General features: G+C 53.1%; 3 protein-coding genes and 2 long non-coding RNA genes across 7 annotated transcripts; 4 read left to right on the top strand and 1 right to left on the bottom strand.

Moving 5' to 3' along the window:
- Nucleotides 1-5,088: 5,088 nt before the first annotated feature.
- Nucleotides 5,089-9,860, top strand: LOC121134028. Of its 2 annotated transcripts, none has more exons than XR_005871034.1 (4): nt 5,089-6,145; nt 8,821-8,901; nt 9,045-9,255; nt 9,660-9,860. It is a non-coding gene; the product is annotated as an uncharacterized LOC121134028 (long non-coding RNA). The 2 variants fall into 2 exon arrangements; XR_005871033.1 differs by having other exon boundaries at nt 5,090-6,022.
- On the bottom strand, nt 8,576-10,124 carry LOC121134029. Its single transcript, XR_005871035.1, has 2 exons — nt 9,850-10,124; nt 8,576-9,238 (listed from the first exon to the last, which is right to left on the bottom strand). It is a non-coding gene; the product is annotated as an uncharacterized LOC121134029 (long non-coding RNA).
- Nucleotides 10,125-29,035: 18,911 nt separating this feature from the next.
- Nucleotides 29,036-65,551, top strand: LOC110342803 (mucin-12). Of its 2 annotated transcripts, XM_040731101.1 has the most exons (12): nt 29,036-49,529; nt 52,152-52,719; nt 53,239-53,337; nt 54,066-54,193; nt 54,430-54,494; nt 57,800-57,951; nt 60,177-60,251; nt 60,364-60,526; nt 61,534-61,692; nt 62,334-62,410; nt 64,989-65,077; nt 65,186-65,551. In XM_040731101.1, the coding sequence occupies exons 1-12, from the start codon at nt 29,715-29,717 to the stop codon at nt 65,228-65,230; spliced, it is 21,435 nt and encodes a 7,144-aa protein (XP_040587035.1). In that variant the 5' UTR covers nt 29,036-29,714; the 3' UTR covers nt 65,231-65,551. The 2 variants fall into 2 exon arrangements, with proteins under 2 accessions (XP_040587035.1, XP_040587036.1); XM_040731102.1 differs by lacking the exon at nt 29,036-49,529 and having other exon boundaries at nt 49,542-52,719.
- A 1,580-nt stretch (nt 65,552-67,131) lies between these two features.
- Nucleotides 67,132-99,005, top strand: Muc17 (mucin 17, cell surface associated). Its single transcript, XM_040731636.1, has 17 exons — nt 67,132-67,259; nt 77,061-77,159; nt 78,809-81,060; nt 82,318-82,371; nt 83,884-83,928; nt 84,359-84,380; nt 85,847-86,020; nt 87,651-87,845; nt 91,406-91,527; nt 91,822-91,880; nt 92,576-92,709; nt 93,723-93,788; nt 93,890-94,052; nt 95,282-95,443; nt 95,636-95,730; nt 96,589-96,668; nt 98,508-99,005. Exons 1-17 carry the CDS (start codon nt 67,175-67,177, stop codon nt 98,547-98,549), a joined length of 3,849 nt encoding a protein of 1,282 aa, XP_040587570.1. The 5' UTR covers nt 67,132-67,174; the 3' UTR covers nt 98,550-99,005.
- Nucleotides 99,006-116,854: 17,849 nt separating this feature from the next.
- On the top strand, nt 116,855-120,623 carry Trim56 (tripartite motif containing 56). Its single transcript, XM_005080402.4, is given in 4 exon segments — nt 116,855-116,987; nt 118,138-118,256; nt 118,376-120,212; nt 120,214-120,623. Coding segments are annotated over 2 exon segments (2,229 nt in total). The 5' UTR covers nt 116,855-116,987; nt 118,138-118,256; nt 118,376; the 3' UTR covers nt 120,607-120,623.
- Nucleotides 120,624-124,913: the final 4,290 nt, after the last annotated feature.

Here is a 124,913-nt window from a genome sequence, read left to right as displayed (position 1 = left end):
GCACACACGCCTGCACACTCCCACACATGCACACATGCCTGCACACTCCCACACATGCACACACGCCTGCACACCCCCACACATGCACACACGCCTGCACACTCCCACACATGCACACACACCTGCACACTCCCAGGCATGCACACACGCATGCACACGTGCCTGCATACTCCCATGCATGCACACGCGCCTGCACACTCCTACGCATGCACCACAGACACACGCATTACACACACAACACACACAAAATGCACACACAACACATACAAATCACACACACATACACCTAATATACATAAAAATAACATACAACCTATATACACATAACACACATAAACTGCATGCAAATACCACACACATAACACACAAATCACATACACATCACACACAAAGCACATACACATAACATGCACACACAAACCACACACACATAGCACACACAAAAACCACATACCCATCACACACACATACACAAGCCATATTACAAACCACAAGCACAAACCACATACGTGTAACAGAGATCACACACATATACACAGACAACACCCCACACAGGGAAGAAGGAAGAAGGAAAGAACTTGGACACTCAGTAGTCAGTAAGGAATCGAGGCTCCTCATCCCACTGCCTCCTAGACAGACTCCAAAGGCCCAGCTGCAAGTCTCCTCCCGTAGGAGATGCACATCCTGTTCTTTGTGACGTGGGTGTGGAGAGTGAGGGAGTGGATCCCCCACAGCGTGTGACGGTGATGACTTAGGAATTCACCGTGGATTCCTCCGTTCTGCCGACACGGGAACTCCGTCCACAGCCACAGCCACCTCTAGCTCACACTTGGCGGGTGTGGGAGTAGCTCACATTGCTCTCGGATGCTGGAGGTGTACCTTAGTGTCTTTCCAGTCCCCACCGGCCCCCTTATCAGCCCCTGACAACCGGAACACACACCTGCGACTGCCCACACGCCAAGGAACTCTAAGTCAACCATTGCTTTACAACCACAAACTTTGTGAATTGTTGCTCAGATCTCTAATCAGTCCTGACACCACGACAGCCCCGATGTCCAAGTTTGTCGCCAAGGTGAGAGCAGTCCTCCTACCCTCTTGGTCTCCACATCCTCCACCAGTGCACCCACCCTCTGGCTTCACCACCATCGCCTGCCACCCCGCCACCTGTGTAACCACGACCTGTGTGCCCCTGCGTGCCCCTATGACCTGCGTGCCCCTCACCAGCTCTCATGCCACCCCCCCCAGACTGACAAGCCAGTGACAACCGGTCACCTCTATCAGGAGAGTGACCTCACCCTTGACCTCTGCTTCCACCGTTACCGATGTGGGGGACAAACCCACAATAATGTCCCCACCTTCTTCTTCTGTCTCAGTCACACACACAACCCAAGATACCCTGACCTCTCCTGTCACAGGGACCACAGAAATGATCACCCTGGCAGGAGTGCAAGCAATTCTGCCCCTCACTCCAGGAATTACTCATCTGTCAGCTACTGTTCCTTGTCAAATTCCCACAAAAACCTCCTTAACAACAGTAACTGATAACACTGCCCCACCCGGCACTCCTGCCATGATAACCACAGACATTATTAGCAAACCATTTCCTGCTGCAAACCAAACCAAAAAAAAAATCTCTCAAAACTTCCTTGACCCAGTCCCTGGGCTCCACCAATAAATCCACACCGATTGCTTCTGCTCTAAGGAAACAGTCACTCATGCAGGCGGGCGGAGATGACCATCAGAACAGCATCTTTTCACCCCGCCATATCAGCAGTAATGTCCCCACCCACCATCAAGCTGACAATTGTAGCATCTCTGCCAAGTATGTCCCTGTCTCTGCCCTCCAAACCTTCTGATGATATTGACTTCACCTTTAGAGTGTCCACACCTGGGATGGCCTCAATTTCCAGTCCCTCAGGTCTTGTGGTGACAACCCACACCACACACACACACACACACACACACACACACACACACACACACACACACATGCCATCCGCACGCGGCCCAGACATCCCTACCACAATATCAGCAGCTACCAGCCACATGGCCCACAGGCACAGCAGACTTTGTCCCTATGATGACAGCAAAAACAGCTTCTGGTACGTCAGCACCCAATGGGACCCTCATATCTGAAACCTTGTCACCTAGTGAGGTGCGCAAGCCTTACCGTGTCATCTGTGGGTGACAGTCTTCCATGGGGCACCATGACAGATGTCACCTCGGACCACAAAGCTTCCAGCCTGTCAGCAACACACGGATTTCATCCCACTTTACCCCACCGTGAAGGACAGTGACACTTCCAGGACGGTGACTCCCCTCCCAGACACTGGAGATGCCGGGAACCCCACAAGTGCCGAGACACAAGTGTTCCAGTCACACCTTCATTCTCCTGCTCCGTACTCACGGCAGGGCCGAGTCTGCACAGACGAACAGTGCGCCGTCAGCTCCGACCGTCACCCACACGCTCCACACGGCAGTTGAGTGCCACAGGGACGCCAGCTGCGTCTTCTCATGCGTCTCTGCCAGCAGTGCCGGCACCACACGGACGGGCGGTCATCACCCGCACGCCCCGCACGACTGCTGAGCCCACACCAGCAGCCCCCACATTTACAGAGTCACCCCTCCACTTCAGCAGTGGCTGGAGCAGGTCACTCCCCACCCCACCCCTGCTGCCGCAGCCGGTGCAGAAAGCACAACGAACCCCACCGCAGGCCTCCTTGCAGAATGGCCCCGTGACAGGCAAACCTGTGATCAGCCACTGTCAGCCACTGTCACGGGCCCACTCACATTGGGGACAGACGTGAGCTCTTCTCAGGTGACCGCCAGTGTGCTGACCTCACGCGCGTGGGCACGTCTCTATCCTCTGTGTCCGTCCGCCTCAGGGTCACCACCAGCTGCCGCTGACGCGGTGTGCAGCCCTCTGATGCCCTTGGCCCCCCCGGGAGCGGCAGCGCCACGGTAGACCCCGCGGAAGCTGTCGTTCAGCCCCCGGCTGAGGAGCAAGCGCGGGAAGGTGAGGATGACACCGAGGGCCCAGCTCCAGAGCACCAGGCAAGACGGTGACAGCTGTCAGGACAACGGGAGAGAGCCGGGGCTGCAGGGAGGGGCCGGGCCGCCGCTGTCTCTCTAACCTACTCTGGGGGCTCATGCGCAGGCCCCCAGCCCCCCACCCAATCTCCACTCCGATCGCCAAGGAGGGTGAGGCCCTCCATGGTGGATCTCCAGTGACTGTTATTTCACCCTGGGCAGGGCCTAGGCCCTCCCCCAAGAGTCCCGGCTGAGAGAGCATCCCTCATTGTGGCGTGGGCACTCAGAGTCTATTTGTACGCCAGGGGTAAATACTACCCAAGGCCCCATAGACTACCTAGGCCTCCTCACTGACACCCACTTTCAGGGGGTCTGGGTCAGGCCCATGCTTTCCACACAGCCATCAATCTGGGGTCCAAGAGCTCCCCCTGTTCAGGTCAACTGTTTCTGTGGGTTAAACCAGCCCAGTCTTAACTCCTTTGCCCATCAGTTCTCCCTTTCTGACACTGGATTCCAGGAGTTCAGTTCAGTGTTTATCTGTGGGTGTCTGTCTCTGCTTTCATCAGTCGCTGGATGAAGGTTCTGTCTCCTAGACTCTCTGATTCATATCTAAAATCCATATATGAGTGAGTACATACCATGTTTGTCTTTTTGTGACTGGGTTACCTCACTCAGGATGGTTTCTTCTAGTGCCATCCATTTACCTGCGAATTTCAAGATTCCATTGTTTTTTTCCACTGTAAATGCCCCACATTTTCTCTATCCACTCTTCGGGTGAGGGACATCTAGGTTGCTTCCAGGATCTAGCTATTACAGATAATGCTGCTATGAACATAGTGGAGCAGACCTCCTTGTTGTTTGAATGGGCATCTTTTGGATATATGCCTAAGAGTGGAGTTGCTGGGTCTTGTGGTAGATTGAATCCCATTTTCCTGAGGAATCTCCATACTGATTTCCAAAGTGGCTGTACAAGTCTCTGACTCCCTTTTTATTTTCTATTTTTATTTTAATTTGTGGAGTGCGTGAGTATGAGTGTGTGGAATATGTGTGGAGGTCAGAGGTTATCAGGCTTACCAGTGCTCGTGCGCACACACACTCACACACACTCACTCACACTCACACACAACTCACTCACACACTCACTCACACACTCACACACACTCACTCACACACTCACACACGCACTCACACACTCACACACACATACACACACACACACACACACCACACAGTCATACCCTAGCACCCCGTAAGCAAGGCCAGAGGGCCAGGGTTACATGCCCCATCTAATCTCTGGGGCTATCCCAGGGCAGCTACCTTGGAAAAACCTGCTCCAGTACCACCCGCCCCCCACCCCCGACCCCCGCTACCCCAACTTCACATCACTAAAGCCAGGTTACTGAGTAGAAAGAATGGGGCCCCTGTTTCTGTCATCTCCCCTGTTTCTGTCTTCCTCCCCACCCAGCTGCCACAGAACTGCCCCCAAGGGCCATGAGGAATTCTACTTTCCCTTAGTGGAGCTGAACAGGCTCCGCACACCTAGAGTGGACAGCACCATCGATTGCAACCAGAGACAGAGTGGTCCAACCTGTTGGTGAGGTCACGCCCCATCCAATAGGTCACGTCCACTCGCCTAAGAGACGTTCCAAGGCCACACCCACCACCTACATGCTCCTCCCAGAGGAGCCCTGCCCACTGCCCTAGGGCGGGAAACACTGTCTGCAGCCCTACTCTGCCTCCCGAGTGCTGGGATTAAAGGCGTGCGCCACCACCTCCCGGCCAAATGTTTTAATTTTAAAGGTTACATTTTATTTATTTATTTGGGGTTTTTGCCCTCCTCCTTTGTGTGGGTTCCAGGGACCGAACCCAGGTTGCTTCCCCAGGCTTGAGCAGCAAGCACCTTTGTGTCCTGAGCCATGTTACCCGCCCTTTTCCTCCGTCCCTGCCTCCGTCCCTGCCTCCCTCCCTGCCTCCCTGCCTCCCTGCCTCCCTCCCTCCCTCCCTCCCCTTTTCTTCAGTCCTTCCTGTTCCTTATGTGATCCAGGCTGGCCTCAACCTCCTAAGTAGTGGGATTTGTCTTTGAACTCCTGCTTCTCTTGTCTTAATTTCCCAAGTTCAGGAATTGTAGATGTGAGCCACCACACCCCACTGTCCCTTCTGGAGACCCTGCCATGCACGGACCACATTCTCCAAGGTCCTGCCTACTGGCCCTGGGGCTGTGGACCCCCCCTGCCTGTGAGGCCTGCCAGCATGCGACCCGTGTGAACACTGTGACTCTGTTTCTAGCCGCCTCTGGGCCTCCTGGCTCTCAGGCTCACACTGAGGTGGTGGTTCCCTGGAGGGCGCTCACAGACAGGGGGCCTTGTGGGGCTGCTGTTCTGCTGCTGTTGTTACTGGTGGCCCTAAGCGTCTGGGTGGCATGTTCCCGAGGAGACCCAGGGCCACCAATCCCCGGACAGGTATCCTGGGGGGGACGAAGGGGAGGACGGGGGTCCCCAGACACTGCAGGTTTTGCCCGCTTAGGTGACCTCTTGAGCTGACACCTAGGTCCTGGACCCAGGAAATGGTTTGAGATTGGGATGAAGAAATCGTGGGGACTTTTTCCAACCCGGGCTTCCAGGATTCCCCAATGGGTGAGTCTTGCTGCCCGGAGCCGGGGCTTTCCTGCCCCGGGCCGAGGAAGGCATGTTGACCTCCTCAGCCAGGACACAAGGACGTGTGTCTGGTGCCATTGCTCCTGAGGAAGGGACAGTTCCTGAGGACCCTCCCTGGGTCATGTGGTCCCTGTCCTCTCCACCACGCCCCTTTCTTTTCCCGGTAGTTAATAACGGAAACTTCCATGTTGCCTTGGAGAAGGTGAACGCCAATGTGAGGGTGAGGCCACAATGGAGGGGTTACTTAGCAACCCTCCCAAACCCTCCATCTGCCTGGGACCAGGCGGTGACTTCCCTCAGCCAGCTCCTGTGTGTGGCTGAGCGTCCGTCTGTGACAGGTCCATACCCAAAGGCTGAGGTGGCTTCCCCGCCATCATCCTGAGCCCCCAGGGGCCGCTTCAGCACTCCTCCACCCTACCCAGGCCTGCAGGACTGAGCCCATTGTGCGAGAACTGGTTCCGGTACCCACACACCCCAGGCTCCCAGTGTCCTGGAGGGGGGAGAAGTCTGTTCTTTGGCTTCCATCCTTCTCTTTGACTGAAACCCACTTGGAGAACATATCTGATGTGTGCTGTTCACTCCAATAGGACGGGCAGTGTTATCTCCTGCCTCGGTGTACTCATCTGTGAAATGGGTGTTATGCACTCACTTCTTTCCCCTGAAACTTTGCATAATTACTGTGAGCTCATATTTGGTAGATTATTTTTATTTTTGTCCCTTGTCCACTCTCCCATTGCTTCTCCCAGATTCTCTTTTCCGTTCAGCTTTCTCTCTATCTCAGCCTCAGTTCCCCATTGTTGGCAGAGTCTCATGTATTCCAGACCGGCTTTGAACTTCTGACCCTTCTGCCTCCTCCCGAGCGCTGGATTTTGTGGTGCTGGGGATTGAACCCAGGACTTTCTTAGTGTCAGGCAAGCACTTTGAGAATTGAGCTACACCCCCAGTCCACTGGCTCTTACTTCTGCATTTGTATTCTATCACTGTCCTAATGATGTTTGTCCTTCACTTCGTACCCATAGACAGTCTGAACTCGCACCTGTGGACAGCCTGAACTCGCACCTGTGGGCAGTCTGAACTCACACCTGTGGGCAGTCTGAACTCACACCTGTGGGCAGCCTGAACTCACACCTGTGGGCAGCCTGGACTCGCACCTGTGGGCAGTCTGAACTCACACCTGTGGGCAGCCTGAACTCACACCTGTGGGCAGTCTGAACTCACACCTGTGGGCAGTCTGAACTCACACCTGTGGGCAGTCTGAACTCACACCTGTGGGCAGTCTGAACTCACACCTGTGGGCAGTCTGAACTCACACCTGTGGGCAGTCTGAACTCGCACCTGTGGGCAGTCTGAACTCGCACCTGTGGACAGTCAGAACTCACACCTGTGGGCAGCCTGGACTCGCACCTGTGGGCAGTCTGAACTCGCACCTGTGGGCAGCCTGGACTCGCACCTGTGGGCAGTCTGAACTCACACCTGTGGGCAGCCTGGACTCGCACCTGTGGGCAGCCTGGACTCGCACCTGTGGGCAGTCTGAACTCACACCTGTGGGCAGTCTGAACTCACACCTGTGGGCAGTCTGAACTCACACCTGTGGGCAGTCTGAACTCGCACCTGTGGGCAGTCTGAACTCACACCTGTGGGCAGTCTGAACTCACACCTGTGGGCAGCCTGAACTCGCACCTGTGGGCAGCCTGGACTCGCACCTGTGGGCAGCCTGGACTCGCACCTGTGGGCAGCCTGGACTCGCACCTGTGGGCAGTCTGAACTCACACCTGTGGGCAGCCTGGACTCGCACCTGTGGGCAGTCTGGACTCGCACCTGTGGGCAGTCTGAACTCACACCTGTGGGCAGCCTGGACTCGCACCTGTGGGCAGTCTGGACTCGCACCTGTGGGCAGTCTGAAGCAGATCACCCCCACTCTCTCGTCATGGCTCCTTGCTGTGACCCGTGCTCTCACTCTCCAAAGCTTCTCACTCTGAGTTGATTCTCATGTCAGTCTCCTCCCTCAGCCTCTCCCAGTTTTCTTTTTAAAGACAGGGTCTTGTAAAGCACAGGCTGGCTCGAACTCTCCGAGTAGCTGAGGATGCCCTTGCCTTTATATCCTTGCAGCTCTACCCTGGTACCTACAAACCTGCTCCCCCTCCATCCCAGCACCTAGCCCTGAACCCCACCTCATTCCCACATCCCTGTTCCTAGGTCCTCATAGGGTCAGGGTGGCATAGGCTCCCAACTCATGCGCGCCAAACCCCTGCTCCGCTGTCCCGAGACTCACTTTTCTACCCTTGATGGCTGCCGAGTGTCTCTCTCTCTCTCTCCTTTCTTTCTTTCTTTCTTTCTTTCTTTCTTTCTTTCTTTCTTTCTCTCTCTCTCTTTCTTTCTTTCTTTCTTTCTTTCTTCCTTTCCTTCTTTCTTTCTTTCCTTCTTTCTCTCACAGAGCTTTTACTTCAGTGACAGAAAGAATGCAGTTAATGGAATTTATGACTAACATCAGACATGCACCTCTACCTGAAACTGCTGTTAGTTCTTGGCTGGCCTAGATTGTTTTACTTCTTTGGGCACATCTGTGAATGTTTTGTAGCCTGATATACACAGTAAGTTAACTTCTTCCTGTGGCAGCCTGGTAGTAAGACTTATGCTCATGAGCTAAATTCCTTTATAACTAAAGCCCTCTGGATCCTCAGGCTGCCCATTCTACCTGGAGACCAAATGTTTTCAATTCGACATTTAAGTAAGGGAAGACAACCGACAAGGCTGGATTGTATGACGCCCATAGAGTGTTTTTCAGCTCTGATCGTCAAACTCGGAAGATAAGAAAGCTCACAGTTAGACAGTGCCGGGTTATTTCCCCACTGCTACTTTTTCTGACAAAGATCTCTCTAGAAAACCAGAAATTAATCCATGCAAAGAGATTTACTCTGTGTGGTCCCACTACCAAATTATAGAAACCACTTCCACTATCAAAATTATATAAAGCAGTTAAGGGACCTTGAGAAAGCATAGTCCCATATACAGCAATGTGCATCTCATAATTTCATTTATCTGTCAATTATTTTCACATGATTAGCTTTAAAAACACAACCAAATACTCATGACTGTCAACTCCCATATGTAAAAATTGGTCTTTGCCCATTCTCAGGCGACAAGATGTCCCAAGATGATAAAGAAAATTGGGAGCCCCCCCTGGCCATTTCGCAACAGCTGTTCATTGTTTGAAGAGGTAATGCTGCTTTCGAGAAGACTGCATTGGACTTCTGGGTCTGATTTAAGATGAATTAATTGTCTTGTATCAGTGAAGCGCTCAACACAGTTCACAAAGTGAGCCTCAGCCCGGCTGCTCGACTTTGGTCCATGTTTATCCAGGCACTTCTCCCAGGAAGTTCCATCTTCTGGTGCACCGGGGGCTGGAAGCGCTGCTCCTCCGTCTCCACCTCGATGAAATGCTGCTGCTGCTGCTGCTGTCTATGGCTCCAGCCCAAGAGGACAAGGAGGAATCCATCCGGTGGGCCCAAGCGAGCGCAGAACCAACTCGCCGCCCTTCGCCGGTTGCTGAATTTCTACGGGCAGGCATGGGGTATGGATTTGTCCAAGGGTGAGGGGACACGAAGCCTTCTCCTCATCTCCCAGCCCTCCCCTCCCCTCCCCTCCCCTCCTCTCCCCTCCCCTCCTCTCCTCTCTTCTCCCCTCCCCTCCCCTCCTCTCCCCTTCCCATCCTCACTGCCTCTTCCTCTTTCCCTGCCCTTCCCTGGTGTCCCCAGGACTCCGCTGTAGTTCTTTTGTTTAAGCTGAAATTTAGAAAGGCTCAAGAGGGAACCAGAGCGGAGAGCACATCAACCATAGTTTATTTCGGCGCGGGAGAGCGAGAGGGGGAGAGAGAAGGTTCAGGAGAGGAAGGGTGTGAGAGCAGAGTAGGAGGTGAGAGAGAGAGTAAGCGGGCTGGGGTCTGTCCTTTGAGGGGTCCTTTGCACCTGCGTGCAGACTGTACTCATGGAACCCCCGGCCGGCCAGAGCGCTGCCTGAGAGCATCCTGCCAGGTGACAGGGCAGACCAGCGTAATGCCCGAACCTTTCAGCTGTAACCTCTGAGCCTGGAGCCCTCAACCCCCTTTGCCAGGACAGGGAGTCAGCAAGTGTCTAGTTCCCCATATAAATCCAATAAATCCGCTTACTATAAACAAAACTGCTCTGTCCGTGTGTCTTTCTCCTGTCCACCCCCGCCCCCAGGGGCCTCCATCGGGATGAAGAACTGAGACCCCATGTTGAGATGAGGAAGGTCTGGCAGCAATCGTCCTTTCCTCCCAGGGGGCATCGCTCGGGCTCTGCCAGATCTTGGGAAGGGAGTGAGTTTCTGCAACTGCTGGGCAGGGAGGCTCTGTCTGCAGTGGGTGGGAGGAGTCCCCGGAGTTTTGCAATCTTGCCCTTTCTTGCCTTGACCATGGAAGCATAGAGCTGGAATTAGCTGAATTCACCGAAAGGAATTAGACCCCTGGAGCTGGGCCAGGGAGGGAAAGAGATTGATTATTTTTAAGTTAACATTTATTTTGTCGTGTGTGTGTGTGTGTGTGTGTGTGTGCGCGCGCGCGCGCGCGTGTGCGTGCATGCGTGCGTGTGGACGATGAATACTGGTTTCTCTCATTTCTGACTCTGGCCATCTTAGAGGAGAGTAGCAGCATCCCACCCCACAGGAGAGCGATGGTAAGGGGTAGCTCCAGGGAGGCAATGGGGAAAGAAGAGAAGTATGGAGGTTGCTGGACCCCGGGGAAGCTTCTCTGTCATCTAGCCCGGCTTCTTAGCGATTGTCCCTCTGGGGACCCAGGCATTCTTCTCTCCGGAGTTACCACACCCTTGTGTTACTTGGCATCTAACTCTTGGCTACTTTCTTCTCAACACCTCAACCTCCGGTCTGTTCTGCGCCTCTGCCCCTCCCATCCAGTGATTCTCGCTTCCTTGACAGTTGCTCGGGGCAGTCAACACACCTGGAATTAGAGGGGAGGAGGGTTGGGGAGGAGGGTTGGACAGGGTGCCCTCTGGCCAACACCCTGTGGTCACCCACCCCAAACCGTAGTCATCTCCGCCCTGGGTCGGACACCGTCCTGCCCCAAGGCAAAGGCCTCTAGGGTCCTTTTTATAGGATCTCCTTTCTTGCGGGGCTCTCACTCCTTGGGCCTCTTGAGGAGGGAAGCTCTCGCGGCCAGGGCCCTCTCCCTGGGAGATGCTGGTGACCTGGGTCCTGCTGCTGGTTCTCCAGCCCTGGACGCCCATCGCTGCCACCTCTTCAGCAGCTCCGGGTGAGTGACACCCAGCCCGGTGCATCCGGGATTTGGGCGCAGCTGTAGATGTTTGGCTTCCCTTTCCAGGGGAAGGGTTTGTGAGAGAGTTAGGGTCTCCGTCTGCCTTTAGGGGTGCTAGGAGGTCACTGAAGATGTCTGCAGGAGTAGAGGGACTGGCTTGGCCTTGCTTGGGCAGCTGAGGGCCTGAGGTGCAGGCCCTGGTCAGTGGAGGGACGGCTGGAATGCATCTCTCTTGCTCCTCAGCCAGTCCTTGCAGGAGAAAGGGGGTCTCCGGTGACTTAGTGTTCTCTGCATGTCCCTATCCTTGGGATGTGTCTGCTGAGACATCCAGCCTTCCCGGCCTTCCCGACGACGTGTGGAAACCAATGGGCAGCTTTTAGGGGTTGCTTTTCTTCAACCGCAGAGATTCTGGGGAGGGAACGACTATAGGAGATTGTTGGACATTTCCTCCCTGTTCTTTTACTGTGTTTTTATTTTGCTCTTTGTGACAAGGTCTCCCCATGTGGTCCAGGCTAGTCTCTAACTCGGGCACTCCTCCTGCCTCAGCTTCCTGAGGTTAGGGATGCATGCCATCACCCCTGGTTTGTCTTCCACTCTTGGCTCGGCTGAGTGTCTGGGAAAGCCCCCTCTGTTAGAAATAGCTGAGGGGCTGAGTGGGGAGGCCTTGGCTCTGTGTGAATGAGGGGAATGGGGGTGCATGGGTGCCCCTCTTTGAGGCTATCACAATGATATCTAGGGTGTAATGATTAGCGGCTGGTCTCTCTCTCTCTCAGGCACAGATAGATCTCCCGATTCCTCCATAAGAGGGCCACAGGGGACCTGGGTGCCAGGGTGTGTATTGGAGGTTGAGGATGCAGATGGAATAAAGAGGCCTGGAGCTGACGGCCGTGGGTGGGGGAGAGCATCTGTAGCACACACACTCATCTGGGGCTGGAAGCATCTAGAGCCCTCTGGGTCGGTTCTCAGATAACCCATGGAGGAGCTCAGGGTCTGGCCAGGAACTGGGCCCCTCAGAGGCTGTCCCAGCCCAGGGAGTCCTCCTAGGCCTCCTCTCCCATACTGCGCTATGATCTGGGGATCAGAGCAGGAGGAGCAGCTACAGGGTGAGCTGCATGGCTTTGGGGTGGGGCGTTGTGACAGTGCATTATCGTCAGACATCAGTTTGGAGGCCTTGTGCCAAGGAGAGAGACCCACAGGGCCCACACTAGGAGGGGCTGTCCTGTTCATTGCCCTCGGTGTGGCCTGGGACCCGGCTATCTGAAGGGGGTGACGATGACGGTGAGGACGATGGAAACAGTCTGCTAGTCATCATATCTGTGTGCCCAGACCGCAGCTGACCAATTCACCCTGTCCTGCGAGTACTTAAACATGCATACAAAGGGTGACACATGTGAGCCCATTGCACTCAAAGGAGCCAGGTAGATGTCCGTCTCCCACAAGTGTCAAGAGCAAGCCGGGGCAGGTGATACAATCGATCCCAGTACCCAGGAGACACAACCAGGACATTGTGGGTTCAAGGCCAGCCTGGGCAACAGGAGAGACCCTGTCTCAAAAAATAACAGCGGTCTAGGGATGTGGTTCAGTCGATAGAGTGATTGCCCAGGATGCACAAAGCCCTGGGTTCTAGGCCCATCACTGCATGAACCAGGCATGGTAGCATACCCCTGTAATCCTAGTACTGAAAGGGGAGAGGCAGGAGGATCAGGAGTTCAAGGTTAACCCTGACCATATACTGCATTGGAGGCCACCCGGGACACAATGAGACCCTGCTGTCATCTAGCCTGGCACTATTGGAGCGTATCCTGCCGCGTTTGGTTGATGTCCCTAGGAGGCCTGTTCTCTTCTGAGGGGGTACCCAAGGTACTTCACTGAGGGTAGCTCCTGTGATTTACACAAGGGAAATTGTGTGAAGAGCTCATGAGGGATGAAGTGACAACTTCAGAGAGAGTGTGTAATTTCCCCGGGGCCACACAGCAAACCGCACAATCCCACCCATGTGACACAGCATTTGTGCCCCTTGACCTTCCTCCCTCTGGGAGACCTTGGTCTTCTTCAGTCATGGCCTTTCACCTCCAGGCACACAGGCTGGTTCTTTGCAGAGAGCTCCAGAGGTCAAGGTCAGGACCCCAGGTAGCAACTGTAGCTTTCTCCTGTCTGTTCTGCACCCCACTCCAGGGTTTTGGACACTTGGATATGGAGGGAGAAACCAAGGCATAGGAATGTTCTAGAAGGTAAGAGAACATGTGCCAAGGAGAGTGAGGTCTTGGTGGGATAAGCACGGCGGCACAGGAATATTTGTGTGACGAGCGTAGGACTTTCATGCACCATAGGACGCGCTGTGGGCTGAGCAGAGCTAAGGACAGCCCCCTGCAGGTGTACAGAGCTAAGGACAGCCCCCTCCAGGTGTACAGAGCTAAGGACAGCCCCCTCCAGGTGTACAGAGCTAAGGACAGCCCCCTCCATGTATGCAGAGCTAAGGACAGCCCCCTGCAGGTGTACAGAGCTAAGGACAGCCCCCTCCAGGTGTACAGAGCTAAGGACAGCCCCCTCCATGTATGCAGAGCTAAGGACAGCCCCCTCCAGGTGTACAGAGCTAAGGACAGCCCCCTCCAGGTGTACAGAGCTAAGGACAGCCCCCTGCAGGTGTACAGAGCTAAGGACAGCCCCCTCCAGGTGTACAGAGCTAAGGACAGCCCCCTCCATGTATGCAGAGCTAAGGACAGCCCCCTCCAGGTGTACAGAGCTAAGGATAGCCCCCTCCAGGTGTACAGAGCTAAGGACAGCCCCCTGCAGGTGTACAGAGCTAAGGACAGCACCCTCCATATATGCAGAGCTAAGGACAGCCCCCTCCAGGTGTACAGAGCTAAGGACAGCCCCTCCAGGTGTACAGAGCTAAGGACAGCCCCCTCCAGGTGTACAGAGCTAAGGACAGCCCCCTCCAGGTGTACAGAGCTAAGGACAGCCCCCTCCATGTATGCAGAGCTAAGGACAGCCCCCTGCAGGTGTACAGAGCTAAGGACAGCACCCTCCATATATGCAGAGCTAAGGACAGCCCCCTCCAGGTGTACAGAGCTAAGGACAGCCCCTCCAGGTGTACAGAGCTAAGGACAGCCCCCTCCAGGTGTACAGAGCTAAGGACAGCCCCCTCCATGTATGCAGAGCTAAGGACAGCCCCCTCCAGGTGTACAGAGCTAAGGACAGCCCCCTCCAGGTGTACAGAGCTAAGGACAGCCCCCTCCAGGTGTACAGAGCTAAGGACAGCCCCCTCCATGTATGCAGAGCTAAGGACAGCCCCCTGCAGGTGTACAGAGCTAAGGACAGCCCCCTCCAGGTGTACAGAGCTAAGGACAGCCCCCTGCAGGTGTACAGAGCTAAGGACAGCCCCCTCCAGGTGTACAGAGCTAAGGACAGCCCCCTCCATGTATGCAGAGCTAAGGACAGCCCCCTGCAGGTGTACAGAGCTAAGGACAGCCCCCTCCAGGTGTACAGGTTCAGAGAGGCCTCTGGGGGGGCGGTTGGGTACCCAGCTTGCTAGAAATGAAAGCTCAGCTCGTTGGTGATCCACGAGGAGCCAGCATGACCAGTCCTAGAGCCCACATGGCCTGTGATGGCAGGAACCTGTTTTCAGTGGTTCACAATGTACCTATTGAGTTTAGGGTGACCATGCGTTTACTGTGTGAGCTGTCCCAGGTACCTGGGACTCCAAGAAAGGCCTTCAGGAACAGGGGGCACAATCAAAAATCCTCTGTTATCCATGATCTGCTGGAACACAAGGGACAGAAAATGCAAAAAACAAAAATAAAACAAAAACCCCAAAACGTCAAAAGTCAACATGAAGGCTGGATGTAGTAGCACTTGCCTGTAATCCTTGAGATGTAGAGGCAGGAGGGTTGGGAGCTCAAGGTTATCCTCAGTTACATGTGAAGTTGGAGGCCAGCCTGGGCTACAAGGGACCCTGTCTGTCTCTCTCTCACACAGAAATAGAATCAACATGAGTGTTTGCAGATATGAAGTTCACAACAAGGGGAAGGGTGTTCCTGGATGACATGTGGCCAGGAGATAAACTGCCTGGCCAAGAGGGACTGAGGCAGGAGTCTGAAGGGACCAGAGGTCTTCAGGCCAGACAGGGAGAGGAGAAATGGAAGGGTGTTCCCTTACACATTTGTGCAGAGGCTGCATGAAGGTCAGCAAACACTGAGGATATGGGGGTGGTGGATCAGGATTCTGAGGCCAGAACCCTGTGTTAGATGAAAACAGCCACAAGTGACTCAGTATAATAAATACAAAAAAATTAGCCAGGTGTTGGTGGCGCACGCCTTTAATCCCGGCCCTCGGGAGGCAGAGGCAGGCGGATCTCTGTGAGTTCGAGGTCAGCCTGGTCTACAGAGCAAGTTCCAGGACATCTGGAAACATGAGAAACTCTGTCTTGAAAAACCAAATACATAAATAGATAGATACAAATAAATAAATAAATCCAAATAAATAAATAAATAGATGAGAGGAAGTGGAGAGGATGTTTGCCTAGGATGTCTTGGTTCCATCACCAGCACCGTGGTGGTTCCTGTGTGTAACCCTAACGCTCAAGAAGTAGAGGCAGGAGGATCAGAAGTCCGGGTCATCCTTAGCTACACAGTGAGTTCAGATCCAGCGTCAAATATATGAGACTCTGTGTCAAAAGCAAGCAAAAACCCAAACAGGGGTCCAGCAAGACAGCACAGCAAACACGGCATCACTTGAGGGCCTGAGTTCAAATTCTAGAACCGAAAGAAAGGATGGAGAAGAGAACTGACTCCACAGAGTTGCCCTTTGACCTCCAACCGTACTCCGCGGCCCATCCCTCGTCAAGCACACACACACAATATAAAGATAGTGGATAGTAACAAGATTTAGAAATGGATAAAAAGAGAAGAAACCAGTTGGGGGGGCAAATGGGAAGGTTACATCGTGTTGGGGGTGGGGGCGAAAAGAGGACAAAGAGACAACCTTTGAACCTTGCACAGGGCGATGGGGAGGAAGTGCTGTTTTGTACAGAGCATCATAAACCCACTCACAGCAAATACTGCCCGCCAGGGACCAGTTTCTCGAGGGCAGGCACTTGGGACCAGGCAGGATGAATAAAAAGTTTACGGGGAACTTAATGAGATGGGAAAGGTACAGAGAGAGAGCCACCACCTAATCTGGCACTGAGGCTCCTGGGGTGGTGGGGGGCAGGACTTAGGGGGGTGATGACGCAGGCTGGGGCACGGAGGCTGCCACTGTTCTGGGGAGAGGTCACGGGGTGGTGGCCGCTGAGAAACAGTGCAGGAAGCAGTTAGCCACGCAAAGAAGGCTTGGTGCAGGGGTTCTCGACCGCCCTGATGCTACAACCTTTAACACAGCTCCTCATGTTGTGCTGACCCCAACCATAACATTATTTTCGCTGCTGCTTCATAACTGTAACTTTGCTACTGCTATGAATCGTAACTTAAGTATCTGTGTTTTCTGGTGGTCTTAGTGACCCCTGTGGAAGGCCAAACGACCCCCGAAGGCTGAGAAACACTGGCTTAGACAACTGCAGAAGGTAGCCAGATTCACAGAGCTGTGGCGAGAGCTTCTGCCCGCAGATGCCCAAGACCAGAGAAGGTAACCGGTTCAGGAGCTGAGTGTTAATACGGAGTCTTAGTTACTTCTCGCAGTTTGGTGGACACGGTCCATTATGGCGGGAGACAGGGCAGCAGGAGCTTGAGTGTCTGGCCACATGGCATCTGCGGTCCAGCAGAGAGATGGAGGCTGGGGCTCAGCTGGCTTTTCCTTCCTCCCTTTAACCTTGCTATTCTGTCGTTTATGTGGTTGTGGGCACAACTGCCGAGGGCTTGTGGAGGCCAGTTCCCTTCTGTGATGTGGGTCCTGTGATTGAGGTGGGCTGGCAGACTTGGTGGCAAGCGCCCTTGGAGCCATCTTGCTGGCCCCTTTCTCTTTGGCGGTACTTGGAATTGAATCTGGGACCTTTCTGTGGGAAGCGAGCGCTCTAACACTGAGCCACACCCCCAGGCCTCTTTCTACTTTTTGTTTTCAGGAAGGTTCCTGCTAACTTGCCTAGGCTGGTCTTGGACTTACTGTGTAGCCCAGGCTGGCCTTGAACTTGTAATCTTCATCTCAATCTCCCAGGCAGCTGAAATCACAAGCCTGCCTGCACCACCATACCCAGCTTTATTTAACTTTCACAGTGACCCTAAGAGAAGGTTCTGGTGTTTTCTGTTTTCATCCGTGGGGACACTGAGACCCAGAGACCATCTATGACTTCTTCAAGGTCACCCATCTTTCAAGTTAGAGGAACCAGGATTTGAACCCAAGCCTTTTAGCTCCATAGCCTGTGTTTTTTACCATTTGCCCTAGCAGAAGATCTCTGTAAGTGTCATATTCTTGTGGCTGCTGTTACCAAATGACCCTAAGTTGGTGATTTTAAAAACAACTGACATTTATTCTTTGAAATCATGGAGGGCAGAAATGTAAAATGAAGGTACTGGGACCCCAGGCCCTCCTAGGTTTCTCAGGGACGTGCAGGGGTGGCTAACAGGCTTCAGCTCACGGCAGCAATGTTCCAGTCTCTGCCTCGTTTGCATCCTGCACAGGTCAAACGGCCCTTCTCCCTCTCTACCTGGGCAGGTGCCCTGGACAAGGAGATCAAATGAAAAGTTTATAGGGGATTTAATGAGATGGGAATAGAGCCCTCTTACAAGGACACCACTGTTTGGATTTCAGACCAACCCAAAATCTGATCCTGAACATAATTACACCTGCAGAAGATCTTATCACCACCTAAGATGATATTCACAGCCACCCCAGGTGTGCTGGCTAGTTCTATGTCATCTGGACACAGCTAAAGTCATCTGAGGAGGGAACCTCACTCGAGAAAATGTTCCCAGCTGTAAGGCATTTTCTTAATTAGTGATTGATGTGGGACGGCACAGTCTATTGTGGGAAGGGCCCGGAGGTCCTGGGTTCTATAAGAAAGCAGCTGAGGAAGCCATGAGGAGCAGCCAGTGAGCAGCTCCCTCCCTGGCCTCTGCATCAGGTCCTACCTCCAGGATCCTGCCCTGTTTGAGTTCCTGTCCTGACTCCCTTTGTAAGTGTAAGCCAGATAAACCCTGTCCTCCCCAAGCTGCCTTTTGCTCATGGTGTTTCATAACAATAGTAGTATCATTAATTAAGACTCATGGGAAGGGAGGATGTGCCACTCGGTGAACTACAGTCAGTAGCAGCCAGGTGACTCTGGCTTGAAGAAGGATGTGCAGACTATATGCACCAAGTCACAGCTGTGGCTGGGCTGACCTCGGAGGTCTCCCGAGTCCTCCCAGAACACACGCTACCAGGGCTGGCCCCGTTGTTGCTTCCTCTTCAGGGCGTTTGCTTTGGGGATCTCCATGCTTCACTACTCTACAAGCATGAGTTTGTTTTGGAGGCGGAGGAGAACATCATGCCTCCATGGCCGGCTTCTGACCTCTCTTCCCAAGGTGCCTTCTAGTGTGGGGTTTACATGTGTGGTGACCTCACGGGAGGGCACAGGTAGAGTCACCTGCGCCAGCACATGTGGAGGCCAGAGGCTGCTTTCAGACATCCTCCTCAATTGATCCTCTGCATTATTATTATTATCATTATTATTATTTTGTTTTATGAGACAGGGTTTCTCTGTATTGTTTTGGAGGCTGTCGGTCCAGCCTGGTCTTGAACTCACAGAGATCCGCCTGCCTCTGCCTCCCGAGTGCTGGGATTAAAGGCGTGCGCCACCACCGCCCGGCTCTCTGCATTATTTTTTAAGATGGGTCTTTCTTTGTTTCTTTCTTTCATTATTTTTTATTAATTTATTAATTTATTTTACAACCCTACTGAAGCCTGCCCTCCCTCCTCTCCTCCTCCCCCCTCCCCCTCCCCGTCGCATCCACCCCTCCTCTGTCTTCTCCGCTTTCTTTTTACACTCTTCTTCCTTCCTTCCATTCTCTCTCCTCTGTCTTTTACTTCTTTTTTTCCTTCATTTCCTTTCCCCCTTTCTATCTTTCCTTTGCTTTTTTTTTCTCTTTCTTTCCTTTTTTTTTTTTTTGAGACAATGTCTCAATTCCAGATTGCCCTGGAATTCTCTCTGTAGCCCAGTCTGGCTTCATATTTGGGGTACCCTGATCTCTGTAGTAGAGTCATTGTATCTAAAGTAAACATTAGAAAGAAACAGTTGTTTTTCATTGCATCTAGGGTAACCCTTAGGATGAAGCAGCTGTTTCCCAGAAGTAGGTAGACCTTGACGACATCATGGTAGAAAACCAGTGATTGTTGTCTGTGATTCATAGAGTTGTTTTCCCGAAAGAGTTTTACATCCTTTGATGACTTAGTCACAAGGTGGTCCTGGCAAATCTGGGATGTCTTGCACTATTGGGTACGGCTGGCAGTAGACAATAAGGATTGAGGTTGCAGGGGGGTGACGTTTTCCTTCACAAAACAAATAGATTAGATGGGGCTTTGGTATGCAGAGCTTCTTTTACCCCCCAAAGCGACAATAAATAAGCCTTTGCACAGATGTTTGGGGTTCAGTCCGTGGAGGCTGGGCATCTCTTTCTCGATCGTCCTGCGCCACCCAGAACGCTGACAGGTTCAGTTTCCCAAGTGCTGGGATTCCTGGCGTGAGCTATGCTTCAGTCTTTTAAAGGGGGAATCTATGCACACATACAAATGGAAACTGTAAACTGAGCACGAAGGTGCTCCATGTGTTTCATGAGATACCGCGTCATTTGTTAAACAGAAGACTGCCCCTAACAAGCCAGGTCAGTATGCCGTACTCCTGGAATCCTAGCATGTGAAGGCTGAGGGAGGAGGATTGTGAGTTCAAGGCAGGTCTGGGATACATAGCAAGACCTTTTAAAAAAATCAAAGCAAAGCGAACATTTCTTGCTTGGTAGCACAACCGACTAGCGTCAGAGATAAGACTGTGTGGTCAGTTTGATTGTTTTGTCCACAAAGGTCTAAGAAATTCTATCTTGGGGATTTTCAGCAGTGTGTAGTTTCTCCCAGACTCTCAAAGGAGCGGCCCTCACACACCCTTTCTTCTTCTTTGAAAGCCTGTACGTTTACTGGGGTGGGGCAGCTGCGACATGGGGAGCAACTCAGGCACAGAGCACTTGTCCAGAACACGTGAGAGACCCTGGGTTCCATCCTCAGCTGTGTGGGATTGTGGAGAGCCGTGGGGAGGGGCAATGAGTAAAATTGTAAAGAGATGCCATGGCTCTCATCCGTAACCCCAGCGCCATGGAGGCTGAGGCAGGAGGATCACCCAGTTCGAGGCTCGCAGGGCCACAAAGTGAGATGTCTCTCAAAAACAAAACGAAGTCAGGTGTGGTGGCAAACATCTTTAACTGAAGCACTAGGAGGGCAGAGGCTAGCAGATCTCTGTGAGTTCGAGGCCAGCCTGAACTATATAGTGAGTTCCAGGAAAACTAGAGCTACACAGTGAAACCCTGTCTCAAACAAAACAAACAAACAAACAAACAAACAAAAAAACCCTAACCAAAACAAAAGTGTAAACATTTGCCAGGTGTGATGGTGTGTACCTGGGATCATAGCACTCATGACAGGAGGATTAGCCTGGACTACATGAGACCCTGTCTCAAAAACAATAACAAAATCCAACAACAAAAATCTAATGAAATCAAGCAAACAAAAAAAATACATAAAATTGGATATGGTAAAAACACACCTGTGATCCCAGCGATTGGGAGGGTTAGCCTGAAAGATTAGGAGTTAAAGACTAGCCTGGGCTACCTAGTAAGACCCTATCTTAAACAGTAATAATGAATATAGGTAAAAACTGTAGTATTATATCTTCATTGTGGAGAATTTTGAACAAAAGAAAGGCTATCTCAAATGCACCACTCAAACAGTTAATATTTTACTCTATTTCTGAACTGTGTTTACATTTATTCCATGGATAGTTGACTTTTGTGTAATTTTCGAAGGTAGGACCTGGTCTAACGGCTTGGTGCCTTTTAGATAAGCACTCTACCTCTGAGCCACCCTGGCCACACACAAAGGCACATACACATGTCTTTAACGTTATTTATTTCCATACTCACGTGTCACGGCAGGCATGTAGAAGTCAGAGGACAACTTCAGGAGTCAGTGGACCCTCCCACCAGGTGGGTGGAACTCCACTGAGCCATCTAAGCAGGCCCACACGTGTCTTTGGAGACAGGGGCTCACTATGCAGTCCAGGTTACCCTGAACTTGTGATTCTCAGGCTTCCGTGTTGCGGTCACTTTCCGGGGAGAAATGAATGAACACCTGTTTGCTCTCAATAGGGCACCCATGACAGAACCAGAGTCTATTGGACTTACTGTTAGGAGTGTGTGTGACCCCCAAAATGGCTGCATCACCAAAAACTCCCCAATCCAGCATGAGTGATGACCTCTGCAAAGCTCTCTTGATAAAGTTTTCTGTGTTAGCGACGTTTCTTATTGCTTCGACAGACACCTGACAAAGCAACCTGAGCAGGAAAGGGTCTATTTGGCTCACAGACTGAGGGTACCCCGTCATGGCGGGAAGAGCAGGAGCACAAGGCGGCTGGTCACACGGCACCCACAGTCAGGGAGCAGAGAGAGACGAAGCTGGGGCTCAGTTGATTCCTCTGCGGTCTGGGACCCGGGGCAACTCCTTCTATGAGGGGATGCTAACAGGTTAGATGCAGTCACTTGATGACTGTTCCTCAACACTGTGGAGCCCAGGATGGCCTCAAGCCCATGGTGCTTCTCCTTGGCTCTCTCAAATGCTGGGGGTGTAAGTGTGCCGCCACACCCAGTTCTGGCAGTGAATGTTCTACTGGCTATTTTCTGTTGCATCCTGTGGAGATCCTGTAAAAACACCATTGTCCTTTCTCAGCATATTATTCCAACCTTTCACATCACTGAATGACGATCTGCAACACTTTTTATATGGGCATTCGGTGGCCTTATGAATAGTGACTACAGATAACATCGTGAAAATGGTGTGCCTGCCACTATGGCCTCTAGTATATGTTTTCAAGCTATTATTTCTTTCTGTTTTTGTTTGCTTGCTTTTTTTTTTTTGACAGAGTTTCTCTGTGTAGCCCTGGTTGTCCTGGAACTCACTCTGTAGACCAGGCTGGCCTTTAACTCAGAGATCCTCCTGCCTCTGCCTCCCAAGTGCTGGGATTAAAGGTGTGCTCCACCACAGCCTGGCTTCAAGCTACTCTTTGGATATGCATCTGAGACCGAGAGAATGGCCACCAACATCATAGCATGCAGAGATCATCAGCCGTCAGCATGACTCCAAGCTGCCCAGGGTGGGTGCTGGGAGCTGAACTTGTGTCCTCTGGAAAGACAGTATGTGCTCTTAGCCTGTGAGCCATCTCCTCAGTTCTCACGCTGCCTTTCGAGATGGGGTCTTATTGGCCTGGGCCTCCCTACCTTGACTGGGCTGCCCCTGAGATCACCCTGTCTCCAGTCACCTAGAGCTGAGACTGCACGTGTGAGGTACTCATCTGGCTTTTATTCATTTAACATAGGCCCTGGGGCTCAAACCCAAGTCCTCACAGGGCAAGAGCTTTAGGGAAGGAGCTAAGTCGCCACCCGTATTTGTTTGTTTGTTTGTTTTGAGGTCTGGTTTCCTGAAACCAGGCTTGCCTCAAGTTTACTATGTAATTGAAGATGACCTTAAACTGCTGGTCCAGCTCCCTCCGCCTCCCGGTTCTTAGGTTACAGGAATGCATCGTCAAGGCCGACTGCCAGCCAGGATCGGTTTCTACCCCTGGCCCCTGGCTTTGTTTCCTGGCAAAGTTATTTACTTTTCTCACTCTCAGAAGCTTCTTGGCTGCTTGTGTTTCTCTGGAGGAGAATGTGCCTTTGCAGCCAGGCGTCATCCCCAGATGTAGTAACAACCCTCGTGGTGGGGAGAGAGAAGTGAGTCCCTGGAGCTGGCTGGTCAAGCAGTCTGCAGCAACTGGGCTCCAGGTCCAGTGAGAGACCCTGTCTCAGAATGAAACAAGGTGGGGTCAGCAGAGGGAGACATCTGACATTGGCTTCACAGACATAAACACAAGCTAGCACACCCGGTACATGAAGGAGCATACACAGACGCCCCTGCGCAGACACACAGACACACACAGACACATACACACACAGACACACACACAGACACATACACACACAGACACAGATACATACACACACAGAGACATAAACACACACACGCAGACACAGACACACAGACACATAAACATACACAGAGACGCAGACACTACACACACACAAACCACACACATCACATACACCACACACACAGATACACACACATAAACACACACACTCACACACACAGACACAGATACCACACACACATACTACACACAGATACACACACACAAACACATACACACACCACACACACACAGACACAGACACAGACACAGAAACCACACACATACACACACTCACACTACACATACATACACAGGCACACACACACCACATACACACATTCACACCACACCACACACAGACACACACACCACATCACACACACATATTCACACACACACACCACACACAGACACACACACACACACACACACACACACACACACACACACACGGAGGGTGCTTTGACTACCTTCCTAATGCAGCATCCTGATCCTTGGAGGTTGACTTGGGGGGCCACCTTCCTGCTGGGCCTCAGTTTGGATATGGCCACCTCTCAGAAGCCAGACTAGGGAGAAGCTGAATCTTTTCGCCCCTTGCCCCTTCTCCGAGGGAGTGAGGAAAACTCCAGCAGGAGGGAGGCTGCCTGGAGACAGGCGGCAGGAGTCAGTGAGTCCAAGTTTCCCCTTAGACAGTGAGTTAGGAAGAACGGCAGGACCGCAGGCCTCTGTTGGAGGCTTGCCTAGCACGCAGGGGGTCCTGCATGCCGTCCCCAGCACTGCTGAAACCCAGAGCAGAAGTTCAAGGCCATCCTTATCTACATAACAAATCTGAGTCCAGCCCAGGCTGCAAAAAATCCTGTGTCAGAAGGTGTAGAGCCAATCCTGCCCCCCACACACACAGAAAAGAAAAAACCAAAAAATCAACCAACCAAAAAGCAACAAGTCACAAAGGACCATAAAGAATTAAGGATATCTTGGCTAATAACAACGACAAGAGATTCTAGAAAAAGAAGTGTGTTACTGGGCAGTCAATGTCTGTAACCCAGCACTTGGTAACTTCTCCTGTGTCTAAAGGTAGGAAATAGAAACTGATGAAGGGGAATGGGAGTTATTTATAGCTGGGCCACACTGGAGAGAGAGGGAGCCTAATTTCTCTCCTGCTTGTCTGTGGTGGTCTTGTCAGAGATCTGTGAGGGAGTTGAGGAAATGGTTCAGTTAATAGAGTGGGTTGCATTCCCAGAACTGCCTGGTGGCCCGTGCCTGCAATCCCACACTTGACTGTCTGAGGTAGGAGGGTCTTGAGTGTCAGGCCAGCCCCGGTTGGGCCTGGGTTGAGCCTGGCTTGCATAGCCAGACTCTGCTTTTTTGTTTGTTTGTTTTTTGAGAGAGGGTCTTTCTGTATAGCCTTGGCTGTCCTGGAACTTGCTCTGGAGACCAGGCTGGTCTTGCTTGGTGAAAGTTTTACTTTCTTTGTGTTTTGCTTGCATGTAATGTATGTCTGTGTACCCCATGATCACCTGGGGTCTAGGGAGGGCAGAAGAGGATTGGGGTCTCCTGGAGTTGGAGTCACACACAGTGAGTCACCCTGTCCATGTTGGGTATGAACCCAGGTCCTTTTGAAGCGTAACCAGTGCTCTTAACTGCTGAGCCATCTCTCCAGCCCTGATATGTAGTCTTAAAAAAGGACAACAGTTAAAAAAAAAAAAAGGAAGATGGACTTTGGGTCCCCTGCATGGATACAACGCTCTTCTTTCCGAAGGTGTTTGCACCCTGGAGGGACCAGGGCTCTCTCTAGGATGGTAGTCAGAGAGCTGGATTTGTGCCTCCTCTGCGGGTAGGTCGAGCACTGGGGCTCTGGCTGGTCCTCTGTGAGAACCACCTCTCCTCTCTTCTATTCACTCTTTGTGAGTCAGTTAGGAAAAACAGCCATAAACTACACTTACATCCTTTTTATTGTTTGACTTTTCACAACAATAATGGTCCCTTGTTTCAGTGTAAAAAGTCCAGTAAAATTCATGAATATACCTAAGAAACACCTCTTTAAGCTTTTTTATGATGGAGGGAAACACGATAGCTTACGTTTTACCTCCTCCTTTAAACCTTGGTGAACTAGAGTCAGAGGGAGTGTGCCCGCCCTCGCTGACTCCTCTCCCTCCTTCTCTCCCTCCCTCCTTCCCCATCCCTCCCCTGCTCTCTCAATCTCACTCTCTGAGATAGAGCCTCCTGTAGCCCAGGCTGGCCTGGAATGTGCTATGTAGCCCAGGCTGGCCTGGAATGTACTACGCAGAAGAGGAGGGTCTAGAACTTTCTCTCCTCTTGCCTCCACCTTCTGATAGAATCCAGGGCTAAGCATGTGCTAACAAACACTCTGCCAAGCAAGCTACACCCACAGATCTTCCTCTGGATCTTTGTTCGTTTTTGAACAGGATCTCTCTCTCTCTCTCTCTCTCTCTCTCTCTCTCTCTCTCTCTCTCTCTCTCTCTCTCTCTCTCTCTCTCTCTCTCTCTTACAGATTTATTTATTACATATACAGTGTTCTGCCTATATACCAGAGGAGGGCACCAGATCTCATTACAGATGGTTGTGAGCCACCATGTGGTTGCTGAGAATTGGTCTCAGACCTCTGGAAGAGCAGCCTCTGAGCTCTTAACCTCTGAGCCATCTCTCCAGCCCTCCTCTGGATCTTTGAGCTAGGACCATGCACTGTAGCTCAGGCTGGCCTCAGCCTCCCAAGTGCTCCAGTTATAGGCATGTCGTCACTCACCCCATGCCTGGCTTAAATAGTGCCGAGCGTGGAGCCCATCGCTCTGCACACGCTGGGGAATCACGCTACCAGCTGAGCTACACCGTCCAGCTCTTCCTTAGGTTTTCGTGAGGACTTCGCAAGCTCATGATCCTCCTGCCTCAGCCCTGCGGGCGCTGGCACTAAGGAGTGTGTCACCATGCCTGGCCTCTCCCACTTTGCCATCAATCTGAGGATTTCCGACGGATTTGTCCTGATTCCAGGACTTGGTGCGGTTCCTGCGGTTGGTGCCGAGCAACAGAGTGTAGCGGAAACGCGGTCGGACAGGGGTGGGCGCAGAACTGAGAAGGGGTCGCCTGTAGATGCACAAGGGCAGGGTGGCCGCGGAAGTGGCTGCCTCCAGGAGAGGAGGCGGGCGGGCTTTGCAAGTGAGAGCCGCAGGAGGAAACAGGAGGAGAGAGAACTTGTTCCCTGGTGACCAAGAAGGGCATTTTGTGGGAAGGCACACCCTCCGAGACTCAGCTGCCAGGAGGGAAGTGACTTGTTTGCAGTTATGCGACCCAGACCTTCTCTCTCTCTCTCTCTCTCTCTCTCTCTCTCTCTCTCTCTCTCTCTCTCTCTCTCTCTCTCTCTCTCTCTGTCTCTGTCTCTGTCTGTCTGTCTGTCTCTCTCCTGTCTGTCTCTCTGTCTCTGTCTCTGTCTCTCTTTCTCTCTGTCTGTCTATCTCTCTCTCTCTGTCTCTCTGTCCTGTCTGTCTCTCTGTCTCTGTCTCTGTCTCTGTCTCTGTCTGTCTGGAGAGAAACCGTTCACGGTCTCTGTATATACTGCTGAGGGAGGCCCGACTCTAGCCTGGCAAGATCGACTTCTTACCCTCAGGCTGAATGAGACAAGCCTTAGCTCAGGGAGAAAAGACGAAAGCAAAATCAAACACTCACTCCTTTTTTAAAGTAGAGACAGAAGGTGTGTCTCAGTGATGCAACACTTATTTGCCTAGTAGGAAACCAAACCAAGCCAAACACAAACCAAACATAAAAAGAAAACAAGTGAAAACCAAGCGCGGCCTGGTGGCACAGGCCTGTCGTGCCAGCGTCTTGGGAGGTGAAGGCAGGCGGACTGAAATGAGTTTAAGGCCAGTCTGCACAAGCTGGGGAGACCTCGTCCCACACTAAAAGAGAGGAGAGGACCTGCCTCCAGCTCACAGATGCTCCTTGCCTCTGTTTCCCTAGTGCTAAGACCAAGCCAGACACGTTTTTGTTAACAGAGCCGCCAGGAGAGAGGTGTTCCCTGTCACCACGGGGAGCCCTGTTTTCAGAGAGACAGTCACAGAGAGCCATGAGAGCAGTACCACCCGCAGGCACAGTGCCGTGTGGACACTGCCTCCAGGCCTCGCTTCTCCACCTTGTGCCTTGCAGAACATTAGAGGATGCTGACCAGCACACCGCCAATCGGCGGGATTCAGGCAGAAGGTGCAACGATGCCTAAGGTTTAGAAATTATAAATGTGGATTATAAATTCAGAAAAAAGACGACAAGATTGCTTTTTGTTTCCTTTTCCTTTTGAGGTTTTCTTTATTTTGTTTAGAGTGCTGGGAATTGAATCTAGGGCTTCATTTATGGTAGACAAGTGCTCTACCACTGAGATCCAGCCCCAGCCCCTCACTGGGGGATTCTAGGCAGGTGCTCTACCACTGAGATCCAGCCCCAGCCCCTCACTGGGGAGATTCTAGGCAGTGCTCTACCACTGAGCCCCAGCACCAGCTCCAGCCCTTCACTGGAAGAGTCTAGGTAAAGTTCCTACCACCAAGCTACATCTTCAGCCTATTCTTAGGTAGATGTATGGGAGTCAGGTATAGTATTCTGATTTGTATGAGATACTCTTTGTGTGTGAATGCATGGTACGTGCATGTGTGTGTGTGTGTGTGTGTGTGTGTGTTCGTGTGCTTGTGGAGTCAGAGGTTGACATAGAGATCTTCCTCGATTACTTCCCACTTTTTTGAGGCAGGGTTTCTTGTTCAACATGGAGTGTGCTGCTTTGTCGAGGTGGTACAGTAAGCCCTTATCACGCTCCTGTCTCTGCCTCCCCAGTGCTGGAGTCACAGGCGTGTGCTACCTGGCCTTTCATGTAGATATTGAGGATATAAACTCGTGTCTTCATGCTCACACACAAGCATTTTTTCAGACTAAGAAGCGTCCACAGCACCTGGCTACTTTTCTTGTTGCTGTGGCACATTACCTGACCACAGCAACCGAACAGAAGAAAGGTTATTTTTCAGTCTGAGATCCTAGCCCATATGGATGGTGCCACTCATACCCAAGTAAGATTTCCCTCCTGAGCTAAAATTCTCTGGTAACTCTCTCAAAGATAGACTGAAATAGTGTGTCTAGGTGATTCTGAATCCAGTAAAGTTGACAGTGAAGATTAGGCACCACAATATGTGGCATAGAAATTGTGTTGTGGACTGGAGAGATGGCTCAGAGGGAAGAGGCACTGACTGCTCTTCCGGAGGTCCTGAGTTCAATTCCCAGCAACCACTTGGCGGCTCACAACCATCTGCAATGGGATCTGGCGCCCTCTTCTGGCCTACAGGGATACATGCAGATGGAACACTGTACACATAATAAATCAATCTTTATTTTAAGGAAATCGTGCCACATGCACAATTGTGTGCCCCACCCGAGACGGGGGACCACAGTAAGCTCTGGACTCCATGACTTCAGCACACCCATAGCCCATAAATGGGATGTGGGCCTGAGAACCGAGGAGATCCTATTGCTGGTGGCAGTGAGGACCACAACCTGTACTTTTGTGGGAGACACAGCTAGCTCCCATCCCTTCCTCAGAAATAAGAGAGGAAAAAAAAAAAAAAGACGAGAAATTGCTGAGTCATCCTGTCTTCCCTAATTCTTTCAAATTACAGAGTTAACAACAAGTGAACCAAAAGGAGGACCAGAGCACACCGCAGCATCAACTACAGTGGCTGTAAACTCGGGTGTGTATGGATCCACAACACTGTCAAGCCCCACAAACGCAACACACACCACAGTGTCCACGGGGAGCAACCAGGCAACAGGCATAACGAAACCCACAAACAGTTCACCAAACGCTTCTCTAGCCACTGAAGACTCTCAGACTACAGCCCCAGGAAAGGCACAGACAACCGAGTCAGGAAGAGCAAGTCCAGCACCCTCACAGGTGACCACTGGAGACTCCCCAAGAACAGCCCCAGATGAAGGATCGAACCCTAACCAAAGCACCCCAAGGTCAACAGCCACAGCAGAGACAGCAGATGTCCCTCAAAAAATAGTCCTAACAACCCAGACAGTTCCACACCCCGAAGCTTCTGAGACAACAGTCCTCCTCACAGAAGCTGAAACCTTCCAAGGAAGCTCAGTTTCAAGAGACACAGCTGAATCTTACCAGACGTCCTACACCTCAGCCCTGACTGAGGAGTCTATAACCTCTCCAAACACCATAGTTTTGACACAAAAAACGGAAGGGCTTGAAACATCCCCAAGAATCTCTCAAGAACTCTTCACAACCCCTACAGTTTCCTCAGAAACTGCTGTCCATCCTGAGACCACCCATATCACATCTCAATATGAGGCATCTACAACTTCCCCAGGCCACCCGATTTCCACACAAGACACTCAGGGCACGGAGAACACCCCAGGAGTCTTCCCTCAGGACTCTACGACCTTTGCGGCCAGCTCCGTTTCACCAGAGACAGCTGTCCCCGCTCAGAGCTCCCACACCACCCACCAACCCCAGGCGTCCACAACATACCCTAGCAGCCCGATTTCCACACAAGCAACTCAAGCTCCTGACATGTCTCAAACAACAGCCTACGTGAAGGAGTCCACATTATTCCAGAGCAGTCCAGTTTCCACACCAACACCTGCAACTGCTGACACCTCACCCACCACAGGACAGTTGGAGGCACACACAACCTCCCTGAGCGGCGTGCTTTCAACACAGGCCACTCAAGACACGGAGACCTCTCAGGGAACAGTCTTCACTCAGGAGGCCACAACTCTCCGGAACACCTCAATTTCAACAGAGACTGCTCTACCTCCTGAGACCAGCCACACCTCAGCCCTGACGGAGCCTTCTACAGTCTCCCCAAGAAGCCCAGTTTCCACGCATTCTTCTCAAAACACCGATTCCTTGCAGACTACAGTCTTCACAGAGGAAGCTACAACCAGCTCAGGTTCCTCACAAACAGCCCTACCTCCTGAGACGTCCTTCACTGCAGCCCCAACTGAAGCTTCCACGGCCTACCAAAGCCACCCAACTTCAACAGAAGGGATCCCACAATCGACAGTCTTCACTCAGGAGTCCACAGCCTCCCCAACAAGCACAGTTTTCACAGAAACAGCTGGAATTCCTGAGACCTCCTACACCTCAGCTGTTACTGAGGAGCCTACAGCCTCACCACATATTCCAACTTCTACTCAAACAACTCAAGACGCTGAGACATCCACAACACTCTTGACTCAAGGACCTACCCTCTTCCCATCACCCTCAGTTGGAACAGAAACCCCTGTACCCACTGAGACTTCCCACACCTCACCTGTAAGTGAGGCGTCCACAACGCACTATTGGACCTTGACCTCAACACAGGCAACTCAACCTACAGAGACCTCAGAAGTAAGGTCCACTCATGCATCTACAACCTTCCCCAGCCATGCGGTTTCCACAGAAACAGCCCTTCCTCTTCACACCTCTCCAACCACAGGACACACTGAGGCACACACAACCTCCCTGAGCGGCTTGGTTTCTACACAAGCACCTCCAGTAACCAGGAGCTCTCAGGGAACAGGGTTCACTCAGGAATGGACCACTCTCCAGAGCACCACAATTTCAACAGAGACTGCTGTACCCCCTGAGACCACCTACACCACATCACAACCTGAGGAATCTTCAACTTCCACAAACCACCCGATTTCCACACAGGACACTCAGGGCACGGACAACACCCCAGGAGTCTTCCCTCAGGACTCTACGACCTTTGCGGCCAGCTCCGTTTCACCAGAGACAGCTGTCCCCGCTCAGAGCTCCCACACCACCCACCAACCCCAGGCGTCCACAACATACCCTAGCAGCCCGATTTCCACACAAGCAACTCAAGCTCCTGACATGTCTCAAACAACAGCCTACGTGAAGGAATCCACATTATTCCAGAGCAGTCCAGTTTCCACACCAACACCTGCAACTGCTGACACCTCACCCACCACAGGACAGTTGGGGGCACACACAACCTCCCTGAGCGGCGTGCTTTCAACACAGGCCACTCAAGACACGGAGACCTCTCAGGGAACAGTCTTCACTCAGGAGGCCACAACTCTCCGGAACACCTCAATTTCAACAGAGACTGCTCTTCCTCCTGAGACCAGCCACACCTCAGCCCTGACGGAGCCTTCTACAGTCTCCCCAAGAAGCCCAGTTTCCACGCATTCTTCTCAAAACACCGATTCCTTGCAGACTACAGTCTTCACAGAGGAAGCTACAACCAGCTCAGGTTCCTCACAAACAGCCCTACCTCCTGAGACGTCCTTCACTGCAGCCCCAACTGAAGCTTCCACGGCCTACCAAAGCCACCCAACTTCAACAGCAGGGATCCCACAATCGACAGTCTTCACTCAGGAGTCCACAGCCTCCCCAACAAGCACAGTTTTCACAGAAACAGCTGGAATTCCTGAGACCTCCTACACCTCAGCTGTTACTGAGGAGCCTACAGCCTCACCACATATTCCAACTTCTACTCAAACAACTCAAGACGCTGAGACATCCACAACACTCTTGACTCAAGGACCTACCCTCTTCCCATCACCCTCAGTTGGAACAGAAACCCCTGTACCCACTGAGACTTCCCACACCTCACCTGTAAGTGAGGCGTCCACAACGCACTATTGGACCTTGACCTCAACACAGGCAACTCAACCTACAGAGACCTCAGAAGTAAGGTCCACTCATGCACCTACAACCTTCCCCAGCCATGCGGTTTCCACAGAAACAGCCCTTCCTCTTCACACCTCTCCAACCACAGGACACACTGAGGCACACACAACCTCCCTGAGCGGCTTGGTGTCTACACAAGCACCTCCAGTAACCAGGAGCTCTCAGGGAACAGGGTTCACTCAGGAATGGACCACTCTCCAGAGCACCACAATTTCAACAGAGACTGCTGTACCCCCTGAGACCACCTACACCACATCACAACCTGAGGAATCTTCAACTTCCACAAACCACCCGATTTCCACACAGGACACTCAGGGCACGGACAACACCCCAGGAGTCTTCCCTCAGGACTCTACGACCTTTGCGGCCAGCTCCGTTTCACCAGAGACAGCTGTCCCCGCTCAGAGCTCCCACACCACCCACCAACCCCAGGCGTCCACAACATACCCTAGCAGCCCGATTTCCACACAAGCAACTCAAGCTCCTGACATGTCTCAAACAACAGCCTACGTGAAGGAATCCACATTATTCCAGAGCAGTCCAGTTTCCACACCAACACCTGCAACTGCTGACACCTCACCCACCACAGGACAGTTGGGGGCACACACAACCTCCCTGAGCGGCGTGCTTTCAACACAGGCCACTCAAGACACGGAGACCTCTCAGGGAACAGTCTTCACTCAGGAGGCCACAACTCTCCGGAACACCTCAATTTCAACAGAGACTGCTCTTCCTCCTGAGACCAGCCACACCTCAGCCCTGACGGAGCCTTCTACAGTCTCCCCAAGAAGCCCAGTTTCCACGCATTCTTCTCAAAACACCGATTCCTTGCAGACTACAGTCTTCACAGAGGAAGCTACAACCAGCTCAGGTTCCTCACAAACAGCCCTACCTCCTGAGACGTCCTTCACTGCAGCCCCAACTGAAGCTTCCACGGCCTACCAAAGCCACCCAACTTCAACAGCAGGGATCCCACAATCGACAGTCTTCACTCAGGAGTCCACAGCCTCCCCAACAAGCACAGTTTTCACAGAAACAGCTGGAATTCCTGAGACCTCCTACACCTCAGCTGTTACTGAGGAGCCTACAGCCTCACCACATATTCCAACTTCTACTCAAACAACTCAAGACGCTGAGACATCCACAACACTCTTGACTCAAGGACCTACCCTCTTCCCATCACCCTCAGTTGGAACAGAAACCCCTGTACCCACTGAGACTTCCCACACCTCACCTGTAAGTGAGGCGTCCACAACGCACTATTGGACCTTGACCTCAACACAGGCAACTCAACCTACAGAGACCTCAGAAGTAAGGTCCACTCATGCACCTACAACCTTCCCCAGCCATGCGGTTTCCACAGAAACAGCCCTTCCTCTTCACACCTCTCCAACCACAGGACACACTGAGGCACACACAACCTCCCTGAGCGGCTTGGTGTCTACACAAGCACCTCCAGTAACCAGGAGCTCTCAGGGAACAGGGTTCACTCAGGAATGGACCACTCTCCAGAGCACCACAATTTCAACAGAGACTGCTGTACCCCCTGAGACCACCTACACCACATCACAACCTGAGGAATCTTCAACTTCCACAAACCACCCGATTTCCACACAGGACACTCAGGGCACGGACAACACCCCAGGAGTCTTCCCTCAGGACTCTACGACCTTTGCGGCCAGCTCCGTTTCACCAGAGACAGCTGTCCCCGCTCAGAGCTCCCACACCACCCACCAACCCCAGGCGTCCACAACATACCCTAGCAGCCCGATTTCCACACAAGCAACTCAAGCTCCTGACATGTCTCAAACAACAGCCTACGTGAAGGAATCCACATTATTCCAGAGCAGTCCAGTTTCCACACCAACACCTGCAACTGCTGACACCTCACCCACCACAGGACAGTTGGGGGCACACACAACCTCCCTGAGCGGCGTGCTTTCAACACAGGCCACTCAAGACACGGAGACCTCTCAGGGAACAGTCTTCACTCAGGAGGCCACAACTCTCCGGAACACCTCAATTTCAACAGAGACTGCTCTTCCTCCTGAGACCAGCCACACCTCAGCCCTGACGGAGCCTTCTACAGTCTCCCCAAGAAGCCCAGTTTCCACGCATTCTTCTCAAAACACCGATTCCTTGCAGACTACAGTCTTCACAGAGGAAGCTACAACCAGCTCAGGTTCCTCACAAACAGCCCTACCTCCTGAGACGTCCTTCACTGCAGCCCCAACTGAAGCTTCCACGGCCTACCAAAGCCACCCAACTTCAACAGCAGGGATCCCACAATCGACAGTCTTCACTCAGGAGTCCACAGCCTCCCCAACAAGCACAGTTTTCACAGAAACAGCTGGAATTCCTGAGACCTCCTACACCTCAGCTGTTACTGAGGAGCCTACAGCCTCACCACATATTCCAACTTCTACTCAAACAACTCAAGACGCTGAGACATCCACAACACTCTTGACTCAAGGACCTACCCTCTTCCCATCACCCTCAGTTGGAACAGAAACCCCTGTACCCACTGAGACTTCCCACACCTCACCTGTAAGTGAGGCGTCCACAACGCACTATTGGACCTTGACCTCAACACAGGCAACTCAACCTACAGAGACCTCAGAAGTAAGGTCCACTCATGCACCTACAACCTTCCCCAGCCATGCGGTTTCCACAGAAACAGCCCTTCCTCTTCACACCTCTCCAACCACAGGACACACTGAGGCACACACAACCTCCCTGAGCGGCTTGGTGTCTACACAAGCACCTCCAGTAACCAGGAGCTCTCAGGGAACAGGGTTCACTCAGGAATGGACCACTCTCCAGAGCACCACAATTTCAACAGAGACTGCTGTACCCCCTGAGACCACCTACACCACATCACAACCTGAGGAATCTTCAACTTCCACAAACCACCCGATTTCCACACAGGACACTCAGGGCACGGACAACACCCCAGGAGTCTTCCCTCAGGACTCTACGACCTTTGCGGCCAGCTCCGTTTCACCAGAGACAGCTGTCCCCGCTCAGAGCTCCCACACCACCCACCAACCCCAGGCGTCCACAACATACCCTAGCAGCCCGATTTCCACACAAGCAACTCAAGCTCCTGACATGTCTCAAACAACAGCCTACGTGAAGGAATCCACATTATTCCAGAGCAGTCCAGTTTCCACACCAACACCTGCAACTGCTGACACCTCACCCACCACAGGACAGTTGGGGGCACACACAACCTCCCTGAGCGGCGTGCTTTCAACACAGGCCACTCAAGACACGGAGACCTCTCAGGGAACAGTCTTCACTCAGGAGGCCACAACTCTCCGGAACACCTCAATTTCAACAGAGACTGCTCTTCCTCCTGAGACCAGCCACACCTCAGCCCTGACGGAGCCTTCTACAGTCTCCCCAAGAAGCCCAGTTTCCACGCATTCTTCTCAAAACACCGATTCCTTGCAGACTACAGTCTTCACAGAGGAAGCTACAACCAGCTCAGGTTCCTCACAAACAGCCCTACCTCCTGAGACGTCCTTCACTGCAGCCCCAACTGAAGCTTCCACGGCCTACCAAAGCCACCCAACTTCAACAGCAGGGATCCCACAATCGACAGTCTTCACTCAGGAGTCCACAGCCTCCCCAACAAGCACAGTTTTCACAGAAACAGCTGGAATTCCTGAGACCTCCTACACCTCAGCTGTTACTGAGGAGCCTACAGCCTCACCACATATTCCAACTTCTACTCAAACAACTCAAGACGCTGAGACATCCACAACACTCTTGACTCAAGGACCTACCCTCTTCCCATCACCCTCAGTTGGAACAGAAACCCCTGTACCCACTGAGACTTCCCACACCTCACCTGTAAGTGAGGCGTCCACAACGCACTATTGGACCTTGACCTCAACACAGGCAACTCAACCTACAGAGACCTCAGAAGTAAGGTCCACTCATGCACCTACAACCTTCCCCAGCCATGCGGTTTCCACAGAAACAGCCCTTCCTCTTCACACCTCTCCAACCACAGGACACACTGAGGCACACACAACCTCCCTGAGCGGCTTGGTGTCTACACAAGCACCTCCAGTAACCAGGAGCTCTCAGGGAACAGGGTTCACTCAGGAATGGACCACTCTCCAGAGCACCACAATTTCAACAGAGACTGCTGTACCCCCTGAGACCACCTACACCACATCACAACCTGAGGAATCTTCAACTTCCACAAACCACCCGATTTCCACACAGGACACTCAGGGCACGGACAACACCCCAGGAGTCTTCCCTCAGGACTCTACGACCTTTGCGGCCAGCTCCGTTTCACCAGAGACAGCTGTCCCCGCTCAGAGCTCCCACACCACCCACCAACCCCAGGCGTCCACAACATACCCTAGCAGCCCGATTTCCACACAAGCAACTCAAGCTCCTGACATGTCTCAAACAACAGCCTACGTGAAGGAATCCACATTATTCCAGAGCAGTCCAGTTTCCACACCAACACCTGCAACTGCTGACACCTCACCCACCACAGGACAGTTGGGGGCACACACAACCTCCCTGAGCGGCGTGCTTTCAACACAGGCCACTCAAGACACGGAGACCTCTCAGGGAACAGTCTTCACTCAGGAGGCCACAACTCTCCGGAACACCTCAATTTCAACAGAGACTGCTCTTCCTCCTGAGACCAGCCACACCTCAGCCCTGACGGAGCCTTCTACAGTCTCCCCAAGAAGCCCAGTTTCCACGCATTCTTCTCAAAACACCGATTCCTTGCAGACTACAGTCTTCACAGAGGAAGCTACAACCAGCTCAGGTTCCTCACAAACAGCCCTACCTCCTGAGACGTCCTTCACTGCAGCCCCAACTGAAGCTTCCACGGCCTACCAAAGCCACCCAACTTCAACAGCAGGGATCCCACAATCGACAGTCTTCACTCAGGAGTCCACAGCCTCCCCAACAAGCACAGTTTTCACAGAAACAGCTGGAATTCCTGAGACCTCCTACACCTCAGCTGTTACTGAGGAGCCTACAGCCTCACCACATATTCCAACTTCTACTCAAACAACTCAAGACGCTGAGACATCCACAACACTCTTGACTCAAGGACCTACCCTCTTCCCATCACCCTCAGTTGGAACAGAAACCCCTGTACCCACTGAGACTTCCCACACCTCACCTGTAAGTGAGGCGTCCACAACGCACTATTGGACCTTGACCTCAACACAGGCAACTCAACCTACAGAGACCTCAGAAGTAAGGTCCACTCATGCACCTACAACCTTCCCCAGCCATGCGGTTTCCACAGAAACAGCCCTTCCTCTTCACACCTCTCCAACCACAGGACACACTGAGGCACACACAACCTCCCTGAGCGGCTTGGTGTCTACACAAGCACCTCCAGTAACCAGGAGCTCTCAGGGAACAGGGTTCACTCAGGAATGGACCACTCTCCAGAGCACCACAATTTCAACAGAGACTGCTGTACCCCCTGAGACCACCTACACCACATCACAACCTGAGGAATCTTCAACTTCCACAAACCACCCGATTTCCACACAGGACACTCAGGGCACGGACAACACCCCAGGAGTCTTCCCTCAGGACTCTACGACCTTTGCGGCCAGCTCCGTTTCACCAGAGACAGCTGTCCCCGCTCAGAGCTCCCACACCACCCACCAACCCCAGGCGTCCACAACATACCCTAGCAGCCCGATTTCCACACAAGCAACTCAAGCTCCTGACATGTCTCAAACAACAGCCTACGTGAAGGAATCCACATTATTCCAGAGCAGTCCAGTTTCCACACCAACACCTGCAACTGCTGACACCTCACCCACCACAGGACAGTTGGGGGCACACACAACCTCCCTGAGCGGCGTGCTTTCAACACAGGCCACTCAAGACACGGAGACCTCTCAGGGAACAGTCTTCACTCAGGAGGCCACAACTCTCCGGAACACCTCAATTTCAACAGAGACTGCTCTTCCTCCTGAGACCAGCCACACCTCAGCCCTGACGGAGCCTTCTACAGTCTCCCCAAGAAGCCCAGTTTCCACGCATTCTTCTCAAAACACCGATTCCTTGCAGACTACAGTCTTCACAGAGGAAGCTACAACCAGCTCAGGTTCCTCACAAACAGCCCTACCTCCTGAGACGTCCTTCACTGCAGCCCCAACTGAAGCTTCCACGGCCTACCAAAGCCACCCAACTTCAACAGCAGGGATCCCACAATCGACAGTCTTCACTCAGGAGTCCACAGCCTCCCCAACAAGCACAGTTTTCACAGAAACAGCTGGAATTCCTGAGACCTCCTACACCTCAGCTGTTACTGAGGAGCCTACAGCCTCACCACATATTCCAACTTCTACTCAAACAACTCAAGACGCTGAGACATCCACAACACTCTTGACTCAAGGACCTACCCTCTTCCCATCACCCTCAGTTGGAACAGAAACCCCTGTACCCACTGAGACTTCCCACACCTCACCTGTAAGTGAGGCGTCCACAACGCACTATTGGACCTTGACCTCAACACAGGCAACTCAACCTACAGAGACCTCAGAAGTAAGGTCCACTCATGCACCTACAACCTTCCCCAGCCATGCGGTTTCCACAGAAACAGCCCTTCCTCTTCACACCTCTCCAACCACAGGACACACTGAGGCACACACAACCTCCCTGAGCGGCTTGGTGTCTACACAAGCACCTCCAGTAACCAGGAGCTCTCAGGGAACAGGGTTCACTCAGGAATGGACCACTCTCCAGAGCACCACAATTTCAACAGAGACTGCTGTACCCCCTGAGACCACCTACACCACATCACAACCTGAGGAATCTTCAACTTCCACAAACCACCCGATTTCCACACAGGACACTCAGGGCACGGACAACACCCCAGGAGTCTTCCCTCAGGACTCTACGACCTTTGCGGCCAGCTCCGTTTCACCAGAGACAGCTGTCCCCGCTCAGAGCTCCCACACCACCCACCAACCCCAGGCGTCCACAACATACCCTAGCAGCCCGATTTCCACACAAGCAACTCAAGCTCCTGACATGTCTCAAACAACAGCCTACGTGAAGGAATCCACATTATTCCAGAGCAGTCCAGTTTCCACACCAACACCTGCAACTGCTGACACCTCACCCACCACAGGACAGTTGGTGGCACACACAACCTCCCTGAGCGGCGTGCTTTCAACACAGGCCACTCAAGACACGGAGACCTCTCAGGGAACAGTCTTCACTCAGGAGGCCACAACTCTCCGGAACACCTCAATTTCAACAGAGACTGCTCTTCCTCCTGAGACCAGCCACACCTCAGCCCTGACGGAGCCTTCTACAGTCTCCCCAAGAAGCCCAGTTTCCACGCATTCTTCTCAAAACACCGATTCCTTGCAGACTACAGTCTTCACAGAGGAAGCTACAACCAGCTCAGGTTCCTCACAAACAGCCCTACCTCCTGAGACGTCCTTCACTGCAGCCCCAACTGAAGCTTCCACGGCCTACCAAAGCCACCCAACTTCAACAGCAGGGATCCCACAATCGACAGTCTTCACTCAGGAGTCCACAGCCTCCCCAACAAGCACAGTTTTCACAGAAACAGCTGGAATTCCTGAGACCTCCTACACCTCAGCTGTTACTGAGGAGCCTACAGCCTCACCACATATTCCAACTTCTACTCAAACAACTCAAGACGCTGAGACATCCACAACACTCTTGACTCAAGGACCTACCCTCTTCCCATCACCCTCAGTTGGAACAGAAACCCCTGTACCCACTGAGACTTCCCACACCTCACCTGTAAGTGAGGCGTCCACAACGCACTATTGGACCTTGACCTCAACACAGGCAACTCAACCTACAGAGACCTCAGAAGTAAGGTCCACTCATGCACCTACAACCTTCCCCAGCCATGCGGTTTCCACAGAAACAGCCCTTCCTCTTCACACCTCTCCAACCACAGGACACACTGAGGCACACACAACCTCCCTGAGCGGCTTGGTTTCTACACAAGCACCTCCAGTAACCAGGAGCTCTCAGGGAACAGGGTTCACTCAGGAATGGACCACTCTCCAGAGCACCACAATTTCAACAGAGACTGCTGTACCCCCTGAGACCACCTACACCACATCACAACCTGAGGAATCTTCAACTTCCACAAACCACCCGATTTCCACACAGGACACTCAGGGCACGGACAACACCCCAGGAGTCTTCCCTCAGGACTCTACGACCTTTGCGGCCAGCTCCGTTTCACCAGAGACAGCTGTCCCCGCTCAGAGCTCCCACACCACCCACCAACCCCAGGCGTCCACAACATACCCTAGCAGCCCGATTTCCACACAAGCAACTCAAGCTCCTGACATGTCTCAAACAACAGCCTACGTGAAGGAATCCACATTATTCCAGAGCAGTCCAGTTTCCACACCAACACCTGCAACTGCTGACACCTCACCCACCACAGGACAGTTGGGGGCACACACAACCTCCCTGAGCGGCGTGCTTTCAACACAGGCCACTCAAGACACGGAGACCTCTCAGGGAACAGTCTTCACTCAGGAGGCCACAACTCTCCGGAACACCTCAATTTCAACAGAGACTGCTCTTCCTCCTGAGACCAGCCACACCTCAGCCCTGACGGAGCCTTCTACAGTCTCCCCAAGAAGCCCAGTTTCCACGCATTCTTCTCAAAACACCGATTCCTTGCAGACTACAGTCTTCACAGAGGAAGCTACAACCAGCTCAGGTTCCTCACAAACAGCCCTACCTCCTGAGACGTCCTTCACTGCAGCCCCAACTGAAGCTTCCACGGCCTACCAAAGCCACCCAACTTCAACAGCAGGGATCCCACAATCGACAGTCTTCACTCAGGAGTCCACAGCCTCCCCAACAAGCACAGTTTTCACAGAAACAGCTGGAATTCCTGAGACCTCCTACACCTCAGCTGTTACTGAGGAGCCTACAGCCTCACCACATATTCCAACTTCTACTCAAACAACTCAAGACGCTGAGACATCCACAACACTCTTGACTCAAGGACCTACCCTCTTCCCATCACCCTCAGTTGGAACAGAAACCCCTGTACCCACTGAGACTTCCCACACCTCACCTGTAAGTGAGGCGTCCACAACGCACTATTGGACCTTGACCTCAACACAGGCAACTCAACCTACAGAGACCTCAGAAGTAAGGTCCACTCATGCACCTACAACCTTCCCCAGCCATGCGGTTTCCACAGAAACAGCCCTTCCTCTTCACACCTCTCCAACCACAGGACACACTGAGGCACACACAACCTCCCTGAGCGGCTTGGTGTCTACACAAGCACCTCCAGTAACCAGGAGCTCTCAGGGAACAGGGTTCACTCAGGAATGGACCACTCTCCAGAGCACCACAATTTCAACAGAGACTGCTGTACCCCCTGAGACCACCTACACCACATCACAACCTGAGGAATCTTCAACTTCCACAAACCACCCGATTTCCACACAGGACACTCAGGGCACGGACAACACCCCAGGAGTCTTCCCTCAGGACTCTACGACCTTTGCGGCCAGCTCCGTTTCACCAGAGACAGCTGTCCCCGCTCAGAGCTCCCACACCACCCACCAACCCCAGGCGTCCACAACATACCCTAGCAGCCCGATTTCCACACAAGCAACTCAAGCTCCTGACATGTCTCAAACAACAGCCTACGTGAAGGAATCCACATTATTCCAGAGCAGTCCAGTTTCCACACCAACACCTGCAACTGCTGACACCTCACCCACCACAGGACAGTTGGGGGCACACACAACCTCCCTGAGCGGCGTGCTTTCAACACAGGCCACTCAAGACACGGAGACCTCTCAGGGAACAGTCTTCACTCAGGAGGCCACAACTCTCCGGAACACCTCAATTTCAACAGAGACTGCTCTTCCTCCTGAGACCAGCCACACCTCAGCCCTGACGGAGCCTTCTACAGTCTCCCCAAGAAGCCCAGTTTCCACGCATTCTTCTCAAAACACCGATTCCTTGCAGACTACAGTCTTCACAGAGGAAGCTACAACCAGCTCAGGTTCCTCACAAACAGCCCTACCTCCTGAGACGTCCTTCACTGCAGCCCCAACTGAAGCTTCCACGGCCTACCAAAGCCACCCAACTTCAACAGCAGGGATCCCACAATCGACAGTCTTCACTCAGGAGTCCACAGCCTCCCCAACAAGCACAGTTTTCACAGAAACAGCTGGAATTCCTGAGACCTCCTACACCTCAGCTGTTACTGAGGAGCCTACAGCCTCACCACATATTCCAACTTCTACTCAAACAACTCAAGACGCTGAGACATCCACAACACTCTTGACTCAAGGACCTACCCTCTTCCCATCACCCTCAGTTGGAACAGAAACCCCTGTACCCACTGAGACTTCCCACACCTCACCTGTAAGTGAGGCGTCCACAACGCACTATTGGACCTTGACCTCAACACAGGCAACTCAACCTACAGAGACCTCAGAAGTAAGGTCCACTCATGCACCTACAACCTTCCCCAGCCATGCGGTTTCCACAGAAACAGCCCTTCCTCTTCACACCTCTCCAACCACAGGACACACTGAGGCACACACAACCTCCCTGAGCGGCTTGGTTTCTACACAAGCACCTCCAGTAACCAGGAGCTCTCAGGGAACAGGGTTCACTCAGGAATGGACCACTCTCCAGAGCACCACAATTTCAACAGAGACTGCTGTACCCCCTGAGACCACCTACACCACATCACAACCTGAGGAATCTTCAACTTCCACAAACCACCCGATTTCCACACAGGACACTCAGGGCACGGACAACACCCCAGGAGTCTTCCCTCAGGACTCTACGACCTTTGCGGCCAGCTCCGTTTCACCAGAGACAGCTGTCCCCGCTCAGAGCTCCCACACCACCCACCAACCCCAGGCGTCCACAACATACCCTAGCAGCCCGATTTCCACACAAGCAACTCAAGCTCCTGACATGTCTCAAACAACAGCCTACGTGAAGGAATCCACATTATTCCAGAGCAGTCCAGTTTCCACACCAACACCTGCAACTGCTGACACCTCACCCACCACAGGACAGTTGGGGGCACACACAACCTCCCTGAGCGGCGTGCTTTCAACACAGGCCACTCAAGACACGGAGACCTCTCAGGGAACAGTCTTCACTCAGGAGGCCACAACTCTCCGGAACACCTCAATTTCAACAGAGACTGCTCTTCCTCCTGAGACCAGCCACACCTCAGCCCTGACGGAGCCTTCTACAGTCTCCCCAAGAAGCCCAGTTTCCACGCATTCTTCTCAAAACACCGATTCCTTGCAGACTACAGTCTTCACAGAGGAAGCTACAACCAGCTCAGGTTCCTCACAAACAGCCCTACCTCCTGAGACGTCCTTCACTGCAGCCCCAACTGAAGCTTCCACGGCCTACCAAAGCCACCCAACTTCAACAGCAGGGATCCCACAATCGACAGTCTTCACTCAGGAGTCCACAGCCTCCCCAACAAGCACAGTTTTCACAGAAACAGCTGGAATTCCTGAGACCTCCTACACCTCAGCTGTTACTGAGGAGCCTACAGCCTCACCACATATTCCAACTTCTACTCAAACAACTCAAGACGCTGAGACATCCACAACACTCTTGACTCAAGGACCTACCCTCTTCCCATCACCCTCAGTTGGAACAGAAACCCCTGTACCCACTGAGACTTCCCACACCTCACCTGTAAGTGAGGCGTCCACAACGCACTATTGGACCTTGACCTCAACACAGGCAACTCAACCTACAGAGACCTCAGAAGTAAGGTCCACTCATGCACCTACAACCTTCCCCAGCCATGCGGTTTCCACAGAAACAGCCCTTCCTCTTCACACCTCTCCAACCACAGGACACACTGAGGCACACACAACCTCCCTGAGCGGCTTGGTTTCTACACAAGCACCTCCAGTAACCAGGAGCTCTCAGGGAACAGGGTTCACTCAGGAATGGACCACTCTCCAGAGCACCACAATTTCAACAGAGACTGCTGTACCCCCTGAGACCACCTACACCACATCACAACCTGAGGAATCTTCAACTTCCACAAACCACCCGATTTCCACACAGGACACTCAGGGCACGGACAACACCCCAGGAGTCTTCCCTCAGGACTCTACGACCTTTGCGGCCAGCTCCGTTTCACCAGAGACAGCTGTCCCCGCTCAGAGCTCCCACACCACCCACCAACCCCAGGCGTCCACAACATACCCTAGCAGCCCGATTTCCACACAAGCAACTCAAGCTCCTGACATGTCTCAAACAACAGCCTACGTGAAGGAATCCACATTATTCCAGAGCAGTCCAGTTTCCACACCAACACCTGCAACTGCTGACACCTCACCCACCACAGGACAGTTGGGGGCACACACAACCTCCCTGAGCGGCGTGCTTTCAACACAGGCCACTCAAGACACGGAGACCTCTCAGGGAACAGTCTTCACTCAGGAGGCCACAACTCTCCGGAACACCTCAATTTCAACAGAGACTGCTCTTCCTCCTGAGACCAGCCACACCTCAGCCCTGACGGAGCCTTCTACAGTCTCCCCAAGAAGCCCAGTTTCCACGCATTCTTCTCAAAACACCGATTCCTTGCAGACTACAGTCTTCACAGAGGAAGCTACAACCAGCTCAGGTTCCTCACAAACAGCCCTACCTCCTGAGACGTCCTTCACTGCAGCCCCAACTGAAGCTTCCACGGCCTACCAAAGCCACCCAACTTCAACAGCAGGGTTCCCACAATCGACAGTCTTCACTCAGGAGTCCACAGCCTCCCCAACAAGCACAGTTTTCACAGAAACAGCTGGAATTCCTGAGACCTCCTACACCTCAGCTGTTACTGAGGAGCCTACAGCCTCACCACATATTCCAACTTCTACTCAAACAACTCAAGACGCTGAGACATCCACAACACTCTTGACTCAAGGACCTACCCTCTTCCCATCACCCTCAGTTGGAACAGAAACCCCTGTACCCACTGAGACTTCCCACACCTCACCTGTAAGTGAGGCGTCCACAACGCACTATTGGACCTTGACCTCAACACAGGCAACTCAACCTACAGAGACCTCAGAAGTAAGGTCCACTCATGCACCTACAACCTTCCCCAGCCATGCGGTTTCCACAGAAACAGCCCTTCCTCTTCACACCTCTCCAACCACAGGACACACTGAGGCACACACAACCTCCCTGAGCGGCTTGGTTTCTACACAAGCACCTCCAGTAACCAGGAGCTCTCAGGGAACAGGGTTCACTCAGGAATGGACCACTCTCCAGAGCACCACAATTTCAACAGAGACTGCTGTACCCCCTGAGACCACCTACACCACATCACAACCTGAGGAATCTTCAACTTCCACAAACCACCCGATTTCCACACAGGACACTCAGGGCACGGACAACACCCCAGGAGTCTTCCCTCAGGACTCTACGACCTTTGCGGCCAGCTCCGTTTCACCAGAGACAGCTGTCCCCGCTCAGAGCTCCCACACCACCCACCAACCCCAGGCGTCCACAACATACCCTAGCAGCCCGATTTCCACACAAGCAACTCAAGCTCCTGACATGTCTCAAACAACAGCCTACGTGAAGGAATCCACATTATTCCAGAGCAGTCCAGTTTCCACACCAACACCTGCAACTGCTGACACCTCACCCACCACAGGACAGTTGGTGGCACACACAACCTCCCTGAGCGGCGTGCTTTCAACACAGGCCACTCAAGACAAGGAGACCTCTCAGGGAACAGTCTTCACTCAGGAGGCCACAACTCTCCGGAACACCTCAATTTCAACAGAGACTGCTCTTCCTCCTGAGACCAGCCACACCTCAGCCCTGACGGAGCCTTCTACAGTCTCCCCAAGAAGCCCAGTTTCCACGCATTCTTCTCAAAACACCGATTCCTTGCAGACTACAGTCTTCACAGAGGAAGCTACAACCAGCTCAGGTTCCTCACAAACAGCCCTACCTCCTGAGACGTCCTTCACTGCAGCCCCAACTGAAGCTTCCACGGCCTACCAAAGCCACCCAACTTCAACAGAAGGGATCCCACAATCGACAGTCTTCACTCAGGAGTCCACAGCCTCCCCAACAAGCACAGTTTTCACAGAAACAGCTGGAATTCCTGAGACCTCCTACACCTCAGCTGTTACTGATGAGCCTACAGCCTCACCACATATTCCAACTTCTACTCAAACAACTCAAGACGCTGAGACATCCACAACACTCTTGACTCAAGGACCTACCCACTTCCCATCACCCTCAGTTGGAACAGAAACCCCTGTACCCACTGAGACTTCCCACACCTCACCTGTAAGTGAGGCGTCCACAACGCACTATTGGACCTTGACCTCAACACAGGCAACTCAACCTACAGAGACCTCAGAAATAAGGTCCACTCATGCACCTACAACCTTCCCCAGCCATGCGGTTTCCACAGAAACAGCCCTTCCTCTTCACATCTCTCCAACCACAGGACACACTGAGGCACACACAACCTCCCTGAGCGGCTTGGTTTCTACACAAGCACCTCCAGTAACCAGGAGCTCTCAGGGAACAGGGTTCACTCAGGAATGGACCACTCTCCAGAGCACCACAATTTCAACAGAGACTGCTGTACCCCCTGAGACCACCTACACCACATCACAACCTGAGGAATCTTCAACTTCCACAAACCACCCGATTTCCACACAGGACACTCAGGGCACGGACAACACCCCAGGAGTCTTCCCTCAGGACTCTACGACCTTTGCGGCCAGCTCCGTTTCACCAGAGACAGCTGTCCCCGCTCAGAGCTCCCACACCACCCACCAACCCCAGGCGTCCACAACATACCCTAGCAGCCCGATTTCCACACAAGCAACTCAAGCTCCTGACATGTCTCAAACAACAGCCTACGTGAAGGAATCCACATTATTCCAGAGCAGTCCAGTTTCCACACCAACACCTGCAACTGCTGACACCTCACCCACCACAGGACAGTTGGTGGCACACACAACCTCCCTGAGCGGCGTGCTTTCAACACAGGCCACTCAAGACAAGGAGACCTCTCAGGGAACAGTCTTCACTCAGGAGGCCACAACTCTCCGGAACACCTCAATTTCAACAGAGACTGCTCTTCCTCCTGAGACCAGCCACACCTCAGCCCTGACGGAGCCTTCTACAGTCTCCCCAAGAAGCCCAGTTTCCACGCATTCTTCTCAAAACACCGATTCCTTGCAGACTACAGTCTTCACAGAGGAAGCTACAACCAGCTCAGGTTCCTCACAAACAGCCCTACCTCCTGAGACGTCCTTCACTGCAGCCCCAACTGAAGCTTCCACGGCCTACCAAAGCCACCCAACTTCAACAGAAGGGATCCCACAATCGACAGTCTTCACTCAGGAGTCCACAGCCTCCCCAACAAGCACAGTTTTCACAGAAACAGCTGGAATTCCTGAGACCTCCTACACCTCAGCTGTTACTGATGAGCCTACAGCCTCACCACATATTCCAACTTCTACTCAAACAACTCAAGACGCTGAGACATCCACAACACTCTTGACTCAAGGACCTACCCACTTCCCATCACCCTCAGTTGGAACAGAAACCCCTGTACCCACTGAGACTTCCCACACCTCACCTGTAAGTGAGGCGTCCACAACGCACTATTGGACCTTGACCTCAACACAGGCAACTCAACCTACAGAGACCTCAGAAATAAGGTCCACTCATGCACCTACAACCTTCCCCAGCCATGCGGTTTCCACAGAAACAGCCCTTCCTCTTCACATCTCTCCAACCACAGGACACACTGAGGCACACACAACCTCCCTGAGCGGCTTGGTTTCTACACAAGCACCTCCAGTAACCAGGAGCTCTCAGGGAACAGGGTTCACTCAGGAATGGACCACTCTCCAGAGCACCACAATTTCAACAGAGACTGCTGTACCCCCTGAGACCACCTACACCACATCACAACCTGAGGAATCTTCAACTTCCACAAACCACCCGATTTCCACACAGGACACTCAGGGCACGGACAACACCCCAGGAGTCTTCCCTCAGGACTCTACGACCTTTGCGGCCAGCTCCGTTTCACCAGAGACAGCTGTCCCCGCTCAGAGCTCCCACACCAACCACCAACCCCAGGCGTTCACAACATACCCTAGCAGCCCGATTTCCACACAAGCAACTCAAGCTCCTGACATGTCTCAAACAACAGCCTACGTGAAGGAATCCACATTATTCCAGAGCAGTCCAGTTTCCACACCAACACCTGCAACTGCTGACACCTCACCCACCACAGGACAGTTGGGGGCACACACAACCTCCCTGAGCGGCGTGCTTTCAACACAGGCCACTCAAGACACGGAGACCTCTCAGGGAACAGTCTTCACTCAGGAGGCCACAACTCTCCGGAACACCTCAATTTCAACAGAGACTGCTCTTCCTCCTGAGACCAGCCACACCTCAGCCCTGACGGAGCCTTCTACAGGCTCCCCAAGAAGCCCAGTTTCCACGCATTCTTCTCAAAACACCGATTCCTTGCAGACTACAGTCTTCACAGAGGAAGCTACAACCAGCTCAGGTTCCTCACAAACAGCCCTACCTCCTGAGACGTCCTTCACTGCAGCCCCAACTGAAGCTTCCACGGCCTACCAAAGCCACCCAACTTCAACAGCAGGGATCCCACAATCGACAGTCTTCACTCAGGAGTCCACAGCCTCCCCAACAAGCACAGTTTTCACAGAAACAGCTGGAATTCCTGAGACCTCCTACACCTCAGCTGTTACTGAGGAGCCTACAGCCTCACCACATATTCCAACTTCTACTCAAACAACTCAAGACGCTGAGACATCCACAACACTCTTGACTCACGGACCTACCCTCTTCCCATCACCCTCAGTTGGAAGAGAAACCCCTGTACCCACTGAGACTTCCCACACCTCACCTGTAAGTGAGGCGTCCACAACGCACTATTGGACCTTGACCTCAACACAGGCAACTCAACCTACAGAGACCTCAGAAGTAAGGTCCACTCATGCACCTACAACCTTCCCCAGCCATGCGGTTTCCACAGAAACAGCCCTTCCTCTTCACACCTCTCCAACCACAGGACACACTGAGGCACACACAACCTCCCTGAGCGGCTTGGTTTCTACACAAGCACCTCCAGTAACCAGGAGCTCTCAGGGAACAGGGTTCACTCAGGAATGGACCACTCTCCAGAGCACCACAATTTCAACAGAGACTGCTGTACCCCCTGAGACCACCTACACCACATCACAACCTGAGGAATCTTCAACTTCCACAAACCACCCGATTTCCACACAGGACACTCAGGGCACGGACAACACCCCAGGAGTCTTCCCTCAGGACTCTACGACCTTTGCGGCCAGCTCCGTTTCACCAGAGACAGCTGTCCCCGCTCAGAGCTCCCACACCACCCACCAACCCCAGGCGTCCACAACATCCCCTAGCAGCCCGATTTCCACACAAGCAACTCAAGCTCCTGACATGTCTCAAACAACAGCCTACGTGAAGGAATCCACATTATTCCAGAGCAGTCCAGTTTCCACACCAACACCTGCAACTGCTGACACCTCACCCACCACAGGACAGTTGGGGGCACACACAACCTCCCTGAGCGGCGTGCTTTCAACACAGGCCACTCAAGACACGGAGACCTCTCAGGGAACAGTCTTCACTCAAGAGGCCACAACTCTCCGGAACACCTCAATTTCAACAGAGACTGCTCTTCCTCCTGAGACCAGCCACACCTCAGCCCTGACGGAGCCTTCTACAGTCTCCCCAAGAAGCCCAGTTTCCACGCATTCTTCTCAAAACACCGATTCCTTGCAGACTACAGTCTTCACAGAGGAAGCTACAACCAGCTCAGGTTCCTCACAAACAGCCCTACCTCCTGAGACGTCCTTCACTGCAGCCCCAACTGAAGCTTCCACGGCCTACCAAAGCCACCCAACTTCAACAGCAGGGATCCCACAATCGACAGTCTTCACTCAGGAGTCCACAGCCTCCCCAACAAGCACAGTTTTCACAGAAACAGCTGGAATTCCTGAGACCTCCTACATCTCAGCTGTTACTGAGGAGCCTACAGCCTCACCACATATTCCAACTTCTACTCAAACAACTCAAGACGCTGAGACATCCACAACACTCTTGACTCACGGACCTACCCTCTTCCCATCACCCTCAGTTGGAAGAGAAACCCCTGTACCCACTGAGACTTCCCACACCTCACCTGTAAGTGAGGCGTCCACAACGCACTATTGGACCTTGACCTCAACACAGGCAACTCAACCTACAGAGACCTCAGAAATAAGGTCCACTCATGCACCTACAACCTTCCCCAGCCATGCGGTTTCCACAGAAACAGCCCTTCCTCTTCACACCTCTCCAACCACAGGACACACTGAGGCACACACAACCTCCCTGAGCGGCTTGGTTTCTACACAAGCACCTCCAGTAACCAGGAGCTCTCAGGGAACAGGGTTCACTCAGGAATGGACCACTCTCCAGAGCACCACAATTTCAACAGAGACTGCTGTACCCCCTGAGACCACCTACACCACATCACAACCTGAGGAATCTTCAACTTCCACAAACCACCCGATTTCCACACAGGACACTCAGGGCACGGACAACACCCCAGGAGTCTTCCCTCAGGACTCTACGACCTTTGCGGCCAGCTCCGTTTCACCAGAGACAGCTGTCCCCGCTCAGAGCTCCCACACCACCCACCAACCCCAGGCGTCCACAACATACCCTAGCAGCCCGATTTCCACACAAGCAACTCAAGCTCCTGACATGTCTCAAACAACAGCCTACGTGAAGGAATCCACATTATTCCAGAGCAGTCCAGTTTCTACACCAACACCTGCAACTGCTGACACCTCACCCACCACAGGACAGTTGGAGGCACACACAACCTCCCTGAGCGGCGTGCTTTCAACACAGGCCACTCAAGACACGGAGACCTCTCAGGGAACAGTCTTCACTCAGGAGGCCACAACTCTCCGGAACACCTCAATTTCAACAGAGACTGCTCTACCTCCTGAGACCAGCCACACCTCAGCCCTGACGGAGCCTTCTACAGTCTCCCCAAGAAGCCCAGTTTCCACGCATTCTTCTCAAAACACCGATTCCTTGCAGACTACAGTCTTCACAGAGGAAGCTACAACCAGCTCAGGTTCCTCACAAACAGCCCTACCTCCTGAGACGTCCTTCACTGCAGCCCCAACTGAAGCTTCCACGGCCTACCAAAGCCACCCAACTTCAACAGCAGGGATCCCACAATCGACAGTCTTCACTCAGGAGTCCACAGCCTCCCCAACAAGCACAGTTTTCACAGAAACAGCTGGAATTCCTGAGACCTCCTACATCTCAGCTGTTACTGAGGAGCCTACAGCCTCACCACATATTCCAACTTCTACTCAAACAACTCAAGACGCTGAGACATCCACAACACTCTTGACTCACGGACCTACCCTCTTCCCATCACCCTCAGTTGGAAGAGAAACCCCTGTACCCACTGAGACTTCCCACACCTCACCTGTAAGTGAGGCGTCCACAACGCACTATTGGACCTTGACCTCAACACAGGCAACTCAACCTACAGAGACCTCAGAAGTAAGGTCCACTCATGCACCTACAACCTTCCCCAGCCATGCGGTTTCCACAGAAACAGCCCTTCCTCTTCACACCTCTCCAACCACAGGACACACTGAGGCACACACAACCTCCCTGAGCGGCTTGGTTTCTACACAAGCACCTCCAGTAACCAGGAGCTCTCAGGGAACAGGGTTCACTCAGGAATGGACCACTCTCCAGAGCACCACAATTTCAACAGAGACTGCTGTACCCCCTGAGACCACCTACACCACATCACAACCTGAGGAATCTTCAACTTCCACAAACCACCCGATTTCCACACAGGACACTCAGGGCACGGACAACACCCCAGGAGTCTTCCCTCAGGACTCTACGACCTTTGCGGCCAGCTCCGTTTCACCAGAGACAGCTGTCCCCACTCAGAGCTCCCACACCACCCACCAACCCCAGGCGTCCACAACATACCCTAGCAGCCCGATTTCCACACAAGCAACTCAAGCTCCTGACATGTCTCAAACAACAGCCTACGTGAAGGAATCCACATTATTCCAGAGCAGTCCAGTTTCCACACCAACACCTGCAACTGCTGACACCTCACCCACCACAGGACAGTTGGGGGCACACACAACCTCCCTGAGCGGCGTGCTTTCAACACAGGCCACTCAACAATCGGAGACCTCCAAATCTGTCTCCAATCCACCGTTAACCGCCTTTTCCAGTAGTGGGACTTCAGTGTCCACCCGTCGTCCCTTCCTGAGTTCTGCATCTACCGTGTATTTTGATCAGTCACCTGTCGTCCGTTTGCCATCAGAGTTACCCTCAACCACTTTAGTAACAGAAGGACTTTCTTCCTCTCCCAGCAGTTCGCGGTCACCATGGCTTCCAGCTCCCTCTGCCACTCGCCCACGCCCTGTCTCTCCTTCTTCTTACCCTAGTCTTCCTAGTAACCCAACCTCTACGCACTCCCCGACATCAACCCATCGTCCTGAAACCACAGTTCCCGGTTCTGAGCCTCTGACTTCACAGCATCATCTCTCGTCCTTGCCAGTCCACGACTCCTCTCCGTCCCAGACAGGGCCTCCCTCTTCTTCTCCTCCGTCCTCCGCCCACCTCCCCTCCCCTTACAGCACCGTCCCAGTCTTCAGTGGCGTCTCTTCTGCCCGTCCTCCTTTCCCCAGGACACCGCCTGCTTCCGTGACGACTCCACACAGCTCTTTGCCACCGCGTAAGTTTCATGGCTTTGATTCTGTGTGTCTCCTTGGGTCTTGGCGGTCTACCGTGGTTTCTCCTGTGGGACCATTTGCGTGTCTCCTGATATTTGCAGACACCGTGTATACCTGTCATATTAACGCGCTTTGCCTTTGGAATGGGTTGGGAGTGCTGGAGCAACATTTCACTGTGCATCTTGGTCCGATCTTGTGATCCATCTGCCTCTTCCTCTCGAATGTGTGATTACAGGCGTAGGTCGTCACGCCCGGCACACCGTTGGTTCTTTTGACTCATAGGTTTCCTCTCCTCTTTCTTTCTTCTATTGTGTTTCTAGTATCCTGAAACCCATTTCTGTCTCCCCTTTCCCCTCTCGTTTCTAGGAATGAGGTGCGAATGAAAGATTTTCAGACGTTGTACCGTCGTCTGGTCTTATTCCCCTTGTCCCATTCTGGGCTTGGATGACACCTGGACGGGAGCACGTGTTGTTGTCTCCTGAGCTTTCTCAATGACTTCTTTTAATCCTGTCCTTTCCCAGAGGACTGCCACAACGGAAAGTGGAACGGACATCAGTGTGAATGCAAGTCAGGCTACACGGGCCAGCTCTGCGACTCCATCCTGTACTCCTTCCCCGTGGGTAAGGGCCCCTCCCTGTGCCCCTTGACACCTGACGTGTCAGGCCACGTTGGGATATTAACCCACCATTCCCATGGCATCACCCCAGAAGAAGAGGTAGTGTCATCCCTGTCCTGGTCTTCCCGCCTCTCACTTCCAGGCTGACCCTCCTGGACTCTCCTCCAATCAGGAGCTTTCTACCCCAACCCCTTGTGAAGCCTTTTGCCTGACGCCCTGGGTCTCCATCAGGCCATTAGCTCTCTCTCTTATCTCAAAAACCAGGGCTGGGGCTGGGGAGACACTTCCATCCGTAAAGTATTCTCAGTGTAAATATGGAGATCTGAGTTTGGGTTCCCGGAACCCGTGTCAAACACTGGGCCATCTCAGCCCTGAGGAGGGGACACGCAGACCCCTGAAGGTCCTCTGGCCAGCCAGTCTAGCCAGATTGGTGAGCTCCACACCTGGTGACAGACTGACTCAATCACTAAAGAGGAGAGAGACAGAGGAAGATGGCAGCCTGTGTGTCTGAACTCCATACAAGTGTATGTACGACAAACACGCACCATAGGAACACACACGCACAGTAGAGTCAGAAGTCTCAGCCACCCTCAGCTACTCTTGAGTTTCTGTCCTCTTCCCTACTCATTCCCACCCGTGACCCCAACGGGCAGAAAAATTTACCTATCCCAGAGACATCCCCGCAGGTCCTCAGGGTCACCGCCTCATCCGCCATGTTGTCTGGCCCCACAGAGATCCCGAATGTTGTCAATGCTACAGTGTCCATGATAGTTAAAGTGACCAACCGGAACTTCACGAGTGACATGAAGAACAAGTCCTCCGAGGCCTACAAGAACTTCCAGAACCTCTTCCTGAGCCAGGTGGGAGCAGCGGCCCTCAATCAACGGGGCTGCGGGCGCCTATCCCAGCAGCTCACCTTGTGAGCCCTGTGTCCCCCAGAGTTCCGCGGTCGACTCCTCCCAGAGCCCCACCCCACTGGCATCCCACGGAAGGGGCTTCTGCCCCTTCCCCCCCCTCTCTGGGCTCCACCCCTCCCCGCCTGGAGCTGTCCAAAGATGGGGCTCAAGCTCTGCCTGACCTCTGGTTTCTCTTCCAGATGGATAAAGTTTATGAGGGCGACGACCTTCCCCAGTACAAAGAAGTGATCATTAGAGAGCTGCTGTGAGTCCTGGGGGAGCCGAGGGCCCCCTCCTTCTTGCTCTGCTGCTTCCTCCTGCCCTGCGGTTAAGCTACCAACACCCTTCAGGGACGGGAGGACTCCCTGACTCACTCATCATTGGCTCACGCACTCATTCATCCGTAAAACCTGCCACGCACTCATAAATTTATCACTGATTCATTTCTGTGTCGTCCTGGCCACTCACTCACCATTTGTTCATTCACTCATTCGTTCCCAATTTGCTCATTCATTTGTTCATTGTGGTTACTCAGTTAGTTGTTCATGTAAATTCTATCATGGTGACTCTTACTCATGACTGCCATTGACTCAGCGAGGCTCATTCTTAGTTTGTTCTTTCACTATCCATCCTGTTTTTCATTGTCTATGCTCATTTATCTGCATCGTTTGTCATGTGTAGAGTGAAGCCTTTTCCTTGCCAGCCGCTTTGGTTTTTCCCCACCAGTCACCTGGGCTCTGCCGTGTTGTAGTCCCCAAATAACACACAGGAGGCTATATTATTTATGAAGCTGTTGGCCTTGCTTGTTTCTTACTGGCTATTTCTGACTTAAGTATTTATCCCGTAATTGTTAATCTAAGTATTTCTCTTACCGGAGAAAAGTTCCAGACATCTTACTTCTCTGGCGGACTATATCGTGACTCCCTGTGTTTCTCCTACCCAGAGTCCTCCTGGACACCTAGTCCCACCTATCTTGTTTCCCTGTTGGCCAACAGTGCTTTATTGACATATACACAGGACTTCCCCATCAATCATGTTTATTCATGTACTCATTCACTTTTTTGTTGTTGTTGTTGTTTTTCGAGACAGGGTTTCTCTGTGGCTTTGGAGGCTGTCCTGGAACTCACTCTGTAGACCAGGCTGGCCTCGAACTCACAGAGATCCGCCTGCCTCTGCCTCCCGAGTGCTGGGATTAAAGGCGTGCGCCACCAACGCCCGGCTACTCATTCACTTTTATAGCCACTGATTTTTTTCATTTGGCAAATCTTTATTAAAAGCCAACCCTAGCTGAGAGCTACACAGCTTGTAATACTAGTACTTGGAAGCCTAAGACAGGAAGCTCGGAAGTTGAAGTCCACAGCCTGGGCTGCACAGCGAATTTCAGGTCAGCCCGGGCAATGGAAAGAAATCCTACTTCAACCAGAGAAGAAAATCCAAACAAACTGTGTTAGGTGCTTGGAACACGCTAGCCCTGGAGTACAAAATGGCAGAGCACAGGGGACTGGGGGAGACCCAGAGCAACCGCGGCCAGCTGGGGAGAATTCTTCCCCAGCTGTGGCCGCTCAAGTTTAAGGAGTTTGAGTTTAAATTTAAGGAGTTTAAGTTTAGGGAAGGCTCGTGCCAAGCGATGAGACTGCCCGTGCCTGCACTGTCCTGCAAGGGACGGGATCTGACTCACAGGCCTCCGGCTTCTCCTGGCAGTGACCGCGACAGGTGGCTTCCTGGCAAAACTGTCGCCCTCAGCGGTGTCACTGGCCACTTAGAGGCTTCGAGGGTAGAGTGAAGGCGAGGATGATTTCACTAGACCCAGGATAAATGATGGACTGGGGAACAGTGACAAAGAAAAATGCCAAGAACCGCGGGAGCGCTTCTCTGCCCTTCCTACCTGCCGGGCTGACCCACCAGACAGAGAGGAAACCTGGGCCTCAAGCGTCCCTCTTTCCGCTTCCGCCCGCCAGAGGCCACGCCCAAGCGGGTGTGGCCACCGTTAAAAGTTCTGTGCAAGAGCGCTGCAGCAGAATCCCACTTTTTTTTTTAGACTTATAAAACATGAGCAAATTCTTTTATTTATTTTGGAAATGTTTCCTGCTTAGTTTTATTATTATTATTTATTATTATTTTTAAGTTTAAATTTAGATTAGAAACAAGGTTGCTTCACAAGTCAGTTCCAGGTCCCTCTCCCTTTCCCTCACTTCCTCCCGTGCCCTCCCCCCAGCCCCCCATTATCCCCTCATTTCCCCAGGGAGGGTGAGGCCCTCCATGGGGGTGTCCATAATCTGTCATTTCATATAGGGCAGGGCCTAGACCCTTCCTCAAGAGTTCAGGGTGAGAGTGCACCTCACATTGTTCTATGGGAGTCCAAAGTCCGTGTGTATACTCGGGATGGGTACTGATCTGCTGCCCAAGGCTCAATAGATTACCTAGGCCTCCTCACTGACACCCAGATTCAGGGGGTCTTGATCAGTCCCATGCTGGATTCCCAGGCTGATGCCTGGGATTCAAGAGTTAACCTTTGTCAGGTCAGCTGTTTCTGGGGGTTAAACCAGCCCAGTCTTAATCCCTTTGGTCATCAGTCCTCCCTCTCTGTCACTGGATTTCTTGAGTTCAGCTCAGCACTTTACTCAGCCGTGGGAGTCTGCCTCTTCTTCCATCAGCCACTGAAAATCCCACTTTCTAACAGAAACTCATCGTTTCTTCCTCCTCCTCATCTCCTCTTTCATTTCCCTCTCCCTCCTCCCCTTCTCCTCCTCCCTCCCCTCTCCCTCCTCTTCCCCTCCCCTCTCCCTCCCTCCTCTTCCCCTCCCCCTTCTTCAAGCCCCGAGATTGCAGTCTTTAGCTGCTGCTTTTCATTCCTCAAGGCTCTGCCATTTTGCTTTCCCCCATTTTCCATCCCCGCGACACGTCTCCACTCAGGAGTCCCTGTATTTTATTTTATTTTACTGCACCATTGCGTGTGCTGTGCGTGCAACAAAGGTGTGCGTGTACCACAGCACACGAGAGGAGGAGCAGAGGTCGCAAGGTAACTGTCAGGAGCTCTCTCTCTCCTTCTACCTGTGGGTCCTGAAACTGAACTCGGGTCGTGAGGCCTGGCTGCAAGTGCCCACAGGGCCGTCTTGACGGCCCAAGCCTCTAATTTTAGAGATGAATTCCATCCGTCAGCTTTTGTGACAAACACTGAGATTTACCGATCTTGAATTTTCTTACTCATCGGACTCCTTGGAATTTATTAGTTGCTCCCCCCTCGGGAGGGGGTCTCGTTTTTCCTTTCATTCCTTTTCCTTTCCTTTCCCTCTTCCCTTCCTTCCCCCTTCCATTCTTCCACTTCTTTTGGACTTCTGAAACAAAGGCCTCACTCACTGTGTAGCCCAGGTTGGCCTTGAACCTGTGCTCCTCCTACCCCAGCCTCCCGAAGGCTGGGACTCCAGGTGTGTGCCATCACACCGTGCAGGGACCCTCTCCTCTCCGGCGCACGAGCCACACCGTTGCTTTGCCTCCCCATCTTGCTGCTTTCTTCTTCCTTGCTGGGTGTTGGCGCCATGAAGGAAACGCTGAAGTTTTTCCTGCTTGCAGCAACGGCAGCATCGTGGTGGAAAGTGATGTCATTCTAGAAGCAAGCTACACCCCGGAGTATCAGACACTGTTCAGAAACCTCACGAAGATCGTGAGGAACAAGATCATGAACGAGACTAGAGCATATGAAACTGACACTTCTCTGTGTCAAAGTAAGTCCTTCTGGAACTCCTTGATGTTGGTGGGAAGGAAGGCTGGGTGCACTTGGGTTTTTTGGTTGGTTGGTTTTTTCGTTTATTACTTTTTGGGGGCCCACCGCCCAGCTTCCAAATAAATACATGGAGACTTATTCTTACTTAGGAATGCCCGGCCTTAGCTTGGCCTGTGTCTAGCCAGCTTTTCCAACTTAAATTATTCCCTTTCCCTTTAGCTACATTTTGCCTCTGGGCTTCTTACCTGTCTACGTGTCTTCCTTTCCTCCTTACTCTGTGACTGGTTGTGTGGCTGGCCCTTAGTGTCCTTCTGTCCTCCCTTCTCCCAAGCCTAGATTTCTCCTCCTGTTTAGTCTCTCTGCCTGACAGCCCCACCCATCCTTTCTCCTGCCCAGCTGTTGGCCATTCAGCTCTTTATTAGACCAATCGGGTGTTTTAGACAGGCAAAGTGACACAGCTTCACAGAGCTAAAGGAATGCAACATAAAAGAATACAGCACATCTTTGCATCATTAAACAACTGTTCCACAGCTAAACAAATGTAATGCAACTTCAACTAATATTCCATAGCACCTGGGCCTTCACTTCCTCATCTCTCTCTCTCCTTGTTTGGAACACCAGAGTTCCCGCCACAGGGATCTAGAAATCAGCCATGTATTGTAGCTCACACCTGTAATCTCAGCACCAAGGAAGCTAAGACAGGAGGATTATCATGAATTCAGAGCTGGTCTGGGCTCCACAGTGAACTCCTGGCATTCCCTGCCTTTTGCTGGTGGCTTAGCAGTTGAGAACACTTGCCCTCTTTTAGAGGACCTGAGTTCAGTTCTCCAAGCTGCCCTGTAGCTCCAGCTCCAGAAGATGCACTAACCTCTCACCCTCTTCTGGTCTCCACAGCCATCCCTACACACATGTGAACACACACGCGCATACACACACACACACACACACACACGCACGCATGTGCACACACAGAGAGGGAGACAGAGAGGTAAAAATAAAATAAATCGTGAGGGCTAGGGACACCGTTCAGGGTAGCAGTGCTTGCCTAGCAGGCACCAAGCTCTGGAAAAAGCAAACAACAACAAAAAGAGACCCAACGGAACAAAACGGAAAACAAGGCAACTGGCACAGACAACTTTTTGTCAAGCAGTGGTGTTGCACGCCTTTAATCCCAGCACTCAGAAGGCAAAGGCAGGCGGATCTCCGTGAGTTTGAGTCCAGTCTGGTCTACAGAGCGAGTTCCAGGACGGCCAGGACTGCTACACAGAGAAATCCTGTCTTAGAAAACAACAAACAAACATATAAAGAAACAAATGTTTGATAAACAAATTATTAATAAACAAATCTTCTAAAAAATCCAGAACAAAACAAAGGCGTCCCCTAGTGCCTCCCCTGACTCCATCCTGCTCCCGCCACCCTGTTCCGTCCCAGGCTAAGTTGTCACCCGTGTCCCTATTTGAGCCTGCTCGCAGGGGATGGCGTCTATCTGGAGCTCTGCTGTTGGTTCAGTGTGGACAGTGATACAGGAGAGAAGGGGAAGTAGGAGGAGGTGGGGAGGAGGCAGGTGAAGGAAGGGGAGGAGGAAAAAAGGAGAGGGGGAAAAGGGGAGGGGAGTTGGGAGGAAGAGGACAAAAACTAAGGAAAGGAGGAGGAAGAGGAAAGGAAAGGGTGGAAGGGAGAAGAGGAAGAGGAGAGGAAGAGGAGAGGAAGAGGAAGGAGGAAGGGGAGGAGCCCTGGTGGGAGAAGGGAGGAGCCTGGTGGGAGAAGGGGAGGGGCCTGGTGGGAGAAGGGGAGGGCCCTGGTGGGAGAAGGGGAGGAGCCTGGTGGGAGAGGGGAGGAGCCTGGTGGGAGAAGGGAGGAGCCTAGTGGGAGAAGGGGAGGGGCCTGGTGGGAGAAGGGGAGGAGCCTGGTGGGAGAGGGGAGGAGCCTGGTGGGAGAAGGGAGGAGCCTGGTGGAGAAGGGAGGAGCCTGGTGGGAGAAGGGAGGAGCCTGGTGGGAGAAGGGAGGAGCCTGGTGGGAGAAGGGAGGAGCCTGGTGGGAGAAGGGAGGAGCCTGGTGGGAGAAGGGAGGAGCCTGGTGGGAGAAGGGAGGAGCCTGGTGAGAGAGGGGGAGGAGCCTGGTGGGAGAAGGGAGGAGCCTGGTGGGAGAAGGGGAGGCTTGACTGTGGACAGAGAGGCATTAAGAAGCCTTTCTGGTTTGTTTTTCTCTCCCCTTTATGGCGGGCAGACGCCAAACTGTGCTACAACACTAACTTCACCACTGTGGATATGGAGACTATAAAGTTCAGCTTCAGCCCTGCTGGTGAGCGGCCCCTTGGAATTGTGGGCCGGAGCGGGTGGAGTATGGATGGTAAGTGGGGACCCAGGGAGAGTTCTAGCCGCACTGACTCTAGGTGTCATTCCTCACCCTATAGAGCTTTGCAACCAGAAGGCTGCCGAGGACTTTGGCCAGTACTTCTACCCGGAGGTTGTGGAGGGAAGGCTGACCTGCGTGAACAATTGCACTCAGGGGGCGAAGTCGCAACTCAACTGCAACCTGGGCCGGTGCCAGCTGCTCCGCTCAGGGCCCCATTGCGTGTGAGTGCCTACCTCCTTCTCCTGATGCTCCCCGCCCCACAGTCCCCCGTAGAGTTGGAGTCACCAGCCTGCTGCCTCATGCCCTGTGGATCATACGCCTGTCCTGCGCCCCACCCACCCCTAGTTTCTCTTGCTGCTTGTGCCTGAGTAGCTAGGTGGGCGGATGCCGTGGGTAAATCACAAAGCAGCTGTTCTAGCGGGGGGGGGGGGTACGGGGATGTGCTTGGAAGGCAGTTTCTCTGTCTGCCACATCGCTCTTCCCTCTGAGGGGACTCTCCACCCTCTGCCGGCATGAGTGATGGGTGGCCATGGCTCTAGATTCGGGCATTCTCCAGTCCAGCCAGGGCTCTTCTGAGAAGGTTCTAGTTACTTGCCTCATCTCTCCGCCACCAGCCTCTTTCTCTATTTCTTCTGTTCATTCCTTCCCTCTTCCTGTCTTTCCCCTTTCCCTTCCTTATTCCCTTCCTCCCCTTCCCACTTTTCTTCATTTTTTTTTCAGACTGGGTCCCTGTAGCCCAGGTAGGACTGGAACTCACCGTGTAGCCCAGGCTGGCCTCCATTTTGAACAAACCTTCCTTCCACAAACTCCTCAAGTTCTGGGATTCCAGACCTCACCTATCATGCCTAGCGCCATCATTAATTTCTCTTTTGACATTTCAGCAGTAAACACTTCTAGCTGCGACCTGGGCACACTAGCTTCCATGATCATAAATTAATGTACATAATAGTAAACATGATAAGAAGCCCTCTCGGGTGCCAGCTGCTTTGAGATTAGATATGCAGGCAAGGTCATAACTAGGACAAGACACTCAGGTCCCTGGGGTCCCTCTGAGATGGCATCCTGCGTTTCCTCCCACACCTTACAGAGTCAGGGACCCTGGCTTCCCGAGACACACATACACCTTTAGGAGAGGTTCCTGGGCCTTAGGTATTTAATTTCCCTTCGGGAGACCTGATTTAAGGGACCTAGCCTGAGCCTGCGTGTGTGTGTGTGTGTGTGTCTTCAGGTGCCCAAACACAGACACCCACTGGTACTGGGGGGAGACTTGCCAGTCTAGAGCCAGCAAGAGACTTGTGTATGGACTTGCGGGCACCGTGCTGGCAGTGCTGCTGGTCCTGGTCGTCTTGGCTGTCTTCCTTGGTCGGTCCCAGAGAAGACAACACAGGTGAGCTCACGAACCCAGCCACCACGGTCATAGAGGGAGGGGACCAACCGGAAGGTGAGGACACTCCACCCAGCAGTCACTGTCTTAATGCTCTACAATTCTATTGCCCCCAGCCTGGTGGTGAAGAAGTTGGCTGAGGCCAAACAGGGCGTCTCGCCCCACCCACCGCTGGACATCACCAAGGGTGGCATTTTTATCTGTTAGGGTAGTATGGTCTCTGTGAGTGAGAAATGGAAACAGAAACTTAATCACTGAAATTAGATTATACAATAAAATTGCATTTGATTATCTCGGCTGCCCTAGAGAATAATGAGGAGGCTGGGACTGAGTCAGACAGAGGGAGATGCACATTTTGAAGAACTGCCAAGAAACAGTCACTAGAACAGGCTAGAAGCGAGCAGAGGGGGTTGTTGCAATGCCCCCATTTCATACCTGGGGAGACTGAGGCCCGTTAGGGAACTGAGGGACGCTTGGGGAGCCTGGCCGCTGCCCATGGAAACCAGAGTGAGTCTAGCTGTCACTCCCCAGGGCCATTACTTTAGCTAAGGGGGGAGATGCGATCGTCCCCTCGGGGCCAGGGTCTGCCGAGTCCCCTCCTCCTCTCACACGCAGCTCCTCACTCACGACACTGCCGTTTGCAGGGCAAAGTACAACCCGTCTCAAGCGTGGCAGAGAGAAACTCTCCCTGGAACCTTCAAGAGCACAGGCGTCTGGGAAGGTAACTGTTCAGGGGGAAGGGTGGAAAGGCACAGGTAGCTCTGAGAGTGACCTGAGTCCTGCCCAGCTGTGACCCAGAGGCAGCTCATGTCCGTCTAACCCTGAATCTCAGGGCACTCACCCTGCTCTTCTGCGGTCCCTTCTCCCCTAACATCCGGCCTCTCACTGGCCTCCGTTTTTGTTTTTAGCTACCTTTACGTAGTAGGCACACGTGTGTGTGTGTGTGTGTGTGTGTGTGTGTGTGTGTGTGATGCTGTGTGGGCAGAGGTCAGCTCTTCCCTGCCATCTTGTGAGTCCCTGGATGGGACTCTGGTCACCTTACTCATCTCACTAGCCTGACCTCTGTCTGGTCCTTTTTCAGCTTCTCCCCCATCAAATTCCAGGGCCTCCACTGAGCTCTCTGTATACATCACTCCCCACCACCTATCCCTGCCCCAAAGCTGCTGTTTCTGTAACCCATCTATGACCCCTTCCCTTCCAGGGACCCCCACTTTGTCCTTAAACTCCCCTGATTCCTGAGCAACTCAGGGGCCCCTTTGTGTCTGCCCGAGTCTCTACGTAACTTCTTCTCTGATCAGCACGGCTGCCTCTGCCCAGTTCTTCCCCTGAGCAGACTTAGACTTCTGCCTCCCCAGCGCACATTTGGGAGGGGGGTGTGCGAGCATTCACTCATGTGCACATGTACGCAGAGGTCTGTCTAGGTGTTGGTCCTTAGAGGCCAAGTGTTCCACGGGAACCTGGGGCTGGCGGACGGGGGCAGACTGGCTGCCCAAGAGTCACGGGGATCTGCCAGTCTGTTCCCCCAGCGCTGGGGTCGTAAGCGTGTATCACTGTGCTTAGCTTTCCATGTGGATTCTGGGGATCAAACTCAGGCCCTAAGTATTTACGAGGCAAACATGTTACCAACGGATTCACCTCATCAGTTTCCTGACACAGCTGTTTGCTGTCCCTGTAGCCCAGGGTGGCCTCAAACAAGCCACAGTGTAGCATAGGTTGGCACTGAGTTTAGGGATCATCCTAATTTAGCCTCTTTAGTGCTGGATTGCAGGTGTGCACCGCCACACCCAAGTTTCAGCTTCCTCAGTTTTATTTTTATGACCCCTTATGTACCACCCTTTCCCTAGTGATTCAGGGTAGGCTCAGAGTTGTCTCATGCCTCACAAGACAAGGTGTCCGACGCACAGCCACTCTCTGGAGCGCCAGGGTATAGCAGTACACGGGTTATGACTGGAGCACCTGGACTGGAATGACCCAGCCTGGGCTTCGGGTTCACTGAAGGCTCCTAATTTAAGCCTGAGTCTCCAACCAGTGACTGAGGCAGGCTTCCTGCTCCTATGAGTGGTCCCTGAGCAGACAGGGTAAGGCCCTTCTTATGTTGGAGGTGCTACCTAAGAAAACGCGTGGGCCCGCACTCCCCAGCGTGGGGCCGCACTCCTGTAACCCCAGCATGGCCTCGCTCCTATAACGCCAGCGTTGGGGAGGTGGACAAAGGCGCTTCAGAAAATCCAATGTCATTTTCTGTTACATAGCAAGTTTGAGACTAACTGGTTTGTATGCCCCCCCACCCCGCTCCACCCCCAAAAATGAAAAGATGGCTTTGGAAGGCTTTGATCAAGAGCTGTGTGTGTGGTGTTGTGTATGTGTTAGTTTATCTGGAACGGGGTCTCCCTATGTAGCCCAGGCTGGCTTTGAACCCACAAAGCCTTCTACCTCGGCCTGCCTCTGAGTTGACGGGTATATAAATCACCAGGTCCACAGAGGACTTTTAAGCGGGCCGCTCAGTGTGGGAGACAAGGACAAGGTGATAGGGTAGTGACCAGTCTGGGGAGCAGAGCTGGGGTTGCGGGCAGGCTGAGGAGGGGATCAGGCTGGACGGAGCATCTGAGGCTGCCCTTAGCAGTATGGTGGCTGCTGAGTTGAGCACCCACGAGAGAAGGGGACACACTGACTCTCTGGAAGGGGAGGCCTCCTCGACCTCACGGTAGCAGCGCAGTCTGAGTGGCAGTTGAACAGGGAAAGGAGACAGGGACCACCTAGAGTGCAGCCCCTGCAGGACGCACCCTAAGATGCCCACTGAGGGATGGCCAGGAAGCTAAGGGGAAAAGCCAGGCCCTGGCCTGGAGTCCAGGAAGACAAGAAGAGCTGCAGGGTTCAGGAAGAGGAAGTAGCCACGACTGGTGAATAGCAGAGCCACGGGAGCAGTTCCCGAAAGCCTGGCTTGTCGGCTGTGTTTACACAGTTGCTAAGGGCTGGCAGGTGAGGGGGCAGCCCGTGACTCGAGCTCCACTCCCATCTGTTCCTCTGGCCGACAGCAGTTAAGTCCCATGGGTATGACTTGTGGCCCTGATGCACAAGTGGGAAGGAAGGCTCGTCCCTCTCCCTGGTGTCCCTGTGTCACCCCAGACCAGTTCCCAGGCTCAAGTCAGGCACACTAAGACTCCGCCCCGGGTTAGGAGGGCTGAAGCAGTTGTCTTTGCTTTCCTGGGACCCCCACCCCACCCCACACACATCCCCCCCTGCCCGTGGCTGCCCCAGCCTCCTCTGGGGGAGCCCTTCTTACAGCACAGCTTTCCCTACAGGCCAGAATCTGAAAGAGGACAAACTTGGCCTGGAGAAAGGGCGCAGCCACTTCCAGCCAAACCTGCAGCACGTGCACCCCGATGCTGAGGTGACACCTTGGGCCTGCCCACTCCTGGGTCTTCCCTGTCTCCCCCTCCCCACCGCCCCAGCTCCCCCTAACCCCTGCTTGGTCTCATCTGTCTCTCCCATCCCCCAGCTCAGCTTTCAGAGTCCCAAGGTGGTGAAGTCAGCAGCCCCGTGAGAACAGGAGCGCGCCTGCCCACCACACCCCCCTCCAGATTTAGACAAGAGAGGGCCGGAGTCCCCACCACAGGTATTCCTGTCTGGTTAAGACGAAGCCGACACCGGGTCCCAAAGTGTGTGCTCTGAGGTGACCCGAGTTGGTTCATGGGTCGCTTTCCAGAAGACGGGGGCAAAGAGCAAAAAGCCAAGGACTGAGAGGCAGGACCGCCTCCTCCGTGCTCGGGAACCAGAGGCCTCTGAGCACCTTGGCATCTTTATCTTTGTGTAGGTTCCGCCCTGCTCTGGAATTTCCCTATCAATAAAGCAATTCTTCAATGCAGAATCTTACGTTTTCTTCTCTTCCTGATGTGTGTGCCGGGGCGTGGGGGCGCGCAGGGTGGCCTGGTGGGTTGTTGCGTCTGGAGGTAATGGAGGAAAATGCCTTATGCCCCTTTCTGGGCAGAACAACCTTCCCAGGGGTTGAGCATTCCCATCCCAGTGTCTGAACCACTTGCCTCTTCCAGCGGGAGCAGGGCAGGGCCATTTCTGCCAGAGGACACTGAGGTCGGACAAACACAAGGCCGGGCCTTGGGGACAGCTGGGAACCTCCAGAAGGCCGAGGACTGAGTGCTTGGCGGTGGACAAAGTCACTCGAGGTGGTCATGGGCCTTGATTACTCTGAACTCACACACGTAGGATTTCCTGATGGACAGAGGAGGGAGATCTGAAAGACTACTTCAAGAGGTGGGAGCATTTGGGGATCAGATAAAAACCTGGCCCAAGGGAATTTAATCTCCCAGGAATCTACAAGGACGACCCCAGCTAAGACTCCTAGCAATAGTGGATGCGTAGCCTCAGCCGGCCCTCTCCTGTGACCAGATTGGTGCCTAGCCCAGTTGTCATCAGAGAGCTGTCATCCAACAGATGAAAACAGATGCAGACCCACAGCTAAACATTGGGCAGAGTTTGGGGAATCCTGCAGAAGAGGGACAGAAAGGATTGTAGGAGCCAGACGGGTCACAGACACAAGAAAACTCACAGAATCAACTAACCGGGCTCACAGGGGCTCACGGAGACTGAACCAACAACCAGGGAGTCTGCCTGGGACTGACCTAGGCCTCTGTATATATGTGACAGTTGTGTGGCTTGGTCTTCTTGTGGGACACCTGACAGTGGTGCAGAGATTATCTCTGAACTCTTTTGCTGGTTTTGGGACCCTACCCCTCATACTGGGGGACCTTGCCCAGCCTTAACACAAGGGGGTATTAGTCTTACTGCAACCTGAAATGCCATGTTGTGTTGGTACTCAGGGGGAGACCTGTCCTTTCCTAATGGAAGAGTGAATTGGGGGTGGGGAAGGGGGGGACTGGCGGGGGCACTGGAAGGAGAGGAAGGAGGGGAATGTTTAATATGTATGTATGTATGTATGTATGTATGTATGTATGTATGCATGTATGCATGTATGAACTCCTGATAATCTCAGGGTGTCATAACTTGAACCCTGTCCCCTCTGGGGTACCTATAGGACAGAGAGAGGGACAGCTGGAGGGATGTCCTGTAGATATTCTCTCCAGGGGCCGGGGCCAAATCCAGGATGTTCCTCTCTCCTGCTTCGATCTGGGCTCTCGGCGCGTCTCCGTGGAAGGGCCCTGCCCTTTTCTTCCTGCCAGCGGCTGCACCACCCTCCCTCTGGGGTGGTAAATCTCATCACCTACCTGAACACCTATGCGCTTGTCTGACGCGGAATGGGGACCGCTCCCTTTGCTCTTTGGCCCAGAGTGGCTGGCCCCCACCCCTCGTCATACGGGAAGCCAGATTGACTCCTATTCACACTGACCCCCCGCACTCTTAGTATCTCAGAGGTCAAAGGTCTCTTGGCTGCTTTTATTTCTGGGGTTCCGTGGCTCGCATTCATTTTGCCAGCTTCCGAGAACACACAGCAGGCAGGACTGTAGACTCCGCGATGTCGAGGACGAGGCAGGCCGCGGCGCTCTGCCTGCTGGCTCTCATCCCCTTCTTCCTGCCCCAGTCCGTCGCTGCCGAGGAGGGTGAGTAGCTTCCCAGCCCCACGGTCCCTTTCCCACGAGCCTGCATCCCTGAGCTGCCAGGCTCCGGGCAGAGCTCCCTTCGCCGTCAAGGGCGGCTGAGGCACCTTCCTCTTGGCTCTCAGCTTTAGGCTTCCCTGAACATCTTTCCTTTCCCCAGATGAACTCTGGGGAACGACCAGTTTCTTCTCTGGCTGCCAGCACTCCCGGGAGTCACAGGTATCAGTTGACGTGGCTGCCCGGATTAAGCGAATCATCCCTTTGTAGACACCCAGCCACGTTAAATAGAGCCTGTGTTTATCTTGTGAGTGTCCCTATCGGACTCTCTTATCTCCCATCTCAATGCTGCCGAGTGCCCCCAAGGTCTTTGTGTGTGAGGAGAGGGTGTGAAGACAGTTTGGTCATGATGAGGCCAGGCTGACCTAACGTTCACCATGTGACTAGTTTTGATCCTCCTGCCTCAGCCTCCCGAGACTGGGACGGCAGGCTTGGCTTGGCAGGGTCCTCTTCACATAAGATACAACACCTGCCTCCTTGTTCTGCCTTCTCTAACGTCTGTCCTGGTGTGTGTGTGTCCACCTCTCCTGCCTTACAAGCTGAGGAAGCCACAGGACCACAGCCACAGGACCACATTCCTGGGATGTCCGGAAGCTCACATTCCGGCTCCCTCACCATCAGTGTGTTCATCTGCTCTCTGGTCTCAGTTTTTTCTCAGAAAAGGCAAGGGTTGGTCCATCCCAGGTGGGGAAAGCCTACCATCCCCGTCACTCAGGAAGGATTGAAAGTTCAAGACTGCTACAGAGCGGGTTCAAGGCCAACCTTGACAACTTAGTGAGAGCCTGTCTTAAAATAACAACTAGGACTGCAAATCCAAAGAGTGTCATGAGCCTTTAGGACTTGGGAGGCAAAGACACGTAGCTTTCTTTGAGTTTGAAGCCATCCTGATGAGTTCCAGGCCAGCCTGGCTGCCTTGGAGAGACCCTAACTAAAACAAATCAGACAGACAGACAGACAAAAAGGGCTGGGAAGCTGGGCATGGTAGCAAACACCTTTAACCCTGCACTCAGGAAGCAGAGAGGCAGCTCTAGAGAGTGAGTACCGTGACAGCCAGGGCTACACAGTGAGATTCTGTCTCAAAAAAAAAAATTAAAAAACAAAATAAACCAAAAAAGGGGGACGGCACTTGCCTGGAATTCTCCAGCGAGGGACTTGGTGACTCAGCACTAGAGTGTGTCACAGAAGGCCCAGCCAGGGGCCGACAGCTATGATACAGCTCCGGGGTAGAGGGCTTGCTCACATGTGGGAAGCCCTAGGTTGGGATTTCTTCTTCTCTTTAAACTCATTTTCCGTGTGTACATGTGTGTCGTACATGGGTGCCCCTGACACCACAGGGGCTGTTGGATTCCTTGAGCTGCAGTTACAGGTGTTTGTGAACTGTCCTGACGTGGAATGCTGGGATCTGAACCCCAGTCTCCGACAGAACAGTAAATGCTCTTGACTCCAGAGTCATCTCTAGCGCCCCCTGCTCCTGGGATTGGGATTTCTAAGGATCCATTCAATTCAGTTGCTTACAAGTCCTTAGCAGGAGGTGGGAGTGGACCACAGCCAGACTGTCCTTTGCCTGGCTCCCGGGGAGGGAGGGAGGCAGGCTGAGGCAGAAAGAAAAGTCCAGGCCTCTCTCCTCCCCCAAATAGGTGACACCTTGGGAGGGCCGGGGCACAGAAAGGGTCTTAGAGTCAGGAGTGGAGTTCCCTTATTCGACCTTGAACAAGATGCCACCCTCATAAAGGCTTTGTCCTGCGTTGGAACTCCCGTGGGCCAGGTGCTGCCCGTGGGCCATGCCTCCTACCAGCTCTTCTCCAGTGAGGACTTGGCGTGGAGGGGGCAGTAATATGAGGGCAGATCTTACAGGGGTAGCATTTGAGCTCCTCTAGGGTCCCAGTAGGGCAGGAGCTTCCCACTGTCCTGTCAGCCTTCCACCCCATTGTGTGTGTGCGTGTGTGCATGCCTGCGTGTGTGTGTGCGCGTGCGTTCGTGTATGTGTGTGTGTGTGCGCGCATGCGTGCGTGTGTGTGCCCGTGTGCATGTGTGTGTGTATGTGCACGCGCGTCTCTCTCTTCCCCCTCTCTCCGCATCTCCTCTCCACTGCCTTCTCACCCCCATCCTGGTTTACCTGCTGTGCTATGACCCATTCCTCTCTAGCCTCAGTTTCCCCCTCTGTAGAATGGAAGTTTCCAGATTTTTTTCTGCTCTGCTGAGTTTTATACACTCCCTGCTGCTTGAGGCTTGGTCTCTAGGATCCTGATCAGAGTCCAGTAGCATCTGGTTTCTACCATGTTCCTTATCCAGGGACCCAGGGCACTATGCCCCTTCAAGGCCACTGGACTTGGCTATGACAGGATAGGGTGTAGCTACAGAAATAATTCCGTGACCTCAGCTAGCCCTGCCTGGAAGATGCCCTCTTATCTTCCTGCTATAGCTAAGTATGCTATCTCAATGAGACACCGTGACTTCTGGGCTTGCCTACAGCTGTTCAACCTTAGCAATTACCCTCCTGTCCCCACACCCGTGTTGACGGTGACTGAGGCCAAGAGTCTCCTGCCCGTAATTGCCATCTCACTCATTGCGGTTCACCAGGCCCAGGCACTTGACCCATCCTTTATTTCCACCACTGTCCCACCCCAGGGTTGCCGTAGCAACAGCACGCAACCTGGCTGGCTTAGAATGGCAGAGTTTCTGTCTCTCATTTCTGGATGCAGGGGTCAAGCAGGGTGTCCATCTTTGTTGTTGCTGTTGCTTTAATTTACTTTGTGCGTGTTGAAGGGGTGGTCGCACGGCAACCTGGAGAAATCAGTTTTCTCCTTCCACCGTGTGGGATCCAGGGATGCGACTCAGGCCATCGAGTTAGGCGCCAACGGTCTTTACCCGCCCAGCCATCTCACCAGCCCATCCCCACTCATTTAGAAGGCCCTCTGCAAGGGTCTGTCCCCAGACCCGACGGCAAATCTCTGCTTCCTTAGGCCCCGTGATGATCTCCCCATGTTCACACCTGTGCTGGGTCCAGATCTTCCCATGTCTGAGGACACCGGTGAGGTTAGATTAGGGGTCGTGCGAATGACCTCAGTTTGGCACGATGCCTTGCAAGGACTATTGTCAAATAAGGTTGCCACCGCAAAACAAAACAAACTCAGCAGGGGTCTCCTGGGGTGCTGGGGGCAAGGGCTCCAAAGCAAATGACAGAAGAAGAGACGGGCTTGACTCTTCCCGTTTCCTGCCCTCTCTCCCTTTCTTCCCATTTCCTGCCCTCTCTCCCTTTCTTCTTCCCGTTTCCTGCTCTCTCTCTCCTTTTCTTCTTCCGTTTCCTGCTCTCTCCCTTTCTTCTTCCTCGTTCTTCTTTCTGTCTTCCCTCCCTTCTTTCCTGGTCTTTCTCCTGTGGTGCTGGGGTTCCAGCTCACGGCCTTGTGCTAGCTGGCCAAGCATTTTACCTCTGAGCCCCTGCTCAGGGTTCTCTTCACAGCAGTAATCGCTGAGCCAGTGAGAGTCTCAACCGGGAAAGGCACTTGCTCAGCCTGATGACCTGAGTTTGGTCCCCGGCTCCTCCATGATGGAAGGAGGGAACCAACTCCTGAATGTCGCCCTCTGACTTCCACCCATGTGGGGGGAGCATGCGAGACCATCCCCAAATAAATAAGTCATAAATAAATGAATAAAGATGAAAATAATTGCTGTTAGCCAGAAATAACATTGGGAAGATGGGCGTGGAGGTGTGTGCCTTTAATCCCAGCACTCGGGAGGCAGAGGCAGGCGGATCTCTGTGAGTTCGAGGCCAGCCTGGTCTACAGAGCGAGTTCCAGGACAGCCAAGGCTACACAGAGAAACCCTGTCTTGGAAAAAAAGGAAGGAAGGGAAAGAGGGAGAGAGGGAGGGAGGGAAGGAGAGAGGGAGAGAGAGAGAGAGCATAAAACCCAGGCAAAGCTCCCTGGCTTCAGAACGGCCGCTCTGACAAGTACAGATGTTCACTGAGATGAAGATACATAGCCCTTGACCCTGGAAGATTTTGGAGTAGCTTCCTTAAACTGGCTGTGTGATGTTTTTTATATGTGAGTTCATTATAATAAGGTGACTTTATTGGTGAAAACAAAAACCAAAAACACAAAAAAGAAAGCAAAACAGTGGTAGGGAGATGACAGCTGAGTCAGGAAAGACAAACACAGCAGACCTGAGTTTGCTTCTCGGAACCCACGGGAAAAGGTCGGGGAGGGGCTGAAGAGAGCTCAGTGCGGGAGAACCACGTTGGGAGGTTCCCAACCACCTGTAACTCGAGGCAGCCACTGCCCTCTCGTGGCCTCCTCAGGTACCTGGGCACCCATGGACTCGGAGCCGCAGTCACACACACAGAAAGAGATAACATCTCTAAAGATAAATGCATCTTTTAAAGAAGTTAGACTTGGCAGCGCCCCTTTACAACCAGGGAGGCAGAGACAGGGGAAGCCCAGGGGCTTCCGAGTAGACAGCCTAGCCCACTTGACAGGTTAGACCAATGGGAGTCCCTGTCTCAACAAAACCAAAGTGCATGGCACCTTAGGAGTGACTGTCAAGTTTGTCCCCTGGCCTCCACAGGCACGTCATATATGAACACATACATACACAGAACACACACGTGTACACCCCACACACACTCCAAATAGCAGAACATGAAAATCTCTAGGAAGCCGCCTGCAGAGACTGGCACCATCCTCCCCTGAGCCCCCCTCCCGCCCCGTCCACAGCCTGGCCCACTCCTTCCCCCACCATCCCTGTCCCCTGTGCCCTACAGGGGCTCCTCCCCCACCGAGGAGTCAGCGGAGTCGGGGCTACCGAGGGGGGTGCAGGAGTGACTAGATGTGAGCCCTTGGACCTCCTTGTAGGTGTCAGGCACAGACACACTGGGTGGTTCTAGAAACACCTTTGGTCAATCACTGCTATAAAAACAGTTATCTCCGGAAGCCCTGGACCATCTTGTGATGATGACTACCTCATGATGCTTTTTCCATCACTCCTGGCCTGTCCAACAGCGTTCTCTTAGCTGAGAGACCCAGATGAGTTCACAGTCCTCAGGCAACAAGTCTGGGGACTCTCACCTGCCCTCAAACTCACCAGGTACTCGAGGTTCACCTTGAACTTAAGATCCCGGTGTCTCTGCCTCCCAAGGCTGGGATGGCCGGGGATTGAACTCTGATTGTTGAGTCTTGGAGGCAATCACCGTTAGGTAATGCGCCATTTTGCTGGCCCCTGATCTGTTTCTTTTTGAGTGAGCTTTTACTGCTTGTCTTCCAGGGTATCTGCTCATTTAGTCTAAGCTGTGAAATGTGCTGATGACTGCTGCTGATAACCCCCTGTAAACAGCTATAGAATGCGAGCATTTTGGATGGAATAGGAAGGAGTTTCCTCTGTGTGATTTGTGTTGGGAGGGAGTTGAACTTCTCGAATGAGTGAACTTAGGGTTATTTTGTATTTGTTATGTTGGGGGAACATTATTTTTGACATACTTTTTTGGTTCGCTTACTTTTCTTGAATTCAAATCGTTTCACGTATTACTCTGTTTAAAGTTGTCCAAAATAATTATCATAACTAATAATTTTTGTGCAGTGCTGGAGATTGAACCCTGGAGGGGGGTCGTAGCACATACTAAGCAAGCACTACTCTCTCCCCCTGAACTACACCCCAGCCCCTCACTGGGGAACTCTAGGCAGGTGCTCTACCACTAAGCCACACCCCAGCCCCTCACTGGGGGATTCTAGGCAGGTGCTCTACCACTGAACCATGTCTCCCTACCCCCATTCTGCTTCCCCAAACCCTTCGAACCTTTATTTTCAGATAGGACATTATTAAGTTGCCCAGGCTAGCCGGGCGTTGGTGGCGCATGCCTTATATCCCAGCACTCGGGAGGCAGAGGCAGGTGAATCTCTGTGAGTCTGAGGCCAGCCTGGTCTACAGAGAGGGTTCCAGGACAGCCTCCAAAACAATACAGAATAACCCTGTCTCGAAAAACCAAATAAAATAAAGTTGCCCAGGCTAGCCTCAAAATTGTGATCCCCCTGCTCGGCCTCTTGTGTATTGAGGATTGCAGTTCTGAGTCACTGCGCCCTCCTGTCATTCCCTTTTAGTGAAGCAGAGTCATTGTGAGTCCCTTTTTTTCTTCAGTGCCCTGCGAGCTGCAGGCTTCTCCAGCCTGACCCCCAGCCTGACCCCAGCCCCGGGGCAGCGCTGTTCCCTGTGGGACAGCGAGCTCGAGCCCCTGTCCCTTCTCACCTTCTCCTATGCAGTCTCTCCGGCCTCGAGCACTGTGTTCAGAGCTGCGCACTAACTAGCACTGAACTCAATCGGCCCAAGGAGAAGCCAGTGCTCACCCCCGAAGTCTCTGTAGCTCTCTGCCCTGGCTAGGGTTTCTCTTGCTGTGAAGAAACACATTGACCACAGCAACTGGTGAGGACAGGGCTTATTTGGCTTAAATTTCCACATCAATTTCCCCATCACAGTCCATCACTGAGGGAGTCAGGACAGGAACTCAGATGGCGCAGGAACCCGGAGCAGGAGCAGACGCAGGGGCCATGGAGGGAGCTGCTCCCTGGCTTGCTCTCCACGGCTTGCTCAGCCTGCTTTCTTATAGAACCCAGGACAACAGCCCAGGGATGGCCGCACCCCCAGTGGGCCAGGCCTTCCCACATCAGTCTCTAGCTATGAAAATGCCCCACAGACTTGCCTGCAGCCTAGCTTATATACAGCACAGTTCTCAACCTTTGGGGGTTGAAAGACCCTTTCACAGGGATCACCTAAGACCACTGGAAAACACAGACACTTACATTACGACTCATAACAGTAGCAAAATTACAGTTATGAAGTAGCAATGCAAGTTTTATGGTTGGGGTCACCACACAGGAGGAACCGTATTAAGGGGTAACAGCGTTAGGAAGGGTGAGAACCACTATTATGGAGGCGTTTTCTCTAGCTTGTGGCAAGTTGACATAAGGCTAGCCAGCACGCTCACGAGCTCTGCCTCCATCTCTCGGCCCCCTCACAGCATCTCCCCAGCTCAGGCAACCTTCATGTGCTCACCTCTCCCCACTGCCCCCAGGAAACCCTTTCAGGCCAATGAGCTGAGGTGAGCGTAGGTTCGCTTCACGGCGCCCAGGAAACATTGTCCTTTTCTGTCTGGTATCCAGTATATTGAGACATCAGGGCCGGGGGAGCCAATATAGTCATGTAAAATGCTTGCCACGTGAGCATGAGAATCTGAATCCAGTCCCAGCACCCACTGAAAAGCCGTGTGTGGTTGTAGGCATCTGTAACCCCAGCCCGGGGGATGCAGAGACAGGCAGAGTCCCAGGGCTTCCTGGTCAACCAGTCTAGCCAGATACAAGGTACAGGAGACCCTGTCTCAACAGGTGAGTGGCTCCTGAGAAACAACACTGCCGCTTAACCTCTGACCTCCACGTGCACTGCACAAGTGCATCCCACACACACTTATACACACCTACACACACATGCACACACATACATACACCTATACACACCTACACACATGCACACGCATACATACACCTATACACACCTATACACACCTACACACACATACACACATACATACACCTATACACACCTACACACACATGCACACATACATACACCTATACACACCTACACACACGTGCATGCACACATACACATACCACACACATATACAGATATGTGCACCCACACACACATGCACACATACACACACCTACACAAACACCACACGCGCACGCGCGCGCGCACACACACACACACACACGGAAAATCATTGTCCTAGCTTTTGCATTGCTGTGTGCATGTGGGGTATGTTAGGTCTTTTCCTATTGCTGTGCCCTTGGCTGGTCCCATGCCCGGTCTGCAGACTTCCCGCAGCTCTGACACCTGTGACATCTCGGGGTCTCCAACGCAATCTGAACCCCATCCCCACAGCTTTGCACACTGGCATCTCCACACACCAGACCTCGGCAGCTTCCCTTAGCCTTGGAGGAAGGTCCCCGTCCCTTTACTCGGGCACCCTCATGACTCTGAAGCCAGAGCCACCGCTGGCTGCTTGGGGAGGAACTTGGTCCCTCTCCCTGGATCACGTTTGCACAAACTTTAATCTGTTGTTGCTTGTTACGTTTTGTAGACAGCCCAGGGTAAGCAGGCATAGGAAACAGATCTGCACACAGTAACTCACAGTAAATCATAAAGAAATTTACTTTAAGACGATTATCTGTATATATACACAGCTTTACAGTTTATTGAAGGTGAAAGCAGATTTCTATACCAATGAGTGTGCTTGTTTGTCTAACGTGATACAATTTAAAAATATACCTACTTGATACAAGTTTAGTTGGGAAATGTTAAATCTTTGCTTTCCTTAACTAAACCACTATTTTCCACAAGAATGTAAAACATTTTCTCTGTGTGTGTCTGTGTGTACACCCACGTGTGTGCACATGTAGGTGTCTTCCTCTCTCTCTCTCTCTCTCTCTCTCTCTCTCTCTCTCTCTCTCTGTCTCTGTCTCTCTCTTTCTGAGGCAAGTCCTCCCTATCCTTGGTCTTGAACTCAGAGATCCACCTTTGTCTAATCCCTGCCTCTGCTGCAATTAAAGATATGACCCACCATGCCTGGCTTCCACCTTAGTTTGGAGACAGTCTCTCTCTTTTTGTATTTTACATACCAATCCCAGTTCCTCTTCCTCCCCTCCTCCCAACCTTGCCCCCCCTTCCCTCCACCCCATTCCCCATCCACTCCTCAGAGAGGGAAAGGCATCCCATAGGGAATCAACGAAGTCTGTGCCATCACCAAGTAGAGGTGGGACAAGGTATCTCTCCACAGGAAATGGGCTCCAAAAAGCCGGTTCACGCACTAGGGATAGATCCTGGTCCCACTGCCAGCGGCCCACAAACTACCCGAGCCACCCACTGTCTCCTGCATTCAGGGGGCCTAGTTTGATCCTATGCAGATGCCGCAGCTCTCGGTCCAGTCGGGAGCTCCCACTAGCTCCAGTCAGCCGTTTCTGTGGGTTTCCCCTCGATCCCTTCCTCATGTTCATGTTAGCGCTCCTCCCTCTCTTTGACCAGACTCTGGGAGCTCGGCCCCGTGCTTAGCTGTGGATCTCTGCTTCCATCAGTTACTGGAGGCAGCTCCATGTTGACAATTATGGTAGTCCTCAATCTGAATACAGACGGTGCCAATTCAGGCTCCCAGCTCAGGCACCCTCTCCGCCATTGCTTAGAGTTTTACCTGGGGTCATCCTTGTGGATTCCTGGAAATTTCCCTATGCCAGGCTTCTCACTAATCCCACAATGGCTCCCTCTATCCAGAGATCTCTTCCCTTGCTCTCCCCCTCTGTCCTTCCCCAACGTGTCCTCATGCTCTCCTCCCTGCTCCCCTCCGTCCTCTTCCCTCCCTCCCACGCTCCCAATGAGACAGAGTCTCTTGTTGAACCCGGAGCTCAACAAATTGGTTGGACTGGCTGGCAAGCCCCGGGGACCTGGGCGGTGATGACAGGCACCCCCCACCGTGCCCAGATTTTCATGTGGGTCCTGGGAATTGAACTCAGGTCCTCATGCTTGTACGGCAGCCACAGGAGACGTCTGTCCAAATTCCAAGAGCAAAAACCTCACGTATGTAGTGCGAGTACTTCAGTTTATAAGAGAGCAGTGATGAGTCCGAGTTGACGTGTAGCGGCAGCATCTGTGGTTACACAGACAGCAGCACGCGGGGCACAAAGAGATCCAACAACCCTGTCTGTCTTTCAGAGGTCGCCGGAGGCAGAGATGTGTGGGACGGAGGAGGATGCCTCCCCCGAGAGGACAGCCAGAAGCTTCCATGCCAGACGATCGGGAGCGAGCACGAGGGTATGTTAGCTTGCTTTCTATCGCTATGACAAACGCCACAGCCAACAGCAGCCTGGGGAGGAAACGATTTATTTGGCTGACACTTGCAGTCGCATTTCCTGTGTGGCTATGGTGTCAGAGGGCTGGGATCCGCGCCTGTCCTCAGGGGGAGATGGCACCAGGCAGGCACTGGAGCCGCAGTTGAGAGTTCCCGCCTTCAGACATAACCGCGAGGCAGAGAATGATGTGTGTCTCCCGAGGCCTCAAAGCCCATCGACACTCACAAGGCCACAGCTCTGAATCCTTCCCAAACAGGGCCACCGACTGGGGCCACCACTGAGAAGAGGCAGACAGACACGCGGGGGGGGGGAGGGAGACCCCCTCATTCCAACACAGTCACTTGGGGAAGGCACAGCTGGTCCATCCGGTTTCTCACGCTACCCAGGGTCGCTCTCCCAGGGGTGGAACCACCCGCGGTGGGCTGGGTCCCCAGACACCAGTCATTAAACAAGGGACAAACCTCACAAGCCAGCTGCTGGGAACATTGTCTTTAATCACCGCACTCAAGGGCAATAGCGGGTGGGTGGCTGTGAGTTCCAGCCCAAACAGCGTCACTTGGCAAGACCCTGCCTCACATTAAAAGAGGAAACAAGAAAGGGTGGGAGGGAAGAAAGGGCCGTTCGCTTGCTTACTCCCTACATGCGACAGAGGCGCACGGAATGCAAGTTTCTCCTCCCAAATAATTCTAACGAGTGTCAGCTTGACATGCAAACCAGGAAAGCAGACGCAGCGGGGCCTCTGCAGACGCAGGAAAAGACCATTCCCCAGAGTGTGCAGAGTGACCCCAGGAACCATGCAAAGGACAAAGGGAAACATGGGAACAGAAAGACAGACAGACAGGGAGGGCGGCAGGGATCACGTGGAACCTGACAGGCTAAGAACACCGAGGGTTTGCAGCCACGAAAACGACCAGAGGGGAAGACGGGGCCAGCTCTGCCAGGGGATCCTCAGACCACAACACGCACGCACACACACACACACACACACACAAACATACACACATGCACACACACGCACGCACGCACACACACACATACACACGTGCGCACACACGCACATACATACACACGCGCACACACACACATGCACACACATACACACGGCAACACCCCTGAACTTCAGGCAGACACGGGGAAAGAACACACGGCATGGGGAGACGCAGTTACAGTAGCATTGCCGGGAAAACGGAAGTTACCATGTTTCAGGTCATTAACAGAATGAAGTGACAACAACAAAGGCGTCTTTAGTCACGTGGGGAGGTGGGTGGTGGACTGAGCATTGCCACTGCAGCTTTGTAACTAAAACAAAAGGGATTTGATGCTGAGGCAGAGACCAGAGACTCCGTCCGCGGTCAGAATGCGGTGACGGAAAGTCCGTGTGACACAGGGGCAGAAAACAGGAAAATTAATTACCATAACTGCAGGACACTTACACAAAAAACAAAACCAAAACACACACAAGAAACAGGAAACACAGACAGAAATGCAGACACACACCTAAGCACCGCAAACACAGTGAGGTCAACAGAGAACACGCACAGGACTCACACTGCAGGCAGCACTCACAGCAGCCCTGACCTCATCTCACACCGCTCTGGTTAACATCTGCAGGGCAGAGCGCGAGAAACAGGAGGAGCACTGACGACGACCTCACGGACACTGCGGATACCATGGACACGGACATTCAGACACCGGGATCTGTGGAAGACAACATGGGTATTAAGAGGATGAATAGAGAGGCCACTTCAACTAACATCACCCCAGCAACTGACACCACCCATGCAACTGTATCCACCCCTGCAACTGACACCACTGATGCAACTGACACCACCACTGCAACTGACACCACCGATGCAACTGACACCACCCCTGCAACTGACACCACCGATACAATAGACACCACCCCTGCAACAGACAGCACCACTGCAACCGACACGACCGATGCAACTGACACTACCCCTGCAACTGACACCACCGATGCAACTGACACCACCGATGCAACTGACACCACCAGTGAAACTGACACCACCGATGCAACTGACACCACCGATGCAACTGACACCACCACTGCAACTGACATCACCCCTGCAACGGACATCACCCCTGCAACTGACACCACCGATGCAACTGACACCACCAGTACAACTGACACCACAGATGCAAGTGACACCACCCCTGCAACTGACACCACCGATGCAACTGACACCACCGATGCAACTGACATCACCACTGCAACTGACACCACCGATGCAACTGACACCACCAGTGCAACTGACACCATCCCTGCAACTGCAACTGACACCACCAGTGCAACTGAAACCACCCCTGCAACTGACACCACCCCTGCAACTGACAGCACCCCTGCAACTGACACGACCGATGCAACTGACACCACCACTGCAACTGACACCACCGATGCAACTGACACAACCAGTGCGACAGACACCACCCCTGCAACTGACACCACCACTGCAACTGACACCACCGATGCAACTGACACCACCACTGCAACTGACATCACCCCTGCAACGGACATCACCCCTGCAACTGACACCACCGATGCAACTGACACCACCAGTACAACTGACACCACGACTGCAACTGACACCACCCCTGCAACTGCCACCACCCCTGCAACTGACACCACCACTGCAACTGACATGACCCCTGCAACGGACATCACCCCTGCAACTGACACCTCCACTGCAACTGACACCACCCTTGCAACTGACACCACGACTGCAACTGACACCACCACTGCAACTGACATCACCCCTGCAACTGACACCACCGATGCAACTGACATCACCCCTGCAACTCACACCACCGATGCAACTGACATCACCGCTGCAACTCACACCACCCATGCAACTGACACCACCAGTGCAACTGACATCACCCCTGCAACTGACACCACCGATGCAACTGACACCACCCTTGCAACAGACACCACCGATGCAACTGACACACCCGATGCAACTGACACCATCCCTGCAACTGCAACTGACACCACCAGTGCAACTGACACCACCGATGCAACTGACATCACCCCTGCAACTGACACGACCGATGCAACTGACACCACCACCGATGCAACTGACATCACCCCTGCAACTCACACCACCGATGCAACTGACACCACCCCTGCAACTGACACCACCCCTGCAACTGACACCACCGATGCAACTGACATCACCCCTGCAACTCACACCACCCATGCAACTGACACCACCAGTGCAACTGACATCACCCATGCAACTGACACCACCAGTGCAACAGACATCACCCCTGCAACTGACACCACCGATGCAACTGACACCACCCTTGCAACAGACACCACGGATGCAACTGACACACCCGATGCAACTGACACCATCCCTGCAACTGCAACTGACACCACCAGTGCAACTGACACCACCGATGCAACTGACATCACCCCTGCAACTCACACCACCGATGCAACTGACACCACCACCGATGCAACTGACATCACCCCTGCAACTCACACCACCGATGCAACTGACACCACCCCTGCAACTGACACCACCGATGCAACTGACACCATCCCTGCAACTGCAACTGACACCACCAGTGCAACTGACACGACCCCTGCAACTGACACCACCGATGCAACTGACACCACCAGTGCAACTGACATCACCCCTGTAACTGATACCACCGATGCAACTGACACCATCCCTGCAACTGCAACTGACACCACCCCTGCAACTGACACCAACCCTGCAACTGCAACTGACACCACCCCTGCAACTGCAACTGACACCACCTCTGCAACTGACACCAACCCTGCAACTGACACCACCATTGCAATTGACACGACCCCTGCAACTGACACCACCACCGCAACTGACACCACCCCTGCAACTGACACCACCCCTGCAACTGACACCACCCCTGCAACTGCAACTGACACCACCAGTGCAACTGACACCACCACCCATGCAACTGCAACTGACACCACCAGTGCAATTGACACCACCATTGCAACTGACACCACCCCTGCAACTGACTCCACCCCTGCAACAGACACCACTGATGCAACTGACACAACACATGCAACTGAAACCACCCATGCAAGTGAGACCACCAGTGCAACTGACACAACTGAAACCACCCCTGCAACTGAATCCACCCCTGCAACTGACACCACCCCTGCAACTGACACCACCGATACAACTGAATCCACCCCTGCAACTGAATCCACCCCTGCAACTGAAACCACCCCTGCAACTGAAACCACCCCTGCAACTGAATCCACCCCTGCAACTGAATCCACCCCTGCAACTGACACCACCGCTGCAACTGAAACCACCCCTGCAACTGACACAACGCCTGCAACTACCACCACCGATGCAACTGATTCCACCCCTGCAACTGAATCCACCCCTGCAACTGAATCCACCCCTGCAACTGACACCACCCCTGCAACTGACACCACCCCTGCAACTGACACCACCCCTGCAACTGAATCCACCCCTGCAACTGACACAACGCCTGCAACTGACACCACCGATGCAACTGATTCCACCCCTGCAACTGAATCCACCCCTGCAACTGAATCCACCCCTGCAACTGACACCACCCCTGCAACTGACACCACCCCTGCAACTGACACGACCCCTGCAACTGAATCCACCCCTGCAACTGAATCCACCCCTGCAACTGAAACCACCCCTGCAACTGAATCCACCCCTGCAACTGAATCCACCCCTGCAACTGAATCCACCCCTGCAACTGAATCCACCCCTGCAACTGACACCACCGCTGCAACTGAAACCACCCCTGCAACTGACACAACGCCTGCAACTACCACCACCGATGCAACTGAATCCACCCCTGCAACTGAATCCACCCCTGCAACTGACACCACCCCTGTAACTGACACCACCCCTGCAACTGACACCACCCCTGCAACTGAATCCACCCCTGCAACTGAATCCACCCCTGCAACTGAAACCACCCCTGCAACTGAATCCACCCCTGCAACTGAATCCACCCCTGCAACGGAATCCACCCCTGCAACGGAATCCACCCCTGCAACTGGCACCACCACTGCAACTGACACCACCCCTGCAACTGAATCCACCCCTGCAACTGACACCACCCCTGCAACTGAATCCACCCCTGCACCTGAATCCACCCCTGCAACTGACACCACCCCTGGAACTGACACCACCCCTGCAACTGAGTCCACCCCTGCAACTGACACCACCCCTGCAACTGAATCCACCCCTGCAACTGAATCCACCCCTGCAACTGAATCCACCCCTGCAACTGAATCCACCCCAGCAACTGAATCCACCCCTGCAACTGAATCCACCCCTGCAACTGAATCCACCCCTGCAACTGACACCACACCTCCAACTGAATCCACCCCTGCAACTGAATCCACCCCTGCAACTGACACCACCCCTGCAACTGAATCCACCCCTGCAACTGAATCCACCCCTGCAACTGAATCCACCCCTGCAACTGAATCCACCCCTGCAACTGAATCCACCCCTGCAACTGACACCACCGATACAACTGAATCCACCCCTGCAACTGAATCCACCCCTGCAACTGAATCCACTCCTGCAACTGACACCACCCCTGCAACTGACACCACCCCTGCAACTGACACGACCCCTGCAACTGAATCCACCCCTGCAACTGAATCCACCCCTGCAACTGAAACCACCCCTGCAACTGAATCCACCCCTGCAACTGAATCCACCCCTGCAACTGACACCACCCCTGCAACTGACACCACCGATACAACTGAATCCACCCCTGCAACTGAATCCACCCCTGCAACTGAAACCACCCCTGCAACTGAAACCACCCCTGCAACTGAATCCACCCCTGCAACTGAATCCACCCCTGCAACTGACACCACCGCTGCAACTGAAACCACCCCTGCAACTGACACAACGCCTGCAACTACCACCACCGATGCAACTGATTCCACCCCTGCAACTGAATCCACCCCTGCAACTGAATCCACCCCTGCAACTGACACCACCCCTGCAACTGACACCACCCCTGCAACTGACACCACCCCTGCAACTGAATCCACCCCTGCAACTGACACAACGCCTGCAACTGACACCACCGATGCAACTGATTCCACCCCTGCAACTGAATCCACCCCTGCAACTGAATCCACCCCTGCAACTGACACCACCCCTGCAACTGACACCACCCCTGCAACTGACACGACCCCTGCAACTGAATCCACCCCTGCAACTGAATCCACCCCTGCAACTGAAACCACCCCTGCAACTGAATCCACCCCTGCAACTGAATCCACCCCTGCAACTGAATCCACCCCTGCAACTGACACCACCGCTGCAACTGAAACCACCCCTGCAACTGACACAACGCCTGCAACTACCACCACCGATGCAACTGAATCCACCCCTGCAACTGAATCCACCCCTGCAACTGACACCACCCCTGCAACTGACACCACCCCTGCAACTGACACCACCCCTGCAACTGAATCCACCCCTGCAACTGAATCCACCCCTGCAACTGAAACCACCCCTGCAACTGAATCCACCCCTGCAACTGAATCCACCCCTGCAACGGAATCCACCCCTGCAACGGAATCCACCCCTGCAACTGGCACCACCACTGCAACTGACACCACCCCTGCAACTGAATCCACCCCTGCAACTGACACCACCCCTGCAACTGAATCCACCCCTGCACCTGAATCCACCCCTGCAACTGACACCACCCCTGGAACTGACACCACCCCTGCAACTGAGTCCACCCCTGCAACTGACACCACCCCTGCAACTGAATCCACCCCTGCAACTGAATCCACCCCTGCAACTGAATCCACCCCTGCAACTGAATCCACCCCTGCAACTGAATCCACCCCTGCAACTGACACCACACCTCCAACTGAATCCACCCCAGCAACTGACACCACTGCAACTGAATCCACCCCTGCAACTGAATCCACCCCTGCAACTGAATCCACCCCTGCAACTGACACCACCCCTACAACTGACACAACGCCTGCAACTGAATCCACCCCTGCAACTGAATCCACCCCTGCAATTGAATCCACCCCTGCAACTGAATCCACCCCTGCAACTGACACCACACCTCCAACTGACACCACACCTCCAACTGAATCCACCCCAGCAACTGACACCACTGCAACTGAGTCCACCCCTGCAACTGACACCACCCCTGGAACTGACACCACCCCTGCAACTGAATCCACCCCTGCAACTGAATCCACCCCAGCAACTGACACCACAACTCCAACTGAATCCACCCCTGCAACTGAATCCACCCCAGCAACTGACACCACACCTCCAACTGAATCCACCCCTGCAACTGACACCACCCCTGCAACTGAATCCACCCCTGCAACTGAATCCACCCCTGCAACTGAATCCTCCCCTGCAACTGACACCACCCCTGCAACTGAATCCACCCCTGCAACTGAATCCACCCCTGCAACTGACACCACACCTCCAACTGAATCCACCCCAGCAACTGAATCCACCCCTGCAACTGAATCCACACCTGCAACTGAATCCACCCCTGCAACTGAATCCACCCCTGCAACTGACACCACCCCTGCAACTGAATCCACCACTGCAACTGACACCACACCTCCAACTGAATCCACCCCAGCAACTGAATCCACCCCTGCAACTGAATCCACACCTGCAACTGAATCCACCCCTGCAACTGAATCCACCCCTGCAACTGACACCACCCCTGCAACTGAATCCACCACTGCAACTGACACCACACCTCCAACTGAATCCACCCCAGCAACTGACACCACTGCAACTGAATCCACCCCAGCAACTGACACCACCCCTGCAACTGAATCCACCCCTGCAACTGAATCCACCCCTGCAACTGACACCACCCCTGCAACTGAATCCACCCCTGCAACTGAATCCACCCCTGCAACTGAATCCACCCCAGCAACTGACACCACCCCTGCAACTGAATCCACCCCTGCAACTGACACCACCCCTGCAACTGAAACCACCCCTGCAACTGAAACCACCCCTGCAACTGAATCCACCCCTGCAACTGAATCCACCCCTGCAACGGAATCCACCCCTGCAACGGAATCCACCCCTGCAACTGAATCAACCCCTGCAACTGAATCCACCCCTGCAACTGACACCACCAGTGCAACTGAATCCACCCCTGCAACTGAATCCACCCCTGCAACTGAATCCACCCCAGCAACTGACACCACCCCTGCAACTGAATCCACCCCAGCAACTGACACCACCCCTGCAACTGAATCCACCCCTGCAACTGAATCCACCCCTGCAACTGAATCCACCCCAGCAACTGACACCACCCCTGCAACTGAATCCACCCCTGCAACTGAATCCACCCCTGCAACTGAATCCACCCCTGCAACTGAATCCACCCCTGCAACTGACACCACCCCTGCAACTGACACCACACCTCCAACTGAATCCACCCTTGCAACTGACACCACCCCTGCAACTGAATCTACCCCTGCAACTGACACCACCCCTGCAACTGACACCACCCCTGCAACTGAATCCACCCCTGCAACTGAATCCACCCCAGCAACTGAATCCACCCCTGCAACTGACACCACCCCTGCAACTGACACCACCCCTGCAACTGACACCACCCCTGCAACTGAATCCACCCCTGCAACTGACACCACCCCTGCAACTGAATCCACCCCTGCAACTGAATCCACCCCTGCAACTGAATCCACCCCTGCAACTGAATCCACCCCTCAACCTACGACCACTACGACCACCACGCCTGTGTCCTCCATTACCGCAGGTGAGTGATTGGTTCCACCTCTGCTTTTTTCCTGTTTTACCCGTTTCTCCTGTGTTTCTTCGTGTTTCGTTTTCTCTTCAGCTCTTCCTTTATCTTCAGGGTTTCTATTTGCTGTCATATCAGCCATGGTCCTGATAATTCTCGATTTTCTTTCCATTACTTTCCTTTTGCTCTCCTTTTTTCTCTGACAGGGTTTCTCTGTGGCTTTGGAGGCTGTTCTGGCACTCGCTCTGTAGACCAGGCTGGTCTCAAATTCACAGAGATCCGCCTGCCTCTGCCTCCCGAGTGCTGGGATTAAAGGCGTTACAGGCTCCACCCATAATGCTTAATGCAGTTAAGGTTTTTAAGCATTTACAATACTATATTATTGAATACACCTTAAGGTTCTTTTTCACAGTAGGAGGGTGATAAGGAAAACGGAAAACTTTCAAACGTTTGATATATGTAAAATAAAAATTAGTGGGGCGTTGGTGGTGCATTCACTCTTGTGGCCAAAGCCAGAAAAATGATACAGTATGTTCCAACCTAGTTCAGACTATATGAGAGAGTGAAAGAGAGAGAGAGACAGAGACAGAGACAGAGAGAGAGAGAGAGACAGAGAGATCCTGAGAATGGGTGAACGAATGAGGCTTGGGAAGTTGGCTCCATCATTACAGCGGAGCTATGCAAGGATGGAATTGAGCCCAGATCCGCAGAGCCCACATAAAAATCTGGGCATGCTCGTCCAAGGCAGCCACAGGAGGATCCCTGAGTCTCACTGTCCAGCTCAGTGAGACATGACCTAAAAATAAAGATGTAAATAGTGTGGGCAACAGATAAAGACACTGGACACAACCACTGAACTCTGCGCACACACACACACACACACACAGCATTGCATAAATAAATTAGACAAAGGGAATGTCAGCTATTTCAAGTTGATCTGCACTGATCACGAGGAGTTATAAGTAGTTACCGATTATCTAACAAAGTCTCTCCGCCAAGCTCTCTGTCTCTAGCTGGCAGGAACTATAAACAATTGTAACAGCCTAACATTCCAGCCCAGGCTCTTCTTGGACATCGAGGGGCAAGCCTGATGCCCGTTCCCACGCTTGGTGGCCTCTCCATGGTCAGCAGCCGGGACTCACCCAGGCTCTGTCTCTGTTTCCTGTATGCCGATTACTTTACAACCGTTTCTCCTCCATGCGTCTGAGATAATGGGATGGGAGCTGAACTCCCGGACAGGGTCCAGTCAAGCTCTCTGGACGCTTGGACAGGGTTCTGTCTACATCTGTCTGCGCAGCGACGGTGATGCTGACTGTGCTGTGAATATAGGGTCTTCTCAGAATGTCCGATCACGCAGGGACACTGGGTGTCAACAAGACTCGGCGGTACATTCCTGACCCCTAACCCCAGGACTCAGGCAGCTGAGGCGAGAGGATTGCAAGTTCAAAGCGAGCCTAAGCTACCTAATGAGAAACTGTCTCAGAAACAGGGGAGGGGGAAGAAGAGAATAAAAAAGGAGAAAGAAAAGAGGGAAGGCATAAGAAAAAAGCAAGGACAGAGAGCGAGGGGAGCCGTGTCTGGGACACGTCAAGTCGCAGCTTCCTACACAAATGTGTATGCTAGATCTTGCCTTGGTCTCTCGCAGCGAGCTGCCAGAATGGAGGGTCCTGGAACGGGTACGTCTGTCTGTGCCCCAATGGCTTCACGGGGAATCTCTGTCAGGACTCAGTCCCCGTGGTCACCTGCCAGAATGGAGGCGTGTGGGACGGCCTCAAATGCCAGTGCACCAGCCTCTTCTACGGGCCGCGGTGTGAGGATGTGGTGGAGAGCTTCGAGATCGGTGAGTGACGACTCCATACAAAGTGTGGCAGGGCGGACTCCCCGGCACCCAGCACAGGAGTCCCCGTCAGGCTCCCCGGCACGGCACCCAGCACAGAAGGTCCCCGGCAGGCTCCTGTCTTGCCCTACCCCTTATGGGCTATGTTTTTAAAAAAGATCTATTTATGTGTGTGAGCATGTGTGTGTGAGCCTGTGAGCGTGTGTGTGAGCGTGTGTGTATGTGAGTGAACGTGTGTGTGTGTGAGCCTGTGTAAGGGAGCGTGTTGTGCACACATGTGCAAGCAAGAGTGTGTGAGTATGTGAGAGCCTTGTGCGTGCGTGTGTGAGCATGCATGTGAGTGTGTGAGCATACATGTGAGTGTGTGTGAATGTGTGCAGTCACATGTGTATTCACACATGCATGTGCCCCATGTGTGGGCACCCACAGAGGCCAGAAGAAAGTGTTGGATCAACTAAAACTTGAGTTACAGGTGACTGCGCTGCCTGACCAGGCTGCTGGGAACTGAACTCCATTCGCCCACAAATGCAATGCACCCTGTTAATCACTGAACCATCCCTCCGGTCACCCATAGTTTTACTTTTACCTAATGGTAAAAATGATAATAATTTTTTTTTTGGTTTTTCGAGACAGGGTTTCTCTGTGGCTTTTGGAGGCTGTCCTGGAACTCGCTTTGTAGACCAGGCTGGCCTCGAACTCACAGAGATCCGCCTGCCTCTGCCTCCCGAGTGCTGGGATTAAAGGCGTGCGCCACCACCGCCCGGCTAATAATAATAATTTTTTAAATGAAAGAAAAAAAGAGGCAGGCAAGATGGCTCTGGTCACCAAGCGGGAAGAGGAGAGTTCAATTGCTGGGACCCCACTGTGGAAGGAGGATACTGGCTCCCACGAGCTGTCCTGTGAGCTCCACACACATGCACGGCACATGGGCACACACGCAGCACCCTCCGCACACAAATAGAAAACAAATGCAAGTATAAAATGAACAAAAGGGACCAGGGGCTGCAGAGACACCTCAGTTGGTAAAGTGCTTGGTCCCCAGCACAGCAGTTAAAAGGCTGGGTGTGGCAGTGTGCCCCCATAATCCCAGAGGGGGGTGGGGGGAAGGGGGAGGGGAGGCAGAGAACGATGGGTGCCTAGAGCTCGTTGGCCGGCCGGCCTGCCCAAAGTGGCGCTCTCCAAGCCCCGCGAGAGACCCTGACTCAGAAAATAAGGCAGAAATCGATGAAGAAAGACGCTTGGTGTTGACCTCTGACCTCCATGTGCAGGCACACATGGCGCTCATATCCGCACATGAACCCACACACACACACCATGCAGCAGTACACATATAAGAATGAGCACCCACATGGCGGCTCACAACCTTCTGTACCTCCAGTTCCAGCAGATCCGAGGCCCTCTCTGGCCTTCCTGAGCACCAAACATACGCACCAGTGCATGTAAGTACATAAAGACAGCACACCCACACGTGTAAGAGAAAATAAGCCTCAAAAACGCTTAATAGGGGCTGGAGAGATGGCTCAGCAGTTAATGGCACTGACTGCTCTTCCAGAGGTCCTGAGTTCAATTCCCAGCACCCACATGGTGGCTCACAACCATCCGTAATGTGATCTGGCGCCCTCTTCTGGCGTGTATGCGGAACACTATATATGTAAATTTTAAAAACGCTTAATAAAAATAAATAAGAATCGATCAAGAAGGTATATTTAGAAACAAAAATATAAATGCATCACAGCATTTTAACAGAAATAAACTTAAATGAGTGCAAAGGCAGACATAGCAGCTTAGGCCTATAAACCCAGCACCAGGAGGCTGAGACAGGATAGTCAAGAGTTCAAGGCCAGCCTGGGCTACACAGTAACATCCTGTGTCAAACATGTTACTGTTTCTTTTTGTTTATTAGTTTACTTATTTATTACTTTTTATTTATTTATTTATTCTCATAGAATAAATCCCGACCACATCCTCCCCTCCTTCCAATCCTTCTAGTCCCCCGACAGATCCACTCCTTCTCTGTTTTCTTTCAAAAAAGAGCAGGCCTCCCAGGGATATCAACCGAACAGGACATAACAAATCACACTAAGACTAGGCTCACACCCTCGTATCAAGGCTGGATGAGACCATCCAGTGGGAAGAAAAGGGTCCTAAGAGCAGGCAAAAGAGTCAGAAACACCCCAACTCCCAATGTTAGGAGTTCCACAAGAGCCCCAGCCTAAATAACCACAACGTATTTGCAAAGGGGTGGTGACCCCCAGTCTGCCATGTTGGAGTCGTAGCTTTTTTACTTTGGGCAGGAAGGATAGCTTGGTTGGTAAAGTGCTTGCCTTACAACCGTAAGGGCCTGAGTTCAATCCCTAGAACCTAACGTGGAAAACAGGGGGTGGGGTTGTACATCCTGTGATCCCAGCCTTGGGAAAAGCAGACTCAAGCGGATCCCTCGGGCTAGCTGACCAGCCAGCCCTGCCTTCATGTCCATCTCCATAGCAGTGAGAGACCCTATCCCAAAAACAAAGTGGACAGTGTCTGAATCGCGGCCGTGGATGCTGTCCTCAACACACAGCTACAGGAGCACATCCACCCACACCCACAAGTTATTTTATTGTTGGGGTGGGTTTCAAGACAGGGTTTCTCTATGTAACAGTCCTGGTTGTCCTGTAACTAGCTTTGTACACCAGGTAGAACTCACTGAGATCTACCTGTCTCTGCCTCCCCAGTGCAGAGATTAAAGGCCTCCCCAGCTCAGAATTTATTTTTACTTTATCATGCTGAAAAAGTAATAGCTGTTCCGTGCAAACCCTACTTCAAATTTTAAACATGCATCTTCTCCTAGGCTGGTGACATGTGGTGCTATCCTCTCTTTAAATGCTGAGGTGTAGCTCCCACAAGCAGACACACGGACACACAGAAGAACCATCAGACTGGGTGTGGTGGCACACACTTTTAATCCCAGAACTTGGGAGGCAGAGGCAGGAGGATTTCTATGAGCTCCAGCCTGACCTCCTCTACATAGTGAGTTCCAGGACAGCCAAGGACATATAGACCCTGTCTCCCTGCCCCTCCCCCCCAAAAAAAAGAAAAGAAAAAAGAAGTGATCATCTAACATTCACAGTGGGTTGTGCTCCTGAATTTGTTGTAGGTTAGATGGATCAAATGCTATGTGTGCATGAATGTGTGTGTGTGTGTGTGTGTGTGTGTGTGTGTGTGTGTGTGTGTGTCTGGAGATAAAACCCAAGCTTTGTTCTTGCTAAGCAAACATTTTACCACTGAGTTCCACCCCCAGATGAATGCCCAGGCTAAATGCAATTTTCATTGATGAAACGTTCAATATGTATTGGACTTCTCAGGATGTAACTCTACCATAAGCTCTGGGGCATTCTGGGTCCCATCAAGCTGTCATCCATAACCCCTAAGGAATACAGTGTGCCTCCCTTCCTCCAGGGGGCAGTATGCTGGAGGAGGCCTGTGTCACTCCCTGCCTCCAGTGTGGGGCTACCTGGGGTGAAGATTTCATTGGCAAGGGTCCCTCTCAATCAATGGTCAGTGTTTCTGTCTGTCCCACTTAGAGAACACAGTCTCTGCAGCCGTGGAAGTGAGCGTGACAGTAACCAGTCAAGAATACAGCAATGAGCTAGAGAACAAAGAATCCGAGGAATTCAAGAAGTTCAATGAGACATTCACTAAACAGGTAACCCTGGGAGACACCCGCCCAGGGCCATTCAGTCCCCTACCCCGCCCCGCACCACAGCCACCGGAGGGGTTACAATGACAGCTGAATATGTTAGATGTGTGTGCTTAGCTAGCCCGGGCAGGTGAGGAGATTTGCCTCGGAGCTGCAAGAGGGAGCCGGGACAGAGCTGATCTCTCACAAGGGAACTTTCTATTTGGTCTCTGTCGCTGTCAGGTGGGATGGATTGGGACGTACTAAAGTCCCCAAGGTGGGACTTCTGGGATGATGACACCTTGGCCCCTTGCCTTTCAGATGAAGGAGATTTACGCTGGAATCCCTGAGTATGAAGGGGTTGTCATCAAATCGCTGAGGTGAGTGCCTGGGTCTGGCAGGAAGAAAGGCTTATGCATGGGAACGATGGCCGTGATTGCAGAGGTCATTTGGGGGGCTACCTGTGTTAACCATGGGTGCTGTGCAGGAACGCCAGTGGTTGTAGCTTGAACAACAGAAATCTCTGGTGCCCGGAAGTCTGAGATCAAAGGATGGTGCCTTTCCCTGGGCCCTCTGTGTGCCAGTCTCCACTCTCTCTGTCTCCACCCTGTTTTTAGTGACTGGGTCTCTCATTTAGCCAGGGATTCGCCAATTCCGCTGGGCTCACTGGCCAAGGAGATCAAGGGATGCAGCAGCCTCCGCTCTCCCTGGTGCTGGGGTTACAGATGTGTGCCGTGGCGTCCAGCTCTTACTTGAGTGCCTGAACTCTGTGTTTATACAACAGAGACATCATTAACTAGCTGAGCTCTCCAGTGCTCCCCGATACGTGCATGTGTATGTCTGTGTCTGTGTCTGTGTCTGTCTCTGTCTCTCCCTCCTCTGTCCTTCCTGATAAAGTCTTGCTCTGTGCTCCAGGCTAGCTTGAACTCACTACACAGCCCAGGTTAGCCCTAAGTTCTCAATCCTCTTGCCTGGGATCCCGCCCAGGGATTGTGGAGGAGGCAAGGGATGTCAAAGATGAGTGGCAGGGGTGGCCATAGAGTGATGCTCAAGGGTACCACCGCTCTCTCCCCAGGAAGGGCAGTATCGTGGTGGACTACGATGTCATCCTGAAGGCCCCGTACACCCCAGAATACAAAAACGTGTTACAGAACGTCAGCAGCAACGTGAGGAAAACCATCGAGAATGCAACCAAACAACAATGCTCAGGTAAAGCACTCCTGGAGGGAAGTGTCCTCAGAGGGTGACAACTCATTGATCTCCCCACCTCCCTGAGTTTTGACCCTGGGACAGATGGGGTGCAGTGAAGGAAGGCTAGTGTAGGTCATGGGACCTGTGTCCAGAGCTAGGACTTGTCACTCCTGTAACACTCCAAGGAAGCTTTGGAAGGGAAGACACGGAGCAGTACAGAGATGGAGAAATCCTCTGAAGTGTCAACATTGAGGGGACTCGGGACAGATGGAGCATCACATGACTGACCACATAGTGAATCTTCTAAATACAATGAATAGTGTGCGGACCCGCTGAGACCCACTAAGACCCGCTGAGACCCACTAAGATACACTGAGACCCACTAAGACCCTCTGAGGCCCACTAAGACCTGCTGAGACCCACTAAGACCCTCTGAGTGCGGCCCACCAGCGAGCTGGGAGCCTGGCATCTCCTCCTGCGATTTCCGGCTTCCACACCCACTAGTTAAAGTGCCGTGGGCAGACTGGCAGAAACAAGGCGAAAGAGGAGGGGTACAATTTCCCCTGGATGGGCAGGCATGGCTCAGGCAGCCCTGTGGCAGCAGAAGCCTGCTCTGTGCTGTCCCTTATGAAGTCCTTACCTAGCCTATGCGGTGGTGCACACCTTTAAACACAGCCCTTGGGGAGTCAGAGGCAGGCGGATCTCTGGGTTGGAGGCCAACCTGATCATGTGTTGAATTCCAGGAAGTTAGAGCTATCCACTCAGTGAGACATTGCCTTAAAAAAAGAAGAAATTCCTCCAAGCAAACGGCTCCGGAGTAGCCTATAGCCTTCCAGCCTGGCTCCTACATTAACCAGGGAAGACCCATGCCGAAAAGGTCCCACAATCTCCCCCCAAACAGTGTTATCATCTGGAAGCCAAGTGTCCAAACACACAGCCTGCTGAGAACATGTCTCAGCCCTTCCCCTCCCCCACACACCGAAGGGCTGAAGGAGCCTCTGTGATGACAGTGTAACGCGTTTCCTTCACAGATGAACTGTGTTTCGACTCTTCTGCCACCAGGGTGCAAAATATTTCAGACTTTGTCACCCCTAACGGTATGTAATGTGACCCGTTCTGGGAAAGCCGGAAGGGGGCGGGGCGGGCAGGGGGGAGCCAGGCCTCCTGATTCTTAGCTGGTCTTTCGTGTCCCCCCCAGACACATGCCGGCTGCAAGCTGGAAAGGAGTATGCAGACTATATCTTCTCGGAGACCAAGGACGATAAGGTGCATTGTATCACGGCCTGCTCAGCAGGCTACAAAACCTCCTTGGACTGCCACTACGGCAAATGCCAGCTGCAGCGAAGTGGCCCCCGGTGCCTGTGAGTACGGCACGTTGCCCGTGGGGTGGCTCCTCTCCTGGAGCCCTGAGACTGTCATGCACCACACTGCGTCTCTTGAAAGTATACAGTCGTAAAAGAGTCAGGTTGCAGGTTAAAGGGACACGCATGAAGTCTAGAGCGCACTGAAGCCCAACCCAGTAGGAAAGGCTCCAAGGCAGAATGAGCCGTGGCTGCTCCCCCTTCAGGAGGCTCCCAGGCTAGCAGAGGACGCGGGGCCTCCTCCCAGAGAGAGATCTTGTGTCCCACAGCCCGGGAGGTGTCTCAGTGGGTAAAGGCACTTGCCGCTAACCCTGATGACCCGAGCTCAATCCCCGGGATCCACATGGTAGAAGGAGGGAACCAGCATTGCAAGTTGTTCTCTGACCTCCACAGCGCGCACGCGCGCGCGTGCACGCACACACGCACACACTCATAAGCACACGCACACTCACACGCACATACTTACACATGCATGCACACTCACACGTACATACTTACACACTCATGCACAGACTCTCACGCTCATAGGCGCACGCACGCACGCGCTCACACATGCTCACACTCACACTCACTCATGCTCACACTCATAGACACACACACACGTGCACACAGAGTAAATAAATGTAATTTTATAACTTTTAAATGTCCCCTGCAACTGAATAGGTAAAGAAAGGTCTATGTGTCTCCCTGGGAACAGGGACCCCTAATAGCCTAGTCATAGAAGGCATTGAAAACTGAACACTGCGCGTGGTCTGTGATACCAGCACGTAGGAGGACAGAGGATCCAGGAGGGTCATGAGTTCGAAGTCAGTCTGAGCTACCCCGAGAGAGGCTCTGTCTCCAAAATATTATATATATCAAGGGCTGGGAGATGGCTCAGTTAATGAAGTGCTTGCCATGCATGACCGCCTGAGTGTGGATCCCCAGCACCCATGTAAAAGCCACGCATGGACTAGAGAGATGTCCACTTCTAGAATATGATGCCCTCATCTGGTTGCTATGGGTACTGCATGCACGTGGTGCGCAAGCTACAAACCAGTTTAATTACTTTCCGCTGCTGTGATAAAAACACCATGATCAAAAGCAACATACGGAAGAGCACTTATTTTGCTATGTGGTTCCGGGGGCTCACGACGGTGAGGAAGGCATGGCAGCAGCAGGTGGCCAGAGCAGAAGGGAAGGCCAGAGTGTGACCACTCCTCTCTCCTCTCTGCCCTCCTCCCCGTCAGCTGCCTGACCACAGACACTCACTGGTACAGCGGGGAGACCTGCGACTGGGGCATCCAGAAAAGCCTGGTGTACGGGCTAGTGGGAGCCGGGGTGGCCGTGCTGCTGGTGATCCTCGTGGTCCTCGCTGTGTTCTCCATGAGCTTCAAAAGAGAGGCGAAAAGGTAAGCGGCCGGCGCCCCGCCACGCGCCACGCCCCGCGCCACGCCCAGCCCCGCGCCACGCCACGCCCCGCGCCCTCCTGACCCTCTGCCTTCTCTCTCGCTGGGTTGCCGGGAGCAGAGGTGTAGCTCATCCTGGGTCTTTGTCTCTACTCCGTGATCATAACCGGGTCCCATGGTGTCTTCCACCAACAGGCAAACGCTCAAAGTGTCCCAGATGCAGCAGTGGAATGAGGAGGAAGGCCGAACGCCTGGAGCCATCCACAACGTCGGGTTTGACCACAGCGAAGGTACTGGCAATCTCTGTGGAGCTCAGAATGATGGGTAGGGTGGGCAGCATAGGAGACCCGGGCAGGTGCGGGATGATTTCCCACCTCGGAACACTGCGTTTCACATTCAAAAGCTTCCCTAGAGCCTGAGTGAGATACAACTCGGGTATTGTGTGGCACCACCCTAGGGTGCCCGTTCCTCTGGGACACAGAACTGTGTCTATCGATGGGGCTCCGGCGGTGAGTATGCTCACCAACAGGAGACTTACATCTCGGGGCGGAGGTTAGCATTGTAGTTTGTTAGATGCAAGCATTGTAATTTCCAGGAATGGGCTGGGGACGCGAGTCTGTGGGTGGAGGGCTTGCTTAGCGTGTATGGAGTTCTGGGTTTGGTCTCCAGTGCCTCATAAATCAGATGTAGGGTTCACCTGTGTGATCCCAGCAGACGGGAGGGTCATCTTTGGCTACATAGGGAATTTGAGGCCAGCCTGAGACACATGGGACCCTGTCTCAAAATGCAAACAATGGCCGGCCTGGTAGTGGCCGAAGGAAGTGGGTCCAGTTCAAATCCAGCCTTGTCTGCATAATTTCTGAGACACAGTCTCTCTGTGTAGCCCATACTGACCTCAAACTTGTCATCCTCCTGCCTCTGCCTCAGCCTCGTGAGTGCTCTTATTACAGTCATGCCCCCCCCTGCACACACACACCTGACTGTGCTCACACCAGGGAGCTATTGTGGAGCAACTAATTCAAGCAGTCTACCACGCTTCCATTGGTTCTGGTTTCGTGGGCATGGGATGAACGCCCTCCCCATCAGTGGGGCTGGAGCGACTGATGAACGTTTTCTAACCACCTGTCTCTTTGGGCTCCCTCCCTTAGAAGGAGAAAACTATGTCCACTTGGGCTCCATGTACAGCAACTTCGAGGCCTCCCTAAGCCATATAAACCCGGAAGAAAAGGTAAGAATGACCCAGATGAACCCACTTCCTGTGCCCTGAGCCGTCTGCCGTCCCTTCTACTGGTGGGACCCTCAGGCAAGCAAGGCCGTAGTGTCTATGACCAGGGTCCTGGCAGTGACCTCTGGAACACACTGTAGTAGTGTCACTTGGAAGTGCAGGGACTTGGGGAGAGGAAGCCCCAGGCTCGTTTCTCTCTGTGCCGCAGGGATGCCCTTGATGCCCTAGTTATTTAAGAGTTAATTTTGGGAGGGGGTCTGGGGAGATGGTACAGTGAGGAAGAGAACTCGTTGCTCCTACAGGGACTGTGTTTGGTTCCCGGAACCCACGTCGTGGCTCACAACCATCCATTACTCTAGTTCCAGGGAGTCTGTCCCTCTAGTTGAACCCCATGAGCGCCAGGCATGTAAATGGTGCATTTACATCCACACAGCAAACACTCGTACGTGTGAAGTATTAAAATGAATAAGTCTCCTTTTAAGACATTTTGAGACAGGGTCTTACTGTGTAGCCCAGGCTGGCACCAAACTTGTGCTCCTGCAACCCCGGCCTCTTGAGTGTCACCAAGTTGTTACAGTCTTCAGTTACAGTTACTGCTGGGCGTGGAACTCAGTTGGTAGAGGGGCTGCCTATCCGTGCACAAATCCCTGGGCCCCAGCCCACTACTCCATAAACTGGGGTGCATGCCTGTCGTCCCAGCACTTGGGAGGTAGAAGCAAAAAGGATTGGAAATTCATGGTCTTCCTTGGTGTGGGTTTAGGGCCAGCCTGGGCTGCCTGAGACTGTCTCTAAACGTTTCTTTTCAAGTATGCAGGGTATCTGAGGACAGGAAAAGTCTTGCAGGGTGGAGAAGCGATCAACCCTTGGACAGGGTTTTACCAAATCCAACTGGCTAGGACGGGAGGATGCGACTAGCTTGTACTAGACTTCAAAAATTAGACAAATTCCAGGTCTGGCAAGAAGACTCAGTGGGTAAAGACGCTTGCCTTCAAGCCTGACAACCTGAGTTCAATCCCCAGGACGCACACAGTAGGAGAAAACTGACCCCCACAGGTTGTTCTTGGGCCTCTCCGTATGCATGCCGTCACACATGCGCGTGCCCCCGCAAGAAATAAACTGTGGGTTCAGCGTGGTGACCCGCACCTTTGATCCCAGCACTCGGGAGGTAGACTTTGAGGCCAGCCTGGTCTACAGAGTGAGTGCCAGGACAGCCAGTGAAACCCTGTCTCAAAAAAAAAAAGGAAGGAAGGAAAATGTGATAGTTTCTTTAGAGACAAACTCCTGCTGCGCTTCTACAGACCCGAGTCTTTGTTTTTTAACTTTCTTTCTATTTTTTCTGTGTGTCTTTCACGCCATACATCCCGATCCCATTCATTTCCTGCCCTTCAGCGTTCCCTGCCCCCCCCAGATAAAATTTAAGAGAAAAAAAGAAAAGGAAGGGGGAGGGGATCTCGTCGTGGAAGCTGCAGTGTTGCACAGTGGGTCATGCAGTGAACCCTTTTATCCATGGGTCTTTATTGCAAGTGTTCACTGCCGTGAGCCATTGGTCTGGCCGGGGCCTCTGGATTCTGCACACTGCCGATGCTGGGCCCTCGCTGGGTCTCCTCTTGGCTGTCCTGCTGTTGCCCTGCGTTGTGGAGACCCTGCAGCTTTGGGTCTGCAGGACCAGGCCCCTTCCCGTGCTCCAGCAGATGGTAGATGGGGTGGACACTGGGGTGGGCCAACCCACGGCCCCGGTTCTGGGCCTGGGTAGTTGCAGGGTTAGAAGCCCAAGTCTTAAGTGCTCCCAACACTGGACTTCTCCTGTGCTCAGCCCTCACCCGCGCCGGCTTCTCTTTTCAGATCCAGATTCAGAGGCCCGAGATAGTCATGACGTCATTGTAAACACTAACACACAAGCAGTTTCGCATGGACGCTTGGAGCTGAGGACTGAGGAGAGCTCCCTGTTGGAACACACCTCCATTGAGAGTTCCCCGCGGGGACTTACTGGAAACTAGATCCTGTGGTTAGCAAGAATGAATGCCAGAGAGACAGCAGTGCTGGGAATTCAAAGTGTGGAACCTGCCGTGGGCGTGGCATGATGGCAGGCGACGCCTCCCGGAGCCCGAAGTCCGATTCAGCACCAAGGACAGTGCCCCATACCCTTTGCTAATGATCGCTTTGACTCTGGGCTGCGTTTTAGCATCTGCTAAACACTCTTCTAAGAAAGATTACATCCCATTTCCATGGAAAACACTACTGCTTTTAATATAGACCGTCTGTCTTCACGAGGTCATGCTTAATCTTGAGTGTCTTTCTGAGATTGGTTATGATTAAAGCTTTTATTTTGGTGCATTCTAATTTTTCCTATGTAAATACAATTATTTTTTAAGATTTATTTTGTTTTTAATTGTGTGTATGTGCGTATCCGTGTGTGTGCAATTGCTAGTGATGGCCAGGAGAGGGCATCGGATCCTCTGGGCTGGAGTAACAGGCTATTGTGAGTATTTGGTACTGAGAAGTGAACTCAAGTCCCTCAGTAAGAGCAATAACACTCTTAACCATATCCCTATCTCCCATACACGCTTATAATAACTAAAAGCAACCAAAACAAATTGGTTGCAAGTTCTATAGGTTCTAGAACTTTCTCTACTTGCCACGTTATGCTGGCTCCTGGGCCACATCTGCTGGGCTCCTCTTCCCTCCAGGATGTAATTCGTCCCTCAATACTGGAAGAGGGAATATCTTCCCCCAAGGAAGGTGCCACCCTTAGCTCTCCTCAGCAGCATTTTCTGATCTCTGGGGAATGTCGTGAGGCAGGATCACATCTGTTCACAACAGGAGGCAGAAAGAGGATCAAGCTGTTTAGGGGCTGGAGAGACAGCTCAGTGAATAAGAACAGCTTTGGGGCAACCATGAAGACCTGAGTTCAAATCCCCAGAATCCCAGTTAAGAGGCAGAAAACTGGTGGAATAGTTCAACGGGTAGAGGGGCTTCCTGTCACGTCACACCTGATAGAAGGAGAGAAACAACTTTGGCAAACTGTCCTCCGATTGTCACATATGCATGGTGACACGTGTGTGCACACACATGCATAGGTATACATATCATCACATATGCACAGTGACACGTGTGCATACACTGGCAAACATATACATTCACAAAAAAAGTAATTAAATGCACTTTTAAAACTGTGATTGCTCCCAGCACTCGGGAGGCAGAGGCAGGCAGATCTCTGTAAGTTCAAGGCCAGCCTGGTCTACAAAGTGAGTTCCATGACAGCCTCCAAAACAATACAGAGAAACCCTGTCTCGAAAAACCAAAAAAAAAAAAAAACTGTGATTGCCAGGTGTGGTGGTTCACAACTTCAATCCTTGCTCTCGGGAAACAGAGGCAGGCGGATCTCTGTGAATTCCAGGTCAGCCGAAGCCACATGATGCGACCCTGTCTCAAGAAAAAAAAAAAAAAAGCCGTGCACGGATGGTCACTCACACAGGTGGGTCTGTAACCCCGGCTGCCAGCCTCACTGCAGATCCGGGCCCCACCTGAAGGAAACCAAGTGGAGACGGAGAGCACAGGACGCCTGACTTTGCTCTCTGCTCTCCATGTGTGACACACACACTGGCGCACACAGGCACACACACAGGCACACACACAGGCACACACAGGCGCACACACAGGCGCACACAGGCACACACACAGACACACACACAGGCACACACACAGGCACACACAGGCACACACAGGCAAACACACAGGCACACACAGGCACACACACAGGCACACACAGGCACACACAGGCAAACACACAGGCACACACACAGGCACACACAGGCGCACACACAGGCACACACATAGGTGCACACACAGACACACATACAGGCACACACACAGGCGTACACACAGGCACACACAGGCACACACACAGGCGCACACACAGGTGCACACACAGGCACACACACAGGCACACACAGGCACACACACAGGCACACACAGGCACACACACAGGCACACACAGGCACACACACAGGCACACACACAGGCACACACACAGGCACACACAGGCACACACAGGCGCACACACAGGCGCACACACAGGCGCACACACAGGTACACACAGGTGCACACACAGGCACACACAGGTGTGCAAACACACAGGCACACATGCACGCACATTCTAAATACACACAAGAATAATAATTTTTTTAAAGCCCAAGTCCTCTGCTTTCCCCTAGGACAAAGTTCCTGCTTCTTTGCAGAGCTCCTGAGAGATGGGCGTCCGAGGCTCTGTTTGCAGACCCAGCTCTCCCGTCAGCTCTGGGGGAATCACATGAACATTTGGACCCAGTCCCACCCTCTGCCCAACAAGAGCTAGATCATGCCTCAGGTTCACTTCGCTGCTACGAGCCTGAACATTTTGGACACGCCTTATTTTACATGTGTTTGTATGTGCGCAGCGGAGCACACACAGGTCAGGGGGCAACTTGAGGGAGTTGGCTCTGTCTCCCTCCACCGGGTGGGCCTGGGGCATTGAACTCGGTTGTCAGGCTTGGCGGCGAGCACCTGTATCTGCTGAGGCATCTTTGTTGGGTGTGAGTTTTCCGTTTTATTCTTTTCATTCTTGTAAACGTGTGTGTGTGTGTGTGTGTGTGTGTGTGTGGTCACATGTATGACACAGAGAACATGAGGACAGCCTCTGGTTTCCTCTGACTTCCTTTCTGCCCGGCTTGAGACAAGCTGTCTTCTTGCTCTGCTGCCTATAACAAACTAAGCTAAGCCACCGGTGTCCAGGCATTCTTCCACCGCTGACTCCTGTCTCAGCACAGGAACACGGGGGTCACGGGTGCAGGCTACCGGCCCGTCCGTATGTGATTCTGCGGATCCTACTCAAATCTTCACACTCGTGTAAAAAGCAGTTTGCCACGGAGTCCTCCCTCCAGCCCTTGGGGATGGCTCTGTTTTTTATATATATATATATTTATTCTTAATTTTATGTGCATTGGTGTTTTGCTGGCGTGTGTGTCTGTGTGAGGGGGTCGGGTCCCCCGGAACTGGAGTTACAGACAGCTGTGAGCCGCCATGTGGGTGCTGGGAATCGAACCCACGTCTTCTGGAAGAACAGCCAGTGCTCTCAACCACTGAGCCATCTCTCCAGCCCCCTTGTTTGTGTGCTTGTTTGTTTGTGTGTTTGTTTGTTTGTTTGTTTGTTTGTTTTTGAGACGGAGTCTCACTATGTAGCCCTGGTGAGTCTGGAACGTGCTGTGTAGGACAGGCTGGCCCTAACTTACAGAAGCCCACCTGCCCTCTGAGTACTGGGATTAAAGGTGTGGCCCCGCAAGAAAGGGACGTTCATTTTCTATGCTTCCTGTCCATTTTGCCCTTTGAAGGCCTCCCTCTTCAAGCCACCGCACTGCCGAAATCTGAGACAGAGCCTGGACTCTGCCGACCCCTCGTGGGCATCCTGAGCATCTGCAGGCGTTGGTCAGTTTCTCAACCATTCCTTTAGAAAATCTGTAGCCCACACTTGGTTCATTTTTTTTTTCATTTACCCTGAATCTAGATGTCTTCGCTTTGAGAATTGCTTCTCAGGGAGATGGCGGGATGGACCAACTGGGAAAGGCACGTGCTGCATATCCTGACGGTGTGAGTTTGAGTCCTGGGATCTGCAGGGCAGGGGAGAACCATCCTGCCTTTGTCTGTGGCCTTGCGGGTGAGCTTGAGAGTGCAAGCACATGAGCGCGCGCACGCACACACGCACTCGTGCACACGCACACACATGCACACACGTGCACATAAATAAAACAAGTGGGTTTTTTGTTTATTTGCTTTGTTTTTATTTTCTATAAGACAGGGTTTCTCTGTATAGTTTTGGAGGCTGTCCTGGAACTCGCTCTGTAGACCAGGCTGTCCTGGAACTCACAGAGATCCTCCTGTCTCTGCTTCCCGAGTGCTGGGACTAAAGGCGTGCGCCACCAACGGCCGGCCGAGACACAGTCTCTTGTGGGTCTCACTCTTGAGATGTAGTTGAGGACAACCTTGAACTTCTGCTTCTCCTGCCTCTGCCTCCCGAGTTCTGAGATTCCAGGCATGGAGCACCGCACCAAAAGGAGGATCTCACATCTCACCGGGCTGTGGGCTCCGCCTCCCACCACCGGGTCGGCGCCTTTCCCTGCTGGCGCCCGCCCATCTGCTCAAGCAGACGCTGGCCACCTGGGTAAGTGAGCAAAGGTCACTTCTTCTGCCAAACCCTGGTGTCTCACCAGTAAAAATGGAGTGACCGGAACGGGTGAGACGGCCAGGTAAAGGCACACGCCAAACCTGACAACCTGGAGTTCGATTCCTGAGGCCACATGGTAGAGAGAACTTCTGACCCCTATAAGCTGCCGTTTGACCTCCACACATGTGCACACAAATTAGTCATTAATTAATTCAGTGTGAAATATGGCGGGACCAGTATCTCATCAATGAGCGCATTGGAGGCAAAGACCAGTGATTTGCCCAGAGTGCTGAAGGGATTTCTGAGGGGACTTGGCAGGCAGGGTCCGACTCTGAGAATTAAACAACGGCGGCAAACAGATAGCTCGTACCAAAACACGGCGAGTTCCTAGTTTAAAAGGTATTCTTACCAAATGGGGGCGTTTGATGCAAAGAGGGGTGCCAGCTAAGAATGGGGAGGCGTGGCGAGGGGAAGGTGCTAAGTCTACAGCCAAGGACACCAGAGAAGAAGGAGAAGCGGAAACGGCCTGTGCAGTGTTTGTGTTTTCCCCTGTACTGGGAGCTGAAACTAGGGTCTCGAACACTGAGCATGTTAAGCACCAAGACAACCCCTCATACCTTCAATGGGGATTCTAGGCAGGGGCTCTACCACTGAGTCACACCCCAGCCCCTCACTGGGGGATTCTAGGCAGGGGCTCTACCCCTGAGCCACGCCCCAGCCCCTCACTGGGGGATTCTAGGCAGGGGCTCTACCACAGACCATGCTCCTAGCCCTCTCTTTGCTTTTGGAGACAAGGTCTCACTAAGCAGCCAGGCCAGCCTTGAGCTTTCTTTTATCCTCTTGCCTGCAGTCTCCCAGCAGGCCTGCGCCATCTTCCCGAGTCTTCCACCGTCGGGCACCGGCCTTGTAAGCAGACGCTCAAGCTTTGCCCACGACCTTCCCCCAGCTCCCAGCTTCTTTACCAAGTGCGCCGAGTCCACGCACGCGCAGCCTGTGGCCCCAAGCCCCTCTGCACCCCCCTCCCTCCCTCCCTGTCCATTTGGGGTTTGCTCATCCACACGGTCTCCCAGACCACGGTTCTCTTGTTCTTGGGGTGGGGCAGAGGGAAACCAGTTCTTTCCAGGTGCTCCCCAGGCTGGCCTGGGACTTAGAGTAATGCTCCTGCCTCATCCTCCGCGGGGCAGGTACCTGTGCCTCCACTTGACCTCAGGCGACCTCTGTGGCTTCCACCTCAGCCAGCTAGCTCGGCTCCCCGCCCCCGCCCCGCTTCGGCTCCGCTTCCCTCCCTCCCTTCGACTCCCTCCAGGAGGCACAAACCTAATCAGCCTGATTATCGCCCGAGTTCAATTCCACTTTCTCTGGCTCCCACACAGGCAGTAAATTTCCTTCGCTGTGGGGCTCCCCTTGAGGCCAGCCTCCTGTCTGGCCGCTCAGCCTAGGACGCTGCCTCCCGCCCCCCCACCTGCTGTACCATCCCAGATGAGTCAGACCTGCCCCACCTGGGGGTGTCACTTAAACCCCTCCGACGGGGTCACATCGCCTTCGCGGGTTGTGCAGGGTCCCCCCTGCAGGGCGTGTAAAAGCCAAACTGCCCTCGATTATCCAAACTATCACACTGTCAATGGGCGCAGGGGGCCGACCCTCTCCCCCAGCTGCCTCCTCGCCCGCCGGGCTCTGCAGGCGCTGGAGGCAGGCGCTGGCATTCCTTCGGGGTTATTTATTACAGGATGAAGTTTGACCCTGTGGCTTTAATCCCATACTTCCACCCCTCGGCTCTTCAGAGACAGAGTGTGACCGGAAAAGATCCAGAGAGGGAGAAGCAGGATTTACAGACCCTAGGTTCCCCTGGGATGGAGAAAGTAGCCGGGCTGGCCATGCTCTGTGCTTTGCTTCCTTCCAGAGGAAGGGAGGCCCGGCCCTGCTCACGAGGAAGCGGAGAGGACACTGGAGAGGAGCGGTGATTCAATTAAACTTAGCAAGCCGCAATCGCATCTTCCATACACAAGGCACCAAGGGGGGGGGGCACCCAGGGAAGGAGGACCCACCCTACTCGCTCCCCCCGTGCGATGGAGTCAGGGTCTAGAGAGGACGATTCTGGAAGGGGAAGGATGCTGAGAAGATGGCTGTCGGTGTAGCAGGCAGGGGGCGGAGTCCCGTTTCTAGGGCCCTTGATGGAAAGCACGTGACATTTTGCTTTGACAAGAGAGTTGGGGGTGCTGGGGGGACAGGCGGGTCCCTGGAGCTAGCGGGCCACGCAGATTAACAGACACAGTGAGGTCTGTGGGGTTTGCAGAGACTGTCAGCTGGACAGAATCTAGAATCTCCGGAGAGACGGGCCTCTGGACATGCCCAGGAGGGGGATTCTACTGGTTACATGATGTGAAGTGGAAAGACCCGCCCACTGTGGGCGGCGCCATCCCCTGGCTGGGATCCTGGTGGAGAAAGGGAGCGCAATGGCAGCCATGCACTCATTGGTCTCTGCTTCCTGGTTGCGGGTGGGACCTGACCAGCTGCTTCAAGCTCCTGCCTCCCATGGATTCCTCACTGTGGTGGACTGTACCCTGGACCTGTCACCCAGAATAAATCCTTTCTCATTTGAGTTGCTCTTGTCAGGGTGTTTTTATCATAGCAACAGGAAAAAAACAAAACAAACCTAAGACAAGGTTAACAGAGGCTGACACAAATAATAAGACGAAACCCAAGGTGGGTGACATCCTGAGGGGGTGGCACCCAAGATTGACCTCCAGCCTCCACAAGCATGATTCACAGGTGTACCCATACACACCACACACACACACACACACACATCCCAGCAATTTCTTATTTACTAGTCACTTAATCTTTGTACGTATATATGGTGTGTGTGAGTCTGTCTGTCTGTGAGCGTGCATGTGTGTGTGCGCGCGTGCTCGTGTGTGTGAGTGTGAGCATGTGTGTGTGCGTGCCATGGCGAGTGTGACCCGTTGGAGACGGGGACTCTCTTGTTCTCTGCTAGCCTGTGAGCCTCTGTCTCTGCCTTCCTTGTCACGGAGGGAACGTTGGGACTGCAGATGTGTGCTCTGGCGTGCCCAGCTCCACACTGGCTCTCAGAATCCAAACTCAGGTCCTCCTGCCATAGCTTTACTCACTGAGCCCCAGCGAGTTAAAGAGCGGCCGTTGTCCTCAAATGCACGGGAGGCATTTGCAAGCCTCCAGCACTTACTGAAGTGCACGCTAGCGAGAACCAGGGAGGGAAGACAAATACTCCAGTCCACGAGGGGCTCCTACAGCAAGTGGAATGTGTGTGTGTGTGTGTGTGTGTGTCTGTGATGCAGGTGTGTGTGTAGGTGTGATATATGTGTGTTTGTACAGTGTGGTGGATGTGTCTGTATAGTGTGTGGTATGTGTATGTGTGGTGTGTGTGTATGTATGTTTGTATAGTGTGTATGGTATATGTGTATTTGGACAGTGTGTGTGTTTGTGTCAGGTGTGTGTGTAGGTGTGATATATGTGTGTTTGTACAGTGTGGTGGATGTGTCTGTATAGTGTGTGGTATGTGTATGTGTGGTGTGTGTGTATGTATGTTTGTATAGTGTGTATGGTATATGTGTATTTGGACAGTGTGTGTGTTTGTGTCAGGTGTGTGTATGTGTGGTAAATGTGTATGTGGGTGTGTGTTTGTACAGTGTGTATGAATGTATAGTATATGTGTTTGTCGAGTGTGTGTGTGTGACACATGTGCTTGGTGTGTGTGTGTGGTATGTGTATGTGGTGTGTGTGTACGTTGTATGTGTGTTTAGACAGTGTGTATGTGTATGTATGGGATGTGTGTGGTGTCTATGTATGTGGTAGGTGTGTGCATGTGTAAGTTTGTGCAGTGTGTATGTGACGTATGTATGTGTTTGAACAGTGTGTGTAGGGGTATGTGTTTGCACACTGTGTGTAGTATGTGCCTGTGTGTGTACGTGTAGTGTATGTGTTTATACAGTGTGTGTGTGGTGTGTGTGTATGTGCTCACACATGCTCACGTGGGCCTGCGGACGACAACTTACAGGAGGGTCTCCCCTCCCCCTCGCTGAGTCCCTTGTCCTTTTCGGCCACCCTGCTTGTGCAGGCTAGCTGGCCCAGAGGCTTCCAGTTATGCCCCTGTCTCTGCCTCCTCCTCACTGGTGCCCCTGGGGGGTGGGGGTGGGATGGGGACTCCCAGCTATCAGGCATGACCGGAAAGTGCGGTCTGCCCAGCTGGGGAGTCCTTTCCTTGGTGTAGTTAGGAGCCTGGGAAGCCCAGATGAGAAGTGCCTGTCTTTTCTCTCCTGTGGAGCCTCCACAGCCTTCACCAGCAGTGACAAAAACCTGCCTGACTATGGCCTTCAAGGGTAGACCTTCCAGAGGTGATGGGGGTGGACCCATTACCAGTCGCCATGCTTTAACAATAGTGGCTTTGTAGGAAGAGTGACAGGGAGACACGCGTCCAGGCTCTCTCTCAGTCTGCGATGACCTGCGCTGTCTTGGCACTCCTCCGATGACCAGACAGCCCTTCAACCTGGTACCTCCAGAACCGTGAGCCAAACAAACCTCTTTCCCTTATGAGGCTATCCGGCCTTGTGTATTTTGTTAAGTCATGCATAGCAGACTAATACAGCATTTTATATAAGATATGTCATACCTGGATTATATAACCGGGTGAGCTCATTCAGGGAGGAAGTATGAAGAGAAAAGGAGACAAAAATACAGTGAGCTTCAGGGTCAAGGCGATGAAACTGGGGATGTGGCTGTTTAGAGTACTTGCCTGGTGTGGGCTCCGTTTCCCAGCAAACTGCATATGCCGAGTGTGGCCAGGGAAGCCTTGGACCCCAGCACGGGGAAAGTTGAGTCAGGAGGATGAGACATTGAAAGTTACCTTCCGCTTTCAGCTAAGAGAGACAGAGATGCCAGCAGGGGAAACGGAGGTCACGAAGCAACTGGCTCCCTTCTATTTAAGAAGCAAGATAAGCTAAAGGAGCTGATGTATCCCAAGAGAGCCTCGCGAGAACAGGAGAGCCCTAAAGCCAGTGGCATGGGGGGCACCAGCAGAGACCCATCAGAGTCGCCAATGCCAATCCTCTCCTTTAGAAAACGCTAATGTCCATTTTTAAAATTGCATGTGTTCGTGTGTGTAGAGTCAAGAGGTTAACGTCGCACATCTTCAATTGCTCTCCTAATAAACTGAGCTCTGAGCACACTTATTCAGCTAACATACTTAGCCAGCTTGCTCTGGGGACCCTGTCTCCGTTTCCTGAGTCCTGAGGTTATAGTCGGCCATTAATACCCACCTGGGTATTTACCTGGGTCCTAGGGGTCCCGAGTCTGGTCTGCACTCAAGTGTTTTAGCCATTGAGCTGCCTATTGAGCCCCATCAACAGATGTACAAGCAAGCATACAAGTTAGTGAGTCTGGGGACAGGGAGATGGTGACAAAGGCTCTTGCTGGCAAGCCTGAGTTCCATGCAGGGAGAGACTTCTGCAAGCTGTCCTCTGACCTCTAAGCATGCAACACACACACACACATGTGTAGACACATATATACACATGCACAGACACACATACATACATACAAACACGTAGACACATACACACATACATACAAACACATAGACACATACACACATGCATAGACACACACGCATGTGTAGACACATATATATATACACATACACACATACACAGACACACACATACACAGACACACACATACATACATACACATGTGTAGACACACACACATATATACATATACACATACACACATACACAGACACACACATACATACACATGCATAGACACATACATGTGTAGACACATATATACACATACATACAAACACGTAGACACACACACATGCACAGACACACATACATACAAACACGTAAACACATACACACACACACACACACACAAGCTCACAATGTCTTTTGTTGTTGCTCAGCACCCCCTCGCCGCCTGACAGAAGCATTCAGGAAGGAAGGGTTTCTGTGGCCCACAATTTGAGGGGTGTCCATCATGTGGCAAGAGTGTGCAGCCGCCAGGAACATTGCATCTAGAGCTCGGTCCCGGGCGGTGGGACGCTGATGTTCACACTCAGGGTGAGTCCTCCCACCTCAGCTAACACACGTTAGAAACTCCTCTCAGGCTTGCCCAGGGGGCGTCTCCTGGCCATCCCAGTAGCAGCGTCATGCAGTATATTGAAGACTGAGGTGTGAGTGTACCTTAGGTCTGTGTCTGAGGCAGAGGGTGGGGCCTAAGAAAGGCTCGGAGGCGAGGCCCAGAGTAAGCTCCTGAGCCTGACTTGAGTTTAGCGACCTGTCTCTAACCTGTAACCTCCACGTGGGGGTGACTCAGCCAGATCTGATGCAAGCCTGCCCCCTGCCTAGCTACCTGCCTGCTTGGTGGAACATTATTGGCCCTTACTCCTCATGTCATCTTACCCTATCCCAAGATTCCCATCCCCTACCTCAGTCCTATATAAGCTCCTGTGTGCTGGAATAAATCGAGATCCTGCTTCAACAGACTCCCGGCTCAGTGTGTGTTTTTTCTCCCCGGTAACTAATGGGGGGAGGGTCTGAGTTATCGACACTCACCATCCCGCTCAGCCCTCCCCCCAAGAGGCCGGCTGGACCGGCCCTCCCCCTGCTCTACCTTCAGGGGGGACCCTCCTGCAGCAGAGAGGTTTAAAGAGTTAAATGAAATATTTCTTCTTTTTTTAATGCAGTTTTTTGTTTGTTTGTTTGTTTGTTTGTTTGTTTGTTTGTTTTGAGACAGGGTTTCTCTGTATTGTTTTGGAGGCCGTCCTGGAACTTGCTCTGTAGAATAGGCTGGTCTCAAACTCACAGAGATCCGCCTGCCTCTGCCTCCCGAGTGCTGGGATTAAAGGCACGTGCTACCAGCTCCCGGTTTAGACGAGGTCTTATGTATCCCACGATGGAGATGACCTTGAACTTGTGGTCCCCCGATAACTCGTCCTGATTGCTGGGATCGCAGGCTTGCCCCACCTCACCTGGTTCAGGCAGGGCTTGGACTAGAACCCAGGGCTCCACATAAGCTGGACAAGGACCCTACCAGCTGAGCTGCATGCCGCCATCTGGAAACAAAGGAGGTGGAGAATGGGCTTCAGGCAGAAGCACACACAGGCGCACCGGGACCTGACCACGCCTGAACAAGGCAGGGGCGCCAGGAAAGGCAAGGTCTGACTCTGAGCCTCGCATAGCCTGGAACTCACTGTGTAACTCTCCTTATCTTGGATTTGTGTTGATCTAAGATTAAACAGGACGGTCCAGGCTGGCCTTGAACCTGATCTGTAGCTGAGCTTGACCTCGGGTTCCTGATCTTTCCGCCTTTGCCGCTCCAACGCTGGGATTGCAGGTGTGGACCCAATGCCAGGTGTGTGCCGCGCTGGGGTGGGAGCCCCGCCCTGCGCACTCCACCCTCCGAGCCACGCCCCAAGCCCATTGTCTGGAATCTTCTCCGTGTCCCCGCGGCTCACAGGGGGGTCAGTCTATCCCTAGCCAATTGGCTCAGGAGAAAAACACAAGGAAGGCGGAGTTGCCATGACAACATTATGATTTGTTAGTTGGAGTACTGCAAATCCCCTGGGAGGCACAGAAATAAGGACCCTTGAGGCTCAGAAGGAAGAGGCCTGGAAAGCCGGCGTTAGCGTTTAAGGTCAGCTTTGGAGGGGCCCCAGCGCCCTCTGGTGGGCAAGGGGAGTAAACGGCTTTGCAGCTGTTTTGTTGTTTTGTTTTGATCTAGCCCTGGGCCTGGTTTTGTTTTTTTTTTTTTTAAGCCCAAACTAGCCTTGTGCTCCTCTTATTAATCGGTCTTCCAAGTGTCAAGATTACAGGACTGTACCACACACCAGGCCTCAGTTACACTTTCAAATGTGCATCGTGGGCCAGGAGGGAAAGGGGCGTGCCGGCAAGACTGACAACCGGAGTTCGATCCCCTGGACCGCATGGTGGCCGAGGCACACGCGGTTGAGGGAGAAAACCAACTCCCAATAGCTCTCCTCAGAGTTCCACATGTGCCTCCAACCATATAAAAATAAATAAAGTGCATTGTTAAAAATGGCCATTACGAGGTCATTTTATTCTACGCTATTTCCAGTATAAATGTCCCAAAAGTCTAATCACTCTTTCTTAAATGTTTTACTATTTTATTCTTATTTATTATTACACTGTTTTATGGGAGAGGGGCATGCCAGCGTCGACACACACATAGGGACATTAGAGGACAATTTTCAGGAATTGGTTCTCTCCTTCCGCCTTGTGGGTCCTGGGGGTGGAACTCAGATTGTCGGGCTTGGCAGCAAGTGCGCGTGCGCGCGCGCGCGCACACACACACACACACACACACACACACACACACACAAGCGCAGCCACACACCACGAGAGAGACGAAATGCAACACTAAAGCCACGGGCAATAGGAGGGCTGGGAACATAGAGAGAGGTGGGGTGCTGTCCCCGCATGCAGGAAGCCCAGTGTCCACCCCAGCACTCAGAAGCTGGAGGCAGGTGGGTCAGGAGTTCAGAGTCATCCTTGGCCGCTTAGGGAGTTCCAGGCCAGCCTGAGCTCTGAGTGACCCTGCCTTTAACAACGACAAGGACTCGGCAGAAGGGCTCACTAGCAGCCTTGAGACGGCAGAGGCATGAAGGAACTCAAAGACTGTGTGCACACGGAAGAAACCGGCGCCACCACTGCCCAATTTAGAAACGTTTGTATCTGATGTTTGTCGTTATATTCCAGTAAATGGTTTTTACTGTCTAAGTTAGGCATGGCGGCACGAGCCTACAATCCCAGCACTTGACAGGCGAAGGCAGATGGATCAGAGTTCAAGGTCACCGGCCTGGGCTGTTTAAGACGCTGTCTTGAAAACAAACAAGTAGTTGCAAGCAGCACTCTGTAGCAGATGAACTCGTCAAAGCGAGTCTAGCGGTCTCTCCCCCATGAGAAGCTGTTATATAGGCTCAAACAGCGTTTAAGAAAAAAAGAATTGTGGTTGCCTTAGAACGGAGGCAACGGCAAAAATTGAGCGAGAAGAAATCAAATTTTAGGCTAGTCATGCATGGGATCGGTCGTGTAACCTGGAAGACTGCCGTGTTTCCTGAAACACTTTGTCTGACCTTTGGAACAATGCTGTGTCCCCTGACTGCGGTGGCAAAGGTTTCCTGTCCCCGTGCTGGGCTTACTCGGTCTAAGAACAAGTCCAGTTGAGGCTAGGTGCTACCTAGCTAACACTGACCCCTCCCCCCTTTAAATAGCGTTAGTCACATCTGCCCCTCGATAAACTAAGGTCCCAGAGGGGGGAAAAATGTCACATGGGAAAGATGGGTCAGTTGGTAAGAAGAGGGCAGTGCAAGCTTGAAGACCTGAGTTCAAGGCCAGGATCCACTGGGTGAGTGCGGAGTCTGCAATCCCTGTGCTGGGGGGCGGGGAACTCTGGGTTCAACAGACAGACTGTGCCTGGGGAAATAAAGTGGAGAGCAATGAGGGCATGCATGGGCACACACGTACCGCACATACCCCGTCACATGAGCACACACGTACCGCACATACCCCGTCACATGAGCACACACGTACCGCACATACCCCATCACATGAGCGCTGTCTCTCACATGCACGAGTGCGCGCGCACACACACACACACACCCCGCATACACACTACAAAGTCTGACCAACAGACTTCTAAGTAACCCATGGATCAAAAAAAAAAAAGGTTAGTAACGAGTAAATTACAAAATATTTCTATTTTCATCAAAATAAAGGGCCAACGATAAGGCTCGGCTGTAAAGGAGCTTGTCACCAAGCCTGGTGAGCTGAGCTTGATCCCCGCGCCCCACAATGTGGTGTCCTCTGATCTGCGCACACGTGCAGCAACGCCCTCACACTCACACACACTCACACACACGCTCACACACTCACACTCGCACACTCACACGCTCGTACACTCACACACACGTTCACACACTCACACATGCGCTCACACACACTCACACACGCTCACACACGCTCACACACTCACACTCACACACACGCTCACACACACGCTCACACACACGCTCACACACACTCACGCTCACACACTCACACTCACACACTCACACACTCACACTCACACACACGCTCTCACACTCACGCTCACACACTCACACTCACACACTCACACACACACACACGCTCGAGATAAACAGCTGTGACAAAGAATTCCCTTTTAAACAGAAAAGAGAAAAACAGCTAAAGTTAGGCGGCAGGAAGCCACACGTCAGTCTGTTTGTACTGGCTCGTGGGAAGTTCTTCCAGTCTCTTACCAAATTTATGTTTTGTAATTTCACAATGACATCTTTAAATCCACCAGCGTAGGGATATTTATACCACAGAATGAAGTAACGTGAATGGAGCCATGAGCGGTTGTGGGCACCTGTAGCCCAGCACTCCAGAGGCCAGCCTCTGCTAGCCAGTGAACTATAAGGCCAGTCTGGGCTTCAAATACGCCAGGATTTGTAAATGCACTCAATGGTGATTATTTTATTTTACCTCAGGCCTCTGAGAGCTAGACGGTGAGCACTGGCCAGCAGAGACTGTAGGCAAATAACTCCATGCTTCAAGGTGAGCGTACAGCTTTAAAAGCTTATCTCAGGTAAGAGGGACGGATGATAAAGGTGCTTACCACCAAGCCTGACAGCCTGAGTTCAGTCCCCGTGACCCCTCTCACCCATGGCGGGAGGAGAGAATTGTCCTCTAAAGCTCCACACACTGCATGCAGCATGTTCGAGCACAAATAACAAACAATCGGATGAATACATAAATATTAGAACTTTTCAGCCGGGCGTTGGTGGCGCACACCTTTAACCCCAGCACTCCGGAGGCAGAGGCAGGTGGATCTCTGTGAGTTCAAGACCAGCCTGGTCTACAGAGCCAGTTCCAGGACAGGCTCCAAAGACACAGAGAAACCCTGTCTCGAAAAACCAAAAACAACAACAAAGAAAAAAAAGAAAGAAAAATTTAAATAAGAAAGAACGATCTAAGCTTTCACCTCAAGAAACTCAAAGAAGGGCAAATTAAGCCCAAATTAAGCCTGGTTGGAGGTACACATGGTAACACCTGAAACTTTTGAGGCTGAGGCAGGGGACTTCTATGTTCAAGTCTGGATAACATCCTGAATTTCGCGCTAGCCTGGGCTGAGTAAAATCCGTCAGGAAAGAATAAGAATGGGGAAAAGTAAGGAAATGGGGGAGAGAGAGAAGGAAGGGGAAGAGAGGGGAGAGGGAAGGGGGAAGAAGAAGGGGGTGAAAGGAGAGAACAGAAAAGAAAAATTGGGAAGTCTGGTGAGGCCTGCCTGCCTGTGCTAGCGTGCCCCCTGCTGGTCTGTGTGAGCCTGCTTCCTGGAGGACCCATCTGCCGGGGTGTGGCCTGTATCATCCTACCCTGCAGGGTCCAGCTATTCCGGACTGATGTCTTTGGGGCTGTGCTCGGGACCAGGGGAACTGCCCTGGTTCGACCCTGAGTGTGTGTGGGGGGGGGGAGTGTGATCAAGGGAGTCCTAGCTACCCAGCGGCATTCAGGAGGAGACAGAGACATCTTATCATCTCAGGAGGGCTCTCAGTTAACATTGGAGACCACGGATTAGTTCAGCATCATCTTAAACAACTTTCCAAAAGTGTGTGTTGGGGGGTTACTGTCAGAAGACTACTATCATGTGTAAAGGGCTGACTAGGAAACTCTTCCTTTAACCCTAGAGATGGTCCTAGAATGCACACATACAAACCCTCAGCATAAGGGCACCCTCCGCTAGTCACCAGGACTAGGTCTATTGTTATACAAATTAGAAGCCATTCTCCTCTGTGAGGAGGCCATCCGGAGGTAACTATCTAAAAGGCCACAGGAGATTCGAGATGCTGGAACTGAACTGAGGCCTATATCCGAAATATCATATTCGGGGCCCCGACACCCACCCGAGGGGCTCCCCTTCTTTATCTTCACCCTGTATCAGTAAATAAGATTTGGGTGGCTCTGGAAGGGCTGCTGGGGGATCACAAGCTACAAGGGAAGACCGTGGCTCACTAGGCTTGCACAAGGGATTGAGACACAGTTTACAGTATGCGCACCTGCCGCGACCTCTGCTGGTTACAGCACTGAGCCTGCCCTGATTTCTGCTGGTTACAGCACTGAGCCTGCCGTGATTTCCGCTGGTTACAGGCTGGCTGGGAGGGGATAAAGGTGTACAGGGCCCTATTTTTTAGGTCTTAAGCCAAGTTCATTGCTATGATAACACATTTTAAAAGTTTAACTTGAAGCTGGGCGTTGGTGGCGCACGCCTTTAGTCCCAGCACTTGGGAACAGAGGCAGGCGGATCTCTGTGAGTTCGAGGCCAGCCTGGTCTACAGAGTGAGTTCCAGGACAGCCAGGGCTGTCACACAGAGGAAAAACCTGTCTCAAAGAACAAAACGAATTTAACTAGATTACTAACGTGTGTGGGCACACAAGTGTCATGCGTAGGAGTCGGGGTCTGAGAACAGCTTATGGGAGTGGATTCCTCCTTCTACCGTGTGGGATCGGGGACTTGAACTCAGGTCCTTGGGCTTGGTGGCAAGCACCTTTATTTGCTGAGCCTTCTCGATAGCCCCTTTTCAAACACAGGTTTGAGTTGGTGACCTTCACAGAACAGTTGTTAGCTCTGCTGGGGTTCTTGCTTCTCCGCTGGCAAGAGGTTTTAATCAGACTGGGAGTGAGCATCCTGCCCGGTGCTCCAGAGTCCACATTGTTCGCTGTTTGTCTGCGACAGGCTCTCATGGATCTCAGGCTGGCCTGGAATTCTCTGTATACTGAGGATGACTTTGGACTCGACCTTCCGGCCTCCACCTCCCGAGTGCTGGGGTTACGGGTGTGCACCGCTGGTTTATGGGGTGCTGGGGATGGAACCCAGGGCCTCATGCATGCTAGGCAAGCACGCTACCAACCGGGACACATCCTCGGTCCACCCACCCTATGCTCTCTGACTTCTCCAGGCCTCCCCTTAAGAGTCATTTTTTTTAGCCTCAATATCACAGTTCAAAGATAGTGTGGTAGTACACACCTGCAGTGCCAACACTTGGGAGGCTGAGGCAGAAGGATCTTGAATTTGAGGCTAGCTTAGGTGAGGCAGCAATACCGTGTCTAAATAAATAAAAAGAATAAAAAAACCAACATGAGTTCAGTTAAAACTGAACGTATTGCTTTTACACCGCCGTGAAGCAGAACACTGGGGGTGGGGAGTAGAAAGAGTATCAAGGTGAACTATCTTAAGTCAGGCACCACCTGAGTGATTTCCTGTCCTCCACACGAGAGATCCAGTAGCTCCCATGGGCCTTTAAACGTCCTAAGTAGCTGAGGCTGGCCCCAAACCCCTGCTCTTCGCGCTCTACCTCCCAAGTGCTGGGGTTGGAGCCTCGGCCCACCGCACCTGGCTCAGGATTTTGGATCTCATTGGACCCCGTCCCCCACCCCCTGCCCCCGGCACACTTGCTGCTCTCAGAACGCCCTTGTCCCGGGAACCCCAAAGCTCTGAGACCTCCTCAAACATATCTCTAGATAAAGCCTCCTCCAGGAAGCCTGCGCTAAGCCCTGGAAATGGTGTTCTTATCTGGGGCGCACAGCTTCAACTGTGGTTAGCGAAGGAGCAACGGAGGAGCCTCGCCCACTGGAGGGATCACCATCTGTCATTCCTTCCCACACATAAACATCCTGACCCAATAGCCACGCTCAGAGAACCCACCCTGGGGTACTGTCTTGTTTACAACACACACAAACACACACACACACGCACACACACACACACAGCTGGCAGCTTGAGCCAGGGGCCACTGGGCATGCTGGCCTGAGGCCCCCAGACCTTCCTTCTGGAAGGGGGTCCCGCCTTACTGCCCTGGCCGGCCTGGAAGGCAGCGTTGCAGGGTGGGGTGGGGAGGAAGGCGGGGCTTGCGCCCCGGAGTGGCTGTCCCGGGCCGGGGACGGAAGTTGCACCACAGTACGGCTACTTTCAGTTTTGTTTCTCTCGCAGGTAGTCAACTGCCGGCGGTAGCGGGATTTCGGGGCTCCCGGGCCCTGCTGGGGAAGTCCAAGGCCGGCTGTGGCTGGGTAAGGAGAGACGGGGGAAAGAGCCGGGACCCAGAAAGACGAGGCTGGGCGGAGGAGAGGGAGGGGAGGGGAGGGGAGTGAGAAAGCCCGGGAGAGGAACTCGAAGGGAGGGGAGAAAGGGCGGGGAGCCGGTAGGCCGGAGAGGACTAGCCAGGTGGCAGGCCCTGCCCCTCGACCTCCCACCCTGTGTCCCCGGAGTCCTACACTCCCTGAGTACCGACAACCGCACCCCCCCCCAGCTTCCCCTCGCCACCCGGGGCAAGAAAAAGTGCAATCAAGCAGTATTTATTTACTTCTCACCCTCTTTTAAGCCTGGGTTTATCTCTGTAGCTCAGGCTCAGCCGGAGCTGGCTCTGTAGCCTAGGCTGTCCTGAAACTCACTTCGTAACCAAGGCTAGCCTCCTCCTCCACTGGCGTTTTTTAAATGAAGTCCCCGCCGTGCTGGGGACTTGCAATGCCTTCCCTCCAGAAGCGTCTAGAACGCGTTTGGTAGGAAAGGGTAACATTGGAAGACTCCAGGAGGTAAGGCCAGATCTCAGTGGCCCTGAGGTCCAGTGGGAGGTAGGAGGTGAGCTTTCCCCTTGCGCCTTGTTCTGAAATTACTTTCAAAAATAGTTGGCGCAGGAAGTGGGCCCCCACCCTCCCAGGACACACTCCCAGACAGACAGGTTAGACAAAGGAAACCAAGACCGTAGGACACCGAAAAGCCGGTGTTTCTGTGCGCCTGGCCCTGCGTGTCCTCACTGGCTGTCCCTTTAGCCCTAGAGTCGCTCATAGCAGGACCCCCATACCACGGTAAATGGGGTGGGACGAGCCCGTGGTTCAGACTGAGGCCAGAACCTGGCAGTGTAGCTCACTAGTTAGAGCCCTTTCCTGGCGTACCAGAAGCCTCAGCCCCATCCTGGTGCCGCATAAGCTGATGGGCCGCACCGCACACACCTGCAATCCCAGGGCTCGGGAAGCGGAAGCAGGAAGTTCCCAGAAGCCCAAGGTCATCCTACGGTGCGGAGCAAGTTTGGGGCCAGCCTGGGCTACGGGAAACCGGAAGGGCTTTGGCCACCCTGCCCCGTGGCCCATGACCTGGCGTGTTAATAATGAGATTACTGCATCTCTGAGGCCTGGGGGCCTCCTGGTCTCATTTCCCCCACAGACAGACTCAGCACTACCAACGGCCTTTGCATGCTTACATCCGGCGCTGTGGAGAAGTGGGGAAGACCGCCTTATCCTACCATCCAGTGCCTCCGGAAGCCAGAATTTCCCCGGCCTCAGGTGAGCGGGGACACCAGCCAAGAGTCGGGGAGGGCCCGGGCTGAAGGGGGCGGAGGAAACCAAGACGGGGGCGTGGTTGGGGTGCCCCTGACCTCTGACCTCTGACCCTTCCCTTACAGCATGGTCTCCAACATCTCCTCCCCTACTCTGCTCGAGGCTCTGAGCAGCGACTTCCTGGCCTGTAAAATCTGCCTGGAGCAGTTGCACACGCCCAAGACACTGCCATGCCTGCACACCTATTGCCAAGACTGCCTGGCCCAGCTGGACGTGGGCGGCCGGGTCCGCTGCCCCGAGTGTCGGGAGACCGTGCCTGTGCCGCCCGAGGGTGTGGCCGCCTTCAAGACCAACTTCTTCGTCAACGGGCTCCTGGACCTCGTCAAGGCCAGGGCTCCCGGAGACGTGCACTCGGGGAAGCCAGCCTGCGCGCTGTGCCCTCTGGTGGGCGGCAAGAGCTCCGGGGGCCCCGCCACCGCCCGGTGCCTGGACTGCGCGGACGACCTGTGCCAGGCCTGCGCCGACGGCCACCGCTGCTCCCGCCAGACCCATAAGCACCGCGTGGTCGACCTGGTGGGCTACCGGGCCGGGTGGTATGACGAGGAGGCTCGCGAGCGCCAGGCGTCCCAGTGCCCCCAGCACCCCGGGGAGGCGCTCTGCTTCCTGTGCCAGCCGTGCTCGCAGCTGCTCTGCAAGGACTGCCGCCTGGGACCCCACCTCGACCACCCCTGCCTGCCCCTGGCCGAGGCAGTGCGCTCCCGGAAGCCGGGCCTTGAGGAGCTGCTGGCGGGGGTGGACGGCAACCTGGTGGAGCTGGAGGCCACCCGGGTGGCCGAGAAGGAAGCCTTAGCCCAGCTGCGGGAGCAGGCGGCCAGTGTGGGCGCGCAGGTGGAGGAGGCCGCCGAACGCATCCTCAAGTCCCTGCTGGCCCAGAAGCAGGAAGTGCTGGGACAGCTCCGGGCCCTTGTGGAGACCGCCGAGGAGGCCACCAGGGAGAGGCTGACCAAGATAGAGAGCCAGGAGCAAGTGGCCAAGGCGGCCGCCGCCTTCGCCCGCCGAGTGCTCAGCCTGGGCCTGGAGGCCGAGATCCTGTCGCTGGAAGGGGCCATCACGCAGCGCCTGCGCCAGCTCCAAGAGTCTCCCTGGACACCCGGGCCCACCCGCTGCGTGCTGCCCAAGCTGCAGCTGCACCCTGGGCTCCAGGACAAGAACTGCCACCTGCTGCGACTCTCCTTCGAGGAACCAAAACAGTCCCGGGGGGACAACGAGAAGCTTGGAGCCGCCGGCACCCAAGGAGGAGATGAGGCTCGAAGCCAAGCGGAAGAGAGAACCAGGACAGTAGGGAAGCAGGGCGGAGCCCAGTCCCCGTGCAAGGATGCAGCCCTGACTCCCAAAGAAGGCAAAGCCCAGAACCCCCAGGAGGATGACGACGTCCATGTCGAGAGGGGGAGCAGACCTAACAAGAAGAAGAAGGCCAAAGGGAGGGGCAGGCCCCCTTCTCGGGAGCCCAGCCCCATCCTCAGGCCAGCCCTGGAGGGTGCAGCCCTCCTCCCCCGGCCCGTGTTTTCCTGGAGCTTCCCCACGAGGATGCCCGGCGACAAACGCTCCCCTCGCATCACCGGGCTCTGTCCCTACGGCCCCCAGGAGATCCTGGTAGCGGATGAGCAGAACAGGGTCTTGAAGCGCTTCTCGCTCAACGGCGACTACAAGGGCATGGTGCCGGTCCCCGAAGGCTGTGCCCCGTGCAGCGTGGCCGCCCTGCAGAACGCGGTGGCTTTCTCCGCCAATGCGAGGCTCTATCTCGTCAGCCCCGAGGGGGCCGTCCAGTGGCGCAGATCCCTGAGCCAAACCCAGTCCAGCCACGCCGTGGCCGCCATGCCGTGTGGAGAGCGGGTGGCGGTCAGCGTGGCTGGCCACGTGGAGGTGTACAAGGAGGAGGGCAGTCTGGCCACCCGGTTTATCCCCGGGGGGCAAGGCTAGCCGGGGCCAGCGGGCCTTGGTGTTCCTGACCACCAGCCCCCAGGGCAATTTTGTAGGGTCGGATTGGCAGCAGAACAGCGTGGTTTTCTGTGATGGACTAGGCCAGGTGATCTGGGAATACAAGGGCCCCGGCTTACACGGCTGCCAGCCAGGTTCTGTGTCTGTGGATAAGAAAGGCTACATATTTCTGACCCTTCGAGAGGTGAACAAGGTGGTGATCCTGGACCCCAAGGGGTCATTTCTTGGTGACTTCCTAACAGCATATCATGGCCTGGAAAAGCCCCGGGTAACCACCATGGTCGATGGCAAATACCTAGTGGTGTCCCTCAGTAACGGGACTATCCACGTGTTTAGGGTCAGGTTTCCTGATAGTTAAAGGCGCTTGGGGCTGGGATGGGGGCGGGGCAGGTGGGAAGGGCGGGAGGGCACCCACGAGGTGATAGAGCCGAGGGTGATTTCCCAGCCGACAAAACGCTCGCTCCTTCTGTGATGTATTGGGGTAGGAGAGCAGTACCAGTAGCGGTGTGACCCTAACCTCCCTGTGCACACAGCAGGCGCCGGAAGTCAGCCCAACTGCTTCCTTTTGATTCCTGCAGCTGTGGCTGCTGCTGTGTAGTTTAGGTGTCTTGAGATTTATAAGTGATTCTTGTTTTGTATTCTTCAAAACCATTCCTGGGATGGGGTCATGACTCCTCTGTAGGCCACCTGTCTAGAACTCAGGGGTCTGGGGGGGGGGGGCGAGTGGCTCAATAGTAGGGGCCTGTCTAGATTCTACCAATGAGGAGTGGGGGCGTGGCTTAGTGGCAGCGCATCTGCCTAGAATCCCCCGGTTGAGGGGCTGGGGGAGGGGCTCAGTGGTAGAGGGCTTGTCTAGCCTGCAGGAAGTCCTGAGGTCAATTCCTAGGCATTCCCTCTTCCCTGGGGTGGGGGGTGGGGGTGGGGGGTTGATGGAGCGGATAAAAGAGAGTCCTAGGGAGATCTATGTCATTCTCCAAGGAAAGGAAGACCCAGTATACGTCAAGACATGGTGGAAATGGAGTGAAAACCGGCCGTTCTCGCGGGGGCACATGAGGTCAGACGATGCCAGAGATCTGAGAATGGCGATAACATTGCCGTGTTCCGGCAGGGAGTAGAGACTTCTTTAGTGAAGTAGGGGGGTGGGTTTCCAGTGTCAGGGGCCAGGGAGTGCAGGCACAAGCAGAGACCGTAGATGCGAGATTAAATCCAGATGTGGCATCACAACACCTATTTCCCAGCACGTGGGACGCTGAGGCAGGAGGATCATACATTTGAGCCTAAGCCTGGGCTGCATACAGAGACTGTGTAGAAAAACTGGACTCTGTCCCACAGAAGCTCCTTCTCTGGCCACACGTTCGGTTGGGTCGCTGAGGATGCCCCCTGTAAGAGGGTAACCTTCCCAGATGGTGGCCGAGAGGTGTCAGCATCGATGCTCGTGGGATCCTGTCCGGAGGAGGAGAGCATCTGCAGGGTTGGACTTTGTGAACATCCTTGAGTGCTCAGCCAAGTGCATGGACTGCACCTTCAGCACCCACAACAAGCCATCAAGACCCCCAGAAACAATGACAATAGGTGTTGTGTTGGGTAAGATCCGCTGGATTGAGACACAGCGGCTGATGGAGTGGGGGCGCTTGTGTTTGCTGGTGAAGCCCACTGACACCCCAGGGTGGTCCAAGTTTACATCAACCGGTTCTGGTCTGCCAACCGAAGTTCTTCAAAGCAGGAGAGCAGAATCCTTTCAAAGATAACAGTCTGCCCTGGAATGCCACCCTCAGGATGCCCAGTGCCCCGGTGAGTGACCGAGGTCCACGCCTACATCATTATCCATTCCTTCAAAAAGATGTCCAAAGTCTCTGGGAGACAGTCAGTGTCTGAAGATGGTCAGGGGGCATCGGATCCTTCCTGGTCGATGTCCTGGGCCTCCAGGAAATGCAGGGACTCCTGCAGACCAGGACTTGAGCAAGTTTCAGGCCTTGGAGTCCGAGACGCACAGATGGTCACTTCTCCCTCCATCTTCCCACCTGCCCAGGTGAGCTGGGGCCTGGGAGGCAGAGATTAAGGGGGGAACAGTGTCCCCATATTTCAAGATCCATGAAAACCCAGCCACGTTTCCTTACTCTGGAATAAGAGAAACCGTATTTCTTTTAAGGCCAGTATGAGGCTCAGTGGGAGTCGGTAGTGATGCTTAGCTGCAAAGAGTGGAAATTTTATATACAACTAAATGGGTATCTTTAATATATAATGTTAGAGGCGACAGACAAAACAGTTTAGCCAATCAGAAGTGACGCTAAGTAGGATATGAAATCTCTGTAATCTAATACCTTTCTCATGCTTTCTACATGTTTCCTAGGATCTTACTTATTGCTTTTCCTTAGCTTTCCTGGCAAAATTCCTTTTCAGAAATGTTTGCCCGAAGCCTAAAGGCCAGGATGGGATTGGAGTGCCAAGAGGAATTTGGAAAGTCACCATGGGGGTTGGGGGACTACGATGGGGGTGTCAGAATCTAGAGAGGATACAGTTGGGGGCAAGCAGCGGCCACCATTGTCCTTTTGATCTGTGGTGGCAGCTTTGGAAGAGGTGACCGTGGGACACGTGTCTCCCTGGGAGCTGTGGAGAAAGGACAAGAGAAACTTAGGTTTGGGATGGTGACACGGTGCGTGTGGGACCCGGGGGCTTTGGGACAAGTCCAGATGGAATGTTTAGGGGCTGAAAAGGGACGTCTCTTCCTAGGGGACACATTCCCTGTTTGTAGAAACCAGTGCAGGAAATCACTAAGGTCCAGATGATCAGTTTCCATTACATAATACATTTTAAGTGCTGGACATGGTGGTGCGAGCCTGTAATCCCAGGATGTGGGGGGGTGGAGGCCAGCCTAGACTCCAGAGACTCAAAACCGAAACGCAGACTGGGCTAGTCTCAGCTGGTGGAGTGCTGGCCTAGCACACTGGAGGGCCTGGTTTCATCTCCAGCACTGAATCAAAGCAGGTATAGTACATACCTGTAATCCTAGCCGTCAGGTAGAGGCAGGGACCAAATCCAGAACCAGCTTAGGCTACCTGAGGCCTTGCTTGGCTCAGTCTAAAACAGATATAAAATGTATACACAGCAAAGTATGAAGGAAGACACGGAAACTGATAAGGTTACAAACAACATGGAATTTTAATTTGATAAAGGAAAGCTAAATTGCCAGGTGTTGGTGGCACACACCTTTAATCCCAGCACTCGGGAGGCAGAGGCAGGCGGATCTCTGTGAGTTCGAGGCCAGCCTTGTCTACAGAGCGAGTTCCAGGGCAGCCTCCAAAACAATACAGAGAAACCCCGTCTCAAAAACCCAAAAAAAGAAAGAAAGAAAAGCTAAATCACTAGTGTACCCGTTAAAATAAGAGGCCAGTTTGGACAAGGAACAAAATAGTTCATAAACCCAGGGGAAGAATCTACCAGCAAGGACTGCTAAAGTGAAAAGGAATTCACTAAATAAAACCACTGGCATGCACCAAAGATGAAGTCAAAGTTCTGGAGAAACATGTAGATTCCTGGCACTGTAAAATAATGCCTCCCGGAGAGACATTTGTCAATGTTTTGCCACAGAGGTTTTTTTTTTTTCTTTTTGAATGATTGTGGAACTACGCTAATCTCCGCCTGCATAGAATCCACCAAGGTTGGAGGGTTTGCCTAGAATTCCCCCGTGAGTGCTCAGTAGGAGAACGCTTCCTTATTCAATCTCTAGCACTGGGGATGTGGGGGGGGGGGCTGTTATCCCACTTTGGGGAGTACATTCTGGAAAAATAATTCAGTAGCAGAAAAGTATTTGCAAGGACCTTCACAGCTGCCTTCTGTATTCCTGTCCTTAACTGGAGACTGCTGCATGGCAGGGACAGCGGAGCAGACTGTGTCAGTTAGAGGGATGGATTCGGAGCAGACTGTGTCAGTTAGAGGGATGGATTTATATGGGTAACAACTATGAGAAGTATTTGGAGGAGATGGGATGTGACACATTCATAAGGGGAGAGAAGAGGGTGAGTGGGGGGGCTGGGGAGATGGCTCCGTGGGTAAGAATGCTCGCTCTACGAGCGCGAGGAACCAGAGTTCGAACCCCCAGCAACCATATAAAAAAGCCAGGCGTGGTCACGTGTACCAGAACTGTAAGGGTGGGGGGCAGAGTCGGGGGCTCGGCTGCTGCCAGGCTAGCTCCAGGTTCGGTGACCGACCCTGCCTCGTGGTTATAGGTAGAGAGTAACAGAGAAGGACACTTGATGCCCTGTAGACCTTGTGCACGCATGTGCGCACAGTGGTTGACTGGGGGCACTCTGACTGCATGACGTCATCAGCGGGTGGGGCTGTCGAAATAGCTGCCAGGCAGACAACGGATTGCTAATCTGTAAATAGCCAGTGATTTCGGAGGTTACGTCTTTTTGAGTTATTTTGAGCTGGTACTCACATCTGCACATTCCTATTTCAGTTAGTATTATGTGCTTGAACACTGCAAGAAAATACACTTCTATAAATAATATTTAAGGATCATACTGGGCCAGATGTGGTAGTGGCGCACTCCGGTAACTCGGACACGTAGGATGAGGCCGGAGGATTGCTATTTTGAGACCGGTGGTATCCACGGGTGGCTGCAAAGCCCCCAGCTTTCGGGACGCCTCCGGATCAATCCAGACC

The sequence above is a fragment of the Mesocricetus auratus genome, unplaced genomic scaffold (assembly GCF_017639785.1).
Source record: "Mesocricetus auratus isolate SY011 unplaced genomic scaffold, BCM_Maur_2.0 Super-Scaffold_100025, whole genome shotgun sequence".
Taxonomy (NCBI): Eukaryota; Metazoa; Chordata; class Mammalia; order Rodentia; family Cricetidae; genus Mesocricetus; species Mesocricetus auratus.
Note: the sequence above shows the minus strand (reverse complement) of the source record. Positions and strands in the feature narration are given on the sequence as shown.

Excerpts from the sequence above, each read along its gene's own strand:
- LOC110342803 (XM_040731101.1), top strand. The coding sequence starts at position 29,715 with ATGTCTCAAACAACAGCCTACGTGAAGGAGTCCACATTATTCCAGAGC. Across the intron at positions 49,530-52,151 it reads GCGGCGTGCTTTCAACACAG|GCCACTCAACAATCGGAGAC; the intron begins GCCACTCAAGAC and ends CTTTCAACACAG. Across the intron at positions 57,952-60,176 it reads TGACACTTCTCTGTGTCAAA|ACGCCAAACTGTGCTACAAC; the intron begins GTAAGTCCTTCT and ends TATGGCGGGCAG.
- Muc17 (XM_040731636.1), top strand. The coding sequence starts at position 67,175 with ATGTCGAGGACGAGGCAGGCCGCGGCGCTCTGCCTGCTGGCTCTCATC. Across the intron at positions 87,846-91,405 it reads GGTGGAGAGCTTCGAGATCG|AGAACACAGTCTCTGCAGCC; the intron begins GTGAGTGACGAC and ends TGTCCCACTTAG. Across the intron at positions 95,444-95,635 it reads TTCAAAAGAGAGGCGAAAAG|GCAAACGCTCAAAGTGTCCC; the intron begins GTAAGCGGCCGG and ends TTCCACCAACAG.